The sequence below is a fragment of the Biomphalaria glabrata genome, chromosome 7, assembly GCF_947242115.1.
Source record: "Biomphalaria glabrata chromosome 7, xgBioGlab47.1, whole genome shotgun sequence".
In the NCBI taxonomy this organism is placed as follows: domain Eukaryota; kingdom Metazoa; phylum Mollusca; class Gastropoda; family Planorbidae; genus Biomphalaria; species Biomphalaria glabrata.
This window is the reverse complement of record NC_074717.1, coordinates 41,135,518-41,275,249: the sequence shown is the minus strand read 5'-3', so window position 1 is coordinate 41,275,249 and position 139,732 is coordinate 41,135,518. Positions and strand designations below refer to the sequence as shown.

The following is a 139,732-nucleotide window of genomic DNA, read 5'->3' as shown; positions in this document are numbered from 1 at the left end:
TTTGATACTTGACAAGACAAATCCAAACAGCGTGAGTGGTGATTCCTTTTTTTTAAGCTAACTAGTGAACAATGTACAATGGTATCATAGAAGCGATGAGTGTACACGTACTGACATATGATTTTCTCTTTGGATTGAAAAGATTTACCGTGGCCGGTCTCATAATAAAAGTGATAATGTGGTTAATCTTCGTGCATAGCAAAAATACAAAATAGAAATCTAGTAAAATACTCAGAAAGACACAAAGATAAAGGCACATTCCTCGTTCCATATGCTAGGACAAATTTGTACAAAATGCTCCTTCTTCCCTAGTGCTATTAGAGCATGGAATGGGTTGCCTGAGCTAGCCAGGATAACAAGTGACTTGGCAGAATTCAAGTCATTGGTTAATATGCATGACGAGATGCATGACGCGTAGGACGTAATAATCTTCTTTTTTTAAGTAACGTCTGTATTTTATAAGATAACTAGACATATGTTACCCGCGACCCGCGGGTCTTTATTTGCGCATTACTGTCGATATAGTCACAATTAAACGAAATAATAATGTAATAAGTAAAGCGAATGTGTCAATGTAAAAATAGTGTGAATGAAGCTATGAAATCAAAATAGCTAATAGGCTTAAATTCATTTTTTCAAATTAAAACATTTGCTTTTATGCCTACATATATTTGATTAAAATTTGAGATGAATAGACTTAATTTTGTATGTTCATGTGTTAAAGTATAAAGTAGATCTTGAGGTAGACAAAGATCTAAATCTACACTAATCTAGAGTTAAAACCTCTAGACCCTATAATCTACATTTCAGACTAATCTAGACCATAGAGATGTCCAAAGAAAATCTTTCTAATCCAAGACATCTTGCGTGCATGTAATCTACACCCCAGTAGTCAATGGTCATAACACCGCATGGGCCTGTGTCACACCGTAACAGAGAGCCCTACAGTAAGAAATCTTGCTGAAATTACTCCCTTAGAGCACGTGAATGAAATCGGGCAGTGACTTTTAAAGTCGCCTTGTCCCCCGTACAAGGACAGACCCGTTGCCCAGCACGGACCAGTTCTCTCCCCCTCTCTCTCTCTCTCTCTCTCTCTCTCTCTCTCTCATATCCTTGTCCTAATCGTCCTTCATCCCAAACGCGACATTCATAAAGAATTTGGTTTATTGTCTCATCGTCCTCTATGCAGTGGCGGCACCACCCGAAAAAACACCAATTGGGAAGTGACCGACTAGGAACCAATGGACCTCATTCACCAATCGTAAACAAACAACATTTAGCCACGTGATAATATTGATAAAACAATGAAAATGACGTATCACGTGACAGCCTTTATGGATTGCGTAATTTGTATAGAAGAGATAGAGAACCACGTGGCAAAATGTTGTTTGTTTACGATTGGTGAATGAGGTCCATTAAGTTGCTACCACCCTTCCTTTCGGTCTGGTCTAATCACCTCTAGTCACACCAGAACTCAACAACAATTTTAACTTAGCCAAAACAGACAGCTGTTATGTATATATTGGACAAACAATGGCTCTATTAATGGACCTCATTCACCAATCGTAAACAAACAATATTTAGCCACGTGATTCTCTATCTCTTCTTTACAAACTACGATCTAATTTTAATACACAATGGCGGACAGTTTTTTTCGTTGTTTTATTAATATTATCACGTGACTAAATGTTGTTTGTTTACGATGTTGTAAAATGTTGTTTGTAAAATATTTTACATATTTCGGATGTTCCTTCAGAGTTGAAGATAATTACTTCCTAGTCCAAACCTCCCGCAGGACGACGGGGGATGCGAGCGGGCAGGGTTTGAACCCTCGACCATCGATAAATCTGAACGACAGTCCAGGGCGCAAACCGCACGACCAGGCAGCCATTGGTGAATGAGGTCCATTTGTATGTATCTCTCCTCTCAGTACATCAAATGGACACTATAAATACAGTTTACATTTGAAATGTGATGACTTTAGATGGAAGTAAACTATAGATTCAATATTTAATTTGTTTTAATTTAGGCTGTAATGTTAGTTGTACATGTTAATGAGAAGGCGAAAACAATGGAAGATAACTAATTGATATCTACAGAGAGGAGTTATCTTGACTATAAAAATGTGTTCCTACAGCAGATGTCAGGTTTACTGTCAGGTCTAGGAAAGGGTTGACACTGAAGAGTTGACATGACCTTGTAGACGTGACCCAGTTGAAGGCCGTACAGTAGATGGTTGACCTACGTCGAAGACATTCCTGGAGGCAGTAGCTGGAGTCCGTAGTGGTCAGTGTTATCAAGGGTTTACCTGAGAGTCTGGTGTCTTCCTTTTTGTTAAAGTAAACCTCTTCAAAGCTGGATCCATTTACTAGTACCTCTAGTTCACAGATGTGTAAATTATCAATAAAACCAAGTCTGAAACAAAAATATCGTGAATATTTGTGACAAGTAATAGAAAGTTTTCTAACGTCCAAGTATATAATATCAAAAGTATATTCCTATCACCTATCCTTTAGTCTGTTGACCGTTGGACACCACACAAGATCTGATGACAGTTGGGGCACCACACAAGATCTGATGACCGTCTTTCTCCATTTCTCTCCGTCTTTTGCCTTGAAAAGAATTGTATTCACTGACAGATTTGTTCATACATTTATGCTGTCTTCCCATCGCTTTCTCTGTCTGCCTCTTCATATTTAGATAGACAGACTTCACCGACATGCTCAGATGTCAGAATTTCCAATGCACTCAAACACGTTCATTTAGAAGACCACCGAGATGGAAAAACAGTTTGTAGTTTGTAGGCGTTTGTATACGTCTAACACTTGGGTTATGAAACAAAATATACTCTCGATTTGTATCTGTACTTATTTTACTATTCCCCATTCAGAACTTTTTTCCATAAGCCAAATGGTGTCACACTCCCCAATTTTTTTTTATAAGCGCCTTTACTTTTCCCAACAAATCCGAGGTACACATTAAAGACTCAGTGAAAACGTTTAAAATCTGTCTTCGAACTCGTAACCTATCACTTCAGAAGTCAAGCAACTTCTCAACCCGAAGCACGATCTTCATTCCAATTATTTTATTGTAAGAACAAGTCTAAGATATAGTCTTTTCACCTCACAAAAAGAATGTGGATTCAAAAAGTTGCTAAACTAGGACGTAAGTAAGTAAAGTTCCCTTTTCAGACCTTGTGGTCTATAGGGCAGATGATGTAAAGGTCATCTGTTTCTGTGGCCTACGGTTAACAAGGGTGTTATGTGGCCAGCACAACGACCAATCGCCTTTACTTTTCCCTAACTAATGTCAGGTGCCTATAAGAGCTGGGTGGACTCAAAGGCGCCCGAGTATCCCAAAATTAAAAATTCCAGTCGCTACCAGGATTCGAACCCCGGTCCCCGGTTCGGAAGCCAAGCGCTTTACCGCTCAGCCACCGAAACTAGGACGTGATAGCACTCAATACGTCCTCTAATATACTTACCTCATAACAAGACGTACATAACGACCAACAATCGGAGTAGTGCAGTTATAGAGAAACGTTCCACGCCCTGGCGTAGGACCTTGATGGTAGCAGACTTGTCCTGTTATGTCAGGAAAGTTGGCAAGTTGTCTTGGATCTTGTTGAAATATATCAATATCAAAGTTTCTCAGCCTATCAGCAATTAAAAACAATCCATCCTGTCTAAACAACAAACAAGAAAATAGAAACATGATTTTATAGTAGAATGTTTAGAATTTTTTTAGCGGCCCCCGAAAGAGGAAAAGACGCTATTAGTTTTGTGTGGCCTGTCTGTCCAGCTGTCCGTCCGTCTGTTCGTCCGTCCGTCCAGTTTAGATCTCGTAAACTAGAAAAGATAGTGAAAATCCGACAGCACATTATTTTAGACTATTCAAAGTTCTGATGCAACGGCTACTTGTTCTTTTCTGAAAGCGAAAAATCTATTTTTTAAATCACAAATAAGAGCAGTTTTTTCATAAAAAATACACCCCTTTTATAGCTATTCACTATTAATAGTAACAAACATTTGTGGCTCTTTATTAAAGGAAGCGACCATTTACTATATTTTTAACACATTTATGCAAACGGTTGTAGATTTTTTTTGTCAATTTTTTTTTTATTATTTGTATTGTTAAGTTATGTAAGTACTGTTATACAAAGTACTATATTTACACACAAAAAATGTTTATTATATTTTTAAAGACAAAAAAATCTATTTAGTATGCATATAAGTAAGACATAATTTAAAACAACAATTAATAAGTAGTTTTTCATATTAACGCGTGAACTGCAATTGTCAGTCTGGGTAAAAGAAAGTTTTTTGTTTTTTTTACGGAGATGTTCTATTCTGGAGAAATAAGAGTAAGAGGTTGACCCTTTACAAAACAATTAGATCAATTAGATATTCCCTATAAGACATCAGTAAGGCCAGGTTCACATCCAACTTGACATTCACTTTCACCTATTCTTTGGTCTGTGGACCGCTGGACCACGTGATCTGTTAACCTTTTTTTCTCCATTATTTTCTGTCATTTGTCTTTTGATAGAATTTCATTCTGATAATATTGACACCTGCCTTTTTGCCTGCCTGGCTGAACCACTTCAGTGGCCCATTTTCAGTTTGTGTTTCGACACAAACAGTCTTTGTAACCTTGTTTCAATTGCTTTTATATAGTGCATCTTTCATGCTTATAACAGGCTCAGAAAGCTATGGTTCTTTTTTTGGGGACCAGTTTGGGGAGAGGTTTCTGTGTTGACTTTAGACGCTTAGCAAACACAACTTAAGCCCCTTTATAATGAAAATTTCGTAACTTAACTACAAAAAAAATATACAATCTACAATTTTAAAAATTAGTTTACCTAGTATCTGCTCTTGTTAATATTGTAATAGATGAAGGGAGGTAACTCAACGAGGCAACGATATCTATTTACACAAGGACATCACACATACATAAAACAACGTCTGCCTTGGACACAGCATCTTCATGAGCTCTCGACATGGGCGGAACTCGTTCTCTCTCTTTCTAATGTCAACATCTTTCTTAGTCTAGTCTCTAATAGTGCGCACCTTCTGCACTATCTAGAATGGCCGTGTGAATAGTAAGGTCATAACAATATCATTTTTTCCCACAGCCTTATAAAATATAATAATGTGTAACTGTGACTTGTTTATAATCCCAAAGTTATGAAACCTGTAAACCATATCCTCTTCGAATGCCCCTTCCTAATCCACCTTAAGCAGATCCTACTACCACTCCAGCCCAACATAACCAACACCCTGTACGGCAGTGCTGAACAACTGAAGAAAACAGCACACTATTTTTCCTTGGCACAGTCTGCAAAAGAGCTGGCAGCTGGCTAGAAGAAGAAGAAGAAGAATCCGAAAGCTTATTTGTTTTGGGTCTGTGTTGTAGACTTCTAATTGTATACTGTTATGTTGACAAGCTGACTAGAAGATGCGATTGCGAGTTGAAAGGGTTAGAAAGGATCTAACATGGGAGTCATGGAAACGAAGTTGTAATTGACACAGTATTGTTTGTTAATCATGATTAAAGTCTTCATAACCTTTTATAGACGAGTCTGTTGGTGAATAATTAAAGGTCTCATCTGCTCGTAACAATACTTATTTTCAGGAAGTCTTGATTCTAAGATATTGTAATTAGAAACTTGCTAAAGAAACACACACACACACACGCGCGCGCGCGAAAAACAAAATGAATCAAACCAGAGACAAAAGTATGAAACATAAATTCAGGTTTGATTCTCTAAATAGGAAACTGTCCAATTAAACTAAGTCTAAAAACTAACTGATTGAAGTAACGTTTGTAAGATATAAGATAAGATAAGAAGATTAGGTCATTAGTGGTGGGTATAGGTCTACTCTAAACTAGTCGACCAATCTCGGACGGGCGGATCACATAACAGAAAAAAGGGACATAAAACGACAAATCTATACATAGGACCAAAAAAAAAAGAGTTATCGCAATCTGATCAATCACAAAAGCAAACATCATCTAAATAATATTGCCAATAGTGATCTGATTGCTCGTTGAAAAGACGGCATCTGTTTTACGTAGAAAGGGACCAAGAGATGGAGTGATAAAGATACTGCAGATCTCAGAGACTATTGTTAACTTAGAACCTTTACTTTTTATAGTGTTTACATTTTGTTGGTGGGACTTATCTTTGGTTTGTAACTCCCAACAGTTAGTCAAACTATTCATTGTAGCACTATAACTTAATTTGACAATAATTTCTTGTGTAAATCTCGAAAACTTTAAACAAACAAAACAAACTTACCTTTTGTTAGCAAGCATATAAAGTTAAAAAAAAACGCAAACTAAAACTCTAAGGCCACATCGCAAGTTCCTCAGGGTTAACACAATATAACACTCGAGGAACAGTACAGGGGAACATAAGAAGAGGCAGGGAGAAAAAAGCGATGGGAAGACAACATGAATGAATGATCAGGTCTGTCTTTGAATGAAAGTCTATCCAAGGCAAAGACAGAAACGAAGGCAGAAAGCCGGACAACAGATCTTGTGTAATAATGGTTCAAGACTAAGATTAAGACTGCTTCATTAATCCTTACGGAAATGTGTTGTGATTACAAGGACTCTTTTCTCGTATACAAACAACACAACAGAAACATTCACTTAATAGAACAGACACAACATAAAGAGCTCATTGAACGACTACACACAGACATCTTGATCCTTTTCAAGTTTTCTGATCAACGAGTGGCGTTGATATTGTCTGATCAAGTAAGAGATAGGTGAAAGTGATACAACTTTCAATGTGAATGTACATATATGTAGAAACGCAAAATAAAATAAGATTTTGAAGAATTTAAACAAATTTCTTTAACTCACTTCAAAACGCACAATCGACACGTAAAGTTCTGTCACTTGTTTCTGACTCAACAGTAGGCAGAACAACACCATACTCTCTCAAACTCAAACTGCATTAATCCGATTCAAAGGCTACATCAGAAATCATTAGCAAAATAAAATCTAGCACACACTCAATGACACATCTCAACAACGTGCTTAGACTGAAAGTTGACAGACAACACACACGCAAACATACACCAAATAGTATTGAAATTTAGATTGAGTCCAATCATCAACAAACTAAGACTTAGACTAATGAAAATTTCAATATTATTGTAGCCATGGAAACGAAACACGAATGTAGATCAGATTGATTTTCAATATTAACAGAGAAATTTCTAAAAAAACAACAACAATTGACCGCCCCCCTTCCCCACTCTTAAATGTTCTGGATTCTGCAACGTGACTTACGAAGAGCAGGTAGGAAAAGAAGTTGTAAGTCTAAAGAAGTTGTAAGTCTAAAGAGTGTTAATAATCGCTTCAAATCAAATCTAACATTTGAGGCTTCTATCAGAACGGAAGCTTTCTTCCCCAGCATATGTGGATATATCTATTTTCCTAAACTTTACTCCCATGGAGAGCATTTGTACGTTGCTAGCTGATCTACACAGCTTTCATAGGGGCCTACTTATAAGTGTTTAAACACATAACTGCTTATTTAGGGTAATCATATTTACATGTGGGAGGCGCAGTGTGAGTGGTTAAGCGCTTGGCTTCAGAACCTAGGATCCTGGGTTCGAATCTCGGTGAAGACTGAGATTTTGAACTTCGGGATTTTTAAGGCGCCCCTGAATTCCCCCAACTCTGATGGGTAACTGCCATTAGTTAGGTAAAGTAATGGCGTTAACCTTTGGCCAAAGAACCAGATGACAATAACATCATCAGCCCTTAAGATCTCAAGGCCTGAAAGTGGAACTTTCTCTTTTTTTAGAATTGCATATAATTATTAAATATTTATATTATCAATTCACGGTACCTGTTGGTTAGTTTGATTTGTTCCACAATAAACTGACCACGTAGGTCTACCATCCACCATGGAGTTAAGTGCTGGTCAGTATGTTGACAGTAACCATGGTTTACATCCGGGTCGCTGTTGCCGTCCACTGCCTTGTAGGCGTAATTGGGCTCCCAGGTGGAGATCTGCGCCGCAGGTTTGTACAGGGCGGCGTTGTAGAGCACAGCAGACGATCGTGTGACGATGGTCATTGCCAGAACGCTAAGAACGCACGAGAACATTCTCGATGGGCGACTAACCTCAGTGATCAGCTGGTTCGCTCGAATGACCACAGCTCTTTTGCTTTAGTGTTAGAAATCTAAGCTTTTGTTTTTTATTAATATGTTGAAGTCTCTCACCTGTGTGTGTGTGTTCGTTCTTAACAAATTAGTATGTGTGTGTGTTTATGTGCGTATTTAAACAATGACAGTGATTCTCACATTTTTAAACTGGTGTCAGGTAAACAAAAACATTCGTTTAAAAAAAATATCATTTTTTGAAGTTACAAACAATAGGTGAGATGAGATAATATACAAGGCAAATCTTATTACATATTCTAAATTTTCTATTGCATGAGCTATGTTGAATACGCCAAAAGGATTTTTGCTGTTTAACTCTTTCCCTCCGTAAATTTTTTCCATGAGCCAATGGAATTATTCATTTTTCTCATTAAAAGTTCACTTTCCAGTTATAATTAAATCTCTATAACTTTATTATCATAAAATATTTTCTTTTGTATAGAATTAAAACAGAATGCATGTTCTTTTTTTTTCTATAACACAGATTAATGATCATCAACCAAAAATTAATTTCAGGAAGCCAAATCTACAAAAGTATCGTCAATTAGGAGAGAAAGAGTTAAGATGGAAACCTTATTCCTAGTTATGTTGGACTAAAACAATTAGATACACTTGTGGAATGTTGTGTGGTCCAGGTTTTTTTTGTTTTTAGAGGTTTTTTTTTGTTTGTAGAGTTTTCTAAAATCCAGCAGCGAGTATTTTTTCCCCACTTTGTGTAAAGATTACCGCACATACCTCTGTGACAAGAGCGTACAGTTTGGGAATAGGCTATTGAACTTCGACTGCGCTTTTTTCTCGCAGTCCGTTGACGTTCTGTGTTACATGCAAACATTAGGCCTGGCATTGATTGCTGGTTGGGTGTGAATCCACTCCAAGGCTACATTATACTCGCGATAACTAATTTAGTAATGTCAATAGCTTGCTAAGTTTGCATGTATGGTGGTGTACATATTTATTGACACTTAGATTGAATTGATCATTGATGTATAAATAATAATTTCTTTACATGAGGAAGCTCAGTGATTTTGGGGGAACCTTTGATTATGAAAATAAAGATTTTATAGATTTATTTTATTATTATTGATTAGTTAATAAGAACTTGATTTCCTACTTTTTTATCTTAAAAAAAAAAACTATAATAGGGTCCCTACAGACCTAACAAAGAGAGAAATAATTTTTTTGTTTTTTTTTTGTTCTTATGCAGATATTTGAACAAGTTTAGTGAATTGATTTTCGGTCGATTTCTCTTTTTTTAAATACTTTAGTCCGATAGAAGTTTTTGTTTACCAATCTTTAGTCTTATCTTTTGAATCTTTCACGTCTCTAAAGGGAATTAGAGTACAAGCTTACTTGATTGTAATAATGTAGATTAGTTGATAAGTAAAGGTGCTTTTTTTTTTACATTTATTTATCAAACGAAATGACACTTTAGCTTTTGAAACAAATTTATAACTAACAGAATATATATTCACTTCATTTTGTCTAAATTTTATGTCTCAGGGATGAAATAAATTTTAAAAATCAGAATGTAAAATTTTGGTGCTTAAAAAAAGTGTTCCATACCAACTCACGCTCACACACGCACTCTCCCACACACGCACTCTCCCACACACGCACTCTCCCACACACGCAGTATTAATCAATTAGCCTTGCCACTACTGCACTGTGCACTGGTCAATTCAGTCGTACAAGAAAGGAAGTTTTTAAAAAAATCGAAAATTGAATTGTTTGCACAAAAACGCTTTCTCTGTCCCAGTTTGTTGACCTATACACTGCTGCCCACTTCAGACACAGTAGACAGAACTGTTTGTTTTGTAGGTCCTTAGGATGGACTAATGATCACTAATCCTACTCATTAAAATAAAACACTTTTAACAGAACAAATGGATAAAAATCGAAAATCAATGAAGGGAGAAAAAAAATGCACCAAAATTAAATTCAGTTTCTTTTTTTACAGTATGCCCTACTTACATTTATTAGACTTTTGTTCTAATTTTAAAAAGAATATTAGAAATGTAATGTTTAATTCACTACAAAAGAGATGTAATAGACTTAATTGATGTCACTTTATAAATGAATAGTTCTAAAGGAGTTAACATGTACTCTAATTTTTATTAGGTATGGAACAACCCGGGTACGCTGCTCTGCCTCAACGTGACACTCTTGTGCAGACGATCGCTGTAAGAAGTGATTAGGCTAAATGAGAGAAACACAAGACTCCCGTAGAAGTGTCTAAGGCAGGGGTGGCCAACGTATGGTGCATGCGCCTGTTGGCTCATATTTCTCAAATTCACGGTGCCCCCGCTGCGGGGAAGAAGAGGAAACCGTGCCTCATATCCTTTTTGACTGCCCCAGACTTGCTGATCTCCATCTCGACAGGTCTCGGAAACCAAAAATTCTAGACCTGTATGGTGACATATAAGCACTACGCAAGACAGCAGGGTTTCTCTCCAGGGCTTTTGCAAGAGAGGATTAAAGCCTCTCAAGCCCTCACTCTAATGGAGTTGGATGACGATGATGATGACCCCTAAAAAAGCAAGAAAAAGCAAACCTGTTCACACAAAAAAAATGATAATAACCAATTTCTAGAAAAAAAAGTTCCACAGGAATTTTATTTACTAGCTAATACCATGCCAAAATTGACCGAAATATTTATAAAAAATCAGACCAAAAAAACAAAACAAAACATTCATGTAAATGATAAAAAACTGAGGTCTTAACTGAGGACTAGACAAATAGACCTAAAATTTTATTATGTTGTTGTTGTTTAAATCCCCTCATCTACTATACACAAATGTGTACAACAAACCAAATATGTACAAAACTTTAAAGGACTGTAACTTGTAGAATAGTAAGGGGTGCATCTGAATCAGAAGTGACAAAATTGGCGCATGAAACTTAAAGGTTGGCAACTTGGCCACCTCTGGTTAACGGAATGCGAGAGTTTTCTCATTGCACAGTTCGGAGTTGAAATAAGATTTCCACGACCCTGTCGATAATCTAGGCGCTGTTCCTCAAGGGACCGTTACAATAATGGCGAGTCCTGCACTCTTAGCTTAGTAAAACATAGAAAAAAGGTGGGGGTTCCAGGTGTAATCGGCCTTTAGCCATGTATTTTAGTCCATGTTTTCGGAGTGCCCAACACATTAGAAATAGCAATGTTTTATGTAGACATTGACTTGGACCTCTTCTTGACAGAGCGGTTTGTTCAACCAAGCTTGTATGTCTATGGTACTGTTGCAGCCCTATTTTTAACTGGGAGTAAAAGAATTAATTAGGTATTTTCCGTTTCAAAGAATACAGAAATATTGATAAGGAAAATTATTTTAAAACATAGCTACAGATGAATTGAACTCAGTGAGAACATCTCTAGCTCTTGGTAGTGCTTCAGATCATAAAGTCATGTTTGTGTGTGTCTGGGATGGTGGGAAGTTCAAGAAATAAACATAACATTCTAGAAGAATACATTTCTAAAATTAAAGCAAACCATTAACAATACCCAACTTGTATCCATTTTTACAAAGTTTATATCAACACTCCGTCTGTCTGTTTGTCTGTCTGGTACACATTATTTTCCAACTTATCATTCTTTGCACAGTTATTCACTGTCCCTAGCTAAACATAAATCAATCAAATAAATAAATAAATATTTTGTAATTAATTAATGTAATTTAAATAATGAATTAATTGTATTTAAAATAGAAAAGGGAAAAAGATCTTACAGTATTGAGAGATGTGGCCATAAATCTGCAGTTCTTTTCCCTTATATAAATCTTTTTTTTCATTTGGCTTGTCTGGCTCGTGACTTCACAGCCCCTACTATTGACTTAAACCATGGCGGTGGCCAGGTCTAGCTATAGAGAGTGATTTAAAAGAAAGAAAAAAAAAACGCGATTACGCTATCGACACATTGCCATAGTTAAACACGGTGTTTTTTAAACGTGGTGTTCAATTCTTGCATGTCCACAATCTTAAACACGCTATTTGTTGACACTTCTCGAGTTTTTGAAGGTGAGCTACGATACTGTTGACATTTTTAACCGTTCAACTGCCTTCCATTTCTTTATTTTGTTTGACTTTCCGCGCATGCCGTAACGCTAATCGTATGGACTTGTTCGTATTGAGCAGTCTGTTGGTGCATTCGTGCAAAGTGCTGCTGATCAGAATACATAAAATCTTCTATTCAGATCAGAATTTTAACTGGTAAAAAAGAATAGTTGATAAACGAATGTCTTCATCCCATTGTATTGAAAGCAAAAGTCAGAGCTAAACTAAGGTATAATTAACTTTTAAAATGTCGAAACGACGACATAAGAATTGATTAAGTCTAAGACTCTTGGAACTCTAGTACCAAAAGAAGTTTGCCTCCATCTGCCTGTCTGAACAAACTTTTGTCTGAGAAAGATCACTCAAATTCCAAAGCGAGGCCAAAGGCCGAGTTTATCAGGGGGAAACTCCCCCATATTCCTTCTCTGTATTACGTGTCCGCCATAAAAATGGTCTTATGAGGAACAGTCTGTGGATAGTGACATGTTTGTTTTGGCTTTCTTCCATCCCCGCCCGACCTATCGTCTCCTTTAATGACCGTTTCCACCCGAGCACCACGGTGAGGCTCAAAAGCATTGTGTAGGAACCTACTCTTGAAAGATTGCAAAGATGTATGTGAGCGGGATGAAATAATTCACTAATTTAACTACTGTATGGGATACAATCTTGTTTGGCATTTTTTTTTGGTCCTCTTTTTTGTAAGGGTTTGTCCTCCTTTTTGTATTCCCCTGGGCGTGTAAGTGGAGGAGCATGGTTGATAGGCTAAGTACGTCTGAACTTGGATACATATGAAGGGGGCTCGGGGCTCGACACCCGACTCAATCAGAGTTGTGTTTACTGAGCGCTTAAAGGCAGCATTGCCAACCTTCTCCCAGATACCCCTCTTCACCCCACTTATCCACAAATGAGATTGGCCCAAACTCTGTGCATGCTATAAACAAAGAAAGTTAAAGTAAATTTTTCCATTCAAACCTTGTGATCTATAGGACAGATGATGTAAAGTGTATTTATTTATGTGGCCTATGGTAAACGAGGGTGTCATGTAACCAGCACAACGTCCCACCGCCTTTACTTTTCCCCAACCAATGTCAGGTACCCAATAGAGCTGGGTGGGACTTAGAGGTGCCCAAGAATCTCGAAGTTAAATATCCCAGTCTTCACCAGGTTTTCGAACCCGGTTACCAGACACTTAAATTTAAATAAATTATAGCTTTTACATAGCGCTACTTTCATGATTTCTGCTTAAGAATTGGACCGCCCCCCCCCACCAACTCAAAAGTCTAGAGTGGGGAGGGCAGTATCTTTAATCGCCCCTCCTCCCCACATCCACAGAAGCGTGCAAGAAGGGGAACGACATACTATAAAGATAAGTTCAGATATATATCAATAAGTAGCTTTTATCAAATAGATAAGTAACTAATTATGTTAACAACCATTGATTTCTTCAAAAGAATTGGACCGCTATCACCCTACCCCACCCCACTAAATCGGTCAACATACCAGAAGGGGTTCAAGATCGGTTCAAGTTAAAAATATGAATAAGTAGTTTTTATCATATAGATATGTAAATAATTATGTTAACAACCTGTTATGTCTGAAAAAAATTGGATCGTTCCCCCACCCCCACTCGAAAGTTAAGGGTCGGGGGGGTGGGGGGTGGAATTGCTGCCAACGTCCCATCCCTACCCACCAAAACGGCCAACATAATAGAGGGAGGCAGCGATATAATCCGAAAATAGGTTAAAATATTAGTAATTAGTATATTTTATTAACAAAAGTACGTAATTCGTATATAAATTGTGTGATTTCTCTACTAAATTTCGTCCGCGGGAGGGGGGGCGATCACCCCTAATCCCCCTACCCCTTGAATCCGCCAGTGGTGTATCATAACATTGCTGTTTTTTCTTATATGTATACTGCCTTGAAGCCAGGTACAAGGTATTAAGGAGAATGTCTAGTAAAAATGTCTATTCATAAAACAGGTAATGCATGAAATGAATATTTAATTTTCTTGTATTGATCAAAGACTATTCATTGTGTTAGTTTTTAAATCATTAAACAAAGAACAAACGCAAACCGAAGGCGATTACTTTTTAAATAACTTCAAAAAAAAGTGATGTCCCTTTGAAACATCGGTCTCCCAACACTTTGCACAGCAAACAAAAGTAGCCTATTGATTACTGACAAACTTTAACCAGAGATAATCCCATAGCCAATGTTGAACACCCCTACCAATTAGCCTTTTAATCGGTCAACACTATCGTAATATTGCTTATCAGACTAGATGTAACTAGCCCTATTCAGTGGGTATGTTGTAGAGCAGGGGTGGGCAAATTACGACCGCGGGCCACATACGGCCCACCGAAGAGTTTTATGCGTCCCGAGGACACCTAAAACATCAGGTGTTCCCACACATTACATATATAAAAATTCAAATATATTAAAAATAAATAATTGTAAATATCTATAAAAATTATTGAAAATTTTGATTCTTATCACTTATAATGAAGAGGCTAAAGAAACATTGTCTCTACACGTCATTCTAAAAAGTTCAAAGTAAACAAAGATTATTTTAAATGGCAAAATTTCAATACATTCACTCAAGTACACAAGCCCAGGCCACAACTGCATTGAAATTGTTGGGTAGGCTTGATACGTTGTACAAGTTGACAAGGGTAACAACTGATGGTGTCTGTGCTTTGACTGAATTTGGAAACAAAATATTCCTATGTTCGGTAACATAATAGTATTTATTGGCTTAGCATTCGAAGAATATGGAATCTCTCTAAGAAAAAAATTGTCAGGTTTCTTGACTGTGACTTTGTTACTAATATTTCTAATGAAGAGTTGAAGACAGACTTCATGTTTATCATCAAAAGCATTACAATTTCTAGTGAAATGGTTGCAAAGACTTATCTGGATTCCTTGATTGTGGAATTTGAAGGCAAATTACAAGACCTCAGAAGCACGTAACCAGCTTTCAATACCCCCAGCTCACCATTTAATGCAGAAGCTGACTCAGCTCCAGAGGACATATCTCCTAGCAAATTATGACCTGAAAGAAAAGTTCTAGTCAGTTTCTTAGCGGGAGCTCATGGGTGCCAGAAGCTGTATATCCACACTTTAAAACTTTGCTGATAAACTTTCACATTATTTGGAGCCACATTCATCTGTAAACATGCTTTTTTTTTGTTTGAAAATTATGTAATGTTAGAAAAAGTCGATGCTGATTGACTGTAATTGACAGCAGTCACAAGAAAAAAACAACTAGTAATCTAGTTCCACGGTTCTGGAATATTATGCACGAGAGTAAGCAGTTATATACTTCACATTAAGTACAACCAGAAACTAGTTATAGTGAGTGAGTAAGCCGTAGTGCATTCAGAAGTTAAATCCGGTGACCCGAATTCCAGACTGCTCCAGTAATCTGTCTTCATGACAGATTTACTACGAACGAGCTTATCGAATAAGGGAAATAACTTCTACATTACTGAGAGATATAGTTTTTAAGTTCGCAAATTCCAAAATGATCAAGGGAATCTGTCTAGATAGAGCATAACAGGTTTACTATTAACAAACTAGTTTGATATCGAATATTGGAAATAGATTCTACATTACTGAGAGTGCGGTGTTCTTTCCCTAAGTTAAGCTTTCAAAAAAATTGATTTTTTATAATTTGCTTGTTACTCATAGTTTTTGTTTAGCGCAACGTCATGCTTTTCGCTAACTCAATGCGCTATGACCCTATTATTTGTCTGGACCAGTTGGGAAAAGGCGAGAGAAAGGGCTATCTGACAGAAGGTTGGCGTGATAGCTTTTGAAATGTATTATAAAAAAAAGGTGTACGACTTAAACTCGAGGGCTCAAGCTACCTCAATCTAATGCACTAGCCACTGTACCAGCGAATTTGCTTATAAAACGTTTGCGTAGCTGTCTATTGTTAATTTCAAACTTTTAATGGACGACCCAGTTCTCTGCACAAAAGTATAAAGGGGACAAATTCAACTTATACAGCCACATCTGTCAAGTACAATTTCTTCCCCTTGTTGGATACTAAACAACAAACAAAAAAATAATTACCAAAAGCTAATTAACTAATTGGTTAATTTTTAAATGGATTCTTGTTTTGTCAGGTCCAAGAAATTATTGTGCAGAATTTCCACTTGATCCGAAAATGGGAGTAGGAGAAATCACGTGTAACAAAAAATTCTATCAGAGTGAGCGATTATAAGCGAATATAAGCTTTGTACAAATGTTTTCTCTATTGTTTAAAAGCTAGTTAAAAAGTATTCCAAATGATGAAAAATTACCGACCTGTCAAGATTTACACCCCATCCATCAAGTGGATAACTGCAGTGACTTCCATCCATACGAATAAAGTGTAGAAATAGAAAACTTGAGCCTTAAATAGACCCAATTTTATAAACAATGTTAGGCAGCTACTCAGAAACATAGCAGAATACGCTGATTCAGGAGCATTGTCCGTAATGGAAGTTGTATTTATTTATGTATATAAAAAAACCTAAAGAAATCAGATTTAGATACTATTTAGATACTATTTTAGATACTATTTTAGATGTTCAGTGAGGATAAAAGGAAATTTATATTTCTTAATTTTTTTTTATTTAATGGCATTTAGTTCATATTTTATTTTACCCACCATTTTTGAGTCACTGGGGGACTTGCAAAATAGTGGAGATGTTTACGATAAACTAAAACAATGTCAAGGACGATACATTGAAGGTCACTGGCGCCAACTAAATGCAAGAGGATTGAGCTCTAGTTTTCACAATAGCTCAATGCGTGGAAACTGATATTCGAATCAAAACTCTATTACCTTTAGTACCTTTATTACCATATGTTCCTACATCCGTTGTTATGTCATAGAAAGTTTAATGATTACTTCATCTTGAAACTATTTAGCGCTTTAAAACGTCATTACACTTCTATAATCTCGTGCACAGGAGACACCAAAAGATTGCTATTTATAGCTTTTCCCTCACGTATATATATATATATATATATATATATATATATAGCTTTTATATAGCGCTACTTTCATGCTTATAGCATGCTCAGAGCGCTCTGGTCTGGTCTGATCTCATTTGTGGAAGGGGTATCTATGAGTTGGTATTCCGTGCTGCCTTTAGGCGCTCAGTAAACACAACTCTGCACGAGTCGGGTGTCGAACCTCGAGCCCCCATCTAGGTAGCCAAGCCAAGTTCAAGCGCACTTGGCCTCTAGACCACACTTCCCCAATGCCTTGCCCAGCCCACTGCTTCATGCAAAGGTCTCTGTTCATTAAAATGCAGAGGAAGTTGTCACAGATAACGAGAAAGTGGGTCATGAACTATCTTGCCAGGTAAATCAAGAATTTGAAACCCAATTTTCCACGAACTAAATACATTCCTGTGTACAGTTATCTAGTTCACAACCAAAACCAAAATGCATAGCAAGTAATTTTATGTTCATATAGAGAAATTTACATACAATTAGATGGCATGCGAACGTACTAAAACTAGAAAAAGAACCAAATTGTTGAATCGAACTAGCTCCTTTGGCATAAACTGTTTAATCACTACTCAGTGATGAAGAACATTTCTAGGCCAGTTTTATGTCATACCAATCGATAAAGCGTAATCCTTTAAAGTTTTTTTTTTGTATTAGTGTTTTTAGGCCTGGAATTATTTGTAATGAATTAAGATAAGCTTTATATTATTAAGCTTGACGTGATAAGCGTAATAATTGATTACATAATATAAATTTTTCATATGGAACAAAAAAAAAAAGTTAACTTTTTAGTGTGACATATCTTTTATATACGCAGGCTACTGCCGAAAATGCTGGATCAATCAGCGAGGCAGGATCTCTAAACGTTTTTCTTTGTAAATGTAAGCACTTATTTAAAGTATAGTCTCAGCAGTTTGATTACAGATCTCAGTGCTAAAAGCTTCCTGCCCTATGCGCCGAATGGTGAAGGTGAACCGATGTTTACGTAAGCAGTGTTGCGGTTTCACTTTTACTTTGCTATGTTATACAGATTGTGTGTTATCCATAAAAGGTATCGTTTCTAAACATACAATTTTCCACCACCCACGCTCTTGGCGTTCGTCCAAATCACAAAACGTAGGCGTAGTTGAATTGAAAAACTGGTTGCCCCCACCTCCGTTACATAGATGTAATAAAACGTGACCTCAAATCAGTGAACATCAATACTGACCATTGGGAAGACATAGCTCTAGACCGCACCAGCTGGAGAGAGACAGTGACCAAGAAAGCTATGGACAGCGAAAGTACATGGGTCTCAGCTCAGGAAGAAAAACGTACAATCCGAAAAACGGCCAGCTCCTATACCACTGAAGCAAAAGCCACCTTAACCTGCGCTATTTGTGGACGGGAGTGTCTCTCCAAAATAGGGCTCCACAGCCACACGAGGAAGTGAGCTCTGAGATGAACCATAGTCGTTTTACGACTGAAGGAGGCCAATATATAAAATGTGCAAAGGCGTAGCTTGGGTTTGTATCAACTTGTGCGGGTTGGCTAATAATAAAAGCGTCACCTTAATTTCCGATCACCGGTTCATCCCCAAAAAAAAAATTCTTTAAAAGCTTTTATTATTATTATCATTAAAATTTCAAAAGCTTTTCCTTTAATCAAGCAAATGTCTATTTTTTTAATGTAGGTTTGAAAAAAAAAAACATAATCCGCACCTCTCTCACGCCAGTAGTGAGGCTGATTAAAACGTGTATGCTTTGACTAAACAGAAATGTAAAAATACACCACATCTTCACGGAGGATCTAAGGTCAGTGGGAAGCACTTGGGAAGAGGCTGGAACCGATTTTTATGAAGACTACGTGCCACCCAATGTCCCAAAAGGCGGGGTAGGGTGTATGTAAGCAAGGGCCTGGGGGTGCTGTGGCTAAGCGGTAAAGCGCTTGGTTTCCGAACTGGGGGGTCCCGGGTTCGAATCCTGGTGAAGACTGGGATTTTTATTTCGGGATCCTTGAGTCTACCCAGCTCTAATTGGTACCTGACATTAGTTGGGGAAAAGTAAAGGCGTTTGGTCGTTGTGCTGGCCACATGACACTCTCGTTAACCATAGGCCACAGAATCAGATGACCTTTACATCATCTGCCCTATAGACCTCAAGGTCTGAAAGGGGAACTTTACTTACTTCTAAGCAAGGATCTAGAAAGGTAAAACTGTATGTAAACACTTCATATTTCTAAGAAAAATGTGCATCAAGTAAGATTGAAAAGGGACCTGATGTCTGTGTGGTCAAAAGCTTGGCTTCCGAGCCGTGCGGTATTGAGTCCTAAGACTTGAGATTTAAAACTTCGGAATCTCTAGGACTGCATCCAACTCTACTGGCGGCCTAAAATACTTTGAGAAAGTACAGGCAGTCGATCGTTGTGCTGGCCACACGGAACCCTTGTTGGCCATCGGCCAGATAAAGTAATGAGCTTTTACATCATCCTCCCCAGCAAGGCCTGAAAGGTGTATAAAAAAAAAGTAATTAAAATCTAATCAATGTCAATTTCAACAGGTGAGTCACACTAGTTGTTTTGAAGCTTTTAAAGAAAATTGTTAGTCTGAGCTTAATAGCGTGTGACGTGCCTAAGTTTAGGGTTCAAAGTCCCGAAGGGCTCTCAAGTATTCAGAGGAAACGATAAGAATACTTAGCAGAGAATTTCAGCCCAAAAATAGTTACAATATATCTAGTGAAACTACTTCCTCATGGTCTAGTCCTAGTATGTCAAATGCTGTTGACTTGTCCTAGAAGGAATTATGCGATATTATACATTTTTACTTTGTCTGGAACAGATTCTCTGTCCGAGCAAGAAGGAGGTACTCAAACTTAGGGTCTGTGACAAGAGGGACAATAAGGGTGGCTACCTTTATTTTTTTTTATTAGAGTTAGTCCCCTTTATTATTGATTTAAGTCTCTGTTAACTGTGTGTACAATTGCCACATCCTCTTGAGTCTTTGAGCTGACCACTGTACATTATTATGAACTTAATCTCCATAATGTTTATATTTAATAGTTTTGTTGTTCTGCTCTGACCGTGTTAATCAAGAGGAGTGTGCTACTTTATGGGAATGTATCTTTCACTAACGAGCTAAGTAGACTTTATTTATTTGTTGTTAATAAGTTGGTTGATGTAAATATTATGTCTACTTAGTCTCTTATCCTTTCCTGTATGTGTTTTTTTTTTATAAAGGCCAGATTTGGGTCGTATAGTATGTAAAAGACAAACTTTTGTCTTGATAAGAGACAGGTGTGTGTCTCATGGATGACGGTCATTTGACTGTTAGGACCTGTATTATCTTATTGTAATCCATTGTTTGTTTTGAGCTGAGACACTATTGTGCCTCCGTGATGGCAGTTCTATGATTATATTGAACTGAACCGGCCCTACTATTTTGATTTCTTTTACTTTGTTGGCCCTTATACCCATTTTCTTTTAATGATCTTTTTCTTTTGTTCCTTAATAAACTCTTTATTAGTTGTAACTGAAATCTCATTGTTATTACTTGTACGTCTCAGTAAGTTATATATCTAGAGGTTATAATGAATAGCCTGGGTAGTATAATTTGGGACTACAAAATATCACTAGACTAACTTGCCAGTACAGCAGAAGTCACTGGTCCTATGACCTATCCTAATTCTAGGTCACAGGGTCATTGGTCAACCATGTCATATGCTGAATCATCAGATAGTCTGAATCTAGAAATTGTCCTAACGAGCTCAGGGCAAAAAAAAAGTCCTGAAGACTTCCTGATGCAAAATGGTTTAGACTTAATGTCACAGGAGGCAAAGGTTTATGAAGCAAGTTTGTTTAGTTCGTTTTTTATCATATCATATCATATCGTATCGTATCGTATCATATCGTATCATATCATATCATATCATATCGTATCATATCGTATCATATCATATAATATCAAATTATATCATATCGTATCATATCATATCAAATTATATCATATCATATCATATCAAATTATATCATATCATATCATATCATATCAAATTATATCATATCATATCGTATCATATCGTATCATATCATATCATATCATATCAAATTATATCATATCAAATCGTATCATATCGTATCATATCATATCATATCATATCATATCAAATTAAATCATATCATATCATATCATATCATATCAAATTAAATCATATCATATCATATCATATTATATCATATCATATCATATCATTAGAAAGTCAAATGTCGTCTGGAGTTCAGTTTTCAAAGATAGGATGACTGCCTGGTCGTGCAGTTTGCGCGCTGGACTGTCGTTTGGACTTATCAATGGTCCAGGGTTGAAACCCTGACCGCTCCCATCCCCCGTCGTCCTGCAGGATGTTTGAATTATGAAGTAAACTATCTTCAACTCTGAAGGAACATCCGAAACATGTCAAACATTTTACAATAAACACATTTCTAAAATACTTGAAATTACAGGTGGGGGGGGGGGTGCAACGATTTAGATTCAATAACAAAAAGTCAAGTTCCCCTTTCACACCTTGCGATCTATAGGGCAGATGATAAAAAGTTCATCTGTTTCTGTGACCCACGGTCAACGAGGGTGTCATGTGGCCATCTTAACGACCAACCGCCTTTACTTTCACCCATTCACTATTATATCGACCATACCAACGATTCACTGTTAGATCTATAAGATCTAAGATATAACTGATACACTATTATATCTCCAGAATAACTGATTCAATGTTAGATCTATTATAAAACTGATTCACTGGCTGCCTTGTCGTGTGGTATTCGCGATGGACTGTCGATCAGTGCCCCCATGTTCAAATCCACGCTCTGCCATCCCCCTTCGTCTTGCGGGCGTCTTGGACTGGGAAGTAATTATCTTCAACTCATTTCTACTAAATAAACAAGACACTATTGGATCTACTATATATCTGATTCACTATTAGATCTACGACATAGACATAATGTAGGCACTATTAGATCTACTACATAATTTAAAATAAACACTAACAGATCTTTGTCCACTATATAACAGAGTCACATTTTCGTAAACTATCTATGTAATGTCTGATTCAAACCCCCTTTTATCCATTGAACAGACGAAAGGTCAAAGATAACTGATCAGTTTCATCAAATCACTATTTCAAGTTTTAGTTTCGTATCTGTATTGAACCGGTATGTGGTCTTCTGTCACACTACCAAGTCAACGTGACCTATTTCGTGTCTATATTTAAACATGACGTTTCATTCAGCCAAACTGGATTAAGCCCAGACAATGTACGGAAACCGGTACTTTCATTTTCAGTGGTTTCCCGGAACATACTAAATTGAAAAAAAAAACCTACTGTAAGATCTAATATACACGGGGCATAGCGTTATAAAGATAAAGATCCAGATCTGGTGTTACGTGTACATGTGGACATGGTGCATTGTGTACTGTAAGTAATCTTCTCTGTTAACTAAAATTCTGTACATAGATATAATAGTAGTGGTTTATTTTGATAATAGTAACAAATAGGTCTAATAATAATAAAAACAATCCCGTAATAATAATGAAGCCACCATTATATATATATATATATATGTCAGCCACAGGAAATACTGCATTCCTCATTTATCTTCGAACAAGAAGACAGGTTTACGTTTATATATATCATTTTGTGTCTTGAGAAAATGTGTCTTTTAATAGTGATTGCCTATAACGGAACACACCAATACAAGTGAGAGCTAAAGAAATATTTAACCTACATTAAAAAAAACAGTTTTAAACAACTTCTTGAATTGTTATTATAAACATTTAAACATCCAGGGCCGGATTTATGAAGCGCAGGCTAGGGCTACTGCTCAAGGGTCTCAACAAGAGAGGGGCCCTACCATAGGGGTTTAAAATAATACACCGTAATGAATATGTGATCGCTTAGTAATGCAGGTTTATGGGCAATACTTTAAATCTTAAAGTTGGTAACACTGTCGAGCTTAAGAAGTGTCCGCTTGTAGCGTGCTAGTAATGTATAGGCTACAATACGGCAGGGCCATTATACCCTCAGCAAACTCAAAAATATACATTTTAAAAAAATTTAAATAAGTACATTAAATTTACATGGTCTCTATTTCTTGCTTTTTAAAATATGGCAGGCTTTTAGATATATTTTAGATATATGCAATGCTGTCAATACGTGGATTTTTATTAAAGCTTTCGGGAAAGAGTAGGGGGCTTCATAAAAACCAAAGGCCTCCACTTACTACAACCCGGCCCTGCAGATATCGTCCATTGAGAGACAGAACAAAGTGATGAAGCTTAACGTCAGACAAGCTTTTGGCGCTTAGAGCATTGTTGTTACCGGCCGTTGACTTGTAGCCCCAAACTGCTAGTAGACAAATAAACCGCTGTAGGCGTAATATATCTTAACTAATACAAATTCAAATAACGTGACTAACTTCCTTTTGAGAACTAACTAAATAACACTTATCTTATCTTATATAATACAGACGTTACTTCAAAAAAGAAGATGATTACGTCCTACGCGTTATGCATTTAGTCATGCATATTAACCATTGACTTAAATTCTGCCAAGTCACTGGTTTTCCGGGCTAGCTCAGGCAACCCATTCCATGCTCTAATAGCACTAGGGAAGAATTATATTTATAATATAGACAAAATCAAGTTAATATAAATGAAAACAACTGTAGTAGACTTTAGTGATAATAGTCTTTAACAAAATCTAATTCACTACAATTACACAACCTTTCAGTCTCACGTTCTGGAGTCGTCTCCCCTAACTAAGACCAGGTGACGACAATGCCACCTATGTTGCATCATTCACAACCAATCGCTAACTTCTTCCCACCGTCGCCATATAAACACACACACACACACACACTCCATAACAAGCATGTGCTAGATCTAGTTCTCATTATTATGGGGTCTTTCAATATAATATGGGATGCTTGAACGTGGCTTGACTTGGCTACCTATAAAGGGGGCTCGAGGTTCGACACCCGACTCGAGAAGAGTTGTGTTTACTGAGCGCCTAAAGGCAGCACGGAAACCCTTCTCCCAGATACCCCATCCCCCCACTAGTCCACAAATAAAATTGGACCATAGCGCTCTGATCATGCTATTAGCATGAAAGAAGCGCTTTATAAACGCTATCATTTATTTATTTATTTAATACAGAGTCATGTTTATCATTTTTATAACAACCTCCCCACATCGTACTTAGTGCAAAATAGGAAAACTATTTTGAGCATGAGGTTAATGTTTATATCTGAAATTTTGATATTCCTAAGCTTTGCAACGGAACGAAAGAAGATTAGCACAAACAAAATTTGTTAAGTTAGGTTCATTAGGTTTTAAATATATTCTTGAAGTACTAGTTCAGTGTTGAAGAATGAAATGTACTTGGTATTTTGTAACTCAATGTTGAATTCATTCTGTTTAGAAAAGCAACATAAAGCGCATTGAAATGGCCAGCCAACAGAGGCGCTCACAGACTTCATCCGTCGATTTTGCGAATCTTTTAACCAAGTGGAGCGAAGACAAAGATCCAGACAATGTCGTGATAGCCATCTGGAACAAACACAAAGAACTGAAACAGTTTTTGGGGCAGGATGAAATTAATGAGAATTGTTTCGTTTTGTTAGTAAAAACTTTGAGCTCGGCTTCCCGGTGTTCTGAAAATGAGACTGAATTGATTGGAATTTTAAAAATCCTTTGTGAAAGTCTGTTTTTAACTCAGCACATCACTCTGTTCACATTGTCTGTTCACGATTTGCTAGGCTGGCAGCTGTGCCAAGAAGTGGTCGCTGACATTATTCAGATCTTGCAATGCATCTTGCGTCACTTGCCAACTTTCTCCTACAAAGTCCGAGTCGCTGCTTCACGACTGAGCTTCAAAATCAAAGAGTTTGACACTCTGTCCGACCGGGACAGAATAGTCAACTCACTGGCAGCTATTGTGCAACAAGCAATAACCCAGCACGGCAGCGGGGAGAATGTCAGCGCACAGCACAACACCCTGTTTCAACATAAGGATACAGACACACCTTCGGAAAACTTTCTGGAAGTTCCAGTCATCCCAACGACCTCGGATTTGTTGAACGACTCAAAACCTTTCCTCAGAAAAGCTGTACTTAAAGGAGGCTACAAAGATGCTGAGCATTACCTCGACGTCCAATTCCGTCTGATGAGAGTAGACTTCATGACGCCTTTGAAGAACGGGCTGAAAGAGCTCAGGAAGAAGAAAGAGTTTAATGGATTTCGTTGCTCGGACGTAAGGCTTTATCACAACGTTAAAATTTTACAGACAGTTGTAACTACAGGTTATAATCATTACATACAGTTTGATGTGGCGAGATGTAAACGTGTAGACTGGGAGAATACGGACCGCCTTATGAACGGCGCTTTGGTTTGTTTGTCCAAAGATGGTTTCAAAACTATTATTGTGGCTACTGTTGTCATGAGAAAATCTGAAGAAATACAGCTCGGTGTTGTTGAGGTCGCCGTTCAGAGTGGATTTGAATATTTGTTCGAGTCAACTGTCGAAGATATTTATATCATGGCTGAATCGAGTACATATTATGACCCCTATTTTCATGTTTTAGAAAGTTTAAAATCAATGGTTGAGGGATTTCCATTGCAAAGTGTATTGGTTCGTTGTGAATCAGCCTTGAGACCTCCATCCTATCTTTTATCACGTGGTGATACTATTAATGTACCTATGTATCAATTATCAAGTCTGATGAAGGATCAACAGGCTGTTAATGTTCCACTTCTGACTACCACCAAGTGGCCGAATGTGGACGAGATGTGTCTTAATACGTCTCAAAGAGAAGCCGCCATTTTGGCCCTGACCAAAGAGGTTGCGGTTATACAAGGACCGCCAGGAACTGGAAAAACGTACGTTGGTTTAAAAGTAGTTGAAACTTTACTGATAAACAAAAAAACTCAAATGGCTAAAAAAACAACAACTTTCCAGTCTCCTATTCTTATCGTCTGCTACACCAATCATGCCCTGGACCAATTTTTAGACGGAATATACAAATTTTGTCCCAGTGGCATTGCACGATTAGGTGGAGGATGTAAGTCTGAAAATCTGAAACAATTTGTCATTAAAATACGGCAAAATATCACAATGTCAACAGAATGGCAAAGGGTATTTCTCTTCTTGAATAAAAGGCTCAGTTCACTGGGAAGAGAAATTCAATCGCTCGGTGTTCTTAAAGATTTTATGACCAAAAGTCATTTTGAAGAGTTTCAAGAAGATGCAATGCAACTGAGTACTTGGCTTAACGCTCCTAGTGGCTCCCCGAGCGAGGAAATACCGAAACAAATTGAGAAGCTTTTTACACAACTGGCTCTCAAATGGAAATACTCGATGTCAAAGGTCAAAATCAAAGAGGAAATGGACGTTCTCGAAAGGTGCTCCATATATTGCCACGTTATTAAAAAGATCAAAGAAAAAGTCAACACTGAAAAAGAATTTGCTAGGAGGCGTGATCGTCAATTTCTGAAGGCTCAAGAAATGCAAACTTTGTTAAATAGATTGTCATCAGAAATTGTGTCTGACAACATCATAGATGAGCATTACGGGAAATCTTTTTCACAGAAAGTTCTAGAAATGTTGAAATCTTCACAAATAGACCCACCAACCAATCAAGCTGTTAAATGCTGGCTTTTAGGTAAACACAAGAAATTAAGGAGCCAGTTGCAAGAAATTCAAGTTTTAACTAGAAAGCTTAAAAACGAACTACCAGGAAGCATTTCTCAAAGTTCCGGTGCCAGTCTTAAGGACTATAAAGGTCTCGGGTTTTATTTATCAGACGAGAAATGTTTTGCTTCAACAATATTCGATGGATCTGACGATGACCTTCTCTCTATAGTACGGCAGTTAGATGAACTAAATGTTGGCGTCATGGAGGAGTCTCTTGCAAGTGTAAGTGGTGGGAAAATTTCACAGGATGGTTGGCAAAATGTGAGCTACCTCCCGAAATATAGTTTTGCTAAAGTGATACGCGAAATGGCAAGAACTAGCCCAATGACTGAAGAAGAAGAAGAAATGGCAGACATAAAAAAATTAAACTTACCCAAACGATATGCTCTGTACATGCTGTGGGTAAAACGGTTTAGAGAACGACTTTTAGAAACTCTTCTAGAGAAAAGAAAACTGTGCAAGGAACAGCAAAAGGAAGAAATGGCTCTTAATAACAAACGATTAGTTTCCGTACTGAAAAGTTCTCATGTCATTGGTATGACCACAACAGGAGCAGCCAAAAACAAAGACATTTTAGAGGAAGTTGGTTGTAACATTGTCATTGTGGAAGAAGCTGCTGAAGTTTTGGAATCTCACATCGTCACAGCTTTAAGTAAAAACTGCCAACATCTGATCTTAATAGGAGACCACCAACAGCTACGTCCTAAACCAGCAACTTATGAATTAGAGAGAAACTTTGGTCTTGATGTCTCACTATTTGAAAGACTTATTCTGAATGAGATCCCACACGTGACTCTCAAAATACAGCACAGAATGAGGCCTGAGATTTCCCAGATGATAAAACTGATTTATCCAGAGCTGGAAGATCATCCTTCAGTGTGTCAATTCGAACACATCAGAGGGGTGTCAAAAGATGTGTTTTTCATCAATCATAATTACCACGAAGTGAGTGATGCAGACAGTTTCAGCAAGTCAAACGAACATGAAGCCAAGTACGTGGCGGCTTTGTGTGAGTATTTTACTAAACATGTTTATTCGCCCTCACAAATTACCATAATAACAACTTATAAAGGCCAGGTCTCACTTATTAGAAAATATATGAAAAATCCCCAACCTCGAGTCTCAGCTGTTGATGATTTCCAAGGGGAGGAAAATGAGATCATCATTTTATCTCTAGTGAGGAGCAACGAAGAAAATATCGCTGGATTTGTCAAAATCGATAACAGAGTTTGTGTGGCGCTCTCTCGAGCCAAGAAAGGTCTTTTTGTGATCGGGAATTTTAACGTCCTAACCTCTAAAAGCAAACTGTGGAAGCAAATTATAGATATAGCTAAAAAACAAAGCATCTTTGATCGAGGTTTACCAGTTCAGTGCATCAACCACCAAGATGGGAATCAGGTGTTAAAAACTGCTGAGGATTTCTTACAACGTCCCGAAGGAGGCTGTGGACGTCCTTGTAAGTCCCTTCTAGAATGTGGACATCATTGCCAGCTACCGTGTCATGGGTATGACTTGAAGCATGAAAGTTATGTTTGTGAACGGCCTTGTGGTAGAAAGTGTCAGCTTGGACATCCTTGTCAGATGCTTTGTTATGAGCCTTGCCTTTGCCAACATGTGTTGAAAAAGGTTTTGAAAGAGTGTGGACACAGCATTCAACTGCCTTGTCACAAGTTTCTAGAAAGTTCGGATTGTACTGAACAGTGCGGAAAGACATTACCTTGTGGTCATCGGTGTGATGGGCAGTGCAAATGCTGCATGAGCCAAGGATCTCATGATGACTGCAAAGTGAAAGTGGACTATGTAGTGCAGTCATGCGGACATAAAGTTCAAATCCCGTGCTTTCAATCCCAAAGCAATGTCTTGTGTGAGGTGCTGCGTCCAGCAAAACTAAGCTGTGGACATCTTCAACAAATACCTTGTCACGTAACTCCGGAAAATGCCAAATGCTCAGAAAAATGCTCCAAGAAATTGCCTTGTGGACATCCTTGTGAAGGTCAGTGCTCTGACTGTGTAACGAATGGGTCACACAAAGAATGCCAGGTCCTTGTGGATCATATCTACAGTCCATGTGAGCATAAAGGCCAAGTCCCATGTTTTCAGTCCTCCGCAAGCGTATCATGTCCACACGACTGTACATCAACATTACAATGTGGACATTTATGTACTGGGAAGTGTCGTGATTGCGTTGGCAAACAAAACCACAAAGATTGTCTTACTCCTGTAGACTACACTTATAAACAATGTGGACATTCAGGTCAAGTTCCGTGCTATAAGTCATCCTCCAACGTAGACTGCAATCAACCATGTCCATCTAAACTGAAGTGTGGCCATCAATGCAAAGGAACGTGTTCTGGCTGTCTCTACGGACTAGTCCACAAAGCCTGCCAGGAGACTTGCAATCAACTGCTACCTTGCGGTCACGTCTGTACAGGGTTCTGCTCTAGCCCATGTCTGCCATGTACCCAACCCTGCTCTTACTCGTGCCGACACTCATCCTGCACCACAAAAAGCAAACAAAATTTCTGCGGTCAGCCTTGTCCGCCATGCCATGCCAAATGCATGCAGAAATGTGTACATCTTGTGAATTTAAGATACTGCTCGGAGCCGTGGGAAAATGTTGTTTGTACAGAACTCTGCACGAAAAGGTTGAAGGTGTACCATCCCGGCAAGCATGGCAGTGAAGGCAAAACATGTTCTCATCCTTGTGGTGGATTCTGTGGAGAAATGTGTGTTTGTTCCATTTGTGAAAAAGTTGTCTGTCTTGAGAATGTAGATACTACTACTTTGATAAGTACATTAAATGCTAAAGTAGCTAAATCTCTAAACGACGATACGAAAAGCTCCAAAGGTCCTATTATAAAACTTCCCAACTGTGGGCACATTTTTTATGCCAAGGAGCTAGATAAATACGTGGCCAAACACAACCAGGTAAATGCAAGTAGTTATATCTACTGCCCCCTCTGCCCAAAGCCGATACTAAAATGTTTACGGTACGACCAGCTTAACTGGCGAAGATTTCAGGAAAGAGAAAAAAGAAAGCTGGATCTTCTCCAGAGAAATACAATCTCCTCAGAACATGAATCCAGTATTCAGAGGTCAATATCCATTCTTACAGCACTTAAGGACTTCGAGCTCTATGAAGAACAACTTGAGAATGTTGGTAACATTTTGAGTGAAGAAGAGTTTCGGAGCATCTCCTTAAAAATCAAGTTTATTTACGCCATCAGTCTCATTGGCTTGGGTCACAAAGAATGTGAAGAAGAATGCCGAAGAGCTAGCTTGCTGAAATTCGTCTTAGAGTCTGCAAGATTCACCCAACAAATGGAGGTAGAGCTTCACGAAGAGCTAGTCAGATGTCTGAGACTAAACGCATTGAAAGCACTGGAAAAGTTTTTCTCTGGGAAAGACTTTGGTGATACGAGGCGTAGCATCGAAAAGATCAAAAGTTGCCTTGGTAAAACCCCAGTAGAACCAGACGTTCTGAAGATGGCTCATGAGTTGATTATGGCATTGTTCGATGTACCAGATGAAAGAGTGAAGTCACTCCCGGCTGAATATCAACAAATTCGAGATAAAGTCTTGAATATAGAGAAAGTGTTAAGATCAAGAACTTTTGAAGTAAGTGCCAACTTTAATTTATACAATGAAAATGTAGAATAATTGAGTGATAAGGCGTTAGGCTTCCGAATCAGTGGTCCCGGGTTCGAATCCTGGTGAAGACTGGTATTTTTAATTTCGGCATCTTTGGGCGCCTCTGAGTCCACCCAGCTTTAATGGGTACCTGATATTTGTTGGGGAAATGTAAAGGCGGTTGGTTGTTATACTGGCCACATGATACCCTTGTTTACCGTGAGCACAGAAACATGATCTTTACATCATCTGTTCTATAGCCCACAGTCTGAAAGAGGGAAGGTGTCCTCTTTACTTATGGTTTATTTATACAAATAGATATTGACGATGTAGTAGATAAAATTATGGCGTATTGCTTTATACATATAGTGGGGGAAATGTCTTAAGGCATATAAATCTCTCTACAAAACTAAAACTGCAGTATGTCTAGTTTCTCTGTCTCTTGTTCCTCTAGTCCCACACTCTCTCTTTTTCTCTTTTTGTCTGTGTGTCTTTTTGTCTGTCTGTCTTTTTGTTTCTCTATTCTCTTTGTCTCTTGTTTCTCTAATCTCTTATTTTTCTGTAGTCCAACACTGATCTCTATCTCTCTCTCGTTCTTTTCTGTATGTAACATGTTATTCCAATTTTTTCCATTTTAGTAAATGTTCAATAACTGTAAAGTTAAAAAAATTCGGGCTGTGTATATTTATTGTTAACATTCTGTTGATATGTTTGTCAATTGTTTCCTAGACTCTGGCTGACGTTCTGTATCCAAAGAAAATTTCTTTTTCCAAGTCAAACTCTTCGGCCACACATCAGGATTACTTCTCAAAGTAATGTCAATATTTATATTTTCTGAGAGATTAATTACCATATTTGAGTACATTAGTAAAACAACAATAATTGAGTATGCGTTTGAAGTGTGTGTCTTATCTACAACTAAATTTGTCATTCTAATATAAAGCATCCAGCCTGAGATAGGTAGTTTTATAGTTAATTTTGCATTATACGTACGTACGTTAGATTGTCTAAGAGCTGAGTCGAAGGCTCTTTGAGCTCTAAGTTTGAAAAAAAAAACGTTTGAGCGTCAAACAGTAAAAAAAAACCTGTGTGAACCACGGTTCTGTCTAGAAGAGACCCAAGTCTATGCCTATGTAAAGCATTGCTATTTCCGATGCATCTGGCCCCCAAGCGCATGGGCTAGACGTGGCCGAAGGCCGAATGCACCGGGAACCTCCGCCAATTTCCTATGTTGTACCAAGCTAACCGTGGAGAAACTCGCCATTAGTGTAAACGGTCCCTTGAGGGACAGCGCATGGATTATCGACAGGGTCGTGTGGGCTCTCTTTCAACTCCGCTCCGTGCAATGGGAACACCCCCACGGGAGTTTTGTTTTGCCATTCATTTAGCCTAGTTACCTCCCTCAAGTAACCGTTTCCACACGGGCGCCACTTTGAGGCAGAATAGCATGCCCGTGATGTGAATTATAACACCATTACTGCCATTGGTTCTCAACATTACTGATTGATACACTTGCCTATATCCCAAGAGGTCAGTTTTAATTTCTCCTACCCCAAATATTTGGATCTGTTCGCGAACATTTTGTTATCGAGATCACGTCACAAAACTGACCAGCCATTTCCGTTGAGAATTGGTCATACTATTTATGTACTTTTTTTTTTATAAACAGACTCTTTGGCAACATTGAAGACCCTTGCGCCATATCCGAGGCTTTAACTGATGCAGCCAGTAAGAAGGAAGATGACAGGCCTTCAGACTTCAGGTAATAGTTTGTTTTGTTTTAGATGCTTCAGATGTTACCTTAAGAGTTGAAGATCATTACATCTTAGTCCTAACCACACACAGGACGACGGAAAATGATTAAGAGCAGGTTTCGAGCTCGTGACAATCGAGACGACAGTCCAGGGCATATACCACTCGACCAGGCAGCCAAACTAAATCGGTTTTTCACAGCCGTCTTAGACTTTTGAGCCCCCGTGCTTGACATCTGGTCTATGAAAGAGTAACACTTCCCATAGCAAGTCAATGAGTGGAGCATACATATGTGACAAACACAAAGGCAGCTCTAGGGACCAACTTTTCATGAGAGAAATTAGTGAATTAAATATGATGAAATAAAAGGACTGCGTCGACCAGGGCGCGAACCAGTGACCACGACAACGCCTAGCAGTAGTAGTACTTAGTGAGCTAATCTCTCTAGACCATAGAGATGTTAAAAAAAAACAAAAAAAAAAAAAAAACGCCACATCTTTTTGATCCAAGGCATCTCGCGTGCATGCAAAATGACCACCACAGTAGCCATTGGTCACATGCCCCCGCCTTGCTCATCCACCACCTCGCCACACCCGACTTCACCAACACAGACAGCAGTTAGGCTTATATTCGACAAACAATGGCTCTACACTATTCTCGACAGCACACCCCGCCCAATGCAAACTAGTTCATATTACTAAAAACACGACCACACTATGAGACAAGAAAGAAAACCCGCAGACGTCCCCTTGTCCCCCTCTCCCACTGATAAGAACTATTTAGAACAGGGGTTCTCAACCTGTGGATCGCGACCCTCTTGGGGGTCGATTGACGATTTGCTAGGGGTCGCCAAAGACCTTCGAAAATATGGATTGTTATTGTCTATTCTTCTATAGCTGTATGTGTGTGTGGGGGGGGGGGGGGGGTCGCCGAGCATAAAAGGTGACAACCGCTGATTTAGAACATAGAGTCAGTGTAGACGTCTGTAAAGGAAATACATATCATTGTAAGAGTGACTATATAAATGTCAAAGAATATTCAAAGCTTCTTCTTATAATTATTTCAAAACGACAAGCTTTTGATAAAATATTTATTATATTCTTGTCTTGCATTTCAGAAGAAGACGCAATTCTATAGAGCGCAATAAAACTGAGAAAACCAAGGACGAAACCTGTTCTGTCAAAAATGAAACCCTTAGGGATCGAAGGTACTAAAAAAGTCCATTTTAATTGTACACAATATTCACCACATGGGTTCTTTTGATGAGTAGTCCAGGCTTCTCTTTGTATGTTTGTTTTGCTTACATTTTTCTATCATTATCAACGCTACGTTTTTTGTTGAGGTCTAAATGTTATTTATTCTGTTCTGATAGGTCTAAGTCTTTTAACGAACATATATTGGTTGTATTTTTTTTTCTCTCCTTATTTTGGTAGAAGCACCAGTAGACCAGGAAGTCGAATGATACCGAATGACTCTCAGGACAGGACATTGCCCCAGAGTAGGACTTCTCAAAACAGGACATTGAATCAGGGCAGACGAACTATGCTCCTAGAGGATTTGGTGACATTAAAGTAATACATTGTGTATATCTGTGAATCAATTTTATTTTACTTCCTTATAGAAAGAACATGGCTCAATGAGGGTCAGGCGTTAAGTTGCATTAAATAAGACAATTCACACTGAGAATAACTAGTTGCCTAAATATCTTAATAGAACCGGTGAGGTCTGGCCAAGTGTGTTACATTTTAAAAAATGTGTTTGACAATTGTGTATAGTATAATAATTATCTTTATTGTCCGTATGGAAATTTGTCTTACAATTTGTGCATTACACCAAACAAAAAACATTATAACTATAAGAAACCAAAGTGTACATTCACACCCGACTCACTCATAATGTACATGTGACAAAGTTTATATCAGATTGTTCTTATTTAATGATTTGATTGCCAGGGGAACAAAATAGCAAATGCTACTGTAGACAAAGAAAGACACCATATTGTTAAAAAGAATGAAATGAAATACTTGTTAAAACAGCTTCTGGAGATTTGAATTTTTATTTATTTATTTTTACTTTTTTCTTCTTACGTTATCGACCAGCCTATGTGTAAATGGCTGAAAGGTCCTGAAGAGAAAAACCATTTACGAAATAAAAACGAAACTAATTTAATTAATACCATTTTAGTATTAATCGAGTCAGTGAAAAAAAAAATGATTAGGGTAATTATTCGAACTGATAATATGTTCAATGAAGCTCCCCGACAAAATAACGTGGACAAAATAGCGCCGACAAAATAGCGCGAACAAAATAGCGCCGACAAAATAGCACCGACAAAATAACTTTACTAACTTAACAATTCAATCAATCTTGAAAGTATCTTAATAGAATATAATATCACATTGTTGTTTACTTTAGATGAATGTCAGCCTTGTGCGATCCTCACCATTGGTACTCTCCTAGCGACGCCACTGCTTGTTAATTCTTATCCCTATATTGTTTGATCAATCTTTTCTTCTCCCAGGAGAGACCAGAGTGAAACACGTAGAACAGAAAGCAAGGAGGCTCTAGTGAGGCCGAGATCACGCCTCAACCCAATGAGAAGCATTAGTACAGACAATTCAAACAGAGTAAGGTCAGTACATTTTAAAGACATCACTTGAATAGTAAGTAGGAAATAGTACAAAGAAACTTTCTTTTGTTATCTTTACCACATATACGTCCAGATAATTGTATTCGAATGTCACTTGTCAATATTTACTTATTAACTCTTTCTCTCCGTAATTATTTACCACATTCTGGTAGAATCAACGCTGGTATCGTCAGTTAGGAGAGAAAGAGTTAAAATACATTTCGTCTTATAAATTATATATATACGTAGGACGTAATTATCTTCTCTTTTTCTTTTGTAGTAACTTTAATCATTTATAAGACACAATGTATTTTATATATATATATATATATATTGTGAAGAAACAAGTCCTTTTAAGTATAAACTGCCTTTTATTGTGAAGCATTCAAACATAACATATTTACAAGGTTAACATTATCTACAGATAACCAACTCCACTAGATGACTTACTTCTGCATATCTACAACACACTCGTCACTTCCCGCAAGTCCCCTAACTCCTCGATACCCAACACTTGACCGTGTGTCACGGTTGACCACACATAGTAACCGTGTCACATAATATATATATATATGACTCCTTCTGTCTCTTAAGACAATGGATGCGTCACTGGTTTTGGTTTCGTCTTGAGACGGGGCAGAATCTGGTGTGACTTATCAAGTCAATTCTAGAGCAGCAATGTCTTGCATGTGAATGCATCTGTTTTAGGGCTAGCTGACAGGGCAGCTTTCTTTATCTTTCTCCTGACTAAGGCAGCTTCGTGTCTTTTGTTCTCTGCGATGTTCGCACCAGCACGCACAGTCTGTCTCCATGCTGTCTGGTCTTGGGCTGTCTCCTCCCACATACTTTCCGTTAATGCATGTGGTTCTCATGTCTCGCTTGCAGGCATCTCTATAGGTAAGTGTTACGTTGCCAATTGGTCTGACTCCCTCCACAAGCTCAGCATAGAGGGTGTCTAGAAATTCTTCCATCAGGCATGCGGGTGACATGTCCAAGCCAACGTAGTCTTCTCGGTGTCAAAAGGACATAGATACTGTGCAAATTTAAATTGCTGGCGATAGTTGATACCAAGTAGATAAAATCCTGCACTACCGTAAGGGTGCGATTTCCAATACATATCACGGTTATTTCGGTGACTCAAATTTCATCCACAAGAAGGATTAAAAAGGCTGGTAAAGGTTTTGGCGACTGCATGTCAGGAGTTTAGTCTTACAATAAGCCTTACCATGACTGAAATCCTGGCACAAGACGTCACTAAAACACTCGTCTATGTCTTTGGTTTTTCTGGCTGATTCAGGCAACCTATGCATGCTAGCTCGTTAAAGAAAATGTATTTTCATAACATTTTTTACTTGTTTAGAAATGTTTAGAATATTTAATTATGATTTACTATCATAAATAACAAATAATTTCTAAAATTGTTTTTTCAATTCAGAGTCAGTCGTGAAAGAGAGAATGTCAAGCTCGAACATGAAGATGTGGCAGGAGTTTCAATGTTACCAAATCAACAGACCAATGAAAGTGATCCACTGAACTGGAGAGACACACTGATGGTATATGAGCGAGACAGGAGTGACAGACCTAATTGGAGACAACTCAGAGAGATAGAAAGGCAGAGTTGGAGACACGTACGGGAAGATAGCAGTGATAGAAAGAATTGGAGAAATATCCGGGAGGATAGCAGTGATAGAAAGAATTGGAGAAATATCCGGGAGGATAGCAGTGATAGAAAGAATTGGAGAAAAGATGCCAGAGAAGATGACAGTGATAGAAAGAATTGGACAAAAGATGCCAGAGAAGATGACAGTGATAGAAAGAATTGGAGGAAAGATGTCAGAGAAGATGACTGATAGAAAGAATTGGAGAGATAATGTCAAATAGTTAGAAAGACTTGAAACATTGAAATCAAAGAATACGGTAGTCATAGAAAGAATTGCAAAAGTGAGAATGATTCGAAAGAAAGACAAAATACCCAGAAGAGCCTAAAAAATAAATAAAAAACACAGAATAGTGAACTCACTGCCAGGTATAAACTACACCATTAATGAAATACAAACATAGCTTTAATGATATGCATAGCAGACTATATGTGTAGAAAATCTTATTTAATGCATTTTAAATGACCTTAAAGGACGAAGTGTGTGAATAGCATGTGTAGTTATGCAATAAATTTAAAAAATGTGTGAATAGCCTGTATGAAATCGTAATGCAAGCTTTATATATTACCTTGCAAAGTGATAGTGAACATAGAATCGTGTGAATACACATTAAATACAAAAAGATATCAACCCACCCCATTTTTTTTCCTAAAGAAAATCCCTTCCACATTACATCTTCAAGAAAAAACACATTTCTTACAGCATTAAGCACAATCTTTGTGTATCTAAACATTGAATATGTTTGCTTTTGTGAAAGAAATTCGCTGTAAACATATATCTATTTGAAGTACTATTTTGTATTTTGTTTAACTTATTTTACCATATGTAAAATAATGATTATGTTATATGTTTGTTCGTTGTTGTTTTTTGTCTATGCCTTCCATTACAAACTAACCATTGGATGCTATGTGAGTTTTTTTCGCGAAGTTTCAATCAACTGTATATGTAAATATACAGATTGTAATAAAGTGTCACTTATAATGGCCTTATAATTTTAAAATGTGTATTTGTGTACGTATACACGTTGCTTATGACGTCATGGATGACCATCATGTCGATGTCGTGTAACCGTATTTATATATCAGATGTTAAGTCTATATCAATCAAGTTAACGTAACCTTGTCAACATCTTAGTGTGACATCAAATAATTATTATATATTTCTGCGAAAATGGTCACATGACACCCTCGTCAGCCCACTTCACCTCGTATATATACTAATAGATCTTAAGATCTTGACAATGACTATGACAACCTATTGATTACCTTTTCTCGACACAGTGTATACTGTATAGAAAAGATGTTCAGTAGACCATTACAACGTCTGTACACAATGTAAAGCTAGAATCCGATTTTTATAGCTAGTGGATCGATTTATTAGTGCAGGCATGAAATAATTTACACATTGTTTTCGCTAGTCAATACCATTATCAATTCTTTATACAATATATACAATTATATCTATATATATATATTATTTCTTTTGTACTTTGCATGCTTATAGCATACTCCCAGTGCGCTGTCTTAATCAAGGGGGGGGGGGGGTAGAAAGCCAAGTGGTCTAAGTCTCTCAACAACACATACCACACCAACACACTTACAAACACACATACATACATATACATATAATGACATGCTCAGATATATTCTTTTCTTTTTTATTATTGTTTGTTATTCATTAGACTTCGATTGTTCTTATTTCAATGTGTTGCATTAGAATTTCTTTATTTAAATTTGTTAATATTTATTTATTATTATTAATTTATAGTATGTTTAAATATATTTATTCATTCATTTGCTGGTCATGTTTTAACCATAATATCAATAAGTGAAATATAAATAGACAAGTTTCCATATTGATTTTTCTATTTCTACACATTTCAATGACATTTTCTGTTTTGAAGTCAATTTGTAATCTTAGTTCTGTGATCTTAATACATTGACTATTATAAATAACTTGTTCGTTCTATCTGTTCAAAGTTCTTATCATGTTATACTCGCTTCAAATGAGTTGTTGGCTGGGGGGGGGGGCGGGGGAATGACTGAACACCGAATGTTTAGAAACATTTAAATCCTTAGCTTGTATCCCAAAAAAAAAGGAAAAAAAAATCACCGACTGGAATTTCGAAATTTTGAGGTAGTCTCTGCAATTATTTTTTGATCTGCAATTACTACAAACTGGTCGCCAATTTTATTATATTTATGGCTTTTAAATAGGTTTTTATGTTCTTGTATGGTTAGTTCTTATTGGATTGAATGTAAAATTTGACAATCATGATTGTTATTATGTAGAATGTTAAAATGTGAGCGTTATCCCAGAGTGAGTGCCTTGATGTTCTATAGGTCAGTGTCTGAAAGAGTTGCGCAGAGCAAAGTCACTACATGAAGCGCTATCATGCTTGAGAATGTATAAGTGCCTTTTTACAAAGCTTGTATCAACTCACTCTGCCTGTCTGGTGGAAAGTTTGTACACGTTATTTCTCCGACACTCAATCTTGGATCAAGCTGAATTTTTGCATCAATAAAAAAAAACAAATAAGAAATTAGTTAATTACCATTTGGTAATTAATTATTGTGTTTGGTATCTCAAACAAGGGAAAGAAATTGTACTTGACTGATGTGGTATAAGCTAAAAGCAATTGGTAAAAGCATTTCTAATCGCACAGATTTATTATTGCTAGTCTAGATCTATTACAAATTTAATTACATGACTTTTCCAAACTAATTCATACAACTTTGCCTAGTGAAAGCTTTGTTTTTTAAAAAGTATTTTTAAAAAATTAATGTTCAAAGAAGTGGTCAGTTATTTCAAGGGTATTAACTATTGAATTAAAAAAAAAATCGTTAAATTATTATCCCGCTTTTTTACTATAAATAAATAAGTTATCAGGGAAATGAACACGGAGAAATCACAGGCCGGAAAGGGGGAGTGGGAGATGTAGGTAAAGCAGATAGGGCACAGAACTGGGGGGGGGGGGGTTCAAGCTTCTGGTTCCTTTCCATTGTGCTTAAAGCCTGAAAGAAGAACGTTCCATTCTATGCTCTATTCTAATTTTAGAATGTCCACAAACGTGTATACCATTGAACTAGTCTCTAATAGAACTGTTACTTTCACTGATTCCTTAGTGAATTAGTCTGTTGATCCTCTGGGGCACGACACGTGATATGTCGACCCTCTTTCTCCATTCCTCATTAGCATTTGCTTGAATAGAATCTCTTTCAATGACAGGCCCGTCGATTCTTTCACGTCTTCCCAGAGCTTTCTCTGCCTGCGTCTTCTTCTTATTCCTGGTACTGTTCCTTGTAGGAAGGTCTTTGCGAGCCCTTAAGCTCTAGAAGGCATTGTCATAATGTTTTGCGTTTTTTTTACAGTGGTCAGCAGGTCACCGTGGAGCCTAATTGACGTTCTGATCCTGTTTACAATCCCATCGGCCTTATATATTGTTGTAAAACTGTTGGTGACACAGATGGGGGTGGTGCTGTGTGTTTTTAGCCTACCCAAATCGCCCCAGTCCAGCGCAGGACGAGCGGTCAACTGTTACCAGTGACAGTACACGCCAGTTCGGCAACGACCTGTGTGTAAATATTACGCACGCAAGTCACGACGAAAGCGATCAACTGGAGTGGTCAAGAAGGTTCGTGTAGGTCAGTAGAGACCCTATATAAGAGCGAGTGTGTCAGAAAGACTTCACTTCACGTTACCTCGCTATGTGACCAGACGAGGCGAGAACCAGCACAGTGTGTGAAGTCAGGCGGAGCAAGACTACGTTTTTGTAAAGACAGTGTTAATGTTGTTGCCAATTGCGATGTATTTGAAATTAAACTGACTGATACTTTGTAGCCCTGACTTGTTGAGGTTCTTTAAGTTCGTCGTGTCGTGTGGTGCAGTTTGAAGAGAGCCTGGATAGTAGGAGAGATCGTAACAATATGTAGCTGTGGCATAGACATTATCTCATTGAAATAAAAAAAAAAGGTTAATGCTTTTAAAATACAGGCCGAGGGACACACATTTGAGACCAAAACAAAAACTCACTGCCGAGGACAGACATAGACGGTGAAAAGAGAAGCTAAATCAACTACCGGCGGACAATAGTTAAGTCTGCACTGAATGTGGTAAAACAAATCCTCGGACTCAAAGACGAGCCTTACTATCATTATTTCTAGGCATGCCTCCGGGTGGAAAAGGTTTGAAAGGAAGCAGCTAGGTCTAATGGGTAGCGAAAGACTCCTGTGAGAATGCCTAAGAGGTGCGAGAGTATTCCAAATAGATCTGTTGCAAAAGAGCTCCCAATATCCCGTCAACAATCCAGGCGCCAGTTCGTCGGAACACACTGTTCAATCAGGCCTGGGAGAGGGAGCTATTGTTCGCTTTAGATCAGGGGTTCTCAACCTGTGGATCGCGACCCCCCTTGGGGGTCGATTGACAATTTGCCAGGGATCGCCTAAGACCATCGAAAATATGGATTGTTGTTGTCTATTCTTCTATTGCTGTATGTGTGTGTGTGTGGGGGGGGGTTGCGGCACAGTGGGGGATTGTAAAAAGGGATCGCCGAGCATAAAAGGTTGAGAACCGCTGCTTTAGATGGTCTACACCAGGGGTTGACCATTTTCCAGGGGTCGCCTAAGACCATCGAAAATATGAATTGTTATTGTCTACTCTTCTATTGTCGTATGTGTTTGGGGAGGGGGGGGGGGGTCGCGGCAGAGTGGGGGATTGTAAAAAGGGTCGCCGAGCCTAAAAAGTTGAGAACCGCTGGTCTAGACTCTAGAGTCTCAATAGTCTGTGGCTAAACGCTACCTGACAGTTTCAAATATTATAATTGTAATTATTATTTTTATATAAAATGTATATTCTCCAACACGGCTGGATGGTTGGGGATTATTGTTGACAGCAGGGCCGGCTTTACGACTAATGAAATGGATGCTTGCGAGGCCCATCATCTAAAATTTGTTTACTATAGCAACTATTACTATTAATTACATCTTCATAGGAAGTAACTCAAAATCAATATGCACAAGTGGGTAAATTAAAATTATGTCAATCGATTGATACATTAAATATGTTAACCCTTTAAGTCCTGCATCTTTTAAAAGCCCGTGACAAGAACCATGACTGATAGTGATATGCTAAATGTAAATTGTGGGTTTCAATTCGGTGCAATCGGTAAAATCTGCATAAGGCCGGCCCTGGACCCTAACACGTGACTAATAGTTAACTAGCCAGTATTTTATCTTATATAATACAGACGTTACATAACAAAAAAGATGATAACGTCTTACGCGTCATGTATCTAGTCATGCATGTTAACCAGTGACTTTAATTCTGCCAAGTCACTGGTTTTCCTGGCTGGCTCAGGCAGCCAGTATAGTCAAACGGTTTGAAATAGGGTATTACAATTTATATCAGCGGTTCTCAACCTTTTTAGCTTGGCGACCCCTTATTACAATTCCTCACTTATTCGCGACCCCCCATATTAAATAATTTTTGTTTATAAGTATGATGTTACAAAATTATAATTGGAGGTCTAATGTAACTATCTGATTTGTATTGCCAAAGCTTAATGTTTAATCACGGTACACTATGTAAAAATATACTTGAAATATATAGTTCTCCTAATTATCCAATTACAAATTAATGAAATAATTTCTTTTTGACATGCATCTATTTACGTCAGTATTTCCTATTCACATTCCACATACGTGACAATTTTCTGTATTTAAATTTGATAACTAACAGGCTGTTTCGAGAAATAAATATATTATTGCAAATGGAAGAAGAAGGTGTAACTGAGGCAAAGCTGGACTTGGCTACAAACGCTTGATTTAGAATTGTGTAGGCCTAACTAAAGAGAAATGTTTCACTTTTAAACTATGTATGTCTACTAAAAATTTTTAACTGACTTTCATTGGATTTCTGACAAGTGCTAATGAGATGTTGAGTAGTATCACTTTATCTGTTTGCCAGGTTCAAAGTAATTTCCCTCATAGAGCAGATACGGTTGGAAGTATGTAAATATTATTTTCGTTACAAATGGCATACTTTTTCCCCTGCTTAATACTAATGGGGCAGGCAGAGGAAACAGTGGTGAATGTCTTACACGAGTGTCCAAGAGTAGCGGGGAGACAACTGAAGGGTCATTTGAACTGAAAGGGGGGAGCTATGAGTAACTACCTTGGGGGAGCTATGAGTAACTACCTTCAACAACAGAGTTGCTTAGCAGAGCCATGCTTTCCTCCCCTGCTACCATTTGGAGTTCATTCAATGTTCATGTTGTTCAGTTAATGTGTTATGGATTTCTAAACAAAGTTTACGTATTAAATATCATATTTATGGATGCTCTATTCAAGATTTTTTAAAACGTACATTGTTTAGTTCATATATTAAGGATTTTTCACATTTATCTATATACAGCTACCGGTGAATTTATTTGATAGCCTTAAGTAATGCTTTTTTAAATATATTAAGTATGATGAATAGTTAACAGAATATAGTTCTAAACGTTTTCCATTAATTAAAACTTATACAAATATATCTGCTAGACAATTAAAATTTTCGAAATCAATTCTGATTCAGTTATCAGTGGCATCTATCCTCGAATAACAAGATATTTAGTAAATTTCAATAGAAAAAAACTTAATTTGTGACAAGTTTTACATGTTAGAATGGACAAAAAAAATCCATATTTTCGATGGACATAAGCGACCCCTGACTAATTGTCAATCGACCCCCATTGAGGTCGCGACCCACAGGTTGAGAACCTCTGATTTATATGGAAGTAGTTTTTCATTCGCCGAGCATCTAAAGTAAGCCTGGTTCAGTCAAAGATGGAGTGAGGTGAGATTTTTATCAAGACTTTTATAATTACCACAATTCTGCCATTTATCTGAATTTGCAGAGAGGAAGCAAAGTGATTGCCAGTGAGTGCTTGAAAAACATTGAAACGATTTCTGTTCGAGAAATGTATCTCGTGGCTATCATGTGACTACGTCTAATATGTGCATTTTGATAGTCAATGATAGTAAATTGTTCATTACAAGTATTCAGAGATGCATGAAAGTAGAGTCCCTAGAAGTATATCCTCTTTGTATTTCCTTCTCTATTCGATTACATCGAACTTCTGTGTTACCATCTAGCGTATCTCAGGCATTCATACTTTTTACAAAGCTTATATCAGCTCAACCTGTCTATCTGGTACAAATTTTGAACGCGTTATTTTTCCCACACCTATTCAGGTTGAAACTTTAGTCCATTATTCATTGTACACAAAAAAAACATGAATATATTTTTTTTTAATTAACCGATTCGTCAATTAATTAGTGGTACTTTATTCATTAACGCTTGTTATCATAAAGGGAAATTGATCCTTTAATATTAAAAGATATGGGTAAATATTTAGATTTTATCCCCTAATAATTGTACACGTTTTTTTTCCTCTATCCATTATCGGATTATGTTGAAATTTTACGAAATTTTACACAATTATTCATTGTACCTAAAATAAAACTTAAATGAGTTTTAACATTAACTATTTAGTCAAACAATCACTGGTAATTAATTATTTTGTTTGCTATCAAAAAAGGAAATAAATTCTACATTGAGAAATATATAGTTGTGAATGCAGAATTCTCCCCCTTGGAAAAGTTTTGGTGTTGTTTTGTTGAGTATGTAATAATTTGCTTGTTATTCCCGTGAGATGTTACACGAATGAATGCTCCAGTAACTTTACAATTACTCTAGGAAGTTTGTAAGATGTTCGTTTTACTTTTCAGATGTTCCTTCGGATTTGACGATAATTACATCCTAGCCCGAGCCGGGGATGGCAACAGCCAGGGTTCGATCCCGACACCATCGAGGCCACCAAATGACAGTCCAGAGCGCATACCACACGACCAGGCAGCCATTCAGGCAGTAGTTTTTTTTTTAAATATGCAATTAAGTGCTACCAAAACTTTTGCAGGAGAAAAAATATTTCATTACTAAGATTTTTTTCAATCTAATTCTAGATACAAAAAGATTAAAAAGACTTATCAATAAGAGATCTACACAGAATATTTGCTCAATATTTTTTTTTCCAACATTTCGAGTAGCATTCGGTATTCTACTAAATGTTCAGCCCGACACAAAAGAACCTTGGCTTACATGTTATACTGCTTGACACGCTGACACGGAGCTTTAGACTCGAAATTAAATCAAGACAGGAATTGACATTGATTTGTGACCTAGTTCTAAGAAATGTGAGTTTCACAGGAAGTACTATGCCTTTATCGAGTCATGGAATAAAATTAACATTATTCCTTACAGCTCATTTAGAAGTCGAACGACTGGGCAGACATCTCCTCTCTTAAGCTGAGGACACTTGATCAAGATTTAAGCCAATGTCCTCGGGCTCCGTTCACTTGCAAAACTCGTAATTTATTAAGAAAAATTATCAAATGACTTGAACGTAACCTGTGCCCTTGACATCACGGCGTTGGCACTAAACTTTCAAATTTTGGGGGTAGATGCAGGGCCGGCGCTACCTATTGTGCAATCTGTGCATTGCACGCAGGCTGCCGAATGTAAGGGGCGGACAAATCATTATTTCAAGTTTTTTAATTATTGTTTTTATTTAGTTAAATTTTAAAAAAATACTTAAATATTTTATATATAAATTCTAATTATTCCATTACCATTTCGATATTCGTAAATAAGAAGTTATTTTGTAAACTTTAGAAATAATAAAATAGTGCAGTACGCGAGGGATTCCAAAGGGTTTTTCCATAGGTACAAGTTATTTTAAGTTTATTAGAAAATATACAACACCTACGTCGGTTCAGTTTGTTTACAGACTCACATCATGCGATAACGATCTACCAACAATATGAAAAAAAGGACGGGGCGGCGAAAAAAATGTTTAAATTCATTGTAGTTATTAATTAAATATTGGTAAAATAACATAATGACCAATGTATAAAAAAAATAAAATATCTTAAGTAAGAGACGTCGTTTCATCTTCTAATAAGACTTTGTCAAGAGACGTGTGCAAAACATGGGTCAAAACTTTTGGAAGAAAACATTTCAAAACGTCTTGGCTAGTCTGATTCTTCTGGATTTTTTTAAATCTCTGAATAGTCGAATTTCTTCCCGACCATTGCACTTCATTTGATGACCTTTGTGTGGAAAAAAAAGTCCGCGACAGAAATGTCTACCTTAAAAAAGATCACGCCCATAACAGACGTCCATGCGCTATATATACCTGTAATGCCCTTCGCATAATACTATTACCCGGGCTGCCTCTTTATTTTTAAACGTAATATGACCCTTTTTTTTTTTTTTTTTTGTTACGATGAATAGTGCGTTCTTAAAGAAAACACCAGCATTTAAGGGGGTTTGTCGAAAATTTTGTTATCTAGGGGTTGCCACCCTGAAATGTGAGAAACACTGCCTGACTTTTTTTTTTTTAAATTCCTTCTATGACTTGTACTTTGAATTATTTAATTTGTATTATTAATTAATATTCATCGCTGAGATGCTGTGGTGTGTTGGATAAATTTGTAGGCAACTCTGAATCCGCGTATGTCTGAAGATTGTGGATATAATGCCTATTTCTCCAAAATACAATCGTTATTACTAAAGATTAAAAAGTTGAAAAAGTTCCACAGTCAATGGCTTTTGTATTTCGAGTCTTTTTAGTTAACATAAAATTGTCCAGATCATATAACACTGTTCAGCAGTCAAGGTTATCGAGAACCTGTATATAGATCAGGATCATTTACACTGTTCATTGTAATATACCCGCTGCAGCTAATCTATTATAAATTCATCGTCGCAAATATAAGCGAGATAGTCAGAATAAGATATGTTTTTAATGCTTATTCCAAAGAACCAAGATTTCTAAATGCACATAAATCCAAAATTGTTCCTAATGCATAGCTCATAGTTGTACTTGAGGGATACTACAGCGGTGCGAATATGAAAAGAAAAAATGGAATGGTCTTTTAAAAAATGGATTTAAATCAAAGGGCACTTTTAGTACAGTGTCCAGCTCAGTCTTAATGGATTTTTTTTTCTAGAAATAAAAAGAGGGGGGGGGGGCGCATTTTTAAATTTCGTCCGCATGCGGCCACACCCCTCACGGCGGCCTAGAGTAGATTAATATTTTAATCTATAACGCCTTGTACTCTTAATTGTAGCGTTGCTTAAAGTAATTAGCAGCGAGAAGTCGTGGGTTCGAATCTTGCTTTTTTGCGTCCCATCCCCCATTTCTTTCATCTAGACAAGATCCAACATTATTGTCTTTAAAAAAAAAACTAACAAAATATAAAACTAACAAAAAAAACACTCTTTATTGAATGAAGGGAGCGCACTGTTTAAGTGCGGCCATATCTCTCTATATTGCAAGTTTATCTCCCCTTTTCTATATATAAAATAAATACACCAATCACCACTAATGGACTGACTAATATGTACATTTTTTTGACTGATTCATATCTTGTCATCGACAAATAAATTACAGTGTAAAGTTGTAACCTGATCTGATAAATAGAAAGTAAGTGAAAAAGTACAAAAGAATCTACACAGACAGACAAAATGACAGACAAACTGAGTTAATATAAACTTTGCACACACAAAAAAAAAGTTCAACACTAACAACTATTTCCTTTTTCTCTCACAGGTCTGACGATGATCTCAAGGAACATGACACCCTGTGCTGAGAAACGTTGTAAAATTCAGTTCCTCCGATTACTTCATGGACCCCACGTAACGTGTGTTAAAAAGATTCATGCTAATCGATCGAAGTTACGTTGACCCTACTTAAATTGGGTCATCTCTATTTATACTCTTGCGTCGGTTACACTGATAATAGAGCCATGCTCTAGTTTCGTTTTCGCTTGTTTCCTGGAACTGGAGAAAAAAACAAAAAGTAAAATTAAAAGCAATGATTTTCCACATAACGTAAAATGTTATGGCTATATAATCTAACTTGGAATGTAGTGTGTCACTAGGGATGACGCTCTAGATTCACTCTAGAAAGTAAGTAACAAACATATAAAGCTTTATTTTCATAGTTTAAGTAAATCGTTTTTTTTCAATTAACTGTTTGTAACGAAACGTGTGTATATATATATATAATATATATATATATATATATCCTTGAAATATTATTCTGTTGGTCATTCACTTAGATTGGATATCTAGTTGCCAGAACTGTGCCTGTACATTAGTTATACTGTGTAATAAACATTTTGAAGGTGCTTAAAACAGCATCTTGACTTTGACAAGCATTGCTATGTCGTCACAGTTCTTACATTGATATACAGTGTCGTAGCTAGGGTGAGGGGAGGAAGGGAGAGAATTAGACAATTTCCGGTACCCCCACTTGAGGGGGGCACCAAATTAGTTGGTTTGTTTTACATTAAATATTAAATATTACGCAAAATGCAGGTACATGTATATATATATATATATATATAGATAGATAGATAGATAGATAGATAGATAGATAGATAGATAGATAGATAGATAGATAGATATAGATAGATAGATAGATATAGATAGATAGATAGATAGATAGATAGATAGATAGATAGATAGATAGATAGATAGATAGATAGATAGATAGATAGATAGATAGAGATATATATTTCAAGGATTCAATTCTACAATTAAACTAAATATAAACCGAGACCATTCGTAACAGAAGGCCTTAACAGACCTGCGACGTCACAAATTGTGGGCTGTGGCAAGACCATTTGTCATAGAAGTCCTCACCACTGACCTGCAATGTCAAAAACTTGTGACGTGGCAACGAGCTATTGGTCTAAACTGCCCTCAGGTTGCGACGTTGCAAGCCCGTGTTCAGGCATTCTTTGAAGATTGGTCTCGCTTTAACTTCAACTACAAATTAATTCAACTGCATTTCAAACTCAACTAACTTTCTCTCCCCTCTCTCTGTCTCGTTAACTCTCTGACCTTGAACTACAGCAGACGAAGTTCACTTTGCATGAAGAAAATACTTCTGACCATAAAGAGTTACAATATTTAGAGTAATATAATTCTGACCTCCGTATAGGCACAACCATGCCAACCATACTGATATCACATTAGATGTTTATAATATATATTTTAAAGTATACTGTATACAAATTGTCCCAAATTTTCCCCGATTCTCTTGATTCCTGTCTTCTTTTAAATCTCAGCATTCCTTCGTTCCTGGCCTAGATCATATTGTTTGTTTTATGAATTTACAATTATTGCTACGTTTAGGTAGCAATGATTGTAAATATTTACAATTCTTATTTATTGGGGATGGCGTGGTGGTAAACTAGTAAAGAACTTGTCTTCCAACAGGAGGGGTCTCGAATTTGAATCCCTGTGAAGACTGGACTTTGATTTGGGATTTGTAAGGCGCCCTTGAAGTCATTCATTTATAACGGGTATGTAACTTACGTGGGAAGAAATAAAGGCCATATTCGTTGCGCTGGCCATATGAGACCATTGTTAACCTTAGGCCATCGAAATAGTTCAGCTTTGCATTCTCTGTCCCGTTAGATCGCAAGGTCTGACAGGGTTCCTACATTTTTTTTGTCTTAATGTAAACCCTTGTCATATTGTTTTTTTTTCTCCACAGTTTTCATAACATGAGGGGAGCGAACTGATGTTGCCAAAAATGTTTACGTGGCACACAAGGAAAATTTGTGAATGTGTTCTGTACAAAGAAACAAAGTGACAAGAAAAAACTAAACGTCATTCATATAACACAAAGAGACATTCTGCTAACGAGTAGTCTACCTTCAATACCTTAGACACAACACTCCAAAATGGCGAACAAGAAGAACAAAGCAAAAAGGTCAAAGGTTAATTTTGAAGATCGCATTGTCCAATGGAATGCTGTGCTGCAAGCAGACGATCTTGTTGTAATAATATTCAAAGAATTGGCGGAATTACAAAAGTATTTGACACAGACGGAAACTAAAATCAGTGAGAATTATTTCCCTTTATTGGTAAAAGCGTTGGGATCTGCTTGCTACAGTTCAGATCACGAAAATGAAATTGTGGAAATTCTAAAAGTATTGTGTGACAGTCCATTTTTAACTCAGTATATAACGTTATATACGACGTCCATATACGAAACACTAGACTGGCAGCGGAATCAAGAGATGGTCTTGAGCATCGGTCAAATTTTAGACGCAATCTTGTATCACTTGCCGAATTTCTCCTCAAAAGTTTACATTGCTGTGACTGGGCTGACTGTCGTGGTCAAGGAATTTGATGTCCAGTCAGACAGGGATAGGTTGATGAACCTACTAACTGGCCTCGAACGAAGAGCACAGTTTCAGCATAAAAGTGGTGAAAGAGTGGACTCCCCTCACAAGACTCTGACTATATACACAGACAATGACGTGCCCCCAGAAGACTTCATTACCATTCCAGCCATTCCAACGGATTCCGATTTTTTGCCCAACACAAAACCTTTTGTAAGGAAAGCGAAAGTAAAAGAACCCTACAAAAGTGTTCCGCATTACTTAGACGTCCAGTTCCGTTTAATGAGGTTAGATTTTATCATGCCTTTAAAAAATGGGATTTCGGAACTCCGAGCAAAAAAAGGTGTGTTTCAAAAGTTTCGCTGTTCGGACATTAGAATCTATTATATACTTCACATTGAACCAACAGATATAACCAGTGGCTACTTTCAACTTAAATTTGACTTACAGAGATGTAAACGCGTTGACTGGGAGAACACAGACCGTCTCATGACCGGGTCTCTGATTTGTTTGTCCACAAATAGTTTTAACACGTTTGCAGTGGCCACGGTGCGGCATACAAAAGGGGAAAACTTAAAACAAGGAATACTTAACATTCATTTAAAAGGTGGATTAGAACATTTGTTTGAGGCACCATCTCATGAGTTAGTCATGGCGGAGTCTGTCGCGTTTTTCGACCCATACTTTCATGTTTTAGAAAGTCTAAAAGCCATGACTCAGAGCTTTCCTCTACAAAACGTGTTAATTCTGTGTGAGCCTGTTTTGAAACCTCCAGCCTACCTTCGGCCAGACAGTAGGTTCCCCAGAATACCCATATATAATCTATCAAGCCTGACATTGCAAGAGTGTGACATCAATGTTCAGTTTCTAGTTTACGACAAGTGGCCCGATGAATCAAAGATGTGTCTAAATGAGTCGCAAAAAAGAGCGGCCATGTTGGCCCTGACTAAAGAGGTCGCAGTCATCCAGGGCCCACCCGGCACAGGCAAAACTTACGTTGGTCTCAAAGTGGTGGAGACTTTATTGAAAAATAAAAAAGTGGAATTTAAAACAAGCGGACTTAGCTTTGACAGCCCTATCCTTGTTGTCTGTTACACCAACCACGCCCTGGATCAGTTTTTAGATGGAATCGTCAAATTTTGTCCCGAGAGTATAACAAGAATAGGCGGTGGCTGCAAGTCTGAAAAGCTGAAAAAATTTATCCTGAAAAACCCATTGCAAAGATTTGCTACAAATTCTTTGAAAACAGTTAATTACATCAAAAAACGTATCACCCAGCTTAATAATACACTTCAATTGATTAACAAAGATATTATGTCTACTGATGAACTTAAAAGCTTTATGATAGAAGATCATTGGTGGTTTTTTCAAACATTCGAATATGACTTAAAAACATGGCTGTTTTCAGCTAAAAATACCATTGAAAAGGATTTAACAAAGTTAGCCCTAGATCATTTTAAAAAACTAGTGCCTCTTTGGACATACACTTCCAGCAATATTAAACTTAGAGAAGATTTGGATATTTGTGAGAGGTGTTCACTTTACTATGATAAAATTGAGCAGGTTAGAAAAACCGTTCAAACTAAATTGCGCCAAGCTCGACTAAACAAACAGTCTGGAGAAGACAAGGAAATGACGGAAGTACTCACGCTGACCTACTCTGAAATTCTTCCCGATGACTTAATTGATAAATTTTGCCCTAAATCTTTCTCTGATGAAATTCAGAAAAAATGCATGTCAAATGTAAACCATGAACTTCTTGTCGATAATAAAGTGATTCAGTTCTGGTTACTAGGTCAAGATAGACCAGTCAATGGACTCATAAACGATATTGAGATTTTAACATCCCAACTCCTAGAAGATCCACTTTACCAACAAGACATCGAATTAAAAACCAAAGTCAAGGAGCTGAAAAGTGCACAGCTAGAGCTGTCTCTAACAAAACTGTGTGATGCGCCAAAATCAAAAGATGGTTGGAAAGTTGTGGATACATCTTCCAAGTTTCAACACGTGATGAAAGCAATGTCCGGCACTGAACCCATGACAGATAGGGAAGAGAAAGCAGTTGAAATGACGGACCTGAACTTACAGGGCAGGTTTAGTTTATATCTGTTGTGGATAAAGAAATACAGAGAGCAATTGAACGAAACTATTGTAACGACAACACAACAATTAAAGTTTGAAGAGAAAAAAGCTCAAGACCTCAACAATGAAATGTCAGTCGCACATTTAAAACGTAGTCAGATCATTGGGATGACCACAACAGGCGCAGCAAAATACAAAGACATTCTAGACAAAGTTGGTTGTAACATTGTCATTGTGGAAGAAGCGGCAGAAGTTCTGGAATCTCACATCGTCACAGCTCTAAGTAAAAACTGCCAACATCTGATCTTAATAGGAGACCACCAACAGCTTCGTCCTAAACCAGCTACTTATGAATTGGAAAAAAGGTTCAATCTTGATGTTTCACTATTTGAAAGACTCATTCTGAGCCAGATCCCTCACGTGACTCTCAGAATACAGCACAGAATGAGGCCAGAGATTTCCCAGATTTTAAACTTGATTTATCCAGAGCTTGAAGATCATCCATCCGTTCTTCAATATGAGAGCATCAGAGGCGTCTCTAAGGATGTTTTCTTTATCAACCATCATTATCTCGAAGAAGGTAATTCAGACAGTTTCAGCAAATCCAACGAACACGAAGCTGAATACGTGGTGGCTCTCTATAAATATCTTATCCAACAGGACTACTTGGCCTCACAAATAACTATCATAACAACTTACAAAGGTCAGGTGGCTCTCATCAGAAGGCATATTTCCATGAATAATATAAGCCCTCCACCTCGAGTCTCAGCTGTTGATGATTTTCAAGGAGAAGAAAACGAGATCATCCTTCTGTCTCTTGTAAGAAGCAATGAAGAAAATAGTGCTGGCTTCGTTACCATTGAAAACAGAGTCTGTGTGGCTCTGTCCAGGGCCAAAAAGGGTCTTTTTGTCATTGGAAACTTTCAATTTCTGGCCTCGAAAAGCAAGCTTTGGAAAAATGTTATAGAGATAGCAGAAAAACAAACATTTATAGGTCCTGGTCTACCTGTGCAATGTATTCAACATCCTGAGAATGTTAAGATCATAATAACTGCGGAAGATTTCAAAAAACGTGTCGGGGGAGGCTGCGGACTTCCGTGTTTGTTCCTTTTGAAATGCGGGCATCAATGTCAACAGAAATGTCATGGGTTTGACTTAAAACATGAGAAGTATCGATGTATCATGCCATGCACGAAAAAGTGCGAAGAAGGTCACCTTTGCAGTTACAGGTGTCATGAAACTTGCAGGTGTGAGACTCTGGTCACCAAGATCCTGCCGAAGTGTGGTCATTCAAATAAATTGCCCTGCCACGTTTCACTGGACAAAGCAATTTGTTATAATGAATGTGGCCAGGCCTTACCTTGCGGTCATCTCTGCAAATGTCCATGTAAGCAATGTGCAAAATCGAAAGTGCATGGAGATTGTACTACTAGAGTGGATTACACTTTCACACCCTGTGGGCACGAAGGGAAGGTTCCTTGTTTCAGATCAAAGTTAAAAAATCCTTGTGACATCCCATGTGTTAAAAAACTGAACTGTGGACATGAACAAGTAATACCTTGTCATGTAGCTCCAAAAGATGCTAAATGTTCAAATAAATGCTCAGAGCAGTTACCTTGTGGTCATGAGTGTGCTGGTCAGTGTATTGAGTGTGTGACAAAAAGAAAACATCCGAAATGTCAAGTGGTCGTAGAATACGTATTCAAGTCTTGTGAACATGTCGCAGCCGTGGAATGTTACAAGTCAAAGTCGAATCTTTTGTGCGACGTTCCTTGTCCAGCGAGACTGCCCTGTGGACACAGTCAAGAAATACCTTGTCACCAAGAACCAGAAGATGCCAAATGCTCCCAAAAATGTTCAGCTAAAATGTCTTGTGGACATGTCTGCCAGGGGAAGTGTCGTTCTTGTGTCACAAATAAAAAGCACTCAGCATGCCAAGTTGTTGTGGATTATACTTATGAGCCATGTGGACATTTAGGAAAATTAAAATGTCACCTAACATCAATAAAACATAAATGTCCTAAAAAATGCAAGATCTCGTTAAATTGTGGGCATGTGTGCACTGGAAAATGTAGTGATTGCACATCCAGAAATCAACACGAAGATTGCCAAGACCTGGTGCCTTATACGTATAGCCCTTGTGGACACACTGGTCAAGTTCCCTGTTTCCAATCATCTACAAACGTTGACTGTCCACACAACTGCACATCAATATTAAAGTGTGAACATAAATGCCATGGGAAATGTAAAGATTGTGTAGCGAATAAACAGCACAAAGAATGTCAAGTCTATGTTGATTACATTTATAAACCTTGTGGGCATCAAGGTCATGTTCCATGTAGCCAGTCATCTACCAACGTTGAATGCCCCAAGCCGTGTACATCAAAACTTGAATGTGGACATAGATGTAAAGGTAGATGTAAGGATTGTGTATCTAGTGGTAAACATCAAGATTGTTATGATCTTGTCCATTACACTTTTAAACCATGTGGACATAGTGGGAAAGTTCCCTGTAACAAATCATCAACTAAAATAGAGTGCAACCATCCATGTCCATCAAAACTGAAGTGTGGTCATCCGTGTAGGGGCACTTGTTCTGGGTGTCTTTATGGACTTGTTCACCAGCCTTGTCATGAGAAATGCAATCAATACCTACCTTGTGGACATAGGTGTACTGGATACTGTTCTACTCCATGTTTACCCTGTAAAAATCCTTGCCAGTACAAATGTATTCACGGGTCGTGTAAGACGAGACATAAAGAAAGTTTCTGTGGTCAGCCGTGCTATCGATGTCAAAACACTTGCATGAAAGAGTGTGATTGTCAACAGTTATCTGATTTCAAAATGTGCTGTGAGCCATGGAAGAAAGAACCTTGCTCAGGGCGATGCAACAAGCAGCTTAAAGTTTACCAATCTGGGCAAAAAGGACGAAAAGGTAAAACCTGTACCCACCCTTGTAGCGGAATTTGTGGTGAAAAGTGTGTCTGTTCCATTTGTGAAAAGATTCAACAAATTAAAAGGCCCACCCAAGCCGCTCGGAATAGGCAAACCAATATCGTATCTGGCGATCTTATTTTGAAGCTTCCATTATGCAATCATGTATTTCGTCTCAATGAACTTGATGACTATGTTGCTCAAAATTCTTCTGGTGGTCGATACATCTACTGTCCAGTTTGTCCCAAACCTTTGCTCAACTGTCTGCGTTATGAGAATATAAACTTGCAACAATTTCAGCAAAGGGAAAAGGAAAAAAGGGAATTAATCGAAAGAAGCTCTATCACATTACAAAACAAACGTCAAATTGAAGAGTTTAAAAACTTTTTAAGCAAATTTGAAGATTACAAATATTTCAAAGACAAACTTGATGTCACACCTGAGTTTCATACCAAAGCAGAATTTCTCTGTGTCTGCTTTAAAATTAAATTTATCTACATCCTGTGTCTTATGAATTTTGAAGATCAGCTTGGCGAAGAACTATTGGTCAGATCTGATTTCATTCAAGTAATCAACCAATCAGCCTGGTTTACCAAACAAATGGAGTATGAGCTAGAACAAGAGATACTGAGACGGCTTAAACTGTACGTGTTATCTGCGCTAGAAAATTATTGCTCCGAGCAGGACTTTGGTGATATCATGCATCAATGGGTTAAAGTTAAAGAAGATTTAAACGTCGCTCCAGTACAGACTGAGGTCCAGGAACTTGCCCATCAAGCAATTGTATCACTTTTTGAGGAGTTGGACAAAGTCTTAGGACGACGCCGGTCCCAATTCCTGCATCTCAAAGAAAACTATTTCAAAATAGTGACAGCCTTGAAATCAAAAACAGAAGACGTAAGTTAGTGTTATTATATTTTAAGAAATGTTAATAGTGAACTGTTTCAAAATAGATTTAGGTATTTTCATATTGTGTCTGCATGCTAATGATGTCTATAATGGAGAATTTATCCCTCAAAAGCTACGGTCAGCGTGCTTTTTCAGTGCACGGACCAAAGGCTTGGAACTCACACCCAATTGATCTCAGACAGACAACATGCTGCTTTACATTCAAGAAGAACATTAAGACCTACCTGTTTGATACTTTTTTAGATTAGTTTAACTTTTTAGCTCTCGTGTTTATGTTTGTAATGTTATCACAGCGCCTTGAGCCTACATTTGTTTGTTAACAGCGCTTTATAATTTATATTTTTCTCCTTGACTGATAACTATAAATAGCTAGCTATTTGTGTTATTCGCTGCAAACAATATACTATGATATAGGAAGTGTTGATGGGAAGTATTTCAGCAAGCATTTAATAACTCCTTGTGCTCTTTAGCACTGAAAATCGGATTTCTAAGCTCTATTCCTTAAAGCACAAACTAGTTTTTAATATTTACTTGACGACAACGCTCTTTGAAAAATTCTATTTTTTTGACAATGTTTATAAAAGAAAATGTATCGTGAAAAGCTTCAAATTAAAAACGTGTGTACTTCATAACAACGTCTCGTAAATACAAAAACAGACCAAAAAAATCCCTAAATGACATTCTAAAATTTGCCAAATCTTGCTCAACACAATGAGACTCTGTGTATTTTTAGGGTTGTTAGATCTTGTCCTTAGTTAATTTTTCACTTAAACATCGCACTAGAATATTGGTTGCTTACTTTTACTGTCTACAGACTTTGTCAGACATCATGTGTCCACACATTAAGATTGCAAGCTCAGGAAGAAATACTCCGTTTCTTCATCTAGACCCTTACTTCAGGTAATTAAGTAATTAATCAGGTAATTTGTTTCCTCAAATAGGTGAATTACTTTATAAATATTGTTCACCATGTAATTATTTGACATTTTCTGTTCTAATTAATTTAATACTTTAAAAAAAAGTTCCCCCTTCTCAAAAGACCTGGTCACGTGTCCAGCGCAACGACCTTTACTTTTGCCCAACTAATGTCAGATACCCTTTAGAGCTGGGGGAGGGATGACACAGGCATTCATCTCATTTTATGGGTTAGTCAACAACCACAAAGAGGAGCGAATTAACCAATGGGCAGAGCCATGTACAAAGAAATGACCATGCCTAACAAACTGGACAGTATTAACTTTCTTCCCCGCTAAGAGCAATCTATAATCTTTCAAATAATAACAGGACGCACACCTCTGTTAAGTGGTCATATTAACAAAATAAATTCCACACAACTTCCCCTTTGTAGACACTGTGCCCACCCTTATGAAACCGTAAACCATATCCTCTTTGAATGCCCCTTCCTAATCCACCTTAGGCAGACCCTACTTCCACTACATCCCAACATAACCAACACCCAGTGCTGAACAACTGAAGAGAACAGCACACTATTCTTCCTTGGCACAGTCTGCAAAAGAGCTGACAGCTCAGCAGCAAAAAGCTAGCTAGAAGAAGAAGAAGAAGATTGGGTTAATCTATGGTCACTTTGCGACTTCATGCTACAAATAACTTTCTTTATTTTCATGTTGTTGTTTTTCATCGACAGAAACACGAGTATCTTGGAATGGACCAAAAAAGACATCATGGAACAAAGCGCAAGTGAGATAGAGACTTTTCCAGAGCACTTTACTAGACAATACTTCTATCAGGACAGGTCAGGTACTCAAGAAACTAATATGGGCGCTACAGGACATAGCAAACATCAGACAAAGTTGGCTTATCAAGGAACTGAAACGGACATCAATAGTAACAGCTCAAGTCAGACTAGATCTAGTATGCAAGGGGTTAAAATGAAAACAGAGCAGCACGGAACCCATAAGAAAAGCCCTACAGGCCATTCAAAACCAAGGTACGAGTAATGCTATGGTGCAAAATAGTCACGTGATAGTCCGAGGCCAATCGTTATAAAAGATTTAGTATGGAAGGGGTTAAAATGAAAACAGAGCAACACGGAACCCATGGGAAAAACCCAACAGGCCAATCAAAACCAAGGTACGAGTAATGTTATGGTGCCAAATAGTCACGTGATAGTTCGTGACCAAGGCCTGAGCACTAACCTACAACATCGCAACTTGTGGGCAGTGCAGACCAACAGCTCGTTGCCACGTCACAGGTCTGTAAGACGAAATTTAGGGGGGTGGGGGTAGAAGGGGCTAGTGCTCCGGGGATGTCACGACCCACAAAAGAGATTTTAGCAAAGCCATAAACAACTTTTCGTCGAAAAAAAACTCGCTAAGTTCCATTCGTTTACTCGATAATTTAGTTTTTAACAAATTGTATGTGATTTTAACTTCCTACATTATTTGTTGAAAAAAAAATAATTTTTTTTTTGTTGGCAATACATTTTTTTGAAATAATTGTTTCTTTTAATTGGATGATATTAAATGGGTCTCCGCTCCTCCGTTGCCCCCAGGGCCTTCAGCACTTGAAAATACGGGCCAAGTTGAGGGTTAACGCTAGCAACTAACGGAGTTTCAGCGTAAGCCCGTTAACAGCTTTCATAAGGTGCAATGTCTCACAACTATATGTATTAATATGTAATAATCTACTTCTGTAAAGAATGGAAGGAGATATGGAGACATGTGGGGGTGGGCGAGAATATAATTATAATATAAGGCACATGCATAAAATAAACAATGTCATGGAGACCATACTATTGACTAATCACATTTGCTAACTACTAAAAAAAATTACTTTGTGCTAGAAGCGAAAGTGCATAACGATCTGATGTGACAGTGATATAAAGTGCACAAGAATTATCGAGTATCCTGTAGTATACATCACTTATCAACACTTTCTATATTCTGTACACCAGAAACCCTAACGAAAAAAAACTTACTAAGTAAAAGTTGTGCATCTCCAATTAATGAATTTGAATGCGACCTGCTTATATATGTATGTATAAGACATCTTCCCTAGTGCTATTAGAGCATGGAATGGGTTGCCTGAGCTAGCCAGGAAAACCAGTGACTTGGCAGAATTTAGGTCATTGGTTAATATGCATGACTGAATACATGAGGCGTAGGACGTAATCATCTTCTTTTTTGAAGTAACGTCTGTATTGTATAAGATAAGATAAGAAATATGCATCGCTAAATAAGGGATATGTCATAGATAGAAAAGGAAACAATAATTAAGAAAACAAAAGAATAGTTGTCACGTGGAATGGAGAATGGACGGTCGACAAATCTGGTGTGGTGCCCCAACTGTCCAACAGACTAAGAGATAGGTGAAGGTGGTGTCACATTGTTCTTGTTACTCCTCACTTCCCCCTGAACTCGCAGTGGGATTATTTCAAGATGTCTCCGAAACTGTTCTGAAATATATTATTAATATTATATTACGTATTACTGATTCAAAATATCACGTGACTTGTTATTAATAGTTTTAATTTGCAATATTTTTTTTTAAGTATCGTAAATAATAAGCAGAAAATAGAAATGTCATCACAAGCAAAGACACAAGTCACACCCCAGACAATGACATCACAAGCAAAGACACAAGTCACACCCCAGACAACGACATCACAAGCAAAGACACAAGTCACACCCCAGACAATGACATCACAAGCAAAGACACAAGTCACACCCCAGACAATGACATCACAAGCAAAGACACAAGTCACACCCCAGACAACGATATCACAAGCAAAGACACAAGTCACACCCCAGACAATGACATCACAAGCAAAGACACAAGTCACACCCCAGACAATGACATCACAAGCAAAGACACAAGTCACACCCCAGACAACGACATCACAAGCAAAGACACAAGTCACACCCCAGACAACGACATCACAAGCAAAGACACAAGTCACACCCCAGACAACGACATCACAAGCAAAGACACAAGTCACACCCCAGACAACGACATCACAAGCAAAGACACAAGTCACACCCCAGACAACGACATCACAAGCAAAGACACAAGTCACACCCCAGACAACGACATCACAAGCAAAGACACAAGTCACACCCCAGACAATGACATCACAAGCAAAGACACAAGTCACACCCCAGACAATGACATCACAAGCAAAGACACAAGTCACACCCCAGACAACGATATCACAAGCAAAGACACAAGTCACACCCCAGACAATGACATCACAAGCAAAGACACAAGTCACACCCCAGACAATGACATCACAAGCAAAGACACAAGTCACACCCCAGACAACGACATCACAAGCAAAGACACAAGTCACACCCCAGACAACGACATCACAAGCAAAGACACAAGTCACACCCCAGACAACGACATCACAAGCAAAGACACAAGTCACACCCCAGACAACGACATCACAAGCAAAGACACAAGTCACACCCCAGACAATGACATCACAAGCAAAGACACAAGTCACACCCCAGACAATGACATCACAAGCAAAGACACAAGTCACACCCCAGACAACGACATCACAAGCAAAGACACAAGTCACACCCCAGACAACGACATCACAAGCAAAGACACAAGTCACACCCCAGACAACGACATCACAAGCAAAGACACAAGTCACACCCCAGACAACGACATCACAAGCAAAGACACAAGTCACACCCCAGACAACGACATCACAAGCAAAGACACAAGTCACACCCCAGACAACGACATCACAAGCAAAGACACAAGTCACACCCCAGACAACGACATCACAAGCAAAGACACAAGTCACACCCCAGACAACGACATCACAAGCAAAGACACAAGTCACACCCCAGACAACGACATCACAAGCAAAGACACAAGTCACACCCCAGACAACGGCATCACAAGCAAAGACACAAGTCACACCCCAGACAACGGCATCACAAGCAAAGACACAAGTCACACCCCAGACAACGGCATCACAAGCAAAGACACAAGTCACACCCCAGACAACGGCATCACAAGCAAAGACACAAGTCACACCCCAGACAACGGCATCACAAGCAAAGACACAAGTCACACCCCAGACAACGACATCACAAGCAAAGACACAAGTCACACCCCAGACAACGACATCACAAGCAAAGACACAAGTCACACCCCAGACAACGACATCACAAGCAAAGACACAAGTCACACCCCAGACAACGACATCACAAGCAAAGACACAAGTCACACCCCAGACAACGACATCACAAGCAAAGACACAAGTCACACCCCAGACAACGACATCACAAGCAAAGACACAAGTCACACCCCAGACAACGACATCACAAGCAAAGACACAAGTCACACCCCAGACAACGGCATCACAAGCAAAGACACAAGTCACACCCCAGACAACGGCATCACAAGCAAAGACACAAGTCACACCCCAGACAACGACATCACAAGCAAAGACACAAGTCACACCCCAGACAACGACATCACAAGCAAAGACACAAGTCACACCCCAGACAACGACATCACAAGCAAAGACACAAGTCACACCCCAGACAACGACATCACAAGCAAAGACACAAGTCACACCCCAGACAACGACATCACAAGCAAAGACACAAGTCACACCCCAGACAACGACATCACAAGCAAAGACACAAGTCACACCCCAGACAACGACATCACAAGCAAAGACACAAGTCACACCCCAGACAACGACATCACAAGCAAAGACACAAGTCACACCCCAGACAACGACATCACAAGCAAAGACACAAGTCACACCCCAGACAACGGCATCACAAGCAAAGACACAAGTCACACCCCAGACAACGGCATCACAAGCAAAGACACAAGTCACACCCCAGACAACGACATCACAAGCAAAGACACAAGTCACACCCCAGACAACGACATCACAAGCAAAGACACAAGTCACACCCCAGACAACGGCATCACAAGCAAAGACACAAGTCACACCCCAGACAACGACATCACAAGCAAAGACACAAGTCACACCCCAGACAACGGCATCACAAGCAAAGACACAAGTCACACCCCAGACAACGACATCACAAGCAAAGACACAAGTCACACCCCAGACAACGGCATCACAAGCAAAGACACAAGTCACACCCCAGACAACGGCATCACAAGCAAAGACACAAGTCACACCCCAGACAACGACATCACAAGCAAAGACACAAGTCACACCCCAGACAACGGCATCACAAGCAAAGACACAAGTCACACCCCAGACAACGGCATCACAAGCAAAGACACAAGTCACACCCCAGACAACGGCATCACAAGCAAAGACACAAGTCACACCCCAGACAACGACATCACAAGCAAAGACACAAGTCACACCCCAGACAACGACATCACAAGCAAAGACACAAGTCACACCCCAGACAACGACATCACAAGCAAAGACACAAGTCACACCCCAGACAACGACATCACAAGCAAAGACACAAGTCACACCCCAGACAACGACATCACAAGCAAAGACACAAGTCACACCCCAGACAACGACATCACAAGCAAAGACACAAGTCACACCCCAGACAACGACATCACAAGCAAAGACACAAGTCACACCCCAGACAACGGCATCACAAGCAAAGACACAAGTCACACCCCAGACAACGACATCACAAGCAAAGACACAAGTCACACCCCAGACAACGACATCACAAGCAAAGACACAAGTCACACCCCAGACAACGACATCACAAGCAAAGACACAAGTCACACCCCAGACAACGGCATCACAAGCAAAGACACAAGTCACACCCCAGACAACGACATCACAAGCAAAGACACAAGTCACACCCCAGACAACGACATCACAAGCAAAGACACAAGTCACACCCCAGACAACGACATCACAAGCAAAGACACAAGTCACACCCCAGACAACGACATCACAAGCAAAGACACAAGTCACACCCCAGACAACGACATCACAAGCAAAGACACAAGTCACACCCCAGACAACGACATCACAAGCAAAGACACAAGTCACACCCCAGACAACGGCATCACAAGCAAAGACACAAGTCACACCCCAGACAACGACATCACAAGCAAAGACACAAGTCACACCCCAGACAACGACATCACAAGCAAAGACACAAGTCACACCCCAGACAACGACATCACAAGCAAAGACACAAGTCACACCCCAGACAACGACATCACAAGCAAAGACACAAGTCACACCCCAGACAACGGCATCACAAGCAAAGACACAAGTCACACCCCAGACAACGGCATCACAAGCAAAGACACAAGTCACACCCCAGACAACGGCATCACAAGCAAAGACACAAGTCACACCCCAGACAACGACATCACAAGCAAAGACACAAGTCACACCCCAGACAACGACATCACAAGCAAAGACACAAGTCACACCCCAGACAACGACATCACAAGCAAAGACACAAGTCACACCCCAGACAACGGCATCACAAGCAAAGACACAAGTCACACCCCAGACAACGGCATCACAAGCAAAGACACAAGTCACACCCCAGACAACGGCATCACAAGCAAAGACACAAGTCACACCCCAGACAACGACATCACAAGCAAAGACACAAGTCACACCCCAGACAACGACATCACAAGCAAAGACACAAGTCACACCCCAGACAACGACATCACAAGCAAAGACACAAGTCACACCCCAGACAACGGCATCACAAGCAAAGACACAAGTCACACCCCAGACAACGGCATCACAAGCAAAGACACAAGTCACACCCCAGACAACGGCATCACAAGCAAAGACACAAGTCACACCCCAGACAACGACATCACAAGCAAAGACACAAGTCACACCCCAGACAACGACATCACAAGCAAAGACACAAGTCACACCCCAGACAACGGCATCACAAGCAAAGACACAAGTCACACCCCAGACAACGACATCACAAGCAAAGACACAAGTCACACCCCAGACAACGACATCACAAGCAAAGACACAAGTCACACCCCAGACAACGACATCACAAGCAAAGACACAAGTCACACCCCAGACAACGGCATCACAAGCAAAGACACAAGTCACACCCCAGACAACGGCATCACAAGCAAAGACACAAGTCACACCCCAGACAACGGCATCACAAGCAAAGACACAAGTCACACCCCAGACAACGGCATCACAAGCAAAGACACAAGTCACACCCCAGACAACGACATCACAAGCAAAGACACAAGTCACACCCCAGACAACGACATCACAAGCAAAGACACAAGTCACACCCCAGACAACGACATCACAAGCAAAGACACAAGTCACACCCCCGACTGCTACAAGTATGAAAAGTGACCAAGGCGCCAGGTATTTTTAACAAAATCTGTTATTGAGAACAAAATCTGTTATTGAGATAGCTATTCATCCATCACAGTGGCGCTACAGCCCACGGAGGGTCCTGGCCTGTTTTAGCACACGTCTCCATTCTGATCTGTCCTGTGCTTTGCTTCTCCATGCCAGGACATTTAGCTGTTGTAGATCTGTCTCTACGTCATCAAGCCACCCTACTCGTGGTCTGCCTTTGGGGCGCCTGTCTTTTTGAGTTTTTGACGGTGAACAATCTTTGTTCCTCTGTTCTCTGGCATTCTTTCAAGGTGGCCTATCCAACGTAACCTGTTTCTTTGTTATTTCAGTCACTATGGAGGGGTCTTAATATAGTTGATATATTTCTTGGTCGGTACGAATTCTCCATCCGGCTTTCTCGTGTGTGGCACCATGGATTTTTCTGAGGATTTTTCTTTCCCAAGTATTTAGCAGATTTTCTGCAGTTTTGTCAGCGTCCAGTTTTCACTGGCGTATATGACCACAGGTCTGATGATGTTTTTTTTACATTGTTTTCTTAGATATAAGTTTGCTTGTAAGTTTGTGTTGTGTGTTATAGAAAGCTGTGTTGTCTGCCGCTAGTCGTGCCTATACTGCTGGCATGTTCAACTTCCTGGTGGCGAGTCGGATGTTTGATCCGCGATTTCCTTCCGCCTGTCTCCATACGGCTCCCTCTTCCCACATAGGACCTACTCCAACACACATACGTTCCTAGTTACACTTCCATCCTGGCTCTCTATTCGATGTTCTCCCTCTTCTATTTATCTACCATGACCTCCCAAATCTTATTTATACATTCACGTTTCTAATACGAAATGCTTAGCTGTTTGTCATTGCATAAATATATGTGAGTGTATTGTTTCATGTATATGCGCGCATATATATTCATATATATAGATATATATATATATATATTAGTTATTCTTGTTTGAATAATATGTTCGGTTATCTTTCAGTGGTGCTAAAAGGGAGACGCCCATGAAGGACTCTCCGCCTTTAGAAGCTTCCGGTGACAGCAGTGAACAAGACACATTCAATAAAAGGTAACGAGACATTTTTATAAAACCAAGCCTAACTTGGCACTGGCGGATAACTCTGGCGGATCTTGCTAAACGATTTTTAAATATACTTGATGATTGTCTCCCTTTATAAACGGCCTGTACCTCACCAACCAATATCAACCGAGCTAGTTATCGTCTTCTTCAGTCCCTATCCTTTATACCAGGGATTCTCAACCTGTGGATCGCGACCCCCTTGGGGGTCGATTAACGATTTGCCAGGGGTCGCCAAAGACCATCGAAAAAATGGATTGTTTTTGTCTATTCTTCTATTGCTGTGTGTATTTGCGGGGGGGGGGGGGGGGGGGGGTCACGGCAGAGTGAGGGATTGTAAAAAGGGGTCGCCAAGCATAAAAGGTTGAGAACCGCTGCTTTATACAGTGTTTCACGTAATACCTTTGGTTCGGATTTCTAGCTGTAAAAAAAAAGACAATGAAAATATATTTTCGTGGGTTCAGACTCAGTTTTATTGCGTCTGTGTTTTTAAACCTTTATCTGTATATTTGAAATCAAAAAGCAATGTTCGCAAACATAAAAAGGGATAAGACTGTCAACCTTACTGTCGTGGTCTTTACGTTGGGACCTGTTCGCAGTGTAACACTGAGCGATACGATAGATAAAAGTTGGACAACTGGGACAAATGTTTCATCTGAAAGGACTTGGCCAAATGTCATGGAGATGACGTAATTAAACGTGTCATTAGGGCCGGCCTTAGGCATGGGCAAACTAGGCAGTCGCCTAGGACATCCAATTGGAGAGGGGCCTCGCACAGGACTCAAAGAAATTAGAGATAAAATTGCGAAACTTGGATTAGATCTCAAACATAGTAGAGCACTAGGTCTCTATATTTACTGATACAATTCAAATATTACTACGGACAAGGCGATATATGAATTTCAGTTATTTGTTGATTTAGATATACACGGGCAGGTGTTTAATAAATTGCGTAATTTTATTTTTTCGCTGCTTCTTTTTATTTTTTTTTTTTGTTACTTCATTTGGGGCCACCATATTCACTTCGCCTAGGGCCTCTACTTATCCAAGACATAATGTATTAGAAAGAATGAAGTATATCCAGACATGCACAGTTAGTGACAAGATAGACACTATACAACTGAATGGGCAACAACTGTAGCAAGAAGCCCAACGCTCGACTGTTGGACTGTGACTTTAACTTTAAGCTTAATAATGACAAGACAGAACAAATAATCTTTTATTTTACACGTTGATATCTCTACGTTTTCAATAACACATCTCCGCTGAGCTGCATCGGATTAACAGACTTATATTTTGGTCGAGAAAAAAAAAAAAGGGGGGGGGAAGGGAGACAATCCAATAAATTTTTTTCTTCTCTGCCATTTGTTATTGTTTTAAATGCTCCAACTTTTGTTTGTTCTATTTATACGGATATGATCCGCTTTAAAAGCCAAAAAAAAATACTTTACCTAAGCTGTTCTTTAAAGCACTTAATGGGAGGGAGGGGCACATTATTTACACTGTCCTCCTCCAAAATTTTTCAAAATAAAAAAAAAAAGATTGACTTTTTCACACGGTCATCCCCATATGGGACATGTGCACTGCCCAGCTTAGTCATTGAACAGTAATCTAATTATTTGACTGCTAGCTGCTAGAACAGCGGTTCTCAACCTTTTAAGCTCGGCGACCCCTTTTTTACAAATCCCCCACTCTGCCGCGACCCCCACCCACACAGCAATAAAAGAAATAGACAAAAACAATCCATATTTTTGATGGCCTTAGGCGACCCCTGGCTAATCGTCGATCGACCCCTAAGGGGTCGCGATTCATAGGTTGAGAACCCCTGTGCTAGAATAAGGAATGAACTGCCTACTAGTTTAAGTCTAAATACTTCACTGCTGACATTGATTTTATATACCTGCATGTATTCCTTTCAGGAAAGACAAAAAGTCAAAGACAGAGAAAAGAATGGAGAAGAGAAGAAAGAGAACTTAAAGGGGAAATCACTCTCAAGTCACAACATAGAAGACTGACAACTCATTCTTCATTTCTTGAAGATAACATGAACATTTGCTGCATTGACAATTACCGTTTTTGTTTGATCATTGTATTATTTAGATTTTTGTTTTCAATATTTCTTTTATTAATAGTTCTTTTTTTATCTTTTCAATTTTAAGCTATTTTCTTTTTTTTTTTACTCCAAAGTATTATGGACCTTAGTGGTAAAGCGCTTGACTTCCTAACCAGGGATCATGGGTTCAAATCCTGGTAAAGTGGGATTTTTAATTTCAGAATCTTAAGGGTGCCTCTGACTCTAAGCTTGTTGTGTCATTGTGCTGGCCACATGACACCCTAGTTAACTGTGGGTCACAGAAACAGATGACCTTTATATATCTGCCCTAAGGTCGCTTTATTCTAGTATAAACATTGCCACGTAACCCTCTCTGTTTTATTTTGACACACAGAGAGTGTTATAGAATTTTCTTCAGAACCATAAAAATCTATTTATTCCATCGTTTTTGTTTTACAGCTAAATTTTTTGATTCAATATTATAATGCAATAGATACATTGAAAGTTACAGATATTGATCTTCTTTGTCTTTGAGCTTAATTGTTAAAAGACATTTTAAAACTCTTTTTCTCAATAAATCTTTGTAAATATGTAATAATAATCAATGATTTCGCCTCCCTTATTTAAAATTTGTAATTATTATATAAAAATGTTACGGTGTACATAAATGATAAGTATAAGGGCTTAGCAAATTCAATGCAGGCCTGTACTTATAATCTTGTAGACAAATCTAGATAAGAGTCTAACTTCATACAACAATTTCTTATTTCATATGCTAGGACAAATTCGTACAAGTGCTCCTTCTTTCCTATTTGAGCATGGAATGGGTTGCCTGGATCAGCCAGGAAATTAGGATAACAGGATAACAATGTTACACATCTGGTGGCCTTTTGAGTAATTTCTACTCCTCCCACCCCATCTCTTCAGAGTGCGACAGTTTGTTACTTATTTATTATTTCATTCATTCATGTCTATTTTTTTGTACTTAAAAGTTGTATTGAAATAAACACACCAGCTAATAACAATATTTTACTTACGCTGCATCGATCAAGATACATTAAGGGGAAAAAAATCTTTTTTGTAGTAACGCTAGCTAGCTTTGTCCGCTAAATAGTTTGTCTTGCTTTGGGCACATCTGCAAGACTGCAACACGTGACTTGTAATAAGAATGTACTTTGGTGAATTCACGGCCCAGAGGCTGTCTCGTGTATGTTAATTTTAAAGCATAGCTTTTTGTTTATGTTACATTTGCATGTTGCTATGCATAAACAAAGATACACATATGTCCATTATAAATAAATGATTTTAAACTGGAATTGTAATATTTATTTATTGTTGTTATAAATATATTTTTAAAAGGGTATAGTTTTTATTAATTTAACAGATTGAGGCCTTGTCTGTTTTTTTTTTGTTATAATCGTATCATTGATGAATATATTTAATGATGTATTTTTATTGTTTGCAATTATTCTTTATGATATGGCTTTAACATTTCATGAATATTTATTATAAATTTAATCATTTGTCAAAGGTTATGAGTGCATTGCTAATATATATCTCTTATTTGTTGAAATATTATTACCAAATTTGTTTGAATAATCTGTTCACTGCAACGGTGTTAAGGTCTTTCATATTAAACAATTACTTCACTTTTTAATATTTCCAACATTTCATTGTCCTACTTAAGTTAAGCTTGCAAGCAGGACAAGGTCAAGGCTAGTCGCAAGAATGTGACGTCACGTGATCGAAAGATCAGGTCCACGTGCATGAGTCAGGCTAGGTGACAAAAAGGCGGGAAACCAGAAGGTGAAGGCTGAAGACAGGAAGGTTATAGAAGTTACGGGGACGAGATTATAACCAATATAGTTGACGTTTTTGGATTCAGTTGTAGACAGTCGGAGTCCAGAGTTAGGACTCAGAGAGTCCATTTTTCTATTTGTTGAAATATTGGTTTAAAGTTAAAGAGAGTAATGGAGAAAGGTGGTCGACAAATCTTGCATTGTGCCCCAACGGTTCAACAGACTAAGGGAAAGGCTTCGTAAGGCCGGCCCTGAAACGACGTACATAATACTTAGTTCAATTTGATAAATGAGGAAAATGCATGGTTAGCTTTTTTGGATTTCAAAGTTTATTATCAAAAAGAGTCTTTAGCTCTTTTGTTTATTAATCTCTTCTTAAGAAGAAATCTGTCTTCAAAATCGAGTCACTCTTATTTAGTAACATTTTATTTACGTAAATATGTTACGCACTACCTTAATAAAAGCACTAAATAGCACATGTATCGGTTCAGTAACGTTGTTTTTTTGCCGGAATGCCCTCTTCTAGCTATAAAATGCTCTAATGTCATGCGTCTCAAATAGCCACTAAACAACTGTCCAACTTCTGGGCTTTACAAGTGGCTCAGAAACTTAAGCATCAGAAACCAGAACTAATACAACTGATCAGCAGACTCAATAGCCCAGCTTTTATATTAGAAACAAGTTCCATGACTAATTGGGATTATCTGCCTGAAAAAAAATACATCTTTAAAATGTTTGTTATTAGTGATTTTAGAGTACGCCAAAGCTTTTATTGCCAACTCTGCAAAGAATGGACTGAAAGAAGAAAATCTGAATTCTTTCAAAATGTGATAAAATATTTCCATAGTCTGTATACCTTGTTAAAAATTGCCTATAAACAAAACTACTTTTATAGAATTAGATGGCACTGATCAAGTCAAGCAAACCATTACACCTGGTTAAAGTCTAATTTCGCTTGTAACAAAAATGTCCAATTCTTTTAAATGAATATATTTTGCCGCTATTGTGGAAAGTGGAATACACTAAAGGCATTATGATCATAAAATCATTGCCAAGTGTCTTATATAACTTTATGCTGTGTTAACTTTAGGATTGATGCATTTCGTGTATGTTGCGTGCTTGAATGATTTTTTAGTCTTTCCTGGGTATATTTCTTTATATTTAGGAAAATACACATTTGCCCATCAAAAACTCATTTCCAGGTCTGGGAATACGCGAATACATTTTGGCATGTAGGCATCTCTGGAAAAGCAATAGAGCAGACGACAGCAATTAGTTGGATGTTTCAAGTTTTTTTTTTACCGAAACAAACTTTTGAATGCAAATACTCCATTAAAACAGACATACTTGATATATTTTATACAAAAAGTAAAAATGTGTCCATTTCTCTTTTTGTTGCTGCACTCATCGCCAAGGTTTTGTTAGCAGTCTCGTTTCATCAAGACTCAAATGTAGAACATAAGACAGAATAGGGGTAGTTACTTTTTTTGTTTTTCGATAAGAGTTAGTCCCCTTTGATACATTATTTAAGTCTATGTTAACTGTATGCAATTGCCACTTCCTCTTGAGCCTTTGAGCTGACCAGTGTACATTATTATGAACTAAATCTCCATAATGTTTATATAATAGTTTTGTTGTTGGGCACTGACTGTATTACTCAAGAGGAGTGTGCCACTGTTGTGGGAATGAGTTTTTCAATAACGAGCAAAGTAGACTTTTTTTATTTGTTAGAAATAAGTTGGTTTATGTAAATATTATGTCTACTTAGTCTCTTGTGAGGCGCGGTGGCTGAGCGGTAAAGCGGTTCGAATCCTGGGATTTTTTATTTCGAATCCTCGGGCGCCTCTGAGCCCACCCAGCTCTAATGGGTACCTGACGTTAGTTGTAGGTAGTATAATTAGGGACCACGGAGTAACACTGGACTAACTTGCCAGTACAGCAGAAATCACTGGTCTTATGACCTAATCATAATACAAGGTCACAGAAGTCACAGGTCACAGAAGTCAACTAAAAATGCCACAGTTCGAATATTTTTTTTACCATATATTTTACATTCTCATTTATTGTGTTGTGGAGAGAAGTTCTGAAGGGCTGGTTAGACCTGCATCGCGAGCCGGTTCTTGCCCGCGGGCCGTATTTTGGGCATCACTGTCTTAACCAATTGGCCAACGTAAGAATCCACCTTCCCCAAAATCATAAATAAAATCAATTCCTAACTTTATATAAATTGTACGACAGCGCATAAACCTATCCTATCCTGTCCACGAGTTTCTTAGCTTCTTTTAATTTGTATGATCTGGACAATGTGATACTGGACATCAATAGACGTGTAGATTGAATCAAAAATCATAACCAAGTACAATACATTTAAAATATACTTTTTAAAAAACGCTTATATTAAGTGTAATTGTATTAATTCGTTTGGATCAGTCATGTCATCAAATTTGTAATAGACCTAAACTAAAAATAATAGATCTGTGCGATTAGAAATATTTGTACGAAATGTTTTGTCTTAGCTTGGAAACTTGGAATCACTCAATGGAAACGTCGGACTACACCATGGGAACGTCGGAACACGCAATGGAAACTTGAGATCACACAATGGGAACTTGAGATCACACAATGGGAACTTGAGATGACACAATGGGAACTTGAGATCACACAATGGGAACTTGAGATCACTCAATGGGAACTTGAGATGACATAGTCTCAGAAGCAGACGGCTTTCAAAGTTTCAAGAGAAAGCGAATAGCAATGTCTAAAAAAACGAACTAAACCTTAGCAGACCAGGTGGGCATTTTAATTTCTATACTTATTCTGGCCCTCCTCAAGACTAAATACAGTCAACTAAGCAACATACGAAAGTAGTTTACAACCTACAATATAAAGACTATGTGTATATCTACGTTCAATCTGATCTGGAATAGCAAGTTCTAATTGAGGACTTTTGGGAAAGTTATCTCAACTTGAAAATACGAACGTACAAACAGAGAGCTACATGTGTTTATCTCAAGCCTATCTCTATACACTAAAAAAACTCTCATCTGTTCGGGTCATTTAAGCCTCTCTATTATAGCTAAATGTACGAGTTATTCTCCTGACACTAGATCTAAATATTCTCCAGGTCTGTAGTAAACTTCTGTTTAGGTATTGGCTCAATTAGTGCAAACGACCTTGTGCTGCTCATGACGCAGGTTGTTCTGGTTAGACATAATGTACACCAAACAAGTTTTGAAACTGCAAGCAAATGTTTCCTTTTTTATTGCGTAAAAACTTCCATGTATGAGACGTGTGTAATATTCTTTTTAAATCTAAAGAACGTTTTTTTTTTGGGTCGTATGTAAACTTGGAACTGTCTGTATTATCAATGACGCAAGTTGGATATGTTCAAAGACTGCTGGTTTAAACATAAATCAGAGTTTTTTTCCCTTTTCAGGAGATATTTGCAGTTATGAATAGGCTTTGACCGTGGTACATTTAGATTCCCACACAGTATATAGCGTAATCACTGTTTGAGCTGTAGCTAATACAAAACCAGTCACTAGTAAACCTGTAAATCTTCAATGAATCAAGTTTCTTTAAGAACACTCTTTAAAATCTAGTGTATCGGCCTAAATAGAGATGTCTGTTGAAAAAGAGTGTGTAAAAGATTCATTTATATCCTTTCCCACTTGTTTTTTTTTTCTCTCGTAGTCGCAGGCAGTGGCAAACCAATCATGGTGCAAAGGGCTTTATTGCGCCAGATCCCACAAGCAATAGTGGCCAATGGGAGCCCTTTTAAGAAAATTTTTTAAAAAATGTTGAGCTTAGAAATTTAAATAATATAGATTATAGATTCTTAAATATTTATTTAACCTTGGTATTGTGGATAAATTATATCTCGGACATAAATACTGTAGGACTAAAAAGAACGAATGGACTAAACGATGTAAAACTCTTGCTACACTAGTTATGTATGTTGAGCCCCTGAGGGGGGTCCACCATTATATTCTTGAACCAAGACCAGCGGGTACCTTGCTATCAGTCTATCTCTGCGTTCCGTGTCCAACTTTCACAACCATGCCATTACGTATATCAAAGTGTGTAAAAGAACTAAGCTACATTAAGTATTGTATTTCTCGATGAAGCTGATCTACCTTGCAAACAACTATGTGGAGCTCTTTCAGGGTTGTGGTTTGTGAGAAAGTGCCTCTCGCAGAGTCGAATTTCACGAAAAGTCTATTTTTACAATACCTCTATTCAAGTCACTTCTTCATAGAGGCACCTGGGTGGGTAGCTGATCTTAAAAACGACTCGTATCTTCTTATCTTCTATAATACAGACGTTGCTTTAAAAAAAAATCATTACGTCCTACGCGTCATGCATCTAGTCATGCATGTTAACCAGTGACTTAAATTCTGCCAAGTCACTGGTTTTCTTGCCTGGCTCAGGCAACCCATTGCATGCTCTAATAGCACTAGGAAAGAAGGAGCATTTGTACAAATGTGTCCTAGCATATGGGACGAGGATTGTACCTTTATCTTTGTGTCTTTCTGAGTATTTTATTAGATTTTGTATTTGAAGATTATGGTTCAGAGTTTTACTTTTGAGTCTTCTGTCCAGAAGGCTTTCTAAATTCAGTACTTTACTAAAGGTGCTACTCTAGTCAAATGTGAATATTTGTGTTTGAATCTTACTGCTCTATTTTGTGTCTGTTCCAGTTTCTTAATGTTTTCTTGAGCTGAGGAGTCCCAAACAGAGGAACTCCATAGACTTTGATCCATAGATCCAGACCTTGAGAAACTCTATAGTAAAAGTTTTCCTCTAGTATATGTTAGAACCCTTAAATTATGAACATCTTTTCCTATTTATGTAATTTTCGGTGACACGTCAAATTAGCGCCGACAAAATAGCGCCGTCAAAATAGTGTGAAATTTCCCGACAAAATAGTGCAAGACAAATAGCTCGGACCTATATATGATGTCTACAGAGACGTCAATTGATCAGTTAGGCCAGGTTCACTTCTAACTTCACATTCACTTTCACCTATGCCTTGGTCTGCTGGACCTTCGGGGCACCACACAGGATCTGTCAACCTTATTTCTACATTCTTCTCAGTCATTTGCCTTTGATAGAATTTCATTCTGATATTCGTTCTGAAAATATTGAAACCTGCCTTTTTACCTCCCTGGGTGGACCACTTCTGATAGAATTTAATACCGATATTCTTCTGAAAATAATGAAACCTGCTTCGGGGGCCGATTTTGAGTTTGTGTTTCCACACAAACTGTCTTTGTAACCATTTTTTTTTAACATTTGTTTTCGCATTTTTACGGCTGGCTAAAATGTCGTGACTAAGAAGTGTACGCCTGTAGCATGCTCGAAATAAGTAAATACAGCTCCGGATTTACGATAGTTCATCTACCAAAGGCTTCATTCTCCACAAACTCAAAAAAATACACTTTTAAAAACTAAAACATGATTAGGCCCTATGAAATATTTTTGGAATAGGAAAGTGAGATTTAATTTACAAGAACTCGTATTTCTTTCTTCTAAAATAAAGCATGCTTTTATATATTATCATTGTTATTATTATCATTTATAAGGGGAGCTTTATTAACTCTTTCTCTCCGTAATTATTTTTCTACGCTTTGGAAGGCATTCTTCATTTTGCTCATTACTATTTCACTACCCTTGTTATGATTGGGCTTCAATAGCTTTGTTGTTTGTTATCAGAAAATGTTGTATTTAGAATAGAATTTAAGGGAAATGCATGCTCTTTTTTATATAGTTTAAAGTCAAGTTTAAAAAATTAAACATTAATTTAATTTAATGAGGTTAAAATCGACGATGGTATCGTCGATTAGGAGAGAAAGAGTTAAAGCTTTCGAAAACCTGTAGGGGCCGCCACAAAAATCCTGCCCCGGGGCCTTCACATACTTAAATCCGGCCTTGTGTGACCATTTTCCCATGTTGTCACCAGGGACGGACTGGGTATCAAAATCGGCCCGGGCATTACCATATAAACCGGCCCACAAATGAATGGCATATCATGGGCGTAGCCAGGATTTTTTCGGTAGTGGTGGGAGAACGATAACCACAAAACCCCTTTAGCTGTAGTTCGCTTAAGTTCGCTGCACTGGGGCATTAAGTAAAGTTTCCTTTTCAGACAATGAGGTCTGGGGCAAGTGATGATTTGAACAACCTTTCTCCAGGCTACGCCCATGTGTCATATTATAGGTGTAAGGTTAATTCTCTTCAAAATATATACTGTTTGATAACGCATCGAAAACTGGATGTATGCTTGGGTAGGATTACATAATGTATTTTATTTATACATGTATGTGTCTGAAAACTATAAACAATACAATAGCAGCCTTAATGAGTTTGAAACTTTTTGGTATTACTTATAGATTTCAGACGTTTCTTCAAAAATAAGACAGCTACGTCTTGCGCATTTCATGTGTCAATCTAGTCATGCATCTTGATCTGTGACTTAAAATATGCTAATTCATTGGTTTTCCTGTCTGACTCAAGCAACCCATTCCATTAAAAGATAAGAGAATGCAGAACGGTTAGAGGGGCACTTACAAGTACATTCTCAAAAAGGCGAATTGTATATGGATATATCATGATCATTTATTTAAAATAAAAATATTAATCTCCTTTCATTAAATATTGGATGTGACAGCGCTATAGGCCTATAAATTATTAAAATTATTAGGCTATAAGAATTTCCATCATTAATGAATCATACTATGCATACTAAGCATACGTTTTGCCATTAATTATAATGGTAAAAAAAATATTTAAATCTAGTTTGTTTGTTTTTTAATTAAACAATTATTATTTTTTTTTGTAAGCCTTAAGTGTAGTATTTTTAGATCTATGTTATTAAAAATAACAAAAAGAAATGTACTTTTTCTGTACTAATCTCAGAAAGAAGAACTCTATACCCATACGGAGTGTGAATAAGTTTGGGTGGTTTGCAATTTGGCGGCTGTGTGTGTGCTAAAGTTAATTTATATTAAGTATTGTTCAAGATCTTCTTCTTCCTCGTTCTCATTGTTATGTTGGAACGTTCAGATGACTAGACCAATATATGAGATGAACTGCGCAGTGGTTTCCAAATCAGGGAGCTCTCCATATAGTTTTCTTTCTATCGGGGTGTTTTGGGGCCAATGTCTTATACGTTCTTGAACAAGAGAACAGTTTTAAAGGACATGTCTCATTCTGTTGAGTCAGGTCTTGAGTTGTGAGATTAGACGTTGATCTTGTCGGGATAGTTTGTAATAAGCATAATTTTTCTTGTGATTTAGATGAGAGCTTGTCCATTTCTCATTTATTTTATTTATTATTTGTTTCTTCATTTCTTCTGGATAGAGTGCAATGTTTAATTGTGAGTTTGTTCTCCCACTCTTGGCAAGTGTGTCAGTCTTCTCATTTCCTTCTAGCTCTATATGTGCTAATATACATTGTATCCATTAACGAGCTATTTCTCGCCCCTATTTTTTTCTGCGTTATAGCCTGTCAATGTTTTCTAACTTAACCTCTCTCATCCCTCTTTTTCGTTAACTGACAATGGAACCATCAAAAGACGGGGAAGGGAAGGAGCAAAAACAAAAGGGATCGCCATCAAACGTCCATGCCGACCAGCAAGATGATTAGGCCAAACACAACCTCGAAGACATCAAAGCAGTGAAGTTCATGCCACTCGTGCATAGCAGAAAGTACGGTCTAACGTTTTGCAAATGATAATGCGTAGGCTACAGCGTATAGTGTATTTTTGTATATTCTTGTTGAATTTAAAAACAAAAAAAATTAAGTGTAATAATAATTTAAAAAAAAATTAATAATTAAACGTGATCGGGCATCTGTCTCGCTGCTGTCACAATTATTTTTTTAAAAGTTGTCTGCAATGAAAAAAAACATTTTCTTTGGTCGCGACCAGACCGGCCCATTTGGTACCGGCCCACCGGGCATTTGCCCGTTTGCCCATATAGCCAGTCCGCCCCTAGTTGTCACCCTGTGTGGTTTTCAACCCTCGCATTTACCAAGCGACGCCACTGAAAGACAGTGGCATTGTTGTGTTAACATGGAGAAGTGATATTTATTTAAGTAACACTTTTTTTTTTCATGATCACACACTGTCTAGATTTAGATATAGTGTCTCAACTTCGCACGAGAACATGTGTCGATCTTGGCCATTGCTCAACACGCCAATTGAACTGGACGCTAGGGGCAGCGGTTCTCAACCTTTTTAGCTAGTCGACCCCTTTTATAATTTCCAACTATGCAGCATCCCCCAATCGTAAAATTATTTTCGTTCATATGTTTAATTAATTATGCTTTTGCTAATATGATAACACTGTAATACTAATTACAATTAAATTACAAATAAGGAAATTTTATCTTTAAATTACAGTTATTTAGTTTTCTATGTCTTATTCACTCTTTTCCTTTTGCATACTTCTGTGAAAAAATTGAAAAGCATGGCGAACCACAATATTAGAATAGGATGAGCCTTTTTCTGTTTCACCAGATCAGGAATTCTCGGGACAGTCTTTAAGAGATCACAACGCAACTTTTTTTGTTTTTCTGTATTTACACTTTATAACTAACAGGCTGGATAACTCGTGTTTCCCGCAATTATATGAATGGACGAAGAAGTCGCTAATCGGGATTTGACCGGAAACAGTTGATCCAGATTTATGTAGGCCTAACTGACATTAAAAAGAGTTTTTTTTTTCTCTGCATCACTGTTAATGAGTTAAAAAAACACAACTTTTTGTCTTCGAAACATCTTCATCTATGACAGTGAATGGAGTTCTGACAAATACAAACGGTGATGTCTGGTAGATTTGGAAAGTTGGAGGAAATTTCTCGTCACAGGAGTCATACTCGAGCCAAGCGGGGTTTGCCTCTCAGCCATACATCTTACATTCGTCGGTAAATCACACATTAATTCCGATGACTTATAGTGACTCGTTCTGTACCAACCAAGTGCGATGGCTGACGAACCGGGTTCAAATCCTGGAGAAGACGGATTTTTGTAAATTTCGGGATCCTGAGTCCACTCAGCTCCAGTGGGTACCTGACATCTTTTGGAGAAAAGTAAAAGCGGTTGGTCGAAGTGCTGGCCAGCCTCGTTAGACAGAAGCAGAGGAACTGTATTTAATCTGCCCATTGGATCGCAAGGTCTGAATGGAAATTTCACTTTACTTTACTTTTATGTACCAAGAGTTGAAATCCAGACTAACAAATGAGCACATTTGGAGCACCATCTGTGCAGACACCACTTATATTTTTAAAAACAAAATTGTTAAAAATTTTTAATTTAGAAAAAAAAATGGAACAACTTTTTCTTATACATCATGTGCTGTTCAAGTCGTTTCAAGAAGTTGGCAAGAGAGAAACTCGTCTTTGAAATCGCCACCATCTGTATAACTTAACTTACCTCTAAAATTCCGGGTATCCTTGTGGGCAAAGCTCGGATGTTTGCAATCAATTATTGCGGCTTCATGGATTCGGCTTACTGAACTCTGTTTTGAATTTAAACTATTGAGGTAAGACCATAACTTTGAAAAAAATCGACCGACCTTTTCTATTCATCGCTTTCTTTTGTTTGAGATCAATTTTTATGTTAGAATCCATGATGAACATATTGCCTTCAATAGCGTGCAATGGTATATTGAATTCTAAACGAAATCGCTTATCAAGTGCGCCACGACGTATCCATGAAAGTAATATATAGCCTACGATTCCTCAAAAGCTTGCATTATGCATTTACTGACATTAATTTAAACTGTTAAAATTATTTATGATGCAAACATTAAAATGTATGAACATTCATATTTACTTTTTCGCAACATCTATCCTCGAATAATATTTTTTTTTTTTAAAGTAACTTCCGATGAAAAAAAAAAAAATACAATGTCAAGTATAACACGCTAGAATTGACAAAATAAGTCTTTATTTCGGATGGTCCAGGCGACCACTGGCAAATCGTCATTCGACCTCCAAAGGGGTCGCGACCAACAGGTTGAGAACCCCTGCCGCTAGCCTGTTCAATGAAGAAAATAGGTCATCTATATATAGAGACCATGTCATTTAGGGCAATAACACTTGCACGGTTGTCCTACCGCTACTATTAGGAGGCGGGAGGAGGAAGGAAGTTCCACTTTCAATTTTTAAGGTTTCCAGGAAATCAATGAACTGACTACACAGCACATTTTAAAATGAAAACGTTCCAGCCGGGATGCACAAAGCGAAGATAGATGTACAGGTTGTCACATGACGATCACGAGATAATCCGATCTGTAAGTTAAATCTATGAATTTTTTGTTTGAGGCATTGTCTGTAAATGTAACTTGTATTGGATCTTTAGAGTAAATATCTAGATCTAATAATATTAGATCTAGAATAATATAATAATTATAGTAGATCTAAATCATAATATAAAAAATAATAGACCTAGATCATAATAATAAAATTATAATAAAAGATCAGAAATCGATAATTTCACTTAAGTCTAGGTCTATATCAGACTCTAGATCTATATTATTGTACCAAATTTTAAAAAATGTTATTGCAATTAGATCTAGATCTAAAAAATTATAAAAATTAATATAATCTAGTCTTGGTGGAAAGAGATCCATGTTCTATACATTATTTTGTATCAGTCCGTTGTCATAGATCTAGATGATCTAGATCTATTGCAGTGCCTGATTTATGCAACACTCTAGGTTTCTGAAAATAATTTTTGGCACTGACATATAGATCTAGGACAAGTGGGTTTTTTTTTAGACGGTACGCACCGGTACGGCGTACCGGCACCTTTTTCAATGTGGGGAAAAAATATTTATTTTCTTGTATTTTAATGTTTATTATTTTTATTAGTAGTTAAAAGTTAGGCAATCCATCACCTATTTTATACAAAGCACAGTATAGGACATGTTTAGCAGGGCATAGGCACAGGCAGCCGTCTAGGGCCTTCGATTGGTAGGAGCCTCGCACAGGATTCGTAACAATAGGGAAACTTGTCTCAAAGTAATTGTTTGAGTATACTAGGTTTTTCTTTTAATCAATTACATAATTTAAGTGTTTTTTTTTCCTGTTTATTTTTTATTTTTATATTTCATAAAAAAAAAAATAGTAAAGTTTACCCTTTCAGACCATGCGGTCAATAGGGCAGATGATGTTAAGATCATTTGTTTCTTTGGCCCACGGTTAACGAGCAGGGTGTCATGTGGCCAACACAACGACCAACCGCCTTTACTTTTCCCAACTAGAGTTCGGTGGACTCAGGGGCGCCCTAAAAAAATCACGAAGCTCAAAATCCCAGTCTTCACTTAGATTCGAACCCTGGACCCCAGGTTCGGAAGCCAAGCACTTAAACACTCATCCACCACGCCCCCTCCTATTTCATTTGGTGACTTCGCCAAGGGCCTTCAACTATCTAAGGACGGCCCTGTATCTAGAATTACAAAGTGCCCTTTATCTCCAATGGCTTAGGCCACTTATCAAATCTATATCGGGTCCTGGTTGTTCTAATAGAATCAGTAGACGTCTAGAACTCTTATGTAATTTAGATCTTGATCTAGTATCTCAACTTTTATGAGACTCCTGGAAACTATATCTTGCTTCTTGTGGTGTCCGATCTGCTCCGCTTGCTGTGTTAAAAAAAGGCATGCTCTATTGACTTTCAAGTTACATTACAGATGTCGCTCATTATAGAAGAAATGTAATATTTCACTGAATCGTCAAATCTGTTGCATAATCAACCTAATTGCTACAAAAATCTCGTGGTCTTTTGGTAGATGTCTTGCTTGGGGTAATCGCAGTAGCCTTAATTAGAAGTATGTAACTCTATCACATAAGTCCGTGTCACGGTTGAGTTTCTGAGCTCCCCCTTCTTACCTTTTTTTCCCCTCCTGCTCCCTTTACTAACTCTCTCTCTCTCTCTCTCTCTCTCTCTCTCTACTAAGTAGACTACCGACCCTTTTTTAGTCTCAGTGCGGCTACAAGTGTTGAAAGACCTGTAACCAATTTATCTAATAATAGCCAGGTAGATACATAATAAGGTTTATTTTTACTTTCAAAATTGGGTTTGAATTCCTTGTATTTGGCTATTATGTCATCTATAAGATATGAAGATAATAGATGTGTTCTGTGTGTTTGTATGCAGAATAAATACTAAGTGCATTTATCTTCAAGTCTATACGCCCCGGGCTCTTCATGGTCAAGACCACATTATGCGCAAGTGATGACAGAATACGTGCCAATCCCTTATGGTGTGTTACTACTACAGTTGATGACAACAGAAGCTACAGGAACTCTTTTTTTTTAATTAACTTTTTTTTCCCTTAATAGGCCAAGGCCATTTAATGTGCACATCGAGGCCTACTGACAAGGTAGCAGATGGTGGACTTAAACATTTTAGATTGACGTGTCATTAAAGTTTGTGAGCTTTATGCTATGATAACATTCTTTTTCTCCATGCTATTTCTAATCTATATGTGAAGCAATGTTATCAAATTCTACCACAATTGAACACATTAGAATACATTAGACTCTATAGAGCTATATATAGAAATCTACAAAAATATTTTAAACTGATAGAAGCATGGTTCATTGCTAGTCAGTGATAGTCAATGATAATAACTGCGAACATTTCAAAATGAATTGAACAATTTTATTTAGTTTTCGATTAATTTATTTTTAAAATTCTATAGCAAATCTGTTTGAAATTATAGAAAATCGATGAGTTAAATATTGTCTGGCATCCAGAACTTTGATGAGTTTAATACACATTAGACCAGTGTTTCCCAAGCTTTTTCCTTAAAGGTACACTTCGCACATTCAGAGTATTTGGTGGAACACTTCTTTTTTTTTTTTTTTTTAGAGAGATTAATTCACGTGGTGGTCTACTGTTCAGTTATTCCAGTAGGTCGTGGTAACCTAATCAGGCCTAGCAGAACACTTTGGTTCTTCGGAACACAGTTTGGGATACACTGCATTCGATTATTAGATGCCATTTTAGTTGTTTTTAATACATCAGATGGGGCTCAATCTGGATATGTCTTAGTTTATTTGGAACAATATCACTCAGGAGCGGACTGGATGTCAAAATCGGCCCGGGCATTTATATACCATCCGACCCAGAGATAGTACATAATATATTTCTACATGTAGGTAGCTTGAATACTGAATGGTTAGGTATACGGATAATGTATTTCATAACTATTTAGTTTTACTAAATTAGAAAAGTATAACACTTGACATTCTAACATTCTTAAGGGGAACAAAAGTCAAGCTACCATATAGACCTACTTTTCATGTGAAGATCTCACATCAACGAACTAGTCTCTGTCACTTTGTTTCTGACTGTGTCCAAATGAATTACTCGTAGTACGCTATTACCCACAGCCATCACCATGAAATAGTCCAAGTGTCTTGTGTCATGATGCCAGATGCGTAGAGAGCAAAACGCTCACCCGGGGGTAAGGTACTTTATTGGCGCTTTCCCCAATTTTCCATGAACATCACATAGAAATATAAGCTGCGTGTGCCCCCCCCCTCCCAACCGAAGCATCGTGCCCCCCCTCTCATATGCATGATAACAAACAGCGCTAATAAAAATTAAACAGCCTTATAGTAGTGCTTATACAAAAAAAAAGCCTATTTTTAATTGTTTGTCTTTTTTTTTTGTTGTTGTTTGTAGCTGATGAAGGCCTCGTGGCCCGAACGTCCTTTGTATTACTTGGTCCCGCAAGGTCACATATATGCATGTTTGTATTTTCTATAAACCTTAAAAGAAACAGTGCTTATAAAAAAAAATTAAACAGCCTTATAACAAACAGTGCTAATACAAATAAAAAAGCGTTATAACAAACAGCGCTAATAAAAAAAATAAAGTCTTATAATAAACAGTAAACAGCCGGAACTTAAGCACCATAAAAACTATCAATATGTTTCTTCTTTTTTTTTTATTTCACAGATGACGATGATAACGAATGAACGTTTATTCATATTTGGATAACTACAAAATTAACTGTAAAATAGCAAGAATCTTGATAAAATATAATTAGCATCATGGCCACCAGAGGTTCTAGAGCCAGAAATTCGTCTGTCAGTTTCACCGAGCTATTAGATCAGTGGAATATGATTCAAAATGCGGACGATTTGGTAAATTCAATGGTCAATAATCTAGCAAAGTTAAGCCATTTTTTGGCTGAGAATGTTATCGATGAAAAATATTCACTCATTCTGGTGAAACTTTTTAGCCGTGCCTCTCAAACACGTAAAAGACGAATTGAATGTCTTGACATTTTGAGAATCATTGCCGAAAGTTTATTTTTAACAAGGCATTTAGGTGTGACCGTAACAAAAATCCAAGAAATGTTTGGTTTGGAGCAATGTCAAGGTTTCGTTAAGGACATGGCGAACATTTTAGAGATGATATTACATCAACTGCCAATGTATTCCTTCAAAGTCATTGTGGCTGCATCCTTGTTGAACTGCTTCTGTAGTAATTGCGACTCTTTCCCGGAAAAAGAGAACCTGATGAGCTTATTAGTATCTCTTATTCAACAAGGTAAACATCAGCATAGGAACTCTAACTCCAAGGAAAACACTATCTTTCATTGCCAGGACACAGACAGACCTCCGGAAAACTTTGTTGACCTTCCAGTTGTACCGACGGATATCGATTTGTTTTACAATGTAAAACCATTTGTGAGGAAAGCAATCTTGAAAGGTCCTTACCGAGATGTAGAACACTATTTAGACGTCCATTTCCGTTTGATGAGACTAGACTTTATAACGCCTTTGAAGAATGGGCTTACCGAACTTCGAACTCAGAGTGATTTCTCGCAGAAACTGCGCTGCTCGGAAGTGAGACTTTACCATAGTGTCTGCATAAAAAAAGCAGACGTGACCAATGGGTTGATCTTGATGTTTGACGTTAAAAAATGCAAGCACGTAGACTGGGAGCGGACTGATCGTCTGATGACTGGGTCTTTGCTTTGCCTGACGAAAGATGGCTTTCGGACTATTGTGTGCGCTACTGTGGTCAAGAGAGAACTTGAACAACTTAAAAAGGGAGTAGTTCAGGTGGCCGTCAAGAGTGGATTAGAACTATTGTTGGGTGTCACAAGTAGGGATCTATTTGTCATGGCGGAGTCGGTGAATTTTTATGATCCATATTATCATGTTCTGGAAGCATTAAAAAGTATGACAGATAGTTTTCCATTGCAGAATGTGATAATCTATTGTAAACCTGCATTAAAACCACCAGCCTATCTCCTGACATATAGTAGTTGCTCCAAGATACCATTGTATGATCTATCATGTATGATGCTGCACAAATGTGAAATCAAAGTTCCAATTCTAACAACCGTTAAATGGCCTAGTGTATCCAAAATGTGTCTAAACGAATCGCAAAGAGAAGCAGCCATTTTAGCGCTGACCAAAGAGGTTGCAGTCATCCAGGGCCCACCCGGTACTGGCAAAACTTACGTTGGTTTAAAAGTGGTGGAGACTTTGTTAAAGAACCAAAAGTGTAAAGGTCAAAACTCTGGAAGCCCTATTCTCGTAGTCTGTTTTACTAACCACGCACTCGATCAGTTCTTAGAAGGAATACTCAGGTTTTGTCCAAGAAGCATCACGCGGATTGGTGGTGGATGTAAATCTGAAAAACTGTATAAATCTGTATTGAGGAATCCAGCTAGCAGATATAATACAGTTTCTTTGAAAGCGATGGATATTTACAAACAAGAGATGGGCCAACTGCTGAAAAAAATTGATTCATTGGATAAAGAGATTCAGTCTGTTGACGTGCTGTACAAATTTATGCTTGTTGATCATTATAGTTTTTTCTTTCAGAACCATGACAGACAGTTAAGAAGTTGGTTGTGTGCTCCGAAGGGAACGATAGATCAGGAACTGCCTAAGCAAATACAAGCACATCTCACAAAACTGGTTCTTGGATGGCAATTCAGTGCATCAAATATAAAACTTCATAAAAAATTGGATGTATTTGAAAGATGTTCTTTATATTGCAATAAAATCAAAATTGTCAGAAGAAACATCAAAACTGAGATGGAGTTCGCCAAAAGAGATAAAGTGTTTCAAACAGAAAAGGAAATGAAACAATTACTATCACTTTCGTATTCTGACATTCTTCCTGATGATGTCATTGATCAATTTAGTTGTAGCTCGTTTTCCGAGCACGTAAGAAAGTATTGCATTAGTCCTTTTAAAACCTTCGAAATTCTTAATGAAAATAAAGTTATTCAGTTCTGGCTATTAGGTCAAGGTAGACTACTCATAGAACAATTAGAAGACATAGAACAATTGATCCAAGCAAACAATAATGGCAAAGACGAAATCAACCCTGTGGCTCAAGATCAGCTTAACTTCAGATCAAGTATATTTTACAAACCAGAAAACCCAGATTTTGAAAGTATCATGCGTAAAGTTGAATACCTGAAAATTGCAGCTAAAACTGATGATTTCCAAGATAAGCCAACTTTAAACTTTCCTGAAGTGATGCGAAAAATGTCCACGACTGAACCAATGACTGAAGAAGAAGAGAAAAAAGTCCATGATATGGCAGAGTTAACTTTAAAGCAACGTTATAGTCTGTACAAACTGTGGTTGAAGAGATACAGGGAACATCTGGGAGAAACCTGTGTAAAGAAAACAGAACAGTTCAAGCTGGATGTGAAGAAAGAAAGAGACACTGATAATGAACGTGCAGCGTCCAGTCTAAAACGTAGCCAGGTAATCGGCATGACCACAACAGGAGCAGCCAAATACAAAGACATTCTAGAGAAAGTTGGCTGCAACATTGTCATTGTGGAAGAAGCTGCAGAAGTTTTGGAATCTCACATCGTCACAGCTTTAAGTAAAAACTGCCAACATCTAATCTTAATAGGAGATCACCAACAGCTACGACCTAAACCAGCAACTTATGAATTGGAGAGAAACTTTGGTCTTGATGTCTCACTATTTGAAAGACTCATTCTGAATGAGATCCCACACGTGACTCTCAAAATACAGCACAGAATGAGGCCTGAGATTTCACAGATGGTAAAACTGATTTATCCAGAGCTGGAAGATCATCCTTCAGTGTGTCAATTCGAACACATCAGAGGGGTGTCAAAAGATGTGTTTTTTATCAATCATAATTACCATGAAGTGGGTAATTCAGATAATTTCAGCAAATCAAATGATCATGAAGCCAAGTACGTGGTGGCGTTGTGTGAGTATCTTACTAAACATGATTATTCGCCCTCACAAATTACCATAATAACAACTTATAAAGGTCAGGTCACACTTATTAGAAAATATATGAAAAATCTAAATCCCCAACCTCGAGTCTCAGCTGTTGATGATTTCCAAGGGGAGGAAAATGAGATCATCATTTTATCTCTAGTGAGGAGCAACAAAGAAAATATCGCTGGATTTGTCAAAATCGATAACAGAGTTTGTGTGGCGTTTTCTCGAGCCAAGAAAGGTCTTTTTGTGATCGGGAATTTCAGTGTGTTTTTAGCGTCCAAGAGCAATCTCTGGCATGACATTGTTGAGATTGCCAAGAAAGACAACTTCTTTGGACAAGGATTACCAGTGCAGTGCAGCAGTCACCCTGAGAATATTGCAATCATTAAGACTGCAGATGGTTTTAAAAGTCGTGATGGGGGAGGATGTGGACTTCCGTGTAATTTTCTATTGAAATGCGGACATCAATGTCAACTGAAGTGTCATGGGCATGATTTGAAACACGAAAGGTACAAGTGTACAGTGCCGTGCACAAAAACATGTGAAGAAGGGCATCAGTGCACTCTGAAATGTCATGAAAAGTGCTTATGTAAACAGTTGGTCACGAAAACATTGCCTATATGTGGTCATGTCAATCTGTTGCCCTGCCACGTGTGGCTTGAAGATGCTATTTGTTCAGCACGTTGTGGCGAAGTGCTAGCGTGTGGACATGAGTGTACATATACGTGTAGGAAGTGTACAAAATTGAAAAGACATGGAGAATGTAAAGAAATTGTGGAGTATGTATTCACGTCCTGTGGACATGAAGCTCTGGTATCTTGCTCCAAATCCAAGTTGGATATTCGGTGCGAAATGATGTGCCTGAAGAAGCTGAACTGTGGGCACGACCAACTAATGCCTTGTCATTTAGCTACAAAAGATGCTAAGTGTTCAAGTGGATGTTCAGAGCAGCTACCTTGTGGACATCTGTGTACTGGTCAGTGCATAGACTGTGTAATGAACAGAAAACACAAAGATTGCCCAGTGCCCATTGACTATGTTTTCCCGTCATGTGGGCATGTCAAAAATATGCCTTGTTTTTTGTCGCAGACCACAGTAAAATGCCAAGTTCTGTGTCCAGCCAAACTGAGCTGCGGACACCACCAGCAGATACCGTGTCACGTAGATCCAGAAAATGCGAAGTGCACGGAAAAATGTTCAGCAACTTTGACCTGTGGACACACCTGCACTGGTCAATGTACTGATTGCGTGACCAGTAACAGACACAAAGAATGCCGTCTTCTTGTAGAGTATACCTATCAGCAATGTGGACATAAAAAACAGGTCCAATGTTTCCAGTCATCAACAAGCTTAGACTGTCCATTTCCATGCAAAACACGATTAAAATGCGGCCATACCTGCACGGGAAAATGTCATGACTGTGTTTCTAATAAAAAACACAAAGATTGTACTGTTCCTGTAAACTACATGCATACAAAATGCGGACATTCGGGTAAAGTTCAATGTTATCAATCAACAACCAACTTAGACTGCAAACAACCATGTCCATCTAAACTGAAGTGTGGCCATCAATGCAAAGGAACATGTTCTGATTGTCTCTATGGACTTGTCCACAAAGCCTGTCAGGAGACTTGCAATCTACCTTTACCTTGTGGACATAAATGTGAAGGCCATTGTTCAACCCCATGTCTCCCCTGTAAAAAACCTTGCCAGTTCAAATGCAGACACAGGTCATGTGACACGAAATCTAAACTGAGTTTCTGCGGTCAGCCGTGTCAAACGTGTGATGCAAAGTGCATGCAAAAATGTAAACATTTCGTCAACTTACGACTATGCTCAGAAGCGTGGGATAAAGACACCTGCTCCGAACGATGCACTAAACAATTAAAAGTTTACATCCCTGGAAATAATGGAACTGGAGGGAAGTTTTGCTCCCATCCCTGTAGCGGACTTTGTGGAGAGATGTGCGTCTGTTCCATTTGCGAGAGCATACAACCAATCAGAAATCTAAAGAGTGCTGCTCCTCACAAAAAAGAAAATACAAGTTCTGCTAATGTACAGACCAATACCTCATCTAGAAACCTCATTCTGAAGTTGCCATTGTGTGGGCATGCATTCTATCTCAGCGAGCTCGATCAGTATGTGGCTCACCATAATCTCTCTTCTAGTGGTCGATACATCTATTGTCCAGTTTGTCCCAAGCCAATACTTAATTGTCTGCGCTATGACCAAATAAACTGGCAAAGGCGGAAACAGAGAGAACAAGACGAAAAAGATCTCATTCAAAGAAATATCATAACATTGGAACAAAAAAGTCTCATTGAAAAATGTAAACACTTTCTCGCCAAATTTGAAGATATTAAGCTCTTTAAATACCACAAAGAAATTACTCCTGAATTCAATACCAGGACAGAATTTCTCAACCATAGTTTAAAAGTTAAATTTATTTACATCGTGTGTCTTATGAAATTTGCAGACAGTGATACCGAAGATCTAAGCAGCAGATCTGATTTGATTCAAGTTATTGATCGATCTGCTTGGTTTACCAAACAGCTGGAGCAAGAGCTTAGGCAGGAGATACTGAGACGACTTAATCTGTACGTCTTAGCTGCACTAACAAAATATTGCTCTGATCAAGATTTCGGAGATATCAAGTGTCGATGGGTTAAACTGAAAGAAGACTACAGCGCCACTCCAGTACGAGCTGATGTTCAGGCAGAATCCCATCAAGTGATTGTATCTCTTTTGAATGAGTTGGATAATGTTTTAGAACAGCATCCGTCTGACTATCTGCAGATCAAAAATAACTACGTAGACGTAGTCAACATTTTAACCTCCAACCAAGAAAATGTAAGTCACATCTAGAAATTTTAAACCTAGATCTAGGTTGATCCAGTGGCGTAACTAGGAATTTGCCATCATTTGGGGGCCCCTGCATTTGGACATTCGACATTATGACATGAGATAATGGCTTAATATTTAATTTTTTTTTTAAATTTCGAACACTCAAATTTATGTAGACGCCTTGCGGGATTCTCAAATTCTCCCCCACCCTAGCTATGCCACTGGGTTAATCATTGACTTAAAGATCATGCTCTAGATATAGATCTAGGAATCTAGATCTACGTCTGTACTGGACAGTATTTAAGTGGAGACCCTCTCTTTCAAATAATTATATGCGTTTATAAAATGCACTTAATAATATTGTTTCTAATTTTAAGAATCATATTTTCAAAGAAAGAAATGTAGATCTTGACTAAAAATAGAGAACCAGTAAATTTATAATCTTTTTTTTTTCATAATTAAATAGAAATATCTAGATATTTATTATTTAATTTTTCGTTTGTGAAGGCAAGAGGTTTTCTAAAGGTAAGATCCTGGGTAGCAACAAATTTGCAATGCCGTTAATTCGATACATCGTAGAGACTTGATGTATCCCCATATCGTCTATCCATATATGGATAGGCCCAGGTCTGCCTTTAAACAATGTTGGAAATACAGTCAGCATCTAGATGTGATTTGGCATTCTTTCCCGATGTGAATTTAAGTCTCCTGGGCAGTTGGATAAGAGGGATAATAAGGGTAGTGTTACTTTTAATGTCAAGAAGAGTTAGTCGCCTTTAGTACATTTTTTAAGTCTGTTGACTGAGTTCAATAGCCACTTTCTCCTAGTCTTCGGGCTGACCAGTGTACATTACTTTGAACTAAATCTAAGTAATGTTGATATAATTCTTTTTGTTGTTGTGCTCTGACATTCTTACTCAAGAGGAGTGTGTCACTGTAGGCTAATGGAAATGTGTTGTTCTATAATTAGTATAATGAGCTAATTTAAGATAAATTATATAGATCTGTCTACTATGTCACAGTAATAAGTCTCTAGTTAGAAATATTTCCACTCCTGTCCTGTATTGAATTTCTTTTTTTATTTATACTTCAAGACCAGATTAGGGTTGAGTAATATTTAAAAGACAAACATTTGTTTTGAAACAAGACGCAGTAGACTGAGTAGTGTGATGACGGTCATTTGATTGTTATGACCTACTAATTTGATTTTTTATTTTATTTTGTTGGCCTATAAGAATTGCTTGTAAATAAACTCTTTATTATTAGGCTATTTGTAACTGAAGCTTAATTATTATTATTTGTATATCTCAGTAAGTTATATATCTAATAGCCTACCCTAGGTAATTTAATTTGGGACCACGAAGTACCACTGGTCTAACTTGTCGAAAAATCTAGCCCCACCTGCACTTCTCCAAATCTGGCCCTGCATTTAGATCTAGATACATTAATTAGATCTCTAAATATAGATGTAGTTCAATCTCTGTTTTTCTACACCATGAATATTATAATTATAAAAGAAAAAAAAAGAATAAAGTTTCTCTTTCAGACCCTGCGATCTATGGGGCAGATGATGTTACAAGGTCATCTGTTTCTATGGCCAACTGTTAACGAGCAGGGTGTCATGTGGCCAGCACAACGACCAACTGCCTTTACTTCCCCCAACTAAAGTCAGGTACTCATTAGAGTTGGGTAGACTCTGGGGCGCCCTAAAAATCACGAAATTTAAAATTCCAGTCTTCACTGAGATTCGAATCCAGGGCCCCAGGTTATGAAGCCAAATGCTTATAATAACCACTTAGCCACCACACCCACATAATCATAAACATTATATTATTACCATCTTCATCCTGTTAATCTAGAGATCTAGATTTTTTTTGTCAGTGATTCTTTACTTCTTCAGGCTTTGTTGATTGAGAAAACCAGATTTGCTGAACATTATAAATCTAGACACTATATGTAGAATAGATCCAGTTGCTAGATCTAGATATGTAAATCTTTACAATTACCTCAATCTGTTTACTTAACTCTCCACAGATTCTGTCAGATGTGGTGTGTCCTAGCACTTTAGAGTCTGATGCTTCAACGTCTCCATTATTAGGCCTGGACAGCTACTTTAGGTATTTTTTCTTGTTTTGTTCTTAAATTAAAAGTTGTTTTTACATAGATCTAGAGTCTAGATATATCTCATACATGATCACTTCACTTTAGCATTGTCAGGTATTTGCCATGTTCACATAAAGTTTTAACATTTCTACTTGGTATGGGAATTTGAAAGATAAAATAAACTTAATAAACTCCAAAATGCTTCTAGTAACATCACTGGCAACAACAAAATCATTTAGACTTGTATTGAAGAAAAATATTGTTAAGAAAACTATAAAGATTTGAAACTTAACAAAAATTCTTAGGACCAGGATTTTAACTTTTTGTCATCACACAGGAGATACAAGACACCAATCACAAAGACAGACACAATAATAAAGATTCCCTTAGCAATTGAATCATTTCATTAAATCCAATTTTCTGATGTCTACCTAAAAGTAATGTGTAAAACTGTTTTATGAACATACATATTGTGTACTGTCATGAGTAAGTTAAGTTTCCCTTTCAGACTTTACGATCTTTAGGGCAGGTGATGTAAAATTCAACTGTTTCTATGGCAAATGTTTAACGAGGTTGTCATGTGACCAGCACAAATACTACCGCTTTTACTTTCCCCAACTAATGTCAGGACCCATCAGAGTTAGGTGGACTAAGCGACGGCCTAAAAATCCAGAAATTCAAAATCTTAACCTTGACTGAGATTCAAACCGAAAACCCCTTGGTTTGGAAGCCAATCACTCAACCATTCTGCCCACCATGCCCTTTATCTGCTATCATAGGCCTCGCTAAATCCATTTGCTCTTAAATTGTATTGTTATATATATGTGTAATGCACAATTGCAAAATGGCCTCAAGAAAAATTATTTTTATTATTATTATTTAGCAAAATATAAATTAAATGAAAATTTTTCTGCTAATTTTATTTAGAAATTTAATTTTATATGTTTGTTATATACATGTTCAAAAAAATTAAATGCATTATTTAGATGTGCTTTTCTATCAACGACAGGAGTACAAATAAAGAAACAAAATGTGAAACTGTTAAATATGACTCAAATCAAAATAAATCTAGTTTGCATGGAGCTAGAGCAGATATTTTACATGGAGCTAGAGCAGATATTTCTAGAAAAGAGGCAGGTCAAAGTAAGACAAGATGTAGTTTAAAGGGTACTCAAGCAGACATTGTGAGGAACAGGACATGTCTAAGTAAGACTAGTTTGAAAGGAACTAAGGTGGACATGATCGCGAGGAACAGCTCTAGTCTAAGTAGCTCTAGCTTGAAAGGAAACATTACCAAAAATAGTCCAAGTCAAAGTATGTCTAGTTTTCGCAATGCTAAAGGAAATATTACTGAGCACAACTTAAATAAAAAGAGCCAAGTAAACAAATTTAAACCCAGGCAAGTAAAGTATTTGTTAAGTGAAGCACTATTAATATTTAGTACATTTACTTTAAATGTTTCTCTAAAAATGAATGATCTTATTAGAAATAGCTTTATGTATAGGTGTAGTCAAAATTGATCCTTTAAAACAAGCAGTGGTCACCACCTCAGCCAGCGCCCCATAGAATTTCTATATATCATTAGTTAAATAGGCATGTATTTTAACCATGACTTTTTATAGCCTACAATATAGGGGCTCAGTTTTGAACATTGTTATGAGTTTGCAGCAAGAGTGACAAGTTTTTTCCTAACAGTGGTGGCCTTTGGGTGTGGCGTACCAGGGTATTGACCCATATAAGAAAATTCTTTTGTCACCATCAGCACATCATACAAATATGAGGCGGCTCTGCCATGCATTCTAATGTACCCCATCCATACACTATAGACTAAAATACAGTGTAGTGGCTGTATTTGAAAACAGTTCTCCTAAACAAAGAGTTGTCACTTTATGTTTGAAGCCTATCCTGTATCTATACCAAATACCATGAAAGCTCTTAGCATGATATTTTGGGTTATATTTAGGCTTAAGCTTCGCATATGACCCTCACCCGTACAGTTAAGCTGACTCTGTTCCGGAGCACGCTTTTTCTTGCTTTTAATTTCTAATTCTGAATTATTTTTTTTCTCGAAAAATTGCTCGCAGTAAGCAACAGTCTTGTCCCAGCCTCAGGTTTAATTACTAATCACATTTAATACAGTCACTTTTTTGCTTATACTTAGATTGATAATACAGTCACTCTTGTTTTTATATGTAGATTGATTCATTTGTATTTATTTGGATACAATTCTCTTATCGTAATTTATTTTTTAAAAGCCATATTTCCTCTAAAACAAATTTATTTTTCTATTAGTTGTGCTAAAGCTGAAACATGTTTGCAAGAAACAATACCAACAAGAAGGAGACGGCCTACATCTACTGATGACACTATCAAAAAAGATATTGTTAAAGTAAGGTAAGAGACCGCACTTTTAAAGTCTATCTTATGAGTGGTTTTTTAATGTTTTAGATGTTTCTTCAAAAATAAAGATTATTATGTCCTAGCCCAAACCTTCTGTAGGAAACACATACAGGATGTAGGGAACAGCATACAGGTTGTAGGAAACAGCATACAGGATTCAAATCTGCCAGGGCCCAATTGGAGCAGTCATACAAATAGGCCTAAGGCCAGCCCTAATCAAACAACTAGGCAGTAGTTTGTTAGGGGGAATTTCTGTTTTACAGAAATTATCTGATGCTCCATGTTTGAAAATGGGTTCTTATTTTTATTTTTACCTTTCCTTGATGAAACTAGCATCTGTGGGGATAATGGGATTTAAAAAAAAAACTGTGACCTAGCACAGAACATAGACAAATACGGAGTTAGGAAAAGTTAATAGTCTGTGTAGATTTAATGCTTTGTGGGAACTTCCTTTATATTCATTTCTTTATAAGTACTCAGTGTACAGCTAATTATAGCCTGTACATTATTGAGCTATTTTTCTACTTCATATTATAGACAGTTTTTACACTAAAATACAACAACATTAGACTAACATGTATACAGTTATGGAAATATTGTAATAAAAAATTAAGATTGCAACTATTTTATAGCAAGACTACTAAAAGCCAAACAGTGGCAAAAGAAGCAAAACCTAAAATCAAGTCTCAGCTTAGAACTATGACTGCACAATCAACTCACACCAGTGAACAAGATCCACTTCCACTAGCGAAAAGAAGGTAAACTTTAAGTTATTTGAATTGAGACAGTTCTGTGCACTTTGCTTTAAAATGTTACTTTTAATTCATTCCTTAAGCTTGCGTCTACTCACTCTGTCTCTCTGTCTGGTAAACATTTGATCACATTATTTCTAGCCACTTAGTATGCACAATTATTCATTGTTCCTAATACAACATATGAGTCAATCAAAAAATTAACCAATTGGTTAATTAAATAGTTGTAATTAACTAGTTTTATTTGTTATTGGAAAGGGAAATAAATTTCACAGTATTAAGATATGTGACTGGGAACATTAGGTTATCTTCCCCCTAGATAAGCGTTGTTGTTTTTTAAAAGCATTGTTTATATTTTGCTTGTTCTTTTGAGCAAAAAAAATCACACTGCAGAACAAAGAAATCTCTTCAGAAAGATAGGAGTGTGGTCCCCTTGGCTGCTTTGAAATCATATAAATATGTAATCTGTTCAATAAACTTTGGTTGAACTATTTACTTTGGTTTTTAGCCATTTTAATCTCTTTTCTCTAAACCTAGTTCATCTACACACATGTGAACTTTTCAATTGCAATTCAGCATATGATTTAGTGGATACCCAAGCAGATAAAATGTTATTTAACCTTGGTTAGGCCAATAATAGAATATGCATCCTCTGTTTGGGACCCCTCAACTCAAGAAAACATTAAGAAACTGGAACAGACACAAAATAGAGCAGTGAGATTCATAACAAACAAATATTCACATTTGATTAGAGTAACACCTTTAGTAAAATCACTAAATTTAGAAAGCCTTCAGGACAAACGGCTCAAAAGTAAAGTAGCAATCATACATAAAACACTGAACCATAATCTTCAAATACAAAAACAATATTTAATAAAATACTCTGAAAGACACAAAGATAAAGGCACATTCCTCGTCCCATTTGCTTGGACAAATTTGTACAAATACTCCTTCTTCCCTAGTGCTATTAGAGCATGGAATGGGTTGCCTGAGCTAGCCAGGAAAACCAGTGACTTGGCAGAATTTAAGTCATTGGTTAATATGCATGACTAAATGCATGACGCGTAGGACGTAATCATCTTCTTTTTTTAATTAACGTCTGTATTATATAAGATAAGATAATAGATAAATAAGAATAAGAACAGATAATGATTACTCATAGCCTGACAGATGCAGTGTACAAGACACAGTTAACTTTTGTTTTAAAAATCTGAGTAGGAAATTTAGAAAACTAACTTGTACAGAAAACCAATGACCTAGATAAGGTTGTTCCTTTAGAGTCTACTTCCTAATCCTAACCTCCTGTAGGATGACAGGGCAGCAGGGCATGCCTTAGGATTAGGCAAACTTGGCAGCATTCCACACAACCAGGCAGCCATTGTATTACCCATTAAATATTTAGTTTTAAACTCAGTTGATCTTCTTTCTGTACAACTGTTATGTGACTGTTTAGACGCGACTTGAAAGTTTAGATTTCATGCTAAGAGCATTTATCCTATGAATCTATTTTCTGAATTTTCTCTCATATTTTATATTATATATTTAATGTTATTATGTTATATTATCATCGCTACGATATTTAAAATGATCCTTCCCAAACTGTCCACCCTCTTCTTCAGTTTATTTCTCAGTCAGTGCTTATCATGCCACTGAGTGCTATAGGTTCTTATCTTATTCGGAACTTGTTTTCTTATTCTCTTATTCAAATTCTGAATAATTTTTATTTCTCACAAAATTGCTTGCAGTAAGCATCAGTCTTATTATAAAATACAAACATTACTTCAAATACCTGATTGTTTATTTTCAATATTTTTTTTTTATTTTAGTAAACAAAGAAAAAGGAAGCCTGCTGATGACAAGAAGAAAAAGGTTCAGCTTAGTGGGAAAGTTCACTCTTCATCTAAGCCAAGCTGTGAACAGAACATTACCTTACAAGAAAAATAGATCTAACTGACATGATTTTGTTGAAGAACATGTTGACAAAAAAAATGTGTAATTGGACTGCAAGGTATTCAAACTGCAAGATATTAATGTATTGATATAATCTTATGTTAATTTTATGATTGTTTTGTGTAAAAAAAACAAAATGATAATATTTTTTTATTTCTTTACAAGTAATTTAAAATGTGAACAAGAAACATGGCACATTTAAGACTCTGTTATTCAGGAGTCAATATTTCCTGATAAATACAAAAATATTTATTTTATGATGTGTTAATCAGTTATAATAATGTGTTACCTTTTCTCCATTTTCACTCTCTAGAAGAGAGCTTAATTGGTCATGTTATTCATTAACAGTATATTTAGTATAGATTATTATTTATATCATTTATCCTCTGTGCACAGTAAACATTACAATCACAATATACATTACAATGTGTGTGTGTTTCTTTTTTATTTCTGACATTTTATTTGAATATTCTTTTGATATGGAAACATAAATTGAGATTTTTTATTAATGATATAATATCAGTGTACCTTATATTTATGTAAAGATAGTATTAGTTCTTATTAACATCACATAAATTTGGGATATACTGTCCTTAACATTTTAATAATTTTTATGCAATTTATATTTTTTTAATGCATATTTGTTTTATATATTAAAGTTAGATCATATTTTTTTCCTAACTATAATTTATTGCAACAAAACAATGTTCTTACAAAAATTATTGTTTTAAGAAATGTGTGTGAAATTAAAGAAAAATTTGTTATTTTCTAAATAAATCTGGAAATATCTCAGTATTGTTTTAATTCTCATATTTTGGTAAACGTTTTAACACATTACAAAGGTATTTCCTCACACTGTCTGCCTGGTCAAAAGTTTGTACACGTTATTTCTCCCACACCCAATCTCGGATCAAGCTGAAATTTGGTACAATTATTTTTTTTACCTGACAACACAAGAATCAATCTAAAAAATTAAACAATTAAAATAATTGTTAACTAGTGTTAATTTTTTTTTGTATTGAACAAGGAAAAGACATTGCTTCTTGACTGATGTGATATTCGTTGAATAAGCCACCTTTGTACTTTGTATGTGGCTGCTTTAAAGTTTGAAGCTAACAATAGATAACTATAAAGCCTTCTATTTTCTCAGTGGTTATTGGGTTGGTTTGAGCAGGCTTTAGTATGCTTGAGCTCTCTAATTCGAATTCAGATCTTTAAGCTTTTCGTTTATGAACACATTTACTAAAGATATATCATTCTTTCGTTCCCCCAACACCCCATTTTCCAAAACGGTCTAGACAAGTGATAGGAGATAGCCCCGCTTGATAAAAAATGTTTCTCATGGCACAGATTTATTATTGCTGGTACAGATCTTGTTCAATTTTGTTTACATAACTAATCCAAACTAATTGATACAACTAGTATATACAGATATTCAAGTGTTAACCTAGTTTTGATAAGTTTATAAGTTTGAATCAGTTTAGTCATTGGTTTTGCTCCCAGATTGAGGCACTGTGATTTTCTATTTTTAATTTCACTAATTTAATTTTTATTCACTAATAAGATGACATATTGTACATTATGTGACATATTGTTGTAACTCTAAGGCAATCACTCAACGAGAGGTATGAGGTAGCAATAAACGATGTATTTATTAGAAGCTATCAACAAATAGTTAGACTTGGACTTCCGCTATCAAGTCACAGGGAGTAATGTCATAAGTTCTAAGAGTCCTACTTAATACTAGAACAGACCACCCACACACTTCCCAGTGTCGCTCCAGGTCTTCCAAACAGTTCACTGATATCACACAGCACAGCACTTAGCCCCAGACTGTTCAGACTCTCATAACTTCAGCGGGATCTACAACAGTGCTTCCTCCTAGTATAAACATATATATGTTTAATGGTACTTGTGTTGAATGGCGCTCTGATGCGCACCATCAGTGTGGCTCGGGAGGGGAGTTATCTTATCTTATATAATACAGACGTTACTTCAAAAAAGAAGATGATTATGTCCAACGCGTCATGCATTTAGTCATGCATATTAACCAATGACTTAAATTCTGCCAAGTCACTGGTTTTCCTGGCTAGTTTAGGCAACCCATTCCATGTTCTAATAGCACTAGGGAAGAAGGAGCATGTGTACAAATTTGTCCTAGCATATGGGACGAGGAATGTGCCTTTATCTTTGTGTCTTTCTGAGTATTTAATTAAATTGATTATGGTTCAGTGTTTTATGTATAATTGCTACTTTACTTTTGAGTCTTCTGTCTTAAATGCTTTCTAAATTTTGTGATTTTACTAAAGGTATTACTCTAGTCAAATGTGAATATTCGTTTGTTATGAATCTCGCTGCTCAATTTTGTGTCTGTTCCAGTTTCCAGTAAAGATCGCTCATTTTGTCATGTTTCCTCAACAAATTATCCAACCGAGCGAGGCTCGGTCACCTGGTACTTGTAATTGAACAACTAACATCTAATCAAATAAGTATTTTAATTTACTGCTGTAAGCCTATTGACGTAAGCTGTGTTTTACCAAGCAGTGGTTCTCTCAACCCTTCTATATCAGATTGGTCTAATTACGGCCCGCTGGCCACATGCGGCCCGACGGAGTGTTTTATGCGGCCCGCGGACACCTACAGAAATCAGGTGTACCCACAGATTATATGTGCCAGGATTTCGGTCTTATTGTAAGGCTAAACTCTTGACAAGCATCTGCCAAAGCATTCACAAGCCTCTGCAATCCTTCTTGTGTGTGAGATACGAGTGTCGCATCATCAGCGAACAGCAGTTCCCTAATCAAAATACGCTGTCTCTTCGTTTTGGCTTTAAGGCGTGCCAGGTTAAATAGCTTTCCATCGGATCTGTTGTGGATATATACTTCATCTTCCATGGATTTCAAGCGCTGGTGAGTACAACTGAAAGAAGATGCTGAATAGTGTTGGAGCCAGAACACATCCTTGTTTTACTCCGCTCTTGGTGGAGAATAGTCTAGAGGTGGAACTGTCAAACTGTACGGTGCCCTGCATGTTTTCATGAAAAGCTGGCACTAGTTTCCGTAGCTTGTTTAGACAGCCAATTCTCTCTAATACGGCAAACAAGCCGGTTCTGCTGACAAGGTCAAACGCCTTGGTTAAATCAATAAAAGCTATATAGAGTGACTGATTATAGGCCTACATATAAGCATTTCAAATATATTAAAACAAATAATTTTGAGTATCTATAAAAAATTATGGAAACATCTGATTCTTCATATCAATAATGATGCAGAGGCTAAAGAAACATTGTATGTATTTTTTTCCATGCCATGTTTAGCAACTGATGGAGCCCGTGCTTTTACTGAGAAAAATAGTATTTTTATCAATTAAAGAACAGTGTCCCAGTTGTCAGGGTGGGATTTCAGCTCGTTGACTCCGAGGTTGACATGAGTTCCTCGAGTTCCCAGGTTCCCCACCTCGACAGTTTAAATCCAAGCAAATAATATCGGCATCGAAGCCGTGACTGGCCAACACTGAATACAGGTTTTTTTCACTGTAACATGTAGTGAATACCAACAGTTGTTCAACGTGAACAATATTAATGACAACGTAAGTTAATGTACATTTGTTAACAACAAGATTGTACCTTTAACAATTTAATGAATATATGATATGATGAAGCATACATTACGAATAATTATCAATAGCATTTACAAAGCAATTACAAATTGCATTCAAAGGAACTATAGCACACCTTAATCTCAGTGCCATAGTCGATCAGGGCTCACAACGCCCATCCCAACGCCACGGGCAATAGTCAAATATCAAGCCTACAACTCAGACTCGACTCCAGCAGAGTCCCAAGCCTGCGTCCCTAGATAAGAAAAATACACACTCCTTTGATACCGCCATTCTCATGATTATAAAAGAAACGATTTTAGATCTACGACATTTAGAAGGTAGTCAAATAAACTAACTTACCCAATACTGGGGAAGAACACCACACAGAAAACTCCATCTCAAGGCAAAACAAGAGAACTCCATCTCAAGGTAAAACAAGAGAACAATGACACCAATATAGCGCATCCTTAGGAACAGAAACTTACGAAACCTTATGGTGCTCAAAAGAAAATACCAAACAAGATGCGCACGACACCAGTCATAAATACTAAACAGCAACGTTTGCGCAAAGCTGCATTGAATATCAAACCTATTATTGACCTAATTTTCTCAGTTATCAAACTTATGAGAGCTAGAGGTCTTAACCTCAGGCAGTTCCAATAAGTAGGCTACTTGAAGATTTGGAAATAAAACATTCCGAAGTTCGCTGCCACAGTAATATCCACTTTTTAAGCATGGGCAAGGTATGAGAAGAAATAAGATCTCAAACTGTGATGTTGTTACTAACATTTCTATTGAAGAGTGGAAGACAGACTTCATGTTTTTCATGGAAAGTACTACAAAGGATTGTTTGCACATGAAATGTAGGCTATGCAGAGCCGGCCTTAAGCCACCGCAACCCATGCGGTCGATGTAGGCCCCGCACTTCCATAGGTCCCGCGCTAATTCTAGGTGTCAGTTATAGAGATCGTGTCTCAATCAAGGAAATTTTATGCCGAACTGGGAGTCGAACCCTTAGTAAGATTGTGACAGAGCGTCGCATGAGGTTTGCGGGACATGTTCTCCGACAAAATTAATTACGCATAATAAGAGTTGCGATGACACCCTATTTCAACTTGGCGCCACACTTTCATGGAGGTCCTCAGGGCAAGTGGGAAGAGGCTTCAGACATTACCGGTGACAGATTTTTGTGGAAACAGCTTGCCGCCAAATGCGCCGAACGGCGCGGGAGGGTCTAAGTCAGTAAGAATAGCACATTAGGTTTTTGAAATAAAACTTTTTAATAGCAGGAAAATGCACTGTAGATACCTCAGAATATGCATTTTGTTGGCTTTCAATACCTGAAATAGTGCTTGGCGGCGGGGCTTCGCCCCGCGCTGGGGGTGCTCTTAGCGCTCCCCCAGACCCCCTTGTTGGCAATGGCGGGGAGTTTACAACTAACTCCAGGAAGAACCTATTCTAGGGCACAATAAACGTCTTCCGAAAGAATGAAGGGTCAGAATGTAATACAGATTATGTACACACACACGTAGGCCTACATACATATAAAAAAAAATTTTCGCGAGGGGGTAGGGGAGGGGAGGAAAAATCTCTTCCCCCCCCCCCCCGAAAAAAAATCCTAGCTAAGCCCATGAAGGCTACATATGTGTAGACACCGGCGAACAAAGGCTTAGTCTGCGTTAAATGTTGAAAACATTTAGGTCGCAACTGGGTTTGCGTAACCTTGTGAAACATCGCACTTATCCTTTATGTTCGGGATAAAAGATATGACTTATTTATTCATTTATTTAGAGAGAGTGAGAGAAAGAGAGTGAGAGAGAGAAAGAGAGAGAGAGAGATCTGCTTGCAACGTTTCACCAAGGGGAACTCCCTATTACATCACCACGACTATGTTCCTTTACGGGAAGTTCCGAAAACTAAAATTATAATACGTTACTAAGCCTACATTTAACACGTGACACAGTGACACTACTATCTTACTCACACTATGTTTCTAAAATGTAAAAGCTCAAAATTGCATCTGAAATGATTACTTTTAAATATATATATATCTCCATCATGAAACTTGGTATTTTAAAGCTTTCGTTTTCCTTTTAATCATTACATTTCTGACTTCCGTTTGTTTTCATTGAAACCAACGTTTCGTTTTTGATTTCCCTTTGGTTTTGCTCTTCTTATCATTCGTGTCTTTAGCCTACTGAGCTGCCACTATTGACATTTTTTCCACATCTTTTTAAGGACATTATACTAATGGGTAAAAACTATTTTTTATTTTTATATTTTATATATATATAAATTATATATCATGGGCGTGACCCGGATTTTTTCCCAGGGAGTGGGGGGTTGGGGGATTTTTTCTCCCCCCCCCCCGGCTAAAAATAAATTATAAATTATATATATATTTGTGCATGTATATATTATTAATCTTTATTACATTCTGACCCTTCATTCTTTCGGAAGATGTGTATTGTTCCTGAGAATAGGCTCTTCTTGGAGTTACTGGAAAAATCGTAGACAAGGGGGTCTGGGGGAGCGCTGCGAGCTCCTCCAGTGCGAGACGAAGCCCCGCCACCAAGCACTATTTCCGTCATTGAAAGCCAACAAAATGCATATTCTGAGGTATCTACATGCATTATTCTGCTATTAAAAAGTTTTATTTCAAAAACCTAATGTGCTATTCTTACTGAATTCGATTCTCCCGCACCGTTCGGCGCATTTGGCGGAAAGCTGTTTCTACAAAAATCTGTCACTGGCAATGTCCGAAGTCTCTTCACACCTGCTCTGAGGACCTTCATGAAAGTGTGGCGTTAAGTTGTACTAGGATGTCCCTCTTTGCGTTTTCCTCGTAATGGCCTCCATGTCATCGCAACTCGTTGTATGCATAATTCATGTTTTCGGAGAACATGTCCCGCAAACCTCATTTTACGCTTTGTCACAAACTTACCAAGTGGTCGACTCCCAGTTCGGCATAAGATTTCTTTGACTGAGACCCGATCTCTATAACTGACTCCTAAAATCCGTCTTAGCTATCTTTGTTGAGCCACATTTAGACTTTTTCAATTTTGGCAGTCTGCACTTTATTAGTGGAGCCCAGCCACTGGTAGAAATTTGAAACCTCTCTTGGCTACGCTCTTGCTCTAGATTTTATATCGAAAAGGGAAGTTTTATAGTCAAAATCATCTGTCGAAGGGTTTTAAACTAAAAAATCTCTGGAGTATTTTTTTAACAAATTCAAAACCCCATTTAGATACGCTCATAGAATTTGGGGAGAGTAGTTGGCTTTAGAATAATATTGAAGAGGGGGTTTTGAACCTCAAAACCCTCTGTAGGGGGATTTTAAGCTCAAAGCCATCTGGAGTGGTTTAAAACTTTTTTAAAAAGCCATCTTCAAACCCCGCTGAAGGGGAGGTATTTTTTAGCTTCAAAACCCGCTGAAGGGGGGTTTAAACTCAAAACCCTTTTAGCTACTCTCATTGAATTTTGAGTGTGTAATTTGCTTTTTTATATTGAAGGGGGGGGGGTGTATCGTAAATTTCGGAGGGGGTTTTAAAATATAAATCTTCCTTAGCTATGCTTTTGGAATTTGGGGATTGTCGTTTGCATTAAACTTAAAACCAACTTGGCTGAGCTGTGGCAAGTGATGGTTTAGTATTAAAATCTCACCAAAAATAAACAAAATTCCGACCCACCCCCCTTCGGGAGGGGTTTGAACCCCAACCCCCCCCCCGGCTACGCCCATGATATATATATATATATATATATATATATATATATATATATATATATATATATATATAAAGAATGGACGGGTTTGTCTTTAAAACAAAATGTATCCACGGTAAAATAGAGAGGAATGGAGGAATGGAGAAAGATGGTTGACAACTCTTGTGTGTTACCCCAACGGTCCAACAGATTTAGCGATAGGGGAAGTGAGGTGAGGGTATTAGTTTGAATTTTACATGAATTTATCTATACAAAAATATATTATTGCACGCACGCACTGACAATTTAACTTATCTAGAGAGTTGGCAACTGTGTTAGTTTCATAATTTGTCAGTGCAGGTAAGAATATTTTAGTAGAACAGGTGTTGTTGTTTTTTTTTTTTTTATAACAGTACGTTGATCTAGATCTATTGATTTAGTACATTTGTAAATCTTACCCTTGAAAGTACGAAATCGCTTAATAAATAACTTGGACATTTCCTACTTGACCGAAAAAATTCGTTTTTGGTCGACAGCATTTAAATGTGTGTAAATAGATCGATCTGCTCTAGTCTATAAATACATGTGAAGAAGATGAAACCGTGCCTCTATTCTGTTAGACTGCCCCCAGACTTGCTGATCTCTGTCTCGACAGGTCTAAGAAACCAAAAATTCTCGACATGTATGGTGACATGTAGCCTATGCACTACGCAAGACAGCAGGGTTTCTGTCCAGGGCTTTTGCAAGAGAGGATTTGAGCCTCTCAAGCCCTCACTCAAATGGAGTTTGATGATGATGCTGATGAATACATGTTATTTACAGTAACATGACATAACCTTGGCAAATGTTTTGTTTTTTTTTTATTAAGGAAAGTTAGCGAATTTGTTTAATCAAAGTAACTGGCTTGTAAGTAACCCACCCGATTTGTTTGTTAGATCTAGATTTAGAGATTATATTTAGAATCTAGTTGTTCTAATTTTGACAGTCATATAACCAATTGAAAACAAACACACTACGTCATTAGATCTAGTTGCCCGAGTGATAAAACATTATTGCTGATTAGTATAAATCTAGACCGAGGTCTTATTTACAATTTAAGGCTAGTGTATATAATATATGTATAAAACAAAATTTTAGAAAGGCATATTCCTCGTTCCATATGCTAGGACAAATTAGTACAATTGGTCCTTCGTCCCTAGAACTTTAAAGCATGGAATGGGTTGCCTGAGCTAGCCAGGAAAACCAATGACTTGGCAGAATTTAAGTCATTGGTTACCATGCATGGCTAGATGGATGACGCGTAGGACGTAATCATCATCTTTTTTGAAGTAACGTCTGTATTTTATAAGGTAAGATAAGTTTTCTTGTCGGAAGATTAATTGATGGTGAGTGCAGTTTTTCACCTGACTTCGTAAGTCCAAATGCAACCTGAAACTAATGAACGTGTGCAGACTGAGCCGCTGGAGTCGAAATTCATTTTTCGACGTCTATTTCTGTGTCGTATGACCAACGAGATTTTGTTCTCCTGCTTTCTCTGGAGTCTATCACATCTTTGCTTTCATCTGATATCTTCTTTGCCAGTGAAGACAAAATGATACGGGTATGTAGTGATGGGCAAAAGTTAACTAAAAAGTTAGAAACTTTTAGTTTAACTAAAAAAAAAATAATTAAGGCCATTGTTTAACTAGAAAAAAAAAGTTTAGTTAAAATTGTAGTTTAATCATTTTTTTTAGTTACTAACTAAAAAGTTTAATTATAATTTGTACAACTTTTCAACATGTGGTCAGGGTTGAAACGCACATTCCTGTTTTCTGGTCATGTGATATCCATAACTTTGATTATCAAAAAAATGATGCAGTTAACAACTATTTAGTCAGTCTGCACTTGAAGATGCTGGTAGAAGTTATTGGAGTAAACATTTGCAATTGAAAGTAGCAGTATTATAAAATATTGTTAAACAATTTTTGCCAAAAGCTTCTATGCAATATTATGACCACGTCCTCCAAAACTGCTCTCTCTACCAAAAGGCCCGTATAAGACATTGGCCCCAATAACCCCAATAGAAAGAAAACTATATGGAGAGCTCCCTGATTTGGAAACCACTGCGCAGTTCATCTCATGTATTGGTCTAGTCATATGAACACTACAACATAACAATGAGAACGATGAAGAAGAAAGAAGAAGAATATTATGAATGGAGTTGTTCCGATTTTTTTTTGTTGTGAGCCACGTTGCGGTGTTTAATTTCTGTATATAGAGGGAATCTGATTAGTGAGTTGGGTCAATATGTATTGGTTTTAATCAATTCATTTGTGGCAAACAATAGTTTATTAACTGCAGGAACATCAAGTAGGCCTACACCCTTTTTAGAGTCTTAAGACTTATTATTGAGATCTTAGCCTAAATCGACAGATAGGTCTATATACATCTAAATGCATTAGGATAAACAACTCTAGAAAAACAAATCTTAATAATAATCCACGCCCTCTCTGACCATAAAGTAAATAGACTGTGTCCAACTGATTTTAGCAACCTGGTCAACTAAACATACACATGTAGGCCTACTGTACTGTATGTGTGTAGTCGATGATACTACAAGACTAACCCTTTTTTTTCTACACGTTATGCAATAGTGTTTGCTTAATGTGGAGTGGTCAGACAAGAAAATAACACACTGGCATGGCTAGTGTTATGACATGATTAGTTATTTGTTTCGGGAATAGGGAAAAGTTTTACTTAGCGACGATGACGTAAATTTGTTTAAAAAACAAGAACGCTCTAAGTGACGCTAAAAGAAGACGCTTCGTATAGAGCAGTACAATAGATATACGGATTTACAAACATAGCTGACATCGGACGATTCCCTTCGTGATTATTAAATATATTTGTAAAACAACATCAGCGTCGACTACATATTTTGATTGTTTCGGCCTTTCGCCGGTGTTACTGAAGAAGTTTAAGTTCAATGTTACTTCCAGTCAGACGTAGATCTACACTAGTGATATTTCCAAGGACCAACACCGCGCGGAAGCCTTATAACACTAGTCAAGCATGTTCGTAGATATATCTTTATACTAATATAGTTTCCACCCTCCCTGCCCAGAAAGTAAAGACAGTGTGTCCGACTGATTTTAACAACCAGGCCAGATAAACGCGTACATGTCTAGGCCTATATAGTGTACTGATCGTGTGTAGAGTTCATAATGACAAGACCTCCCTGGCTTTTTTCCCTTGCGCGTTTAACGGTTATTCAAGAGTGTTAGTTGTATTTTTAGTGGTCAGACAAGAAAATAGCACATCGGCATGGTTAGTCAAGCATGTATATTACTCTATAAAATAGTTATACAGGTCAAATGTTTCTTTAAACTCCAACGGTTTTGTTTTTATTTCTTTGGTTACTAGATCTAAATTTGAAATTCTAAACATGTTATTTAATGAGATTTTAAACTATACAGGTATAGGTAAGATTTCCCGTTATAGGCCTATAAAAAGGTAATATAATTTTAAAAAAGAGTACCATTCTTTTCTAAAGGTTTTAATTCAATGCAAAAATACAAGCAAACATATTTATTTAGACATTTTTTTTTAAATTTTATTGTGCATAAACGTTTATGTAAGAAACATATTCCTTATTACTGATTTTATTATGGATAAATATTTCTACAATGTTAAAAGAATAAGGTCAAACCGTAGGCATACAGTCTGATGATTATATCTATATAGGTCTAGTTCAACCCCCCCCCACCCCAAAAAAAAATTATGAAAAAGTTTATTATATTTCAATTAATTTTCTTTAGTTTAGTTTAACTACATCTTGAAATTCATGATAAACTTTTAGTTTAACTACTTTATTTTAGTTGAAAACTAGTTTTAGTTTAACTTTTAAAAGTTAGTTTAGTTCCCATCACTATATATATACGGTATGTAGACCTAGGGGCCTATATAGTGTTTAAAGTGCTGTTCGGACCTCAGACACATACAACAGGCTACGTGGTAATAACACAGGTTTTAAAAAGTAACACATTTAAACAAATTTAACATCCCTAGCAGTTCTTTACCTAAACTTTATCAATGAACTTGAATGATTGGCCTTTAGGCCTAAGGAGCGTGCCAACGCCAACATCTGATAAGATTAGACAGCTGTAAATAGACTGTAACATTTTGAAGTAAAATAAACAAACACTTAGCAAACTTTGCGAATAATGACGTATATCTTAGGACAGTGATGCCCAAACTACGTCCGCGGGCCATATCCGGCATGTGACGAGTTTCCATCCGGCCCGCCGAAAAATCGGAACAAAGTGTAGAAAAAAAAAGTTTATTTTTTTTCCCTACGTTAGGATTGGAGCTTTGATGGATTTCATTCAAATCTAATGTATCTAATATTCTTTTTTTTTTTCTAAAGAACAAAGCGTTCATTTTTTGGCGCCAAAAAATTATTTTTGGTTCTTCGACAATATCGCTGCCGTCTTGGGCTGGCGGTTGTGTGCAACATAGGGCATCATTACTGACACATGGCATCATTACTGACACATGGCATCATTGCTGACACATGGCATCATTACTGCATCCTTTTGGTTCGAGTTCATTTGGGTATCAATGCGAGTGGTACCATACAATTTAATATTGGTGTGTTCATGAAATGGGAGCAAACAAGGGTTAAGGATGTGGAGTGAGCGTTAAATGAACTTGTGTTGTTACCCGTGCTTGTAATCGTGCTAGTATTTGTAATCGTGTTCGCATTATTGTCGTCTGTGAATCGTGACCAGTCTGTACTGTGTTCTTGTGTGTATCAGTCGTGTTTTATTGAAATAAAGCCTTGTTTCTAAGGTTAGGAGTTAATTTAGTATATTACAGGATGAAAAACATTTTTTAAAGCACTTAATTGAGTAGGCTAACACAAACTCTTTCAGTAATAAAAAAAGTTAAACCCATATAACGTAATCGATTTAAGGGTGTAACTAGAGCCACGGGTTGGTAATAAGCTATTTCAACTGGTTTATTCTCTGTTTCATAGTTTCTTCTTTTCATTGTTGTGGCCCGCGACACGAGTGTTGGAAATTAAAATGGCCTTCAGACCGAATAAAGTTGGGCATCACTGTCTTAGGACTACAAAATTTAAAGAAAGTTTATCGGAGGAGAATGCCAAAGATCGGACAGCGTGGAGACAGTGCGAGAGAAAGAGAGAGATAGATGAAGAAATAGATAGATAGATTAGATTAGATAGATACACGGCTTTGCTTGGGTTTTACGCTCAGTTTTAGCTTTGTTATATTATAAATGGCATCCGTGCTGTTATAATAATGTCAAGATGTCTCATTGCTCAAAAACTAGCAAACGTCTTGTTGTAGGGCAACTGTACATATTGTAAGAGCACTGCTATCATCTAGAGAAGGTTCTTGCCAAGTTTAATAAAGATTGGTCATATGGTTTGAATTTCGAAAGGCATACATATATAAATGGGCGTAGCCAGGATTTTTTTGGGGAGGGTTGGGGGTGATTTTTTTCTCCCCTACCCCAATATATATATACATAACTTTTTTGTGACGGTACGCACCGGTACATCGTACCGGCACCTTTTTCATTGTGGGGAAAACATTATTACTTTTCTTGTATTTTAACGTTTATTATTAATTTATTAGTAGTTAAAAGTTAGGCAATTCATCACTGAGTACCGGCACCTATTTTTTTTTAGAAAAAAAAGCACTTTATATATATTTAGCTTACTTTTTTATAATACAGACGCTACTTCAAAAAAGAAGATCATTATGGCTTACGCATCGTGCATTTAGCCATGCATATTAAGCAATGACCTATATTCTACCCGGTCATTGGTTTTCCTGGCTAGCCCAGGCAACCCATTCCATGCTCTAATAGCGCTAGGGAAGAAGGAGTATTTGTACAAATTTATCCTAGCGTATGGAACGAGGAATGTGCCTTTATCTTTGTGTCTTTCAGAGTATTTTATTTGCGCCTCCGTAAAGGAAAAAGCCGCTCTTAGGTTTGTGCAAAATGTCGGTCTGTCCGTTTGTCACACTCAGATCTCGAAAACTAAAAGAGAAATGAAAACTATTTTTTCACCATGCGATGCAGGTTGAAAAGTTTAGGTGCAACAGCTACTTTTGGTTTTCTAAAAGCAAACCGTTTAATTTATAAGATGAATTATGCAAGCGATTTTGTCATAAAAATACACCAATTTTAAAACAATTAGATAAATATAAGGGAGGTAATTTTACAATATGTTAACAAAGATTGTCAGTATCAATAAGTCAAATATATTTATAAAATATTCAAGAAATGTTCACAACAAATATATATATTAGTTAAAGATGTTTTTTTCTGGTCAACTAGCTGTTAAAATTAAAAGAAAACATTTCTGTTTATTTATAATGGCTAAGAATGCACTTTGTACGTAAATATCCCGCACATTTTTTAAAATGGATATTTTACACATCGACTTTCGTGCAGTAGCGTAACAAGTAGCTATGCACTTATTCTCAAATCAATTTCTCACAATTGTTTGAAATAATCTGATTTTATTTATTTTTTATTATTTTTGTGCATATTGTTTGCCGGTCGTTCTGTCTGTCACATTTAGATAACACATTTATGTAAACGGTTAAAGATTTTTTGTAAAAAAAAAATTAGATAACACATTTATGTAAACGGTTATAGATTTTTTGTAAAAAAAAATTTAGATAACACATTTATGTAAACGGTTATAGATTTTTTGTAAAAAAAAATTTAGATAACACATTTATGTAAACGGTTATAGATTTTTTGTAAAAAAAAATTTAGATAACACATTTATGTAAACGGTTATAGATTTTTTGTAAAAAAAAATTTAGATAACACATTTATGTAAACGGTTATAGATTTTTTGTAAAAAAAAATTTAGATAACACATTTATGTAAACGGTTATAGATTTTTTTGTAAAAAAAAATTTTACAAATGTAATGCTAAGTTAGGTAAGTTCTGTCATACTAATTATTACATATACAAAAAAAAATGTTTACTTTAAAAAAAAAATCTATTTAATTTGCATATAAGTGGAACATAATTTATAACAACATTTAATAAGTAGTTTTTCATATTATCACGTGTACTGTAGTGCAGTAGAACATCCTTAGGACACTTAACTAAAGAAATATTTTTTTTTACGAAAATGTATTTTTTTCCTTGAGACTTTGGATAAGAGATTGTCCCTTTGCAAAACAATTAGATCAATTAGATAATCATTATATGACTTATTTAGGCCGTTGGGGCACCATACAGGATCTGTAAACCTTCTTTCTCCATTCTCCTCTGTCACTAGCCTTTGATAGAATTTCATTCTGATATTTTTTCTGAAAATATTGAAACCTGCCTTTTTCACCTGCCTTGGGTTGACCACTTTGGTGGCCGATTTTGAGTTTGTTTCCAAACAAACTGTCTTTGTAATTTGTTTTATTGAAGAGGTGGTTTTTAGCTTAAATTCCGCTGCAGGGGGGGGGGGGTACGCTCATAGAATTTTGAGTGTGTAATTTGCTTTTTTTTATATTGAAAAGGTGGTTTTTCATTTCGGGCAGGGGGGAGTTGAACCCCCAAGAACCCCCCTGGCTACGCCTATGCATATTTCAATAAATAAATAAATATATAAAATATGTTTTGTCAATGAAAAATAAAAAATTAACCAAAGAGATAATTTTGGAAAAAAACTGAGGCCAATAAATAATTCAATTCCTTCTCTTAGTTCGAAATGAATGTAATCTCATTGTTGAAAGGCTAACTACGCATGAACTTGGCTTGGCTTGGCTGCCTATAAAGGGGGCTCGAGGTTCGACACCCTACACGAACAGAGTTTGTTTTTACTGAGGCAGCACGAAAAACCATGTCCTAGATACCCCCTCCCCTCCACTTGTCAACAAATTAGATTGGACCATAGCGGTCTGAGCAAGCTATAAGCATGAAAGTAGCTCTATATAAAAGCAATTATAATTTTATATTTTGTATATTTTGCATACAGAAAGTCTATAAAATTATATTTATTAAATAATTATCTACATATATCTAATATTATTTTCGTTCGTTTAATCCCTAGATAATGTTTTAAAGATGCCCCAGAAGAACGGTCCATATCATTCGAGGAGTGAAGATGGCGCCCCCAGACAGAGGCCCATAATTGGTTACAATAGACTGAAAGGCTGGTCTGAGCTCGTTGACGACCCTGATCAGTTGCTCCTGGAGGTGATGGTGAACCTTAAAGAGCTTGGCCAATTTCTGAACTCTCAGAGTTTAAACAAAGACAAGCTCCAACTGTTGACTGCCATCCTAGAAACAACACTGAAAGCTGACTATCATGAGCAGTGCTTCACCAAGTTCCTGTACATGCTGGTCAACACTCGGTTCTTTCAAACAGACCTCGCCGTTCATCTCAGTTCGAACACAAACTCTCTGAACTGCCGCTTAGCCAATGCTGTGGTGACGTATGTCCAGCATGTCACGATTCTGATTCCCAACGAAGTGGACCAGTGTGATCGTCTCGTCACCTTTTTGTGCGAGAATCATCATCATTACAACTGTGACTTTGAGAGGATCAGGACGTTGGCGGATAGCTTCAACTCGTGTAGGACGCAAGGAAAACTCAAAGATCTCCCTCACGATGAAACGCAGGACGAACAAGAGCTTTACCATAAGGCTTTTTCGGAGTATCCAGCTCTCCCTTTATGCCAAGAGCTCAAACCCTTTTTCAAACCTCTTCTTCGAGAAAACAAAGTCAAGGGAGCTTATCGAGACAAGCATGAATATTTAGACACAATGTATCGGTTGGTGAGAGAGGACTTTATCCAACCGTTGAGAAGCGCACTAAGGAAAGCGAGAGGCGAGGAAGACTCGGACTCAAACGTCATTGTTTTTGAGAATGTTAGAATCCTTAGTTGTGATGTGAAAGAAGAACTAGTGCATTCAATACAGTTGGACATGTCACAACTCAAAGATTTGAAATCCATCATTGAAAACCTTTTTATAACGGGGAATCTCGTGTGTCTAACGCATGATAACTTTCGCAGCATACTTTACGCCACAATTTCAGGAAGGACATCTAAAGAAATGTCTAAAGGAATTGTCAAGCTGGCTTTTATTAACTGCCTCTTGGACGTTTTCAGTTTTACAGCAGATATGAAATTTAGAATGATAGAGTCGCCATCTTTTTTTGGAGCCTACTCACCGGTGCTGCAAGGAATTCAAGAAATGTGTCACCATCCTTTACCTCTCGAGTCATACCTCGTCCGATGCAAGAACATTTCGGACAATCCGGCATACCTTTCGCAGTCATCAGTTTACGACATCTCTTGTCTTGTCGACAAGTCCCTGGCTCACTTCGTTGTAGAGTGCTGGCGACACAATCCTGGCCACTTCCTCTTAGAAGACAGAATCTCAACGAGGAACAGCTTGAAGCTACCAAGGAAGCGCTGACTAGAGAGCTGACCCTCATTCAAGGACCACCAGGAACAGGCAAGACTTTTGTGAGCTTAAAAATCATGAGAGCCCTTTTAGAGAATGTACACAATCAAACGTCCGAGGGAGGCCCCATCCTTGTAGTGTGTTACACAAACCACGCCCTGGACCAGTTCTTGGAAGGAATTTTAAAATTTTGCAGTGAAGGAATTATTCGAGTCGGTGGCAACAGTAAATGTGAGGCTCTGGAATCGTATAATCTGGCGTATATTCGTAGAAACGACAAAGTCAGAGACAGGTCCCTCAGAAGAGCCTTGTTCTACATATATGAGGAAATGAGACCATTACAAAGAAGAATAAAACGATTAGCTGACCAGTTGACCATGACTAAACACAAAATCCTGGATGAGGATGCCCTAAGAGAGTTTATACTAGAGTCTCATCTGCAAAGCTTACGAAGCAAAAGAGACCTTTGTCAGGGTCAATCAATAATAAGGATGTGGCTCTCTGTAGCTAGTGATGCAGACTTTGAGGTCTACTTGCACGAAGCAGCCAAATCGCATTTACTATCTCTTCTCATGCTGAAAAATACCATGCGCAACAGTGGCTGTTTAAATTTTAAACAGAAAATACAGGTCACTACCAAAGCAATGGTTTATAGAATGTGGAAAGATAGGTATGAGAAAAAATTCGGAAGAGTCTCAGACAAGTCAATACTTTCCGACCAAGACTTGGCTCCTTTCATTGATGGGAAAGTCATTCAGAAAATTCACTCCAGTGGTTACCTCAGTGTCGAAGATTGGATCCTGGGAAATGATTTAGAAGAAACTGTAGCCAGCATTGAATATCTTACAAAGGATCAGAATAACATAGACTTCGAGGATTTAGTTGATGTTGAAAGTTGTGACAGTATCGATGATCTGGACGCTGCATCCTCCGATGGTGACTTTGACAGTGATGAAAACTTATCTGCACTCACATCTTTAATGGTGAGATTGGAGTGTCTTGGCGTAAACTTAACCGAGGCTGCTGATCATCGTAAAGTGTCGTCTAGAAATCGTATTTCTTACATTGAAGCGCTGCGTAAAGCTGAAACAAGTGAGCCGATGACTGCATCTGAAGAATCATCGACGAGCAGCTTGTGGAAACTTGACGTCTCTGTTAGGTTTCAGCTTTACAAGACTTGGCGTTCTAAATACCTGAGCTCGTTAAAAGAAGAAATGCGCTCGCTAAGTCGTCAGTACGAAAGTCTGCTTGAAAAAAAGAAAGAACTACAGCGAATGCGGGACATTTCAATTCTGCGCCAGGCTAAAGTGGTTGGAATGACTACAACAGGGGCGGCAAAGCACCGCAAAGTCTTAGAAGCCGTGGGTCCCAGAATCGTGGTCGTCGAAGAAGCTGCCGAAGTTCTAGAGGCCCACATCATCACCTCTTTAAGCCGCCACTGCAAGCATTTGATTCTCGTTGGCGATCACCAGCAGCTAAGGCCCAAAGTTGAGGTGTACGAACTGGCTCAACATTATGGGCTAGAAGTCTCTTTATTTGAAAGACTTGTCAATAATGATTTTAAATGTGTTCAACTCAAAGAACAGTTTCGAATGCGACCAGAGATTTCAATGTTTCTAAGACATATCTACCCAGGTTTGAAAGATGGTGAATCCGTAAAATCTAGGCCAGGAATAGATGGAATGCATCAGAACGTTTTCTTTATAAAGCACAATCAATCTGAGCAGAAAATAAAGAAGGGTACTAGTAAATTCAACAATTTTGAAGCCAAATATCTTCTTAAACTTACCGAATATCTCATCAGCCAAGGGCATGAAGCCGAGCAGATCACCATTTTGGGAGCATATGGTGGTCAAGTAAACAGAATACAAGAACTTCAGCGAGCTTCCAAAAATTCCACGTTGGGCAAAGTTCGAGTCTCCACCATAGACAACTTTCAGGGAGAAGAAAACAAAATAATCCTTCTGTCACTTGTTCGAAGTAATTCAGACAATCAGGTTGGCTTTCTCAGCACCGACAACAGAGTTTGTGTGGCTATATCTAGAGCCCAATATGGGATGTATGTCATAGGAGACATTGACCTACTCGCCAAGCGTAGTCAGCTTTGGGAAAACATCAAACACACTGCCGAAAGTCACGACTGCATCGGCCAAGTGCTTCATCTTAGTTGTCAGCAGCATAACAATCTGAAAGAGATTAAGAAAATTGACGATTTCGATCAAGCGATTTCGTTAAAGGGCTGCGGTAAGAAGTGTAAGACGAGATTACAATGTGGGCATCTGTGCTCACTGATTTGCCACATAGGCAATCATGACCAGTACGTGTGCGATAAAAATTGCTTGAAGATGTGTCCTAGAGGTCACGTGTGTCCGAAAAAGTGTGTGGAGACATGCCCTCCCTGCGGCGTGATGGTGAACTTCCAGTTGCCCTGTGGCCACACGCAGTTGCAGCCATGTTACACCAACATCTTGAATATCGTGTGCCGAGAAAAATGCTCGAAGACGTGTCCGAGTGGTCATCTGTGCCCTTACGATTGTAAAGTGAATTGTCCCCCGTGTCGTACTGGAGTAGAAAGGAACCTTAACTGTGGGCATACATTGACAGCCATGTGTCATGAGAAAAGCTTGAAATGTAAAGAAAAATGCCGGAAATCCTGTTCTTTTGGACATCCTTGTCCTCTGATGTGCACAGAAGGATGCGCTGATTGTACTAAATATGTGTGTCTCACTCTGTTGTGTGGACATGACCTGTATGAAATGTGCTGGAAATTTACAACTGGGCAAGCAAAGTGCACTAAACCCTGCGCTAATATCTGCGTCAGGGGACATAACTGTCCAAGACTTTGTAAAGTGTGTTCTGCGAGTTGTCGTCCTTGTAGTGAAACTCTTCCTTGCGGTCACCGTTGTACCGAATTGCCTAGACAAATCGCTTTAGGTGACATAGTGGACAAGCCGTGTATGAGTAGGTGCTTCTCTCGGTGCCAAAACGGGCATCCTTGCCCCAACGTCTGCAGCGAAGCTTGCCCACCTGTCTGTTTAACCGTCTTAAAATGTGGGCATTTGTGCAGGCGTAAACTGGAGCCCCGTCCATCGGGTCTCAACTACGTAGAAGTCTGTGACGAGCCTTGCGAGAAAGTTTGTGACAGGGGTCACAAGTGCTTCTCAAACTGTAGTGAGCCCTGCCTCCCTTGTGGAGAGCTGCTCAGCTGTGGTCATCGGTGCGCATGTGTTCCTAGAAAACTCACCCCAGCGGATGACCCAGTGCCCTGCAAACAGCAGTGCAAAAAGGTGTGTCGTAAAGGGCACCAGTGCCCTGCATTGTGCTGGGAGAGTTGTCCCCCGCTTTGTCGTAAATTAAAGTGCAAAGTTATTAAGTTGTTCACCTCTCGTGAAACAGTATATAAGTATGCTTATGAATGGAAATCCTCATCTGTGGATCCAGTTTCCTTGTTAAGGTTTTAAAAATCAAAGATTATCTTTTGTATTTCTTGGGTTTTATTTCGGCAAGATTTATGGCCCTTTGGCCCTTCTTTAATGACAATATAAATTCTACTATATAAGCATTTTAATTTTAGCACATCATTCTAGAACGTCGAAAAGAAAACTTGATGATGGAATCAAAACTTTTCTACATTTGATTTCACACTTTGAGATGCTGAAGCTTGTAAACCCAGTATCTTTTATTTTTTCAATGTAGAAATAACTTTTTTGATGCTTAAAAACAGCATTTTCAAATATCACTTCCAAAAGTATTTGTTTTACAAAGCTTATGCCAATTCACTCCGATTGTCTGTCAGGTACAAATTTTGTACACGTTATTTGTCCCACTTCCCATTCTCGTATTAAGTTAAAACCTGAAACAATAATTCATTGTAACAAAACAAGAATCAATTTTAAAAATAGCTAATTAATTAATTAATTAGTGGTAATTAATTAGTTTTGTTTAATATAGGATAAGGGAAATAAATATATGTCTGTAAATATACAGTTATTTTTGGATTATATAAACTTTTTTTTTTAAGTACTTGTTATTTTTATATGAGTTTACATTATAATTATAAGTCATTTATAGTTATTACATTATGTTATATTAGTATTCTAATTATTAGTTTTCAATATTTATGTTATTTTAAAACATTTTATTCTTTATGAAAGTCGGCCATATTGCCGTAACCGTTTATTCCAGCATGATCACAACTTTGCTTTTTTGCATAAGGTTCAAAGAATTCCGGTGCTTCTATTGTAGTCGATGTAGCCTACTTATTGATTGTCGAAGATTTACGTTGTGTTCAGAGTTGGCAGTCCTCTTCTATTCCTGCTACGTGTGCGCTTTTATACCGAACAATCTCAGCAGACTACAACAGGAAGCCATATTGCATTTCAAATTAAATTATTTTGAATAAAATCTCTTCCCAAAAGTTCTTTTAACAAATCTAGTGATTTGTTGCGATTGTGTTGTTTCATTATGTTTTTTTTTTATTAATTCAGTTCAAGTACATATTTTACCAAATAATTGAACTGTTGTTATAGTGTGGTTTTTATAACTTCTACTTTGAAGTTCAATATTTTACAAAATAAAAATTGCGCCATATAATGTATTGTCTATGTAAGATAAACAAACTATTTTTACAATTATATAACTTGTTATGAAAGTGTTGCTTTATCATTGGTTTTCTACTGATAGAGTCGTAATTGTGAAAAACCTAATGACATAATTATTTTTATACATTTGGTTTTAAATTTCATTTTGTTTGTTTTAAGCCTCGTGTTTTGTTGTGTTTTTTTTTTTTTTTGTTTAAGCACTTGTAACTTATATTGACCTATTGACATTATGGATGTGATAGTACCATAAGATCTAGTGATGTATACAGCATGTATTTCATCTCCCTAATTTTCCTTATATGCTATGTAATATATCGTAAGATATGTTTACAGGAGCGGACTGGTTAGACGGCCTTTCGGGCAAAGGCCCAGTAGGCCGTAATGCAACGGGTAGGTGGGCAGTGGGCAATAGCAGTCAGTCCGTAAGTGATTTTATAATATTCCCACTTGATTTTGATAGTAGGCGCGGTGGCTGAGCGGAAAGCGCTTGGCTTCCGAATCCTGGTGAAGACTGGGATTTTTAATTTCGTGATTTTTGGGCGCCTCTGTGTCCACCCAGTTCTAATGGGTACCTGACATTAGTTGGGGAAAAGTAAAGGCGGTTGGTCGTTGTGCTGGCCACATGACAACCTCGTAAACCTTAGGCCACAAAAAACAAATGAACTTTACACCATCTGCCCTATAGACCACAAGGTCTGAAAGGGCAACTTTACTACAACTTTTGCTTGATGTTGATAGGAATTGATATCGACGTTTTACAAGAAATTGATTTAGACAAAATCAAAAAAAAAAATCTGTCAGAGAGTAATTTGTTGATTTCTACGAAAGAACGATGCCATGTTTTGTCGCTCCCTTTTCAAGTAGTTATGGATTGTGTCAGGTTTTACTCTTTTCTGTGATTAATATCAAATATATTCAAAATCATTAATAACAAATATATTCAAAATCATTAATAACAAATATATTCAAAATCATTAATATCAAATAATTTCAAAATCATGTAAGATAGTTTTATTGACAAAATAATTATGATTGCGATTGTACTGTACATTTTTTAATCTCTGACATTTCACATTGCCTTTAATACTATTCGCCTGCTGACATACCAAAAGAAAACGCTACATAAACCAACACATGCATACGTTTAGTTTTGGATGCTCTATCGATATACATTTACAGGTATGAATGGATCCATTTCATATGGTACGATAGTAAGTACTGTCAGGGCAGATTGTGGGACTCCCTCCCCCCCCTCTGATATGTAATCGTGACTTAAGTAACGTCAGGGCAGATTGTGGGACCCCCTCTTCCTCTGATATGTAATCGTGGCTTAAGTAATGTCCGTGGTTCGTGTTTTTATTGTCTTCCAATTAGACCATGTAATAAGTGGCGTAGCTAGGGTGGGAGGACAAGGGTGTCCTAATTTGAAAATCCCCCCACCCCCGGTTCCCCAAATGAGTGACTGAAATTTGTTTCTACATTAGATATTACACCATTATCTCATGTCATGATGTCGAATGTCAAAATGTAGGGGCCCCTAAAGAGGTCATCGCCCCCCGGGGTCTCAGTTCCTTAGATACACCACTGCATGTAATGTCGAAAAGAAATGTCTTCTAGAATACCTGCCATATAATTATAGGAAGCTACTTTCAAGTGTCTACCTTTGTGTGTAATTCAATGAATCAGAGGATGCTTGCGTGTCTTGTACGGGTAAAATTTAGATGCGATGTATTACGAGTTCGTTTTACGCAAAACTATTCACAAAAAAAAACACGTCAAAAGACTTAAGATCACACAGCTTCAACTGTTCAAATATATGTTAAAACAACATAAGACCACATTCTAGTCTCTGCCACTAAACGATGTCGCCGTAATATCTAAATGTCAACTGATTATTGAAATGTACCATTCTAGAAACACCCCCCCCCCACTCTTCATGACGTCACTAAATGTTGCGTTCAAGGTCCGTGGCTACCTTACAGTACTCCACTACGGTTAACTGCTCATGACTTTAAATAATGATGCCTAGTCAATGCTAGCTTTAAGTACATCTTCCACACCTGGTAGTTCGATCCTGAGTATTCCTTACACCTGTGCAATATACATTTGGGCACTCAGAATGTTAAAATTAATATAATAAGTCTACAATGCTTAAAATTCTATTTTTTTAATAGAATATATAATATATATTATAAGCTGCCTTATTTTACCTGGCAGATTTTATTTAAACATGTAAATCTTAAAGTTTATAATAGATCTACAATTCTACGCATATTTGTAATAAACTTAATCTTAGTTACTGTATTTCAACTTACAGATCTTTATTTTAAACGTCTAAAGATGGATTGTGATGGTCTCTGTTATAATAGACATTTGAAGTAGGCCTAATATTGACATTTGATATTGTAAACCCTTGTGAAAGATTATTTTTATTTGATCAAAACTTATTAATTAAAAGTCATTAATAACTTCTGTAGCCTTTATTTATTTTATTTATCGTTGAAATGTTACAATTTAGTGCGTGAATTAAAGAATGATTTTACCTTTATCTGTTTATTACATGTTTGTTTTGAGAAACTGGATACTTTGAGATTTAACTTACAAAGTCATGACCAGCTTGAGCCATTAGTTAAATAAATAGTAGCGTAATTAGTGTTAGGGAGGCGCGGTGGCTGAGCCGTAAAGCTCTTGACTTTCAAACAGGGGACCGGGGTTCGAATCCTGGTGAAGATTGGGATTTTTAATTTCGGGATCTTCGGGCGCCTGGAGTCCTCCCAGTTCTAATGGGTACCTGACATGAGTTAGAGAAAAGTAAAGGCGGTTGGTCGTTGTGCTGGCCATATGACACCCTTCTTAACCGCAGGCCACAGAAACAGATGACCTTTACATCATCTTCCCTATAGACCACACGGTCTGAAAGGGGAACTTTACTTTACTTTAATTAGTGTTAGGCTACACAACAACCAGGGCAGAGCCGATATCGAAAGAGACATTAATATTGACGTAATTAGCTTAAAAATAGAATAAAACTATAGAATATCTCTACCACATACCCATATTATATATAAATATATAGGTATGTGATCCAGAAAGTTATTGCCAAGACTTCACGCTGATAGCATTACAAAAACAGAGGATACGGGCTTTCTCCTAGTGTTAATATTAAATACGTCATGAACTCTCTCTCTAGAACTATGAACTATCCCTCAAGAGGTCCTTTAAGGGAGGGAGTAGGAAGAAAGGGTCGTCTGAACAAAAACTTGCTGGACCGGCCTCTCTCTTGAAATCCTACTAAGAGCAGCTGCTGACTGGGAGGGATTTGGTGACAACTGTCACAGCACCGCTACGACGAAAGTCAAGGGACAGATGAGATGATGAATGATTTTTTTACATTGATTTTATGTAATTTATAAAGTGCCTGTCTACCTTCTCATAACGAACTCAAGCATCAACAGGCAAATGTTAGTAATACCTCTTCACAGTTTAGCGCAAACAATAGACCTATAGGCTATTTACAGGGCCGGTCCTAGCAATTGCGGGGCACTATGCGAAACTGATTGCGCGGGACCTAGTCTGTTTGGGAATAAGGATAATAAGTGAAAATTAAGATTTTGTATAAGGAAAAAAATTCGACTTTACTAAGTTAAAAATTGCGATCTGTACTTTACGAACCTTGAAACCAATGACATATTTATATGCTAGTGACCATAAAAGTAAATAAAGTATGGGAACTTCCGGTTAAGGTATAAATTCGCCCGATTATTACATGAAAGCTGACAATGCATTTTTTCCTTTTATCACACAGAGGATTGGCGTTTTCCGCAATTAATGACACCCACAAATGACAATTTTGTCTATTTTTCTGGAAATTTTAAAGAGTTTTCTGGAGATTTTAATAAATTCAGTAGATTTCCAGGAGTTTTTCATATATATTTTGCAATTTAATAATTACACCCTGAATTAGCGCGGGGCCTATGAAAGCGCGGGGCCCACTGAGACCGCATAGGCTGCAAAGGCCTAAGACCGGCCCTGGCTATTTATATACATACAACTGACAACATCATTTCACTAGTGTTAGTTTGAATTTGTTTTAATCAAACTTCTTACTTTAAAAAAACAACTGATTTTTAAGATTGTTTTTTAAGTACTTAGGTTTTAGACTAATGCTATATGACTCAAACATTTTTAGGGGTTTAGCTTTCTTCATTAAGCTTGAATATGCTTTTACTTATAGCTTAACTTGTAAGCTGTCTTAGCTTGTAGTCAACTCAAAGAGGCCTGTATCAGCCACACGCGAAGACACAGAAATGCAAAGGTTTGCCCACAGCTTCCTAAATAGCAGAAGTGGCAGGCAGCCAGCGACTGCATTAAACAAAATACCAACTTGATTGAAAACTATAAAATTACAATTTTATGTTCATTCATGTGTAAATCTCTTGAGTTGCTTCCAGGAAACGCTTAGCACTGAAACAATCAGGCATTTTGTAAACGGTTTGTAGGTCATGGTGGTCGAGTGTTAGAGCTAGATCAATTGCTAAAGTAGGTCTCAACACAGACCTGTGACGTGGCAACCTGTGGTCAGTGGAGACCAAAAGCCCGTTGCCACGTCTGTGCTCAGGCCTACTATAACTATTGGTCTTGATTACAGCAGTCATAACTTTTGTTGTGTTGTTTTATATGGCCTACTTAGAAAACATGCTACTTTTTATGAATTTATTTGCAACGTAAATTTTTATTCATGTTGTACATAAACATTAAGACATAGTAGTAAAAAGTAAAGTTCACGTTTCAGACCTTGAGATCAATAGGGGCAGATGATGTAAAAGTTGACTGTTTCTATGGCCCACGGTTAACGAGGATGTCATGTGGCCGGCACAACGACCCACCGCTTCATTTTCCCCAACTAATGTCAGGTATAAGTAGCTTGCTTTTATTTTGTTTTTTACATTTCTCTAACAAAATGCGCCGAGTCGGGGGGCGATCGCCCCTAGCCCCCCACTCCCACCCTGGATCCGCCAGTGGAGCCTTCACTCACCACCCATTCCACAAGGAGGATTGTAAAAGCTAGTGAAGACTTTGGCAACTGAGTGTCAAGAGTCCAGTCTCACAATTACTCTCCCCAAGACGTCTCAGAAATACCTGAGACAGGTATTGAAGCATGGTCGTCTTGTTGCCAGTACAACGACCCACTGCTTGAATTTCCCCGGCTAATGTCAGGTATAGGTAGTTTTCTTTTGTTTTGTTTTTACATGCTGAATTTGTATTAGTATTGTCTATATATTACCGATGAGTCCACTTAACTCTTGTTGGAAAGGAGGAAATGACATAGGGATTAACTTCTCCTGGTCTTTACTAACATGAATGTTTTTAATTTTCTTATTTCTATGAAAGGAAATTCGAAGTATCCATAATTGCTTCGCAATCAACGGTGGCCATGTACATATTTTTTTATATACACCTATGTGTACATACATATATTAATCGAATTAATCGAATTAATCCAGTGTCACAGGTTCGAGCCTCGGTCGGCGCATGCCCTTATTTTCGTAGCATTTTAATTCACTACTTTCTCTCTTAAAAACTTGGTCCCTGGTGCTGTTATTCATTTATGTTTAATATATGTATGTATCATTTGTTTCAGCACCTAGCTTCAACTCTATGTTTACATTTACACCTATGTGTAGTTTATGTTTATGTTGTAGAATTGCAGATGATAAAGGTAGTTTTAGGTTATTTATTTTTAATTTTCGGTAGTAAAAAAATGTAGCCTGTTTTACAAATACCACGATTTGTAATTGTTTCACTCTAAAAATAAGAAGTAGGAAGCGTGGTCGAGAGGAACTTGGCTTGGCTTGGCTACTTAGAAAGGGGCTCGAGGTTCGACACCCGACTCGGGCAGAGTTGTGTTTACTGAGCGCCTAAAGGCAGCACGGAAAACCAACTCCTAGATACCACATCACCCACTGGCCCACAAATGAGATTGGACCAAAAGCGCTCTGAGCATGCTATAAGCGTGAAAGTAGGCTATATAAAAGCTATAATTAATTAATTAATTAATAAGATTATGTCCCTTGCTTTCTTAACTTTACAAAAGTTTCACACCTTACATCAGAAATGCAGATTATGACATCCTAGTCCACATCTTATATGGTTGCCTGATCGTGCGGTATGCGCGCTGGGCTGTCGTTTGGTCGTCTCGATGGTCACGTGCTTATACCCTGCCTGCTGCTATCCCTGGACGTCCTGCGGGAGGTTTGGACCAGGAAGTGTATTATCTAAAGGAACATCTGGAACAAACCAAACAAACAAATCTCCGGTAGAAGGGGGTAGTGGATGGAAGCAGGGCGGGATTCTAACTCGTTGCCATAGAGACGACAGCAGCAAGCACATATCACTTTATATGTACGTTACAATCTCTTGTACAGCTATAAAATGAACTGCTTATAAAATATTAAGCGTATAGGGCTTTACAATGTACATGTTTTACATTTTGTAAGGATTTTAAAAAAAAATATCTGACTTATGGAATATTTAATTTGTATTTTTGTTATTGAAACATGTTTTATAATATGATTATTTATCGGTTTTCAGTTATGATTTTCGACTGCTCCATGCGCATGCGCAATCTTTGAGCTCTTTGTCTATTTTCGCGCTCTTCTAATTTCTGACGCCATTGTTGAAAAGTTAGGTTTTTATGATTTCTTTTGGAGAGAGTGCTTTTATTTGAATCGTTTAGTGATTGGTTCTCATTTTGTTCTAGCATGTGAGCCATCTCTTGACGATCTGAACTATAGTGCAACCATTCATCGAAAGTAATGGCCCTTGCTACATATTCTTTGTTTTTTTCCTCTAAGACTTTCTTTATCTTTCGAGTATCCATGGCAGAAGTGGTTGCCTCCCTTCTCTTAGCTTGGCGTTCCTTCTTCCATTCCTGGTAGGCGCGCAAATACGACGAGGTGTCGGGTGGTTCAACCTTGCTTCCCGCATCAGACGTGACGATTTGAATGAATCCTTTCCCGTTTGTGCTCTTCTGCAAGCTCAAAGCGCCAGGGCTTGAATTGTCGCGCGAGCTCTTTGGTCTGGCGTCCACATTTTTCAGCCAATCCTGAAACGCCTTTTCATTTTCCTCCTTTGTGGTCTCGCTTCGAGGCTCTTCGTTTTCATCCGAGCTGTCAGACTCCTGCAGTCTCTTCTTCTGCAACCATTGGTTGAATGTCAAGGACTGCTTAGATGTCGCGCTAGCTGTTCTCTTTTGTGTCTCAGCAATCTGGATTTGTCGCTTGACGCTCTTGAAAGTTTTGGACTGTGGCGTCTTGATAGTTTTCCTGCAAGGCAAAAGAAAGACACAGCAGTAAAAAAAAATGAGTAGTCTATAACTCGAGAGATGACAGGGTGACGAAATGACTATAAACATGTTTAACTCTTTCTCTCCGTAATTATTTTTCCACGATTTGACGGAATTCTTCATTTGCTCATTACTATTTCACTACCTGTGATATGATTAAGCTTTCAATAACCTTGTTGTTTGTTATCATAAAATGTTTTATTCAGTATAGAATTAGAAAGGGAAATGGATGATCTTTTTTTACCTGACAAAAAAATAACGTTTATAAAAACATTAATTTAATTTAATGAGGTCAAATCAACGATGGTATCGTCAATTAGGAGAGAAAGAGTTAAATAATGTGAGACACATAGTATTATTAGTTTTTAAAGAGACGCGCCGTAGTTGCTAGACTTTGAAAGCGACATTTAGTGACTTCACGACTTAGTTGGGTTTTAGATTATTTATGCAAATATAGTCAGTTGGTGTTAGGACTTCATAGGGATCACGTGATATTACTGGCAGAGACTCGACCGTGGCCTTTTTCAATATCAAACGTCACGTAAGTTTGTCTAACGGTTTGGACTAAGTCTCTTCTACTTGCTACATGCGTAGGTCTTGTTACTTGTTAGTTAAGTAAATCGAATACACCCCGCACAAGAAACTCAGACATCTTTAGAGTAATTTGTCCAAGTCAGCCATCAACAACTACAAGGGAAAGGCCTATCACAATAGAAAGAGCAAGTAAATACAGGATTGGACGGGATAAATATTTACTTCAAAGTCCTAGAAAATATTTCTTTGACCTTCAAGTTATATTGGAGCTCTATCGATAGCAGAGAACTTTACATGGCTAGCTTTGTGACATTTCCAGTGTTGATGATCTATATATTTTAAAAGGTTACGACCACAGACATATATTATACCTAGACTGGACATGGACATCTCTAACACTACACACATAGACATAAATAAATATAGATTGGAAAAAGGAAGTAACTTCATGTAACTTGAAAACATGTATATCTATTGTATTCGGATTTTCGAATTATGAAAAGTTGCATGATCTTCAAGTTAAAAAAGCACTTTTATACTGCTCATAAATGCTTTATAATAAAGTACACAAAATTGCAAGTCACAAATTTTCGTTTCATAAAACTCTTTAATTGGCCAGTCTATATTTATTTATGTCTATGGCTACACACAAATTTCGTGAAAAACTTTTAAAAAACTGAAACAAGGCGTTATTTTGTAAAGTAGATATAAGAAGTAAAGTTGTTGTTTTTTTAAATCCTAACCTATGTAACATAATTTAATGTTTAGATCTAGATCTAGTATTTTATAGGCCTGTTCAGATACGTAATTAGATCTGAGTCGAATATATTGAAATAATCGTATCAAAATCCGATGTAATGTCTAGTATCTAAGAAATTTCTAAAAATATTTTTTTTTATAAAACTTTATCAATATTGGTGTTTAAATCAATATAGAAAAACTGTAGAAATCTATGAGGTTTACTGTTTCTAGATTATAGGATATAACAAAAATTGCAAAATCTAACCTGGACTTTGAAGATCTATGAAGATGTTTTCTATCATCTGTTTGAGAATCTTCTTTCATGTTTCTATTTGGTACACTTTGAACGCTTCGACCATCGGTTGTTGTAGTTCCATCATCTGGAGACTTATCAGAGTCTACACTTCGAGGTCTGCCAGAATTAGGGCGGCTCCAAGGGACTGCTGATGTACTTGGAGTTGCTGGCTCCCTTTCCATCTGCGCCGTGGGTGACAAGCCAGATCTTAGAGGGCGTTTCCCTTCCCTGAATGCCGGCCTGACGCTGAGAAGTTCAGAGTCAAACAGCAGGGATGAGTCCCATGAGATCACGGTCTCGGGTCTTCCTGATGAGTCAACGACAGCAACCCTTAATTGAGGCTGTAGTTTGGATTGCACGGCTTTGTTAAAGTTTGTGTTACTATCTGGCGAGACTACGGATGTTCTGGCATTCGCGTAATCGTCGTTGTAAGGCATGTTTGTATAGTATCTTTGGAAGTTAGTTGGTGTTCTTGCGTTTATCCTCTTCTCTCCGGGTTTAGGTGATGCACTGAAAGCAGTTGCTGCCCTTCCCCTTGGTAAAGGGGGACCATTTATGTCATTATCGTATTGGGTCAAAGGTGAACCTCTGTCTGTCAAGCTGATGGACAAGCGTTCCCCTGGTAGAAATCTCGCACCATTTCTCAGTTGATACGATCGCATCACATTGACGCACTTCCTGGAGAAGCCACGCCTTGCTACATCCAGTGCCGTGTGGCCATGGCAGTCTTTGAGCGTTGCGCTAGCGCCTTGTGTCAGAAGCAGCTCTAGGATGCGGACGTCATCCTTAGCCACTGCAGCAAACATTGCAGTCCGGCGGAAAGGCGTCCTTCCGTTGGGGTTTACACCTTTGGAATCGGGAAAAAAAAAGAATATAATTTACCTTCATATTAAGTCCGTACATCATAGAAATTGAGAGCTCGTCTTTAAAATAACTTTGCCAACTTAGCGAGCATCATATTGACTTAATATTGACGGAAGTTTAAGGATTTATTTCTAAAAATTCCATTTATAATAATAATTATTATTATTATTATTAGTCTGTAAATCATGTCTGCTCTTATATCGAATGTTGGGAGAACTTTGGTCTAAGATCTTTTGTGGACATGTGAATGAAGGGGGATTTGAGAGTATGTTTCCGGGCTGCCGTTGATCAGGTCGAGTCAAATCTCGTATTAAAGAATCTAGTCTATATTGGGATTCCAACAGTTTGTAGCCAAGCGGATTATGCCACTGGCTACTCATCATCACTCATAATAACGTTTGGAGTGAGCGGGGCGGAAGGTGGGGATTTGGACATAGATAACCTAGGTTTTAACCTAGATAAAGTACTTACTTTTAATTAAAGCATGGAAAAAAGTAATTTTAAAAAATACAAAATAAATAAATAATGAAAACATATAAACTCATCCTTCATAACTATCATGTATTCCTTCACAACTATCATGTATCCCTTCACAACTATCATGTATTCCTTCACAACTATCATGTATTCCTTCACAACTATCATGTATCCCTTCACAACTATCATGTATTCCTTCACAACTATCATGTATTCCTTCACAACTATCATGTATCCCTTCACAACTATCATGTATCCCTTCACAACTATCATGTATCCCTTTTTTTCTGTTGGAACAATGTGGCACCAAATATGATCTGTCAACCGTCTCTCTCCATTCCTGTCTTTTGCATGACTTAAACTTTCAATAACATTCTTTAATGTTGTCTTCAAATCACTTTCTCTGCCTGTTCTTCTTTTTCCTGGTACTGTTTCTGTTAAGAGGCCAATGCCAGCCCTGAGTGCTTCGTGATATTTCAGATTTAGTTTGTGTTGACAGTGGTCAGCCAGGGATTGCCATTGTGATCCTGGTTCGGATCCCTTATTTGTGGTGATACCTTGGACCATTATATAGCATAATAAAAAAAAAGTAAAGTTTTCCTTTTCAGACCTTACGATCTATTGGAGCAGATGATGTTAAGGTCACCTGTTTCTTTGGCCAACGGTTAACAAGCATGGTGTTATGTGGCCAGCACAACGACCAACCGCCTTTACTTTCCCCAACTAAAGTCAGTTACCCATTAGAGTTGGGTGGACTCAGGGGCGCTCTAAAAATCCCGAAATTCAAACTCCCAGTCTTCACAGGGATTCGAACCCAGGACCTCAGGTTCGGAAGCCAAGCGCTTAAACTCTTGACCACCGCGCCCCTATATAGCATAATAATAATGGAAATGTTTTCGATTCCGAAGATTAAGGATGAGTGCATTATTTCACATGACTACGCAAAACCAGTTGCGACCTGCATATTTTTCCGCATCTAGTGAGGACAAAGCCGTTGTCTTTCCGTCTTCTGCGCCTTTCTTCAATAAGGGCTTTCCTTTGGGACTCTCTAGCATAGGACTAAGAGATTAACTAATAGCCATTTTCAAAAGGAGTTTAAAGAGACTTACCAATAGATAATAATTCTTGGCAAATATTTCTACAACCCAGCCAGCAGGCCAGGTAGAGAGCCACTGTACCTCTTTCTTCCACAATGTCTGCAGCTTGGTTGTCTGCCGACTCTGTAAAGCCGTCCCGCTGTAACTGTAGTGTTTCATCACTGTAAGAGTTAAAGTCTTTGGTTAGTGTTACCGTACAGACTGAGTGTTTGTCGTGTTCTCCCAATAATCACTATAAGCCATAAAACCCTAAAAGTGTGAACATTGCATGTTTATTACACGCTTCCTGCTCCTGTTCAGAGAGATTTGTTAAAAGCTTTGAAAATGTTAGTATTACGCCCTTAGACTTTTAATAATAGTCTGAAAATAGTAAAGAGCGTTGTAGATAGGACAGACTTTATAAAAATGGCTACTTGAAAATTTTATAATATTGTTGTAACCATGCCTTGCACCAGTGCTTGAGGTGCGCACTAGCGCACTGTTGAACGTAAACAGGAAGATACTAGAATAGAGAGAAGAACAGTGTATCAGGGATTGTGAAGAGCCTGAATGTTTGGGAAACTAAGAGGCCAACTTTTGTGCTGCCTGAAGGTTGTAGTAGGGAACTGGAGCGAAGTGGGAAAGGCTGTCGTTGGTCCACATTCGGGTTAAGTAGCAAAGGACTGGTAAACTTTAGTAGTAAGACTCTGAGGAAGCTTAAGGATGTTATGTGTTTGCCCTAGTGAATAAACTATTCATTTCCTGTTAAACCGTGTTGAGTTGCCTGTCCTTTCGTTGAGTGCCTACCCAAGATTTGCAACAATAGTATCAATTTGTTTCTAATGAGGTCATTGTATCAATCTAGAACTGTTCCGTTGTAATAAAATGTAACTTTATTGAGGAAAAAAAAAACTACCTACTATTGAAATAAGCTGTTAATAACTAGATTAGGAAGAGGGTTGATTTTCTTAAAGCAGGAATTATTTTTTTTCGCCTTAAATTTTGTCTTATGCCACAGTAAAAAAAAAAAAATCTGTAAAGAGGCTATTACATTTACTAGTGTGAGAAGATTTTATGCAATCATTACAATGAGCCAGCTCCATGGCATTTCTCGATATCTCTTTTTCATATCAAAACTTACATAGAAACATTGACCTGTACATGTCAGAGCCTCAGTAAAACAACTAAAATTAAAACACACGATAATGGACGTTTACTCCAACACAGTTCATTCTTGTTCATACATTATTTCAAGCTTTTAAAAATTTCTAAGAGTTTATTTTAATTAAACTTTTTTTTATAGACGGGGAAAACTGATAGGGAGACAAGTTGGACTGTCAATCTGAGCTACGTGGGTTCAAATCCTGTTCGTGAAATGTGTAATTTGACTAGTATTAATAGCTCTGGGATACGTAGGCCTACATTAAATCTACCGAGATTATAGTGTTACTTGACCTTAAGTGAGAGTCAAGGTTGTTGTTTGTTGAGTAGTCACGTACTAAACATTAGACTTTCTGTTGTCACGGCCCAATACAAATGGAACAGATTGTTAAGCCTTCAGTGACTAGGCCTACTTTTTACAACTTATCGTTGTTGTTTTGTTCTTAATAATAAATTTATATTTAAAATCTAAGCATATTTCATATTGTTTAAGTATGTAGCGCCATTAGTTTTAAATCTTACATCAACTCACTCTGTCTGTCTGGTAAAAAGTGTGTACTCGTTCTTTCTCTCACACCGATTCTTGGATCAAGTTGAAACTTTGCACAAACATTCAGTGGCATAGACAAGACATGGATCAATAAATAAAAATAAACAATTGGTCATTTAAACACTGACAATTGTTTTGTTTGATACCGACAAGGAAACTTAATCCTTCAGTATTCACAGATATCGCTAAATATGTAGAGTGTGGTCCCCTTATATAAAATTGTTCGCATTCTTTCTCCCACACTCATTCTTGGATCAGGTTGAAATTTTAAACAACTATTGTACCTAACAAAACATGAATCAATTAACAAAATTAACCAGTCAGTTTATTATTGTCAATTAATTAATTTGATATCGAATATGGGAAATAAATTCTACATTATTGAAAGATATAGCTGTAAGTTCGGAATTCTTCCCCTTAGATAAGCTTTGCTTTTTTTAGAATGATTTTGTTTATTTTCAAGTTACAAAACAACAACAACAACAAATTTGGCAGCAGCCTCATTACCTTAACAGCCATTCTACATCTCGCGTGACCACAGCTTCGTAGATGAGTAGCCACCTGGCTTGAAGCTGCACGCGAACGATGTAGCCGTCCCAGGCGTTTTGGCCCACGATGAACTCGTAGTCCTCGTGAAGCAGCTGACCTTTGTTGGTGGTCAGCTTGTAGATCTGACCAGGGAGCCCGGCTGTCATTTCAAGCCTGTCTCTCACGTCAGCTACAGTGATGCCTGACGGAAGGTTCCTTAACGAAGAAATGTCTTTAGATGGAAGAAGAACGAACAGTGTGAAATGCTCCATGCTTTCTGTCATGAAATGATTCACACAGTCTTCAGACACAGTACATTGTGTCCGAAAAAGTAACTATTGTGGTGGTATTCTTATGACGTGTTTAACAGGTTTTATACAATTAAAGGCTTGTGAAGTCGTAAAATGCTTCAATCATCTAACAGTTACAGAAGTCATAAAATCAGTTAGTCAGTTATCTGTTAGTAAAGTCGTAAAATGTTTCAATCAGTTATCTGTTAGTAAAGTCGTAAAATGTTTCAATCAGTCTTCTGTTAGTAAAGTCGTAAAATGTTTCAATCATTTATCTGTTAGTAAAGTCGTAAAATGTTTCAATCAGTCTTCTGTTAGTAAAGTCGTAAAATGTTTCAATCAGTTATCTGTTAGTAAAGTCGTAAAATGTTTCAATCAGTTATCTGTTAGTAAAGTCGTAAAATGTTTCAATCAGTTATCTATTAGTAAAGTCGTAAAATGTTTCAATCAGTTATTTGTTAGTAAAGTCGTAAAATGTTTCAATCAGTTATTTGTTAGTAAAGTCGTAAAATGCTACAATAAGCTTATTGTTAGAGAAAAAATGCTTCACTCAGTTAACTTCCACTGATGTGGTAAAATGCTTCCGTCAGCGAATGCTCGGAAATTTACAAAGTACCCACAATTCTAACTTCGGCATCATGTTTAATATTATCCTCTTAAACGATATGATTTTTGAAATTTTCTATTTCAAAGTTATGAGGTAAATAATTGTTTCTGGTTCTACTGATTAGCACGATATATTCATATTAATGAAATATTACGGAAGTGATATCTGAAAAGGACTAATCAATATTGAAACTTTAATTGACATTATTGACTTGTAAGCTTAGGCGCTTCTATTCCAATGAAAGGGCGCATACCACACAACCCTACTGCCAGGCCACTGTAGAGGAATATTAATCACCACATTATATCCGAAAGCAGTTGTTCTTGACTCTTAGACGTCAAAATGTTCTAAACTGTAGATCTGAAAAAGTCAAGGGGAATGTGGTGAACATTTTGTCGTTTATTATCAAATTCAAATATCGTCTTTGAATATAAATATGAAAAGTTTGTTCACAATTTAATTACTTCAAGTTGCAAAGTAAAAAGTATTCCTTCAAAGACCAATTACACGGGTGCAGTAGAGTTTGTCCCGTTTTACTGTGATCTTTGGTTTGTGGGGGCGTCTTGTGACCAGCACAACGATCCATTTACAATTACTTGCATTTTTTTTTTTTTTTTTTTTTTTTGTGTGATACTATTTTAGCTTCCTCGTCTCCCGCATGCACAACATTTTAAAGTATATTAGGTATAAGTAGAGTATAAGGTATATATAACATGTAGGCATGCCTGAAATTTGTTGTACCGTGATAGTTGGACCGAGGCCATTCTTTACAGAAGGCCTCAACACTGACCTGCAACGTCATTACCTGTGGGCAGTTTAGACCAATAGCTCGTTGCCACGTCGAACAGACCTGTGACTCGACAAAGAGCTATTGGTCTAAACTGCCCACAGGTTTTGATGTTACATGTCAGTGTACAGGCTTTCTATAACGATTGGAAAAGGTTGGAAGGGCCTTAAAGGAAATGTATATACAGTAAGAAAAAATTACTTTGATGTCTTATGTTCAATGAGGCACGTGTGATAACATTCACTCGTTTCTGTGGACAATTTCTTACGAGAGTAATGTGTGGACAACACAAAGCTTAACTACCTTTTGTATGACACGGTCATACTGGAAACTTCAAGTATTAATCCAGGCTATCAATCAAGAGTGACTAATATCTCTCCAACGATTCGAACTCGGGGTCGTATGGTTTGCATAGCACCTCAGCCACCACCACCACCCCCCTTTCTGGTTAAAGTCTTTATACAATAAAAAATTTACGAAGGAGCTAGTTTTTTATTGCGTTACGAAACCGTCTCGTAAATTTTGAGATACATCGCTCCATGATTCCGATTGGACTTAGTCACGATATGTCCCAGGTCAACCTTGCATTATCTTAGTTTCCAAAACGAACAGATAAATTAGAAGGTCGAAGCTAAACTACAAGCGATGGGAAACACGCAATGTTTCAAACAAAACGAATTGAACTGCGTCTATACATTCACTCAGCAATAGAAGTAGTTTGTCAGTACTGTTTTTATGAACATCTGTGTTTGGTATAAAACAGAGCAAATAAACTATTTTTGTTAAGAAATAACATTCAGAAGCGGCCCCACGATACGGACTTTTTTTTTTAGCTACCATCAGCCCATCACACAAACATGTGAGTCGCCGGTGCTTTTTTCCAAACATTAAGATTTACCGTACCAAACTATCATCATAGTACCAATAGGCTATAGACTGAAATACAGTGTGGTAGATTTATTTGAGAACAATCCTTATAAACAAAATATTGGTACTCAATATTGATAAAGTTTATTCCGACATCTATACCAATTACCATGAAAGCTTTAATAACAATTATTTAAGGGTGAGGTCGTGTATATGATGCTAATCAAGGGCACGTGTACTGCTAAGAGCGTCTCTGTTTTAGCTTTAATATATTTATATTGTGTATGCCGCATCTGAACAGTAAAACTTATTTTCTACAGTCCCTAATAAATAAATGGGCTGTAACTCTAAAAGCTGCAATTTAAACCACTTAAAGGTTATGCCCTCTTGCTTACTCTAATCGATATTGAACTGAAGGGTAGCAGGAAATATAATACCACAAAATCAATGTTATAACTAATCGATCTGGTAGTTCCTAACTGTGTCAGGTGTAGCTGTTGTTTTTACAACCTGCTGCCTATACCATTATTTAAAGACAATAGCTTCAGCTTACATGTGTTAGATGATTGTGTGTTTTTGTCCCCAATGAGTAAATGTGTGTTATTTGTTAACATCCTGCCTAAGAGATGTATCTAAATGCATCATCAAAATTTAAAGCATAAAAAAAGATCCTTTCTGAAAAGGATTGAAAAGAATTCATGGAAAGGCTTTCATCTGCCTTTTATTAATATGAATTGTTAAAACATAATTAGACTCATCATGATATTTTTTAGAATCTGTCTGCTGCTAAAGCCACATAACATGACAGGTAACTCCATCTGTTTGAACTACTTTGTTAATGCCCCTGATGCGATAATGCAGTGATAAGACTTCGAAATAAAGTAATTCAATTCATTCTACATGGGTGGAACAAGCTGGAAGTTTAGAGATTTCCTAAACTGCCAGCGAAGTTGATAGAGCACCGTGCTAATAACGTGAGTGTCGTGATCCGATCAGATCTAATAAGTAAAGATAATCAGTTTTGAACTGCGTTAATACATTCACGCAGTAGTAAGAGTAGTTCGCGGGTGCTGTTTCATGTACATCTATAATTGGTATAAAACAAAGTATATTAAGTATTTTTACTTATGAAATCACCTTCGGAAGTGGAAGGCGGCCCCACTATATGGAATTTCGTTGTTGGATGTTGATAAGGTCAACTGTTTCTTTGGCCAACGATTAACGAGCAGGGTGTCATGAACTGTTATGTGGCCAGCACAACGACCAACCGCCTTTACTTTCCCCAACTAATGCCAGGTACCCATTACAGTTGGGGGACCCCAAAAATCCCGAAATTTAAAACCCCAGTCTTCACTGAGATTCGAACACAGGACCCCAGATTCGGAAGCTAAGCGCTTAACCACTCAGCCACCGCGCCTCACCATAGTGTATGGCGGTAACCCTAAAATTATTGTATACCTACTACTGTAGACCTACTTAATAGGCTACACCCTAAACATGGCCATATGAGTGAAGCAAAAGCTGGTTTGCTTGAGGAGCTGGCTCTGTACGGAGACAGAGAAGCTTTGAGAAGAACTGCCGCTTTCCTTGTCCGTGTTATCAGAGAATAGAGTTCTCAACACGGTGCCCTAGTGCGATGAGACTTACACGGATGAAAGCTTTAAATGTAAAGATGAACAAGAGTTGCTCTACAGCTGACCGTGTCTAACTTTTGTAAAGGTAAACGGCTTCTCTTAGACTTTAGGCTACCTCTTCAATCAAAGAAAGTGAGATAAGAGTTACTTTAATTAAATTTATTTTGACATTGTCTAGTTTCATTCCCATAGCTGGCTTATCAGTGCAAATGGGAAGTTTAAGTAACCATTGCCCTCCGTTCGATAAAGACATAATTAGATTCTAATTGTTTTCTAACGATACTTAATCCCTACGTAACCTAAACTTACTTCTAGTTTACTTCAAGTAAGTTGAAGTGAAAATCTGTTAAAGTGTGCGTAGAACGTACTTACATTTACCGATTAAGGTTAATCCACTTGAAAGGTGCCTACCGATATCTACCATACAGTAGTCTGAAATGACAAGGTTCGACTTATACACGGAACGCTATACGGTTACTTTACCTATTGAATTGTAAAATTTTATCGACGTACGTAGACCAGTAGACAATAGATTGGAAGCCGTGTATGTAGCGACCAGAGAGAAGAAAGAAGGGGAGACTAACGCTACATTGTTCCCGTCTATGTCTGAGAGTCTTTCCCATTGTTACATAGTTAGCCTAAGACAGCTGCTCTATAGCACGGTATTGATTCGAAAACATGGTCTACTAGAAGGCTATGTGACTTCAATTAAAGATCAAGTTGACTTTCATTGAAAAATGGTTATGTGTATTGTGTCGTAGGCTCCCCCCCCCCCTCCACTCAATGTATGCCGTCGTGACGGCAGTCCCAAACTCATAGCAAGAGGCCAGGGATAAATTCCAAAAAATCATAACGCTTCTTGACTGTACACAACTACATCATTATGTCTACATACAACTTCAAATAAGACTATTTCGACACACGATATTTAGAATAATAGACCCATTGTTCTAAGCTTCTGTCTTTATATTTTTTTTCTCTTAAATTTGTAAATATCCCCCCGAGTTAAGACAAATTAAATTTGAAGCAGCCATTCCTTTTTAAAAATGAAAATTACTATCCTTCTAAAACCATTTGATAGACCTAGCTTTGCGAAGTCTTTTTGATTTTATCCAGACCTAGATCTAGATTTATTAAACTAACTTCACAAAAATATTTCTTCCTTAGATTTCCTTGTCCAAAAACTCCTGCAAGACTTTAAGGGATAACTGTGGGTAGTACGAAGCGCAAACCTCTCAACCTAGCAACCAAATTTGAAATTCTTAATTTGAAAACACCTCCAACTGTTCAAATACTTTAATACTAACACTGTGATTAAAAAACAAATCCTCATTTAACCTCCTTGATATTGATTGGAAAAACGGTATAAAATAAAAGAGGTATAAAGCCCCCCCCAAAAAGGCAAAAAGCCCCAAAAAAGAGGCATAAAGCCCAAAAAAGAGGCATAAAGCCCAAAAAAGAGGCATAAAGCCCAAAAAAGAGGCATAAAGCCAAAAAAAAGAGGCTTGATTTTAATTCGAAAAATTAATATCATCGTTATGCGTCCACCAAACAAAACGGTATAAGAAAAGAGGCATGAAGCCCACAAAAGAGGTGTAAGCCCCCCCCCCCCAAAAAAAAAGAGGCGTAATCTTAAAAACTAAAACTTCAATTATCTGATCAAAACAATCAGGTGTGCTTGCACGAGTTACTTTCCATGGCCAGAGTTACCTTCCTTGATCAAAATCTAACAGACTTTTTAAAAAAAAAATCTCAAAAGAATTATTAAAATGAAAGCAAAAAAAAAAAAAAAAAAAAAAAAAACAGGAAAAGAAAGCATGTTTATCTAATCAATTTGTCTACATGTCATTTCAATTAGTTTAACGATGCAGGTCAGTGGTCGCTAACCGTTGTCACTAAGCACTCTTTCAGTCTTATGTTCCTTTAAAAATAGGCCTAAATAGCCTACATCAAAATTATTTTCACACTAATTTTAAAAGATATAGAACAATAAAACGAAAATTAAGCTCTTTAAGTTTCTTTTTCTTTGTCGCTATAGGTTTTTAAAAAGTGCTTCGATAGTTAAGCTAAACTTGTTCTACATTTTAAAGAGATGGAGTTTTTAACAGAATCTTTTGCCTTTCTCATCTAACAGCGATGAAGCTATATTTTAAATTATATAACTGTAGATATGAAAGTCTGATGTAGTTTTTTTAAATTTGTTTTACAAAATCGGATATTCCTTCATGGTCCAAACCTTGGGAGGGGATAGGAGAGGGTGGGGATCCAACTTGGTAAGTTCGAGATGACGGCCGGAAGCAGCTCATACCACACGACCAGACAGCTTACACTACAATCGTACAAATAGTTTAATATTCTGCTGCTAACAGCTTATCTTTTATTACACTTTTCTAAAAATAGGCTACTTTAAATTTAGGTCACTTTAATTTAATATTCAAAAAAATATCTAGGAGATACAGGAATATATCCTTCCCAATGATATCTAGTTTCACTTCATGTAGCGCTATAGAAGCGATACCTCATAAATTGATCCTAATAATGATTCACTTCTATAAGTAGTGCTAGTCAAATATCTTCAAGTAAGTGCAAAGTCATTAGACAAACTTCCTCGATTGTATATGTCCTATTGTTAAGGCCAGTCTACATTGAAGTCTGGGTTAGTTCCGAATCCATTATCTCTTCAGATTTTAGCCATATCTGCACATCTGTTGGTTTCTTGTACAACTAAGAAAGTCTGAGTGATTTAAATAAAAATTGCGATTGCAAACATGAAATAAGCCAAATGTAAATTAAAAAAAAAAAAAGATTATAATAATAGGTCATAGGTCTCTCTCTTTTCACTTCATAAATAAGAAAGGGAATAAGGATTTCTACCCAGTGATCCATATAAAATAGTAACCACAGTTGTACTGTTTTGCTTGTTTGGCAAGTAAAACAGACATCATTAGGGTATAATTAGTCTATTGAGACTCATGGGTTATAGGTAATCAAATGTCGATGTTCAGATATAACAAATAATTTTTTAGTTTAAGTTTCTAATTTAGTTAACCTGCAGGACAATTACCCCCCCTCCCTTTTATCTTTTTCCCACGAGAAGGCGTTTTTTTTAATGAACAAAAAATGTGTAGCATCTGCTTCATATGTGCAGGTACCGTCTTATTAAACTATTCAACAAATAAAATCGAAATGTTAGTTGTTGTTTGTTTTTAGTTAGATCCTTAAATTAAGTGAAGTTGTATCAGTTTCATATCGTTTATACTACTTTGGAGAGAGGTGTCTGCAAAAAGATGGATTCAAAATCCTCCGATGAAGTGATTTCAGCTGTGCGATGCAGGATGCTACTCGTCTTTCTTACGTTCGAACACAAGAAACACTTCCAAATTTTAAAATGAAGCCTACATAAAGTGAAAACAGTTCAGCCACTCAGACCCTAACCCTCAAAGAAAGGTCGCCACAAACTAAACAAATCCTTTTTATTTAAAAAAAAGGATAAGGGGGAGAACTATGCACTTACAACTATATCTCTCAATAATGTAGAAGTTACTTTCCTAATTCAATCTTAAGCAAATATTTTTTTAATTAATTCGTGTTTTGTTAGATACAATAAAAATTGTTGAAAGTTTCAACTTGATCCGAAAATGGGTGTGGGAGAAATTATGTGTTCAATTAATTAAGTGGACAAAACTCTACATATTTAAAGGATTAATTACCTTTGTTGGTATTAACCAAAATAATTAGCTACCAATAGTAGATTGACTAATTGGTTAATTTTTTTTATCGATTCATGTCTTGTCTATGCCAATGATGCAGTCACATCACAGGAATTATGGGCTTATGTCTCTTTTCTTTTGCCTCATTTGTGGGCTCTCTGCCTCTCTTTGGGTCCCATATCCTATTACCGAATGTAGCAGGTGATGTCTCAGTGGGTAAGAATCAGACAGAAATCCCTTGTCAAGAATAATCCAAACTAAAACACAAAGTTATGTAGAAAAATAAACCTACAGAAATAGATTCAATTTCAAAGTTAAAACGTATGGACCTTCTAAAACAGTGGTTCCCAGAATTTTTGTTTCGTAGACCCCTTGGTGTCGATATAGATCACTTTGGCTACCACTGGTCCAAGTGGTCTTAAACAAGTCTCTGCTAATCCATCCCTGCCAAATTAGAGCTAGAAAGGTACCAGATTTTATCGAAACGGAAGTTAAATTATTTATTTTGTTGTTATTATTACCTCTCCGATATATTTAGCTTCTTAGTAGAGACTCGAA

The 139,732-nt window shown here is 37.5% G+C and overlaps 7 protein-coding genes across 11 annotated transcripts; 5 read left to right on the top strand and 2 right to left on the bottom strand.

Annotated features, from left to right (window-relative positions):
- Nucleotides 1–2,034: 2,034 nt before the first annotated feature.
- On the bottom strand, nucleotides 2,035–8,322 carry LOC106062231 (fucolectin-7-like). Its single transcript, XM_056036292.1, has 3 exons — nucleotides 7,871–8,322; nucleotides 3,485–3,685; nucleotides 2,035–2,415 (listed from the first exon to the last, which is right to left on the bottom strand). The coding sequence occupies exons 1-3, from the start codon at nucleotides 8,128–8,130 to the stop codon at nucleotides 2,094–2,096; spliced, it is 783 nt and encodes a 260-aa protein (XP_055892267.1). The 5' UTR covers nucleotides 8,131–8,322; the 3' UTR covers nucleotides 2,035–2,093.
- Nucleotides 8,323–21,419: 13,097 nt separating this feature from the next.
- On the top strand, nucleotides 21,420–38,174 carry LOC106052896 (NFX1-type zinc finger-containing protein 1-like). The gene is made up of 8 exons (XM_056035019.1): nucleotides 21,420–22,688; nucleotides 24,693–30,581; nucleotides 31,323–31,405; nucleotides 32,263–32,355; nucleotides 33,463–33,552; nucleotides 33,779–33,916; nucleotides 34,867–34,977; nucleotides 36,410–38,174. The coding sequence occupies exons 2-8, from the start codon at nucleotides 24,717–24,719 to the stop codon at nucleotides 36,822–36,824; spliced, it is 6,795 nt and encodes a 2,264-aa protein (XP_055890994.1). The 5' UTR covers nucleotides 21,420–22,688; nucleotides 24,693–24,716; the 3' UTR covers nucleotides 36,825–38,174.
- An 11,258-nt stretch (nucleotides 38,175–49,432) lies between these two features.
- On the top strand, nucleotides 49,433–53,939 carry LOC129927149 (NFX1-type zinc finger-containing protein 1-like). The gene is made up of 2 exons (XM_056034392.1): nucleotides 49,433–52,996; nucleotides 53,742–53,939. The coding sequence occupies exons 1-2, from the start codon at nucleotides 49,433–49,435 to the stop codon at nucleotides 53,937–53,939; spliced, it is 3,762 nt and encodes a 1,253-aa protein (XP_055890367.1).
- Nucleotides 53,940–54,805: 866 nt separating this feature from the next.
- On the top strand, nucleotides 54,806–67,171 carry LOC106052895 (myb-like protein A). Its single transcript, XM_056034391.1, has 6 exons — nucleotides 54,806–55,792; nucleotides 56,619–56,704; nucleotides 57,450–57,661; nucleotides 59,332–64,133; nucleotides 65,105–65,191; nucleotides 67,120–67,171. Exons 1-4 carry the CDS (start codon nucleotides 54,806–54,808, stop codon nucleotides 64,119–64,121), a joined length of 6,075 nt encoding a protein of 2,024 aa, XP_055890366.1. The 3' UTR covers nucleotides 64,122–64,133; nucleotides 65,105–65,191; nucleotides 67,120–67,171.
- A 12,003-nt stretch (nucleotides 67,172–79,174) lies between these two features.
- On the top strand, nucleotides 79,175–97,152 carry LOC106061825 (NFX1-type zinc finger-containing protein 1-like). Its single transcript, XM_056035410.1, has 7 exons — nucleotides 79,175–79,350; nucleotides 83,031–89,164; nucleotides 91,193–91,275; nucleotides 92,271–92,660; nucleotides 93,554–93,655; nucleotides 94,294–94,419; nucleotides 96,240–97,152. The coding sequence occupies exons 2-7, from the start codon at nucleotides 83,126–83,128 to the stop codon at nucleotides 96,355–96,357; spliced, it is 6,858 nt and encodes a 2,285-aa protein (XP_055891385.1). The 5' UTR covers nucleotides 79,175–79,350; nucleotides 83,031–83,125; the 3' UTR covers nucleotides 96,358–97,152.
- A 5,005-nt stretch (nucleotides 97,153–102,157) lies between these two features.
- Nucleotides 102,158–120,180, top strand: LOC106080276 (NFX1-type zinc finger-containing protein 1-like). 4 transcript variants are annotated; one of them, XM_056035731.1, is made up of 2 exons: nucleotides 102,158–102,217; nucleotides 111,747–120,180. In XM_056035731.1, the coding sequence occupies exon 2, from the start codon at nucleotides 112,936–112,938 to the stop codon at nucleotides 116,566–116,568; it is 3,633 nt and encodes a 1,210-aa protein (XP_055891706.1). In that variant the 5' UTR covers nucleotides 102,158–102,217; nucleotides 111,747–112,935; the 3' UTR covers nucleotides 116,569–120,180. The 4 variants fall into 4 exon arrangements, with proteins under 4 accessions (XP_055891706.1, XP_055891707.1, XP_055891705.1 ...); XM_056035732.1 differs by lacking the exon at nucleotides 102,158–102,217 and adding an exon at nucleotides 103,997–104,025; XM_056035730.1 differs by lacking the exon at nucleotides 102,158–102,217 and adding an exon at nucleotides 104,060–104,214.
- A 4,042-nt stretch (nucleotides 120,181–124,222) lies between these two features.
- On the bottom strand, nucleotides 124,223–136,081 carry LOC106052524 (uncharacterized). 2 transcript variants are annotated; one of them, XM_056035733.1, is made up of 6 exons: nucleotides 135,837–136,081; nucleotides 132,430–132,536; nucleotides 131,259–131,696; nucleotides 129,074–129,222; nucleotides 126,594–127,470; nucleotides 124,223–125,033 (listed from the first exon to the last, which is right to left on the bottom strand). In XM_056035733.1, the coding sequence occupies exons 3-6, from the start codon at nucleotides 131,561–131,563 to the stop codon at nucleotides 124,286–124,288; spliced, it is 2,079 nt and encodes a 692-aa protein (XP_055891708.1). In that variant the 5' UTR covers nucleotides 131,564–131,696; nucleotides 132,430–132,536; nucleotides 135,837–136,081; the 3' UTR covers nucleotides 124,223–124,285. The 2 variants fall into 2 exon arrangements, with proteins under 2 accessions (XP_055891708.1, XP_055891709.1); XM_056035734.1 differs by having other exon boundaries at nucleotides 132,474–132,536.
- Between the last annotated feature and the right edge of the window lie 3,651 nt (nucleotides 136,082–139,732).

What these genes read in the sequence shown, in the direction of transcription:
- LOC129927149 (XM_056034392.1), top strand. Translation starts at nt 49,433, where the DNA reads ATGGCGAACAAGAAGAACAAAGCAAAAAGGTCAAAGGTTAATTTTGAA. An exon ending in GTATTCAACATCCTGAGAAT is followed by an intron (nt 52,997 to 53,741) that starts GTTAAGATCATA and finishes TTCCTTGTCCAG; the next exon opens with CGAGACTGCCCTGTGGACAC.
- LOC106052895 (XM_056034391.1), top strand. Translation starts at nt 54,806, where the DNA reads ATGTGCTGTGAGCCATGGAAGAAAGAACCTTGCTCAGGGCGATGCAAC. An exon ending in CATCTAGACCCTTACTTCAG is followed by an intron (nt 56,705 to 57,449) that starts GTAATTAAGTAA and finishes TTTCATCGACAG; the next exon opens with AAACACGAGTATCTTGGAAT. An exon ending in CATCAATAGTAACAGCTCAA is followed by an intron (nt 57,662 to 59,331) that starts GTCAGACTAGAT and finishes GTAAATAATAAG; the next exon opens with CAGAAAATAGAAATGTCATC.
- LOC106061825 (XM_056035410.1), top strand. Translation starts at nt 83,126, where the DNA reads ATGGCCACCAGAGGTTCTAGAGCCAGAAATTCGTCTGTCAGTTTCACC. An exon ending in TAACCTCCAACCAAGAAAAT is followed by an intron (nt 89,165 to 91,192) that starts GTAAGTCACATC and finishes AACTCTCCACAG; the next exon opens with ATTCTGTCAGATGTGGTGTG. An exon ending in CTTCCACTAGCGAAAAGAAG is followed by an intron (nt 94,420 to 96,239) that starts GTAAACTTTAAG and finishes TTTTTATTTTAG; the next exon opens with TAAACAAAGAAAAAGGAAGC.
- LOC106052896 (XM_056035019.1), top strand. Translation starts at nt 24,717, where the DNA reads ATGGCCAGCCAACAGAGGCGCTCACAGACTTCATCCGTCGATTTTGCG. An exon ending in GAAACCCTTAGGGATCGAAG is followed by an intron (nt 33,553 to 33,778) that starts GTACTAAAAAAG and finishes TTATTTTGGTAG; the next exon opens with AAGCACCAGTAGACCAGGAA. An exon ending in GAGGATTTGGTGACATTAAA is followed by an intron (nt 33,917 to 34,866) that starts GTAATACATTGT and finishes TTCTTCTCCCAG; the next exon opens with GAGAGACCAGAGTGAAACAC.
- LOC106080276 (XM_056035731.1), top strand. Translation starts at nt 112,936, where the DNA reads ATGCAAGAACATTTCGGACAATCCGGCATACCTTTCGCAGTCATCAGT.
- LOC106062231 (XM_056036292.1), bottom strand. Translation starts at nt 8,130, where the DNA reads ATGTTCTCGTGCGTTCTTAGCGTTCTGGCAATGACCATCGTCACACGA. An exon ending in CAAATCAAACTAACCAACAG is followed by an intron (nt 3,686 to 7,870) that starts GTACCGTGAATT and finishes TTTGTTGTTTAG; the next exon opens with ACAGGATGGATTGTTTTTAA. An exon ending in TATGTACGTCTTGTTATGAG is followed by an intron (nt 2,416 to 3,484) that starts GTAAGTATATTA and finishes TTTTTGTTTCAG; the next exon opens with ACTTGGTTTTATTGATAATT.
- LOC106052524 (XM_056035733.1), bottom strand. Translation starts at nt 131,563, where the DNA reads ATGACAGAAAGCATGGAGCATTTCACACTGTTCGTTCTTCTTCCATCT. An exon ending in GATGTAGAATGGCTGTTAAG is followed by an intron (nt 129,223 to 131,258) that starts GTAATGAGGCTG and finishes TAACTCTTACAG; the next exon opens with TGATGAAACACTACAGTTAC. An exon ending in CATAGATCTTCAAAGTCCAG is followed by an intron (nt 125,034 to 126,593) that starts GTTAGATTTTGC and finishes TTTGCCTTGCAG; the next exon opens with GAAAACTATCAAGACGCCAC.